The sequence below is a fragment of the Notolepis coatsorum genome (genome assembly GCF_963971535.1).
Source record: "Notolepis coatsorum genome assembly, chromosome: 14".
Lineage (NCBI taxonomy): Eukaryota > Metazoa > Chordata > Actinopteri > Aulopiformes > Paralepididae > Notolepis > Notolepis coatsorum.
The window spans coordinates 37,164,281-37,270,460 of NC_140178.1; the positions used below are offsets into that span (position 1 = coordinate 37,164,281).

At 42.5% G+C, this 106,180-nt stretch overlaps 1 protein-coding gene across 3 annotated transcripts; it reads right to left on the bottom strand.

Moving 5' to 3' along the window:
* Positions 1–21,198: 21,198 nt before the first annotated feature.
* Positions 21,199–102,507, bottom strand: cdk12 (cyclin dependent kinase 12). Of its 3 annotated transcripts, XM_084329966.1 has the most exons (16): positions 102,055–102,507; positions 100,527–101,863; positions 99,843–99,968; positions 94,132–94,914; positions 93,368–93,547; positions 91,420–91,559; positions 89,074–89,256; positions 72,625–72,814; positions 50,798–50,854; positions 50,363–50,464; positions 49,799–49,876; positions 29,492–29,608; positions 29,257–29,388; positions 26,937–27,160; positions 26,144–26,578; positions 21,199–23,794 (listed from the first exon to the last, which is right to left on the bottom strand). In XM_084329966.1, the coding sequence occupies exons 2-16, from the start codon at positions 101,759–101,761 to the stop codon at positions 23,148–23,150; spliced, it is 4,629 nt and encodes a 1,542-aa protein (XP_084186092.1). In that variant the 5' UTR covers positions 101,762–101,863; positions 102,055–102,507; the 3' UTR covers positions 21,199–23,147. The 3 variants fall into 3 exon arrangements, with proteins under 3 accessions (XP_084186092.1, XP_084186091.1, XP_084186093.1); XM_084329965.1 differs by having other exon boundaries at positions 100,527–102,507; XM_084329967.1 differs by lacking the exon at positions 99,843–99,968 and having other exon boundaries at positions 100,527–102,507.
* Positions 102,508–106,180: the final 3,673 nt, after the last annotated feature.

Below are 106,180 nucleotides of genomic sequence, written 5' to 3' on the forward strand. Positions count from 1 at the left end.
AAATGAGCTTCAGCACAATGGTCCTGCAGGCCCCCCCCCCCCCCCTACACACACACACACAACCCCATCCCACCCCTCACTGATTGCCTTCCCAGCAGCCCGTGCTCTTAAAGAGGTAGCATCAACAGAGATGATCAGAGGTAAAGGGACTTGATTTGAATCAGAAGTGCAGGGTCACGCAGAGAGAGAGCTCTGTGTGTTTGATCGAAGGGGAGTAGTCAAAAATTCCAGCCAAAATAATGAACATTGTCTTTCATCAACGCACACTTTCTTTTCTGGATTACGGGGGACAGAGGAAGCGACAGCCTGTATAGACACGGGACAAAAGGCCCCTGTGCTGTGGAGATCTGATCCTGGGACAGCAGGAGTGACTCTGGAGAAGATGACCAGGGATTAGCCACCGTCCTCCACTGGCCAGGCACAACAACAACAACATGTCCAACTAGATCAACAGATGTCCTCTGGCCAAACCAAAAACCTGTTAAGCTTGGTGGCAGTGTTTGAGATTCCCAGCTTGCTGCTCTGAAAGAATAACGCTGGAGGGAGAGAGAGAGAGGAGAGAGAGAGAGAGAGAGAGAGAGGAGAGAGAGAGAGAGAGAGAAAGAGAAAGAGAAAGAGAAAGAGAAAGAGAAAGAGAAAGAGAGAGAGAGAGAGAGAGAGAGAGAAGAGAGAGAGAGAGAGAGAGAGAGAGAGAGAGAGAGAGAGAGAGAGAGAGAGGGGGGGGGGATAAAGAAAGAGAGAGAAAAAGAGAGCAGTTTGGCAGTAAACTATAAATTGAGGAGAAATGGATATAGTGTTATGGCATCAATAAAACACTCTGTTGCAGCAGTAAAACCTAAATCACTGGGGGGGAATAAAGTCATTCAGTTTTTGAAATATCACATAAATAAAAATGTAACCATAAACAGAATGACTGATATAAAATTTTGTTTTGAGAGAAGACGAAGAGGAGGGATCTCTTTCACAACCTAGGTTGCATTCATAATTAATATGTTTTCTTCGTCTGTGTTTATAATCGGCTTGACTAAAGGCGACAGGGTGTAAATATTGCGCCATTAGCACAAGAATAACATTTTTCCAAAACTATCAATGTAACCTTTTACGAGGTTGGGACACAACTCCTCTATAATTCACTGTCATATAAGTGAAAGCACAGACAGGTGCAGTTTCAGTGACTTTTTCGTGTCCAATTTTAGTATGGAAGTGAATGGAGGAATTTCCTCGCTTCATATCACAGCCAGGCAAATAAAATTTACTTTTGATCGTCCAGGTGATGGTATGTCATGTAATTTCATTTTACTTACTCAGAAACATCTTATATTACCTAAACATAAAATCCATAACATTTGAGAATTTAGTGTAGGGGCGGGGCTTAAACATGGGGGCGTGGTTAAACTAGACCAGGGGTTCCAATCCCAATTAACTTTCTGCCCGGTCCACTTTCTAGGAATCAAATGACTTGGTGGGCCAACCCGACCCCCTCACCCCTCCCTCATTCAAAATGCAGACATAGGCTACGTGAGAAGAACAGAGTTTATTTTGAACAGCTTGTCATTTCAGTTGCATGAAATGCAACATTCAATAACCATTTAAGTTTTTTTATTATATGTCGGGAGCATCAAATTTGCACAATTATAGCTTACTGCTGCAAACACTTTAACGCAGGCCTGGACTTTCATGAAATCACTAATTTAATTGTCCATGGCAGAGAAGTACGGAATTAAAGAAGTACAGTACTTATTATTTTGTTATCTCAATTTAACAAAGTCCTTTTCTCGTGATAATGGATTCATTAATTTCATTCTCTCGATATAACAGAACTAAAGACCTGGCCAGTCTTGGCTTCCGTACATGGGATGGAAATCAGAGCATGTCAATGCGAAAAGTGGCATCTCCGCTCAAATGCGAGTTTTCGAAAGTTCGGCTGATATGATGTTGTGGCGAGGCGGAGGCACTGGGGGAGATGTTTCATAAAAGTTCTCTGCGCTACTAATTTCATAATAAAAGTAGCCGCTAATTTCATAGGGAAAAATATTGGGAACCCCTGACCTAGACCAATAAAAGTAGTAGTCTGTACTGAGTTCATTGACACCTCCCATAAGTCTCCACAACAAATGGTTCATGAGATATGAAAGGGGGCAGGGCTTAAGTGTAGGGGGCAAGGCAAATATTGACCAATGTAAGCAGATGCCCTTGCTGAGTCCAATGATGCCATCCATGAGTCTGTATGACAAATGGCTCACGAGATACAAAAGAGGGACTTGGCATAAGTGTAGGGGGGGTCCAGCTCTGGAGAGGAGAGGAGGCGGTCCAGCTCTGGAGAGGAGTTAAGCATGGGGGCATGGTTAATCTTGACCAATTAAAGTAGTAGTCTACAAGAGAATGGGATGGATGCGAGGTCAAAGTTACCTTGACCTTTGACCTACAAATTCAGTCAGTTCATCCTTGAGGCTTGAGTCCACATGGATGTTTGTGACAAATTGGAATTCCCTCCAGGCGTTCCTGAGATATCGCACTCTTGAAAATGGGACATGCAGAAGTATGTCCGTATGGACGGACGACCAAAGATTTTATTTGTTTTTGACAAAAAAATAGCTCTTGATTGTAGATTCAGTAAATACTTTCCTAAAATTAGATCAAAACAATAACACAAGGTATATCAGGGTTGTGGAGGAATGTATAATACATATGATCTTGGTTTTATGTTAATTGTGCTCTTGTGTCATTAAAAGGGCACAAAAAGAACCAATGCTGATTTAATTTGCACACAATCTCACACACATATAAAAACTCTGTTTTGCACACATTAATTTAGTTTGACAGTTATTGAGTTTAAAATGGACACCACAGCTACATTGGACCAGCCACAGTGGACAGACCAGATGCGTTATTTTGCGTGTTTATAGCACAAGTGGTAGTTTTCAACACTATAAATAAAATGAACAAATCAGAACAAATATTTTCCAGAGCAAGAGTCCATGATCAAAACAACAAAACCAGTCCGCGTCTACATATGTGAGCACTGCTGCTTTGATTTCAGCCATACCTTGAGTCCTTGAGTCCTCTGCTGAAGACGTTGGCATTGGACTCCAGTTTTAAGCCAGTAGGCAGAGTTCCATAAGTTTGCCCCGTTAACAGAGAAGGCAGACTGTCGAACTCTTGCACATGGGAACAGTACAGTCACCATTATTGTAAGCTTGTATGTTTGCTACTAGAGCTCCAACGTCTAACCACCAGTCCAGAAAATAATGATACATGATTGTGCAAACATTTAAAAATGAGTCTAATATTACAGAAAATTACGAAATGTGAAAAGATTGTGCTTACTCAAAACACTGCAGTGATGCCATCGCATTGGTTTATGGTCCATGATTTTTATATATAGTTTGTATAGTTATGGGTTTTAGTATGTGGTCACACAGTGGCCATTTTGCTCTCATGTCATGCTCAGGTTGAGATTCCTTTCCACCCTGTACCCATACAGTTTTATCATTTCAGTCACGCCTTCAGGGTTGAGTATATCCCACTCATGCCAAGTATGTACCCCTTGTTTCGCTGATTTAAATGTGATACAGTGTGTTAAAGGGGCACTTTACAAAAAAACAATGCAAATTTATTTAGCACATAATCTCACACACGTGCAAAAACTCCAAACAGTTTTGCTCACATTCATTTAGTTTGACAGTTATTGAGAGTAAATTAATTTGAATATGGCCACCAGTGATGTCATCGGGGACATTTTAAAAATGAAAAAATTGCAATACTTGTCCTTCTCTTATAGGGAACTGCTACTTTATAATTTCATGGAACTGTAATTAACACAACCCAAGGATTCAATGTCCCAGATGACATCACTGATATATTCAAACTCAATTACTCTCAATAACTGTCACACTAAATTAATGTGTGTGAAACAGATTTAGGATGTGTGTGAGATTATTCACAAAATAATTTTTTTTATGTGAAATGCCCCTTTAAGTTGTCAACGACAAGGTGTGTGTTTGAAGACATGGGCGGGATCCACAAAGAATGGATTGCACAGTGCTAATTGCACCCTTACTTACAATTCATTATGAATTGAAAATGGGGGACCCTGATGTAAACGTCTTTCTCTGGTCTGCATCCCCTTAACAATTGTGTGTATTGAGCCGTACTGTATTGTATCTACCAACCCTTCTACTCCTACTGTTCCAAATTTACATTTACATTTAGTCATTTAGCTGACGCTTTTATCCAAAGCGACTTACAAGTTCTGTACGACAAGTCATCAGGAAGGGTACAACTCTTTCAGCTGAGTAACAATGTTCATCAAAGTGTTGCGTGTTACAGTGTAGGTTACTTTATTAGGACAAGTGCATGGCAGTAAGGTTAGTTAGGGTTAGATCTTTTTATTGTATTTTATATTATTTCTTTTTATTTTCTTTATTTTTTTTCATTTCTTTTCATTATTTCAGATAATGGTTGAAGAAGTGCGTCTTTAGTCGACAGCAAAAGATTGGACGGGTTTCGGCTGTCCTAACTGGGGTGGGTAGTTCATTCCACCATTGTGGGGCAAGGACTGAGAATAGGAGACTTCACTTTGATGACCCTCCCGGAGCGAGCGAGTGTCCATGGTATTGTATTTATTATTTTTATGTCTTTTAGTCTATTTTCATTCTGATTTAATTACTGGACTGTCATTATTGTTATTATTATTTCTGTTATTGTCCTGTGAGTTATTGTTGATTATTACTGTTACTGTATGGTTTGTCTTGTTTCATGTAAAAAAAGAGAAAATAAAAAACATTTGTTCAAAAAAAAATTATCGTCGAGGACAACACCAAGGTTCTTGGCGGTCAGGGACGTGGTCACAGCTGCATTCTTGACTGTGATGGAAAGGTCGGTCAGGGGGGAGGATTTGGCCGGCAGGTGGAGCAATTCTGTTTAGCTTAGGTTCAGTTTGAGGTGGTTGGTCATCATCCAGGCGGAGATGTCGGACAGACAGGCCGAGATCCGCTCAGAGACGTGGATATCTGAGGGAGGGAAGGAGAGGAAGAGTTGAGTATCATCGGCATAACAATGATACGAGAAGCCATGAGACGTGATAATGTTACCCAGTGATTTAGTGTAGAGGGAGAAGAGAAGGGGTCCTAGGACCGAGCCCTGGGGGACACCCGTCCGCAGGGGGGCGGGTGGCCGACAGGGTCCCTCTCCATGACACTTGGTAGGAGCGGTCATTGAGGTATGATGTCAGCCATGTCAGCGCAGAGCCAGCCACTCCCATTCCTGCGAGGGCCGCGAGGAGAATCTGATGGTTGACTGTGGTGAAGGCTGCAGATAGATCTAGGAGAATCAGGACAGAGAGGCTTTTCGCTTTTGCTAAGTGAAGTGCCTCTGTGACCGCAATGAGGGCCGTTTCTGTGGAGTGGCCAGTCCGGAAGCCAGACTGATTAGGGTCTAGGAGGTCATTCTGTAAGAGATAAGCAGTAAGTTGGTTGGATACAGCACGTTCAAGTGTTTTAGAAAGGAAGGAGAGAAGAGAGACAGGACGATAGTTGCCTATGACTGTGGGGTTCAGGGTTTTTTTTTTATATGAGGGGCCTGACTCTGGCTTGTTTTAGGGAGGTGGGGACCACCCCAGAGTTGAGTGAGGAGTTGATGGTTGCAGTTAGGAATGGGAGGATGTCCGGTGCTATGGTCTGGAGGAGTGGGGAGGGTAGCTGGTCCAGCTGACATGTAGTCGGACGGTTCGACGTTACCAGTGTCAGGGTCTCGGCTTCTGTAATGGGAGAGAAAGATGACAGAGTGAAGGATGAGGTTCTCGATTCAGTGTTTGGAATGGGTGGGGGTTGGGAGAAGGAGCTGCGGATGTTCTCCACTTTTTCCTCAAAGAAGATCGCAAAGTCTTCAGCAGAGAAAGATGAGGGAGGAGGTGGTGGGGGGGGGAGTGAGGAGGGAGGATATGGTAGCATGCAGTTTGCGAAGATTCTTGGCAGAGGCCTCGATCCTATGGTGAAAGAAAGAAGCTTTGGCATTAGTAATGGTTATGGAGAATGTTAACAAGAGGTTGTGATATGTGTCGATGTCAGCAGTGAGGCGTGACTTTCTATACTTCCTCTCAGCCGCTCTCAGGACCTGTCTTTGTTCTCTCACTGCATCTGTCAGCCATGGACTGGGTGGGGAATGGCGGGCAGGTTTCTCAACGAGGGGACAGAGCTTGTCGAAGGAGGTTGCAAGGGCTGAGAGGAGGGTGGAGGTTGCCATCTCTGTGGGGAGGGCAGAGAAGGTGTCACTCAAAGGTAGAGCGGATAGTATGTCAGAGGAGAGGGTGGAGGGGGATAGGGAGGGCAGGTTGCGTCTGAGTGAGACGGTTTGAGTTGGGGTGAAGACCTTTCGGTTAAGCATGAGAGTTAGTGAGAAGGATATGAAGGAATGGTCAGATACATGTAGGGGAGTTACCGTGGTGTTAATGATGCTGGAGTTACGGGAAAATATGAGATCCAAGGAGTTGCCTGCTTTGTGGGTGGGAGGCATGGCAGTGGGAGTCAGGTCAAACGATTGTAGGAGGGAGACCACTGGGACCGACTCAGATGAGTCAGGCAGGTTGAAGTCGCCCAATAGAAGGAGAGGGGTACCATCTTCCGCTAAGGAGCTTAGAAGCATGTCCAGCTCATCTGTGAAGTGATCGAGCAGACCTGGAGGGCGATAGAGTGTAACAATGGTGAGATTGAAAGGATTAGAGACAGATACTGCATGATATTCGAGAGAGGAGAGTGACAGTTCTGGGAGTGGTGTTAAGTTTGTAGCCCATGAAGGAGATGTCATGAGGCCAGTGCCTCCACCCCATCTGGAAGGTCGAGGTGTGTGAGTGAAGTTATAGTTTGTAGATAAGGCTGCAGGTGTTGATGAGTTATTGGGGGTTATCCAGGTCCCAGTTAGAGCCAGGCGCTGCAGATTTTGACTATGGCCGTAGGCAGTAATGAAGTCAGCTTTCTTGACTGCTGATTGATAATTCCATAAGCCTACCCGTACAGTGACAGGTGTATTAGTGGCTGTAGGAGGGTAGGAGAGATTAGCCGGGTTGCTAGCAAACTGCCGTGGATGGGTTGAATCTGTTCTGGAGTAGCAGATTGTGAATATAGGTATGAGACACATTGTGGTGTCAAGAGTGGCAGGGAGTCTTGGGGAGCTCCAGTAGCTCACCGCGTATCTCGGCGCTATTTCTGCGTCGGGAGGAGCCGTGCTGCGTCACGGTTCTGGTTGACTCCGAGTTCGATTCCCGGACCCGCCGTCATTTGCCGAATGTCTTCCCCTGTTCTCCCTCCCGTTTCACTCTACAACTGTCGGTCATGCTTGACCAGAAAAGCGATAAACGCTAAAAAATAAAGTTTAAAAAAAAAAAAATAGTGGCAGGGAGAAAGTTGAAGGGAGTAGGGAGGAAGCGAGGTAGTAGAGAAATAGCAGAGTGGGAGGGAAAGGAAAAATGTTCAGAGTGGAGTGAAAGATAGGATTATGGTGTACTTACTACTTAGCACTAGGTGGATCCCTCGGCGGAAAACTCCAGGAAAACTCCTCTTTGTCCCTCTTCTTTTCTCAACGATTCACTGACGCTAAGCCAGCAAGCCTTTAAATCACTATCACTAATTACTGATGAGTGACACCTGCAGCAAAAGGCCCATTGCTTTCCCTTCAACTCTGGGGTTATAAAGAATCTGATTATGTTTTTCCATCCAAATTCTTTCCATACCCTTGATCCTGTCGTTGAGTGTTGTACCTCGCATATGCTACCCCATTCCTTCTCTGTTATTTCTATCTCTAATTCTTTCTCCCATTTCTCCCTTATATAATCGGTCGTGTGTCCCTTGCTGTTCATTATAGCCTGTACAGTGCTGAAATTACCCTTCCTTTCCCCCCTTCGTATGCCCACACTATCATCTCGATTATTCCATTCTGTTCTTCGTCCTTGTCTCCTCTTATTTCTTTATTGTAGTAATCTCTAACCTGTAGATATCTGAAGTGGTCCCTGTTTTCTAGTCCAAATTTCTCCTTTAATTTTTGTAGGGTTTGCATTTCCCCCTTCTCTATCATTTTGCATATCGCTGTTGCCCCCCCCCCCCCCCTCTCCCACCTTCTGAATCCATGGTCCAACCTCCCTGGCTTGAATCTCTTGTGATGGATTATTTTTTAGTGGGTATGAATTAGTGAGATTAAATATGATAAAATATTGAAAAGATTTATTTTAAATTTTTTACATATTACATATTAATTCGTGAAATAATTGTGTGTGTTGAAATCTTTCTTCAAACTTACCCCGTTCTCTTCCTAGAGCCTTCTCTTCCTCCATGCCCTCTGTCTCCTTGCACGCACCAAACACGGGAGGGGGTCTGGTGGTCTCATCCTGGGTCTCGGTGTAGCTTGTTTTGGTTAGCAAGCGCCGGCTCTCTTGACGTGTTGAACCACACATCTCGGTGAACCGCACATCCCATCGGTCTCATCGTCCGTTCTGGGCAGATAAAATGAAATGTATTATATATAGAATGACCCAGTAATGAATAAACCAAATACATCAATGTGGCTATTTGAAAACATTGCATTTGCTAAATAAATACGTCAATTGTGTCTTGCAAAGAGCGTCTGCAGCTCATCTCCAAGCTGCTTATTCAGGGTTAATTAAGCATTACATCACGCGCAGGAGTGGTTTGTGACCAATAAACCATGCCTAGGGGTGGTCGTTAGGCCCGAGGCGCAGCCGAGGGTCGTTAGACCCCCCTAGGCATGGTTTATTGGTCACAAATCACGACTACAAGTGGTGTAAAGCTTTTATACAACTGCCAGATTCATTCATACAATAAACACACATTAATCGAAGATTTATTGAAAAAACCATCCGCCAGAAAAAGTAGTTCCCACAACTACAAAAAAGACAAGTTGCCTCCATGTGGAAGCAGCTTGAAGTGCATCCAACCAAACTAACACATCCAACTGTGTATTATTGGAATGATTGAGAGAAGTTGCCTCATGTGGAAGCAGCTTGAAGTGCATCCAACCAACTAACACATCCAACTGTGTATTATTGGAATGATTGATTGAAAATTTTATTACCAGATGCAGAATGGGTACAATACAGTACGGCTCAATACACACAATTGTTAAGGGAATGCAGACCTACTTTCCATAGAACTTCATTCTTAGATGCTTCTATATAAAGTAGGTAAAACAAATTAAAACGTTTTCTTTGCCCTATTTTTTTATTTATTTCTTTTAGCCTAAACTTAACCAGTTGGAAACCAGGGGTACAGTAATAAAATTAGCAATCAACCAATCAATCAATTCAATAGACCATGCTCACTTAAAACAGCGCTGCTTCTCTCTCAGTCTGACTCCCCCGCTGTTGCAGACAGGAGTGTGTGTGTGTGTGTGTGTGTGTGTGCGTGTGTGTGTGTGTGTGTGTCACAGTGTGTGTGTGTGTGTGCGTGCGTGTGTGTGTGTATGTGTGTGTGTGTGTTTGTGGGTACGCCAGCGTCGGACAGTGTGAGAGAGAACGCTGCAGTCAGTAGAAAGTAGGAAGGAAGAAATTTAAATCAATCAATTAATCAATCAATCAATCCGCGATTTTTCTTTTGTTCTAGATTGACTCAAGACCCATCAATTACATCATCCAACATTGTTTAAAGGACTAACACATTCCCCTTGACAGAATCGCTTCATATTTAGTCGTTATGGTGCTTTCAACATAACCATTTGTTGTCCGCGATCTTGTTTTCTCCCGGAGTGAGCCGGGGAGTGATATGTGATTCGGTTGTGGGCGGGTCCTGAGCCCAGGACCGTGGATTGTTGCCAATAAAGACGTGTAAATGGCCAATCAGAATCGAGAAATTTGCATGCCGTTGTATAATTTTCACTACACCACGGTGAATTCCAAACTACTTTTTCGAGTGGAAAATATTACAAAATCTCTGGGAAAACATCTCACAAGCACTAAAGGCTGTCAGAAACGCTAACGATAAAGAGTATATATAAGGTATAAAGAGTACTTACACTGTCGTTTCAAACAGCGTGCATGACTCCATTATGCGGGGAGGATCCATCTGCATGTCGGCCGCTCTGGGAGTTTGAGGGGAAAAAACAGCGCAGTTTAGAGGGGGGTCTTATATACTTCCCATGAGAATTGCGGACTGATACTTCAGTCGATATACCCCATAGGCCATAGGGACAAGCTCATGTAAACATTTCCTACTTCCACCGTAAATTGCCTGAATGGGAGGAGTTCTAGCTGGCTCTCTGAGGTCACCGGTGACCCCGTCGGAGACTAAGCAAAAGGCAAGGTCACACACACTACAGCCAATGTTTAGATTGTCTGGCCGACATAAAAACATGGATGAGTGTACATTTTCTCAACCTAAACGAGCGCAAAACGGAAATAATTGTATTTGGAAACGCTTCGGTTGACCCTACTGTCAATGCCCGCCTAGGCCCTCTGGGCTCAAATATCCGCTCCTCTGTCAGAAACCTTGGAGTAATCTTCGACAGTACTTTTAAATTCGACAAACAGGTTAGCTCTGTGGTTAAACCCATTTTTTTCCACATCAGACTCCTGGCTAAGACCAAAGCATACCTCTCTCAGAAGGATCTGGAGAGGGTAATCCATGCCTTCATTTCAACCCGGCTAGATTACTGTAATGCGCTGTATGTTGGCATTGACCCATCGCTGCTCCGTCGCCTACAATTGGTCCAAAATTCGGCTACCAAATCTTCTCACTGGTACCAAAAAACGTGACCACATTACACCAGTCCTGGCTTCACTCCACTGGCTCCCCGTCCGTTTCCACATTGATTTTAAATTACTGCTGACTGTTTTTAAAGCACTAAATGGGCTGGCTCCACTATACCTTGCTGAGCTCATGCGCCACCACCACACCCCATCCAGAGCCCTAAGGTCTGCTGACCAGCTGCTGCTGGAGGTGCCCAAGGGGCCAAGCTCAAAACCAGGGGAGACAGAGCCTTCGCTGCTGCTGCCCCTCGCTGCTTAAAAACGCACCTCTTTTCCCTGGCCTTTGACCAGAGTTAGCCTGCCAGTGCCACCTGTACACTACGTTTGCTGTTACTCTGGACTTTTTATCTATTTTCTTGTCTCTTTTATATTGCACATTGCTCTTGTTTTCTTAGTGTACTATACCCTTTTCTGTAATTTGTGTATTTAATTTGTTATTGCATTGTACATGTTTTTTATCATGTCCTACCTGTAAAGCACTTTGGTTGGCTTTTAGTCATTGTAATGTGCTATATAAATAAAGCTGACTTTATACCTGTATCACTGTACATATTAATACTACAACTCTGTACATCTGATTAGCACTATACTCAGTAGTAAGAATTTATTTTTAACAGTTTAATCACCTGTACTGTACATTGTATATTATTATTGCACTTTACTGTTACATTTGCACTCTGGTTGGATGCCAAACTTATTTTCGTTGTACTGTACTTGTGCTGTATAATGACAACATATTTAAATCTAATCTAACGTGTGCATGACCTAATAGAGATAACAGCCAATCATGTGGCTGTAATGTTTCAGTCAACCTTTCCTAAATTATGCATTTATGGAAATAAGTTAGCTATGGCCTTCTAAAATATGAGTTGTGAAAATATGACTGGCTCAGTCAGGTCTTCAGGCAGGTTAAAGATCTGTGCCTTCAGTTATATCAATAATCAATAATCCAATGTACAGTTTTGTTTGTACAGTTGTACAGTGTCCCCCACCCACCCCTCCTACCCAACCCCCCCCCCCCCCCCCCCCACTCCTACCCAACCCCCCCCCCCCCCCACCCAACCACCTCCAATGTACAGTCCCCCCCCACCCCCACCTACCCAATCCAATGTACAGTTTCTACGTCAAATGTATATACTCTTTTTTTCTGGACTCTTTTTGTATCACAAACAGTACTGTAATTGCAAATCTGGTATGTCATAAATGTATAGATGTAGCAGTACTGTCTATCTGTATGTCATGTATGTCATATATGTTACGATGAATTGAAAATGGGGGACCCTGATGTAAACAAGACGAAAGTCTTTCTCTGGTCTGCATCCCCTTAACAATTGTATGTATTGAGCTGTACTGTACTGTACCCATTCTGCAATCTGTTAATAAAGTTTTCAATCAATCAATCAATCAATCTCCGGTGGTTTAGCAGTAATTTAACTGTCCAGTAGGTGGCGGAATGGGACCATGAATTACATTACATTAAATTACATTCATGGATCTCATGGATTGATTGAAAACTTTATTAACAGATTGCAGAATGGGTACAGTACAGTACAGCTCAATACATACAATTGTTAAGGGGATGCAGACCAGAGAAAGACTTTTGTCTTGTTTACATCAGGGTCCCCCATTTTCAATTCATCGTAACATATATGACATACATGACATACAGATAGACCGTACTGCTACATCTATACATTTATGACATACCAGATTTGCAAATACAGTACTGTTTGTGATACCAAAAGAGTCCAGAAAAAGGGGTATGAGGGGTGGGTGGGGGACACTGTACAAACAAAACTGTACATTGGAATATTGACAAGACCATACTTGGTAATTTACTGTACATTGGAGGGGGTTGTTAGGACATTTACAGGGGCCAGTTTCGAATTGCAGTCTCCCGTAGGTGTTTTTTGAGAGTGTTTTTGAAAGTGGGTAGTGATTCACATTCCTTTACAGCTTTTGGTAGGGCGTTCCACATTGATGTGGCATAATTGCGAAGCGTGTTTAGTCCCTTGTTTGAGCCGAATCTGGGTTTAACATGATTTGTGGAGCTCCCTCTGGTGTTGTGATCGTGGTATTCACTGACCTTTGGGAAGTATTTTGACATGTACATGGGTACCTTGGTCGTGTAGTGTATCTTGTAGACCAGGCCCATTGCAAGTTGCTGTACTCTGTCGTCTACTCTAAGCCATCCTAGGTTGTCAAAGTGGGCAGGGGTGAGGTGGGTTCTAGGAGTAAGGTCAAGCAGTAGTCTGACCAGTTTGTTTTGAGATGTTTGTAATTTTGTTTTTAGCGCCTTTGAGGTGCTTTGGTACCATGAGGTGCAAGCATAGTCGTAGTACCCTTGAATGAGTGCTCCTGCCAGAGTCTTCAGGGTATTCTTGTTTACCAAAGAGGAGATCCGGTACAAGAATCTAGTTTGTTGGTTGACTTTTTTGATTACATTGGATGCCATTTTGTCACAGGAAAGATTTGCCTCTAGGATGGAACCCAGGTATGTAATTTCATCTTTCCTTGTGACAATATTGTCACCCACTGTAACTGAGAATCCGTCGGTCTTGCTGAGTTTGTTTTTTGAACCGAAGAGAATGGACTCTGTTTTACCCAGGTGTAATGATAGTTTGTTATCAGCGAGCCAGGTGCAGATTCTGCCGAGTTCCGAGCTGAGGGTTTTTTCAACCTGTAACTTGTTCTTGTCAGAGACCAGCAGGGCTGAGTCGTCCGCGAACAGGAACAAGTTGCAGTCACAAGCTGACGACATGTCATTTGCATAAATTAGGAACAGTAACCGTCCTAGTATGCTTCCTTGTCGAACACCACAGCTCACTGGGAGGTAGGGGGGGGTAGAGTACCATTTACCTCCACCATCTGTTCTCTCCCCTTCAGGTAGAATTGCATCCAGCTCACTGATAAGACCATCAAAACCAATTGCTTTTAGCTTGTCAATCAGAATGGAGTGATTGACAGTGTCAAAGGCCTTTTGTAGGTCCAGCATGACCATGCCGCAGTATTTGCCCGCATCAACCTCTTGTTTGATGTGGTCGTTCAAATAGAGAAGGCATGCGTCAGTGGAGTGGGAGGTTCTGAAGCCAGATTGGAATTCGTTGATTCGATTTTTTTCTGCAAGGTACTTTTCGACCTGTTCGTAAACAATTTTTTCCATGACTTTCGAGATGGAGGTAATGGAAACAGGGCGGTAGTTGCCTGGGTCCAATTTGCTGCCCTTTTTGTGCAGGGGGGTTACTCTAGCAATTTTGAAGTCTTTGGGTACGTGTCCCTGTTTTATTTTTTTTGATCCACTTTTTCTCCCATTTTCTATATTTTCTCCCATTACCAATTTCGTATCATCCAATTCAACCCTCCCCTGTCACGAACGCTGTTTCTTGCCTCCCACAAGCCGGCTGCAATGTGGACTAAGTCATACATAGCACAAGTCCCCTCCGGTACTTGAGGTAACAGCAGTCGCATCTTTTCACCTGCGCAGCTCGATCTCTCAGTGGCGAGGAGTAACGCGTGGGAGGCTCACGCTGCCCCCGACACTTCCTGATTCTACTGCGCAGGCGCACCAACCGACCTGTAGGAGTCGCTGTCCACAACGCCCGATCCCCACCCATCAGTTTCCCACCCCCTAATACGGCCAATGTGTATTAGTATGAACGACCAGCTAAACTGAAAGCAATGTGGAGCGCTGGGCTCGAACAGGCGAGCCCAGCGTCCGCATTTGTGGCGAGCGCCTTGCCCACTACGCCACGTAGCCGCCTGGTACGTGTCCCTGTTTTATGGAGAGGTTTATTATGTGTGTGATGACTGGGGTGAATGAATAAATGAATGAATGAAAACTTTATTTAACAGATTGCAGAATGGGTACAATACAGTACGGCTCAATACACACAATTGTTAAGGGGATGCAGACCAGATAAATACGTTTGTCTTGTTTATATCAGGGTCCCCCATTTTCAATTCATAGTGACATTTATGACATACACAACATACATGACATTAATGGCATAGAGATATACATGACATACAGGTATTTAGTACGGTTACATTTGTGACATATACGATATGCAAATATACAGTAGTTACCCATAGATCCTGACAGAGTATATACATATGATGGGGAGGGGACTGTACATTAGGAGGGGGTGGGTGGGTGGGAGAGAAATATACATACGGTGGGGAGGAGACTGTACATTAGGAGGGGGTGGGTGGGTGGGAGAGAAATATACATACGGTGGGGAGAGAATATATATACATGACTGTCTATTAGGAGGGGGTGGGGGTGGGGGGGTTTGGACATTTCGAATTTCGAGGTTTCGAATTGCAGCCTCCCGTAGGTGCTCTTTAAGAGCGGTTTTGAATGTGGGTAGGGATTCACATTCCTTTACAGCTTTGGGTAGGGCGTTCCACATTGATGTGGCATAATTGCAAAACGTGTTTAGTCCCTTGTTTGAGCCGAATCTGGGTTTAACATGATTTGTTGAGCTTCCTCTGGTGTTGTGGTCGTGGTATTCACTGACCTTTGGGAAGTATTTTGACATGTACATGGGTACCTTAGTCATATAGTGAATCTTGTAGACCAGGCCCATTGCAAGTTGCTGTACTCTGTCGTCTACTCTAAGCCATCCTAGGTTGTCAAAGTGGGCAGGGGTGAGGTGGGTTCTAGGGGTAAGGTCAAGTAGAAGTCTGACCAGTTTGTTTTGTGATGTTTGTAATCTTGTTTTTAGCGCCTTTGAGGTGCTTTGGTACCATGAGGTGCAAGCATAGTCGTAGTACCCTTGAATGAGTGCTCCTGCCAGAGTCTTCAGGGTATTCTTGTTTACCAGAGAGGAGATCCGGTACAAGAATCTAGTTCGTTGGTTGACTTTTTTTATTACCTTGGATGCCATTGGATGGCGGCTGCTGCGTCTCTGAGGAATTTGGAGGGGATATTGTCATGGCCAGTGGCCTTGTTAGGTTGGAGGGTGCTCAGTTTTTTGTGCACCTCAGCTGTTGTTACCATTTCTAGTTTCAAATCGTCTTTGTGGACCCCTAGGTTATTGTAGTAGATGTGTTCTACCCCAAAATGCCCTGAGTGGGAGGGTAGTTTATTTACCAGTTTGTGGAAAAAATGTTTAAGTAATTTGCCACATCCAGCTTGTCTATGATGAGCGTGTTATCCGTCTTTATGTTTATGTTTGAAAATCTGGTTTTAAGTTTTTTACTGCAGCCTAGTTGATTATTGAGTAATTTCCAAATTTCACTGGGTTTATTTTAGTTTTCCTCAGTTGTCACGGTTTTGAGTGGACTTGATGACTTGGACTAGGGTAATGGGGACTCAACTCGGGCTCTTCTTTGGTGACTCAGACTTCGACATGAACACTGCATGGGGACTCGAGACTCAACTCGGACTCGAGATTTAGTGACTCGACTACAACACTGACTGTTGTGTATTGATATTTTGATACGCTGTTACGCCCCCTTGCGTTACCTGGATGAGGTATTGTAATAGTCAGTCCTGAGGTCACCACTAAAGCACATGACCACACACATAGACCTGGAAGTATTAATTGTACATCAATAGTAGAGCATAAAAGTGCCGGCTTACAAGATTTTTAAATGTTATATTGTTCACTGAGAAGAATATCATGAATTCACTCCCTCTTGTTTACAAAACATAAAATCCATTAAGAAAGTTGTGATCATAACGTGTAAATCCTGTTATATTTCATAACCTGGGCCCTATTCCCCGTACCTGGTTCAAGTCGATCAAAAGTCCTATGAGCCAGATTCAATTAACCTGATGTTTGAATCCAGGCTTTCCTTGTTCCTCGAATGCTGATTCAGGGCGCGTTCACACCTACCCTGTTTGATCCACTAACTCTACTAGGCTTTAGCGTTTCTTTTTCTAATGTAGCCAAGAGTAAAGACCTTAACCCCATCAAAACAGCAGTCAAAGTGTATATTTAAATTTTTACCGATGTTTTTAAGATTTACCGAAAATAAGAATTTATCGAAAGAAAATGCTAATTATATCTCTTTTATCGTAAAAACAGGAGGAAATTACTAAATCCAGATTTAACACTGCCATTGGAAAGAGGAGCTTTTTCCCTATCCATAGATGTATGATTGTATGGCCATAATAAGGTTAAGTTCAAGGTCAAATATGAATTTATAATTCAAATTGATTATAATTTATTACTGCATCTACAAATCCTTGTGTAATCATCTTCCCTTTATTAATTTGCTTAGATTTTTTGTACACTTGATCTCAAGAAGGTGCTGAATGAGCTCAGTGGGAGTAATCAAAAGAACCTCAATGTTTTCATGGTGTTATTCACCAGCAAAAATGCACACAAAAGAAAATCATCATTTATATTCTCCTTTGTTTCATCACAATGTACTCAAGCCAGACACAATATTTCTGACACTGGGAATACATACCCCCAGGTCTCTAGATACCAAGAACATGCTAATTGACCTTGTAGAAGTGGAGCAATCTTCCATATACTTGTAGCTTTAGGCGGAATTTCTGAAAATAGGGCTACAGCTTAATAGGTTACGTTATCACACAAGCAAATTTGTTGTAGTGGAAACTACTTCTGAGCTAACCGGTAGATGATAGTAAGTTGTGTTTTTGCGTATTTACAAGTTTAGCCTGTCTAGCACCCAAAAACCATAATTTTCTTTTTATATATATATATTTGATTATATTGGGCTGACCACCGCTACAACTTCCTTCACAGACTAAAAATGGCCAGCCCCCACCTCCTCACCACCTTCTACAGAGACCATATTCTCCAAGGCCAGCCTCTCCACCTTCTAGAGACCATAGTGTATCTACTCCAAGGCCAGCCTCCACACCTTCTACAGAGACCATAGTCAGAGAACATCTTTTTTTTGTATCCACTTTTTCTCCTATTTTTCTCCAATCACAATTTCGTGATTCCAATTATTCCCTCCACTGTCTTGAACGTTGCTAGATTATGCCTCCCACTGGTCGGCTGTAGTGAGGATAGAAGCCTTGCATCACGTGTCCCCTCCGGTACACGAGGAGGCAGCCTGTCGCATCTTTTCACCAGACAGCTCGAACTCTGTGGCGAGGAGTAGCGCGTGGGAGGCTCACGCTGCCCCCGATACTTCCTGTTTCTGCTGTACAGGCATCACCCAACCGACCTGTAGGAGTCGCTGTCCACAACGTCCAATCCCCACCCACCGGCTTTCCCACCCTCTAACACTGCCAATTGTATTAGTATGACGGCCGGCCAAGCCGGTAGCAACGCTGAGAGCTGGGCTCGATACCAGCATCTCCTGCGTTAGTGGCGAGCGCCTTGCCCACTGCGCCACTCAGCCGCCAGAGAGAACATCTTCTCCAAGGCCAGCCTCTCCACCTTCTAGAGACCATAGAGTATCTTCTCCAAGGCCAGCCTCCCCCTCCTATCCTCACCACCATCTACAGAGACCATAGAGAGCATCTTCTCCAAGACCAGCCTTCCCACCTTCTACAGAGACCATCTTCTCCAAGGCCAGACTCCCCCTCATCCTCTCCACCTTGTACAGAGAGAGACCATAAAAAGCATCTTCTCCAAGGCCAGCCTCCCCTCTCCAATCCTCACCAGTCTACAGAGTTTATTTTGGGAACTGCAGCATCGCTGACCAGGAATCCCTACAGCGGATAGCAAGGACAGCTGAGAGGATCATGGGAACCTCCCTGACACCAGTCATAAAACTATACCAGATATTGTAGTCATGCAAGCGCCATCATTGCAGATCTCTCCCAGCCCTCCTATGGACTATTCACCCACCTGCTGCCGTCTGGCAGTTTACAATATCTTTTTGCACTATTGTCTTGATTTAGTTAGTCTATATTGTTTTCGCCTCTTGCACCACCATTATGTGATGCAGAATTCTTCAGTATGCGGTTTATGTATTATGTTGCATATTTTGTTGTGCAGTCTAGTGTAGTGTGTATAACTGTATACAGTAACTTGTATATAGATCTACTCTACTTCTTGGCAGCCACCTTCTCATTAGTGGCGATTTTCAGAGATTCTCTTTTTTAGTTATCCTGGATGTCCAGAGCTGGCATGCATAGAAGCTGCATAGTTCTGAGCTCTGAGCTCCCTGTTGTTGCATCACCTATGGCTTCTTTTTTTTGCAGCCAGCTTCTTATTCATGATGCATCGTTTTTTAGGTGATCTTGATCTGTTGAAAGCAAATATTTTCAACCTGCTCATAATCTCAGACCATAGGGAGCACCGGGAGTTTTCCCGGTGGCCTGGCAGACTAGCAAATGTTTTTATTTTTTATTTTTTGTATTTGTTTGTGCCCGCAGTCAGGCCACTGAACTCTGAAGCAGGCCAGGTCAGTATACATGTTTCTATTTGCGCAGAGATGTGCTCTCTATATAAGTTCAGGCAAGCAGGCAGGAATGAGTTAAATTGTCATTCACAACCCAGCACGAGGCAGCGCGCCTGAGCGGGCCTGCGCAGGCCTTGCCAATCTGAAACAAGCCTATTGATTTAAATCATGATGAGATCGACTACTGAAACCCGGGAGATATGAACGTTTTGGATAGCTCTAGAATGGGTGAAGACGAACAACGGACTGAAATTGAAAGAATGAGACGAAAGCAGGGCGCAATCAGAGGTGTTACTACGCGAGTTTTGAATCAGATGGACATTGAAATCGACATGGAAACTCCGAATGTTGATCACTTGAGCACTTTATTGGATGTACTGGGAGTTAAAGGAGACAGTTTGTTGGAACCTGACCGTGAAATAGAACAACTAACTCTGACGGATGATTTGGATGCCGATATTGAAGCCACAGAGATGTATAAGGAGCGCGTCATTATGTTGAACTGACGGCAGCAGCGCAGAGGGTGAGTGACTAGTAAATTAATCGACTAGATCACAGAGAGCGTGAAGTAGACTTAGAGAAATGTAATGTAACGTGCACCGGTAAACTTCTATATAAAGGACACTTTCGTATTATAACCCGACGTTTGGACAATCCATTATTTGGAAAGTAGTTATTCTACACTTTGGTGTAGTGTATACAACTTGTATGGTCCGTGTTTTGTGACAGCGTCGCTGTCCATGGTGCTGAAGGTCACATTTATACTAGTGTATACAGCCTCTACAATGCCACCACGTGATACAACGCAGCAAGATACAAAACGTCCCGGGGAAGGGGGTATGGGACTGGCCTGGCTGCCTGGCTTGCCTGAGTCAAATTCCCGGTAGGAATTATGGTCCCAGTCCGCCAGTGTCTCAGACGTCCACAGTGGGTATGCATAGTCCACCAGCATCCAAATACCTTGAAACCAGAGGGAACATAAATGATGACGATTGTATATATAAATAAACTAGTCATCTACAATTATCCAGACTATGCAGACTTAATAAACTAGTCATCTACAATTATCCAGACTATGCAGACTTGCCACCCACTGCTTTAAATATGTTTACTGCAAATACCTTATATGCGTTTTAAACCCTCAACTTCATGGTACAATTTCAGTGACGTTTTCATGTCACTTTCTTTTTTCACTTGCAGCTCTATATTTTTGAGATGGGAGAGGGATGATATACTTTCTTTGAAACCTCAGGGACTTGAGTTGACCACTTATCCAATATTTTGCTCAAGTATTCTGATGTTCACCATACACCCTGAAATCCCATTAATTAGGCCTGGTCTAGCCTTTGTTGGCAAGATAAGACGGACCGAAAAGGATTTTGAAAATAAATGACTGTTCAAACCCCTAAAGCCAATCCAGAGTGTGTCTTAAGTGACCTACTATGTAAATACTCATTGTCATGTTGCCACTCCCGGGCCATTTGAAACACCGTCATTTGTAAACTTCCCTCTTACATCACAACACTGTTGGAATTGGAACCTATTCTACACATTCAAATGACTGGCTGGTTCTTAGGGTTCCTAGTTTGCTCTGAACGAGGAAAAACTGCTTATTGATGCTTCCAACATCTGGAATGCCCTCCAACTGACTCTGAAGGTTCTTCCTTCTTTCGCTGCATCTCAGACCACTGTGTCGACTTGTCTTAGCCGATATTTATTTTTATTTTTATTGTTTATTCTTATTTGTTGTGCCTGTATGAAATTGCTGATAAACTGTCTTGTTTTGTAAGTTTGTCATTGCTGTAAATAAGGGTAAACTCTGTCTTAGGAGTTGAAATAAATGTTTGAAATGAAATTTGTCCCAATAGAATAGGGAGACATGACATGTTGAATGGTATTATTGTAACATACTGTCGCTCTACGTAACATAAAACAATAAAAGCCATATGAAATCAAGGCACACAATCTGGAGCTTTTACCTCATGGCCACCCGTTGAGGCCACCAATGACTCCCATACATTAGCATCATTAAACACCACCACCTGGTGGACGGTCAGAGAAGTGCTTGGCCTCGAAAGAAACCACGGGAGAACAATTCCACTGGCCGCGTGACTTCCTTTAATAAACTGAACAGAGAAAACACATATTACAAAATATCTTTTCTTTTTCTTCTTTTCTTTTTTTACAGTCGCATGAAACATTTCGCCTCCATTTTCTTTTCCCAACGCAAAAAAAAAAAAAAAAAAAACAGCATGGACCTTTTCTTTTTGTATTCTTCTTTTTGCATCTTTTAAGTAGAAAATAATCACACAAATAGCTTTTGCTGCACAAGTTTGCAGGGAGGCAAAGGGCAGACGTATTAGAGCAGGCGTTCAGAGCCCACCAGGAAAAGCTTTCAGGATGTGTGTGTGTGTGTCATGAGGGTGTCACTTAAAGCTGTGACCAGTAGAGTAGTGTGCATCACAAAGAGGTGGTTTACTCGAAGGATGGGTCAGTGTGGTCATTGAAACTTTCAAAAATGTCTTCCTCTTTCCTGCTGGGAGACAAAATGGCGTTGTAAGAAAGCAGCGTGGTCCTGCAGTGTTTTAACAACATCCATGAGAACGTGGAGGCTGTGACCCATCCTCATAGTTTTAACTCCCATGTTTGAGACAGGAGCATGGAGGCTACTACAGGCACAGAGAGATGTTACTACACAAAGGGTTACCCGTTAAAGGTGCTGTAAGCTCATTTCTCTTTTAAGTGTTCCATTTCGATAATACATTTCAGTGTTTGGTCAGTAACATGGGTTTCCCAGTTCCTCTGTTCCACAATATGAGGCGAGAAATAGGATATGGAATTCACTGGATCTTAAGTCATAATTTTATTTCATATTTAATATGTCCATACCGATCATGGATCGGATCACGATCATATGATCAATGATCATAATTCCTATGCATCATTTCCCCACCTAAGCGGTTATCCAAAATAGGTTTCCGACAACTTTAGGCGAGAAATAGGATATGCGAATTGCTGGATTTTAATTGCAAATTCTGCCACAGTTTTTATGACTTGCCTGGTGAAATGAGGGTGAAGAGAGAAATCGTATCCTAATCCTCACTTACAGCACCTTTAAGTGAATGGATACAAAACGGACTGGTGAGCGCACACCGGCGTACACGGGAAGTACAATAAGAGCTTCGACTGGCGGGTCGATAACGGATTGAGATTTCTATCAGCCTTTGACGAAGGATAAGCAACAGTCCCGATCAAATGCATCTCTTATGTTGTGTGTGTGTGCTCATTGGATCCAGAGGAGGACACTTCAGTAACGCTTGCCCTTTAAGGTCATTCGAGGGTCGCTGGGGTCACAAAGGAGGCACAAGGTTATAGATGGGGGAGCTAGCCAGCGTGTAAAGTTTAACAGTAAAATCTTCCCGTCTTCCAGTGTTACGTCAGTGCCCTCGTCGGCCTCATCCGTCTACCCAGACGCCACACCGGTGTTCCGCCGCCGGCGCTGCAGACGCCCCACCAGCCGCCTCTGAACGGAGAGACACTACTTCCTCGCTCACCAACACACGCGGCAGCTTAACCGCTAGTGGGCGCTGCAGTAGACATGACAATCATTTCATTTGCAAAAGATACGAACAAAAACAAAACAAAAATTAACTATCACAGCTGATCGCATTCCATGTGTGGCACTCATTGGGAACCAATTTCATCTAGAAATTCCATCAGTTTCATCAAGTCATGAGGACAGGAGAGGAGTGGCGGGTGGTCAGTTTCAGATCAGCTGAACCCCACGTCCACAACTCTCACAAAGAGCCTACATGTTCTACTACTCCTCCAAAAAGGCCTCGTCTACCTTCAGTCTCCCACACAAAGATTTTCACAATCCTTCCTGCCGTCCTCAACAGTCAACCGTTCACAACCTACTCAGAGGCGTCTTCCCCTGGTCCATCGAGTCATAGTCAGTAGGCGGGTCGTCTTCATTCCTCCTCGGCCTCGTCCCGGTGGGGGGGCGGGGCTTGCCAGTGCTGTGCCCTCTGCGGCCCGGGGCTCTCTGGAGCCGGGATCAGCGAGCGGCTCCGTGGGCAAAGCGGAGGTCCTGGTCCTTGGGGAACTGTGCCGCGGCGGTCGGAGAAGCGGTCACCAGTCCTGCTGGGGCCGTGGCTGCGGGTTTAGACGGGGAGCCTGCGGCCCAGGGCAGAGGGGAGGGTTTAGACGGGGGGCCTGCTGCCCGGGGCAGAGGGGAGGGTTTAGACAGGGGCCCCGCAGCCCGGGGAAGAGGGGAGGGTTTAGACGGGGGCCCCGCAGCCCGGGGAAGAGGGGAGGGTTTAGACGGGGGCCCCGCAGCCCGGGGAAGAGGGGAGGGTTTAGACGGGGGCCCCGCAGCCCGGGGAAGAGGGGAGGGTTTCGACGGGGGCCCCGCAGCCCGGGGAAGAGGGGAGGGTTTAGACGGGGGCCCTGCAGCCCGGGGAAGAGGGGGTCGTCCCTTGCCTGGGGTCTCCACGGTGGGAGAAGGGGCCTTGCTGCACTGGGGAGGCCGCGTCTCGGGGTCCTGCTGGGAGATGAGCTGCAGCAGGGCGGCAGCCACAGCGGGACTGATGTCCTGGCTGGCCGCCGATGGGGGGGGTGGTCCCGGTGGCGAGGGGGGCCGTTGCTCCGAGCACGGGGGGACCTTCTTGGTACCAGGTGGTTTCAACTTCGACAACACGCCGTCTGAAAGGGTCAGAGAAAGAACAGGTCTGTTATTTGAATATAGTGACTATAGGACAAGGACATCCAGCTCGTCCTTTCAATCATCTACACACAATACAGGAGAACAGTCCTTTCATACTCTGTACCTATAGCTCTTGTAAAACGTTACCAAAAGTGAAAGCAACCTTGTAGTTTACAATCTTCACCACCAGAGGGAGGACAAAGCAGCCTAATGGTTGCACCTTCATCCTCATTTTTCTTTTTACAAACATGGAAAATGTTTGTATTGTTCTAAAAATGTCAGTTTAGTAAGTGATGTTAATTAATCCACGATGCAAACCATTGTGTGGATACCGACTACCGCGTCTACGTTTCTATGGAATTATCTTTTCAAATCTATCCTTTTTCCATTTGCTTGTTTGAGAAATCAGTGCTACTAATTCATAGGTCCTTAACACGAATAATAACTATGATGCAGCCTCAAATAATCATACACAGGGTAAGTTCAGCCCTAAGCCCCATTTCCTACTTACCAACAATGTTGTTGATCGGTAGACTCCTTTCTCAGCACAATACATGCCGTTCTTTATACTGGATACTTGCAGCTCCGTCTGGTTAACCACACAACTAATACAAAGTCAAGGGCCACTGGGCAATCTGTCCAAGCAAGGAAATACATGCTGAAACCTACTTTGGGTGCACTGTGGAGTAGGTTTTAATGTTTATTTCAGGACTTGTACAGACTGGAGTGTGACCAATTTGCATTAGTTTTGTATCAAACTAGTCAGAGCTACAAGTATCCAGTATGAAGAATGGCATGGATCGTCCTGAGAGGACTCTACGGACCAACATCATTGCCGCATAGGACATAGGGCTCCAAAATTCTGAACTTACCCTTTTAACGGCTAGAGGTAGGGTGTATATATATAGAGATCTAAAAGGGCACAAGAATCCTCTTTTAGCACTAGAATATAAAAAAAATCATGCCATCAGTGAGCTCAACATTTCGTGGAGGAATTTATCAACTAATATGGAATATAAAAAGCTGAATGTGAAACATTAATGTATGCGAGACAAATGCAAATATTGACATATTGTTTATAAGGACAATGGACTTCCTCAATCTAAAGACAAAAAGGAAACGGAGCGAGTACATTAGGGGGGGGGGGGGGGGTGCGGCATGTTCTACTGATAGACAAACAGGGTGAGTTCAATGTAGACATGTTGATTCATTAGGAGTATATATCGTTATCTAGAATCTGATCTCAATTCCACTGCAGAGTACGGCCGTCTCTAACAGGCTGTCGAGTCACAAGCGGGGGCCTCCACAGCCGGCACCCGTCGTGGCTATACCCTCGAGGGGAAGTGACAGTTGTGATTGGAGGATGCAGAAAAGAGGGCGGGGTTTGAGATAGGTCAATACACCCGTGAGACTGTACCCAAGGCAAAGGGGACTGTTACTTTTACAGTGCCGGCAGCAGTGTGACTCAAGACAAAAAGAAGTTGTGGTTTATTTTATTCATACTACGAATAACACTTAACCACCAGATCTTACATATACACTTAAAAACCAAAAATGTGACTAACAAAACAAAACAAAAATAAAAAGGTTAAAAGAAACACATGCAGGTGACGTCTAAAGGTTCAAAGCATTTATTTTTGCACTTGATAATTTATTAGATTTTCTTCATAAAAAGGCTGACATTACAGACCGTTTCTTTTTAAAGCAACAATTCATGTAAAGAAGAATCCATGACGCCTGCTTTTTAATGAAATGGAGAGAGGAAGAAACGGGTGCAGGGAAAGATACAGAAACAAAAGAAACAGAGAGAGAGAGGGGGGGGGAAGGGGTAGAGGGTCAAAGTGTCAAAGTACAGTGTGAACCATTCTCTTCCTCCTGACACTACCAGCGCTATTATTTCTCCACAGATTCATTCATCACACCGATGAGACGTCCATGTGCCCATGGCCCTTCCCATGTGAAAGGGGGTCGCTGGTAGTCGGGCCTGTTGGGAACTTGCCAGCTTTTATGTGTTTCTAGTATGTGTGAGGGTGTAACGTGGGCTTTTAACAGGGGGATATGAGGTGTACACCAGGGAGAACGGAACGAGAGATAAGAATGGGGGGTGGGTGGGATAACTGGGCTGAATACTCGATAATTGAACCCAAACCTACCGCTCCCCAGAAACTACACTTTATGTTCCAAATGTTACTGTTGGTTCAGTTCAATTAGCTCATTTTGGTTAATTGATCCTTTAGTTAATCACTGTTCCCCCTAGAGGCTAAACCTCAACTGTCCCTCTGCCCCCCCTAGAGACTAAACCCAGACTTGCCCTCCGTTTTCCCCCTAGAGACTAAAACCAGACTTGCCCTTGCGGTCTGTGGTAGAGGCAGATGAACCGTGCATCACCACCTCCTCAGATTGGACACCATTGCTCGCATCGCCTTGCACTGCCCCCTCGGCCTGTGGCTTCATAATATGGCCCAATATGAGGGCCAGCAGGCTGGCCTGGTCCTCTTGACTGAGGGGCGGGTCTCCGGTGGCCGGGGAGAGCTCCGGGGGCTCGGGAGGCGGCTCCGGGGGCTGGGCGGCCGACCTGGCGGGAGCCTGGGCCTGGTTCTCTGGAGCCTCCTGGTGGTGGGAGGCCTCGTTGAGGGCGGACAGTGACTGGCTGAGATTCTCCGGGTTGGAGACGTTGAGGAGCTGGGCCACCTGGGGCAGGCTGAGGTCCGTCTGTCCCTGGAGCAGCTTCAGCAGCAGAGCCATCTCCGTCTGGTTCAGCTGCTCTGCATTGACGCCCAGGCCTGAAGACACACACAGGACCAGGGTCACAAACTGTCTTAGCAGAGGTCCAAAATTGGAAGAAACAACATGATAATGGTATAGGGGCGATTCTTCTTTTGCAGCGACAGCTTTGAGCCAGCTTAGAAACGGATGCATCATTGTCTAATACGTGAATGCTCGGCCCTCTTCCACTGTGTGTGTGTATGTGTGCACGTGTTTTCGTGTTAAACTATTATGCATCCTTATACACTGTACTTTTCGCAGACGGGTCCCTCCAGACCACCCCCTACATGCAATTGAGCACCATCTTGTTTGCAAGTCCTGGGGAAAGCCCCGAGGGTGCATTGAATCTCCAAGAAGGTGGCACTCTCAACTCACCCGACAGCTCATTGGCCGAGATGGCCGCGGAGGGCGGCCTTCCGGGTGGTGGCGGCGGCGGGGGGGCTCCAGCGGGACTCGCTTGGGGCCGGCTGTTCTCTCCACTGGAGGTCCCCGTTGGGGTCTTACGTGGCACTTTAGGCACTTCTTCGGGCAGCCCGCTCTGGCGCTGGCGTCGCCTCTTCTTACTCCACAGCTCGTGGCAGTCCTGATAGTGAGGGAGACTGGAGACACAAGACCAAATTACATGAAAAGAAATACAAAAACATAGACTGTGTCTCGAAGCACAGTGCTGCTGCTGGTACATATTCTATTTTTTTTTATCCACTTTTTCTCCCATTTTCTATATTTTTCTCCCATCCCAATTTCGTATCATCCAATTCAACCCTCCCCTGTCACGAACGCTGTTTCTTGCCTCCCACAAGCCGGCTGCAATGTGGACTAAGTCATACATAGCACAAGTCCCCTCCGGTACTTGAGGTAACAGCAGTCGCATCTTTTCACCTGCGCAGCTCGATCTCTCAGTGGCGAGGAGTAACGCGTGGGAGGCTCACGCTGCCCCCGACACTTCCTGATTCTACTGCGCAGGCGCACCAACCGACCTGTAGGAGTCGCTGTCCACAACGCCCGATCCCCACCCATCAGTTTCCCACCCCCTAATACGGCCAATGTGTATTAGTACGGACGACCAGCTAAACTGAAAGCAAATGTGGAGCGCTGGGCTCGAACAGGCAAGCCCAGCGTCTCCAGATTTCGTGGCGAGCGCCTTGCCCACTACGCCACGTAGCCGCCCCTGCTGGTACATATTCTATCATAACATATCTACAGTATATCTAACGGTATATCTTTGAAAAATATTTAACAGCCGTCACTCCTCACCTTTTGGAATTATTATGCTACCTTTGTAGTTGGTGTTATTTCCTGAATATGAGACTTCGCTATAAAGTCAGAAGCCCTGCGTCAGACGTCAGTGTAGGCAGGTAGGCTATAGTGAAGCAGGTCATTAGCCAGCAGAACACATCGGCTTATTGCTGAAGTTGATGTTAACAGCCAATAGACCTCTCGAGTGTTTGGGGAAATCGGTGTTCCGACGGTTAACCGTCTGTAGGGTGATAGTAAAGCGTTAACCTTCTGTAGAGTGGTAGTGAAAGGGTTAAACCCTAGCCATATTTTCAGAAAATTCGCCTAAAAGTACATACCCAAGTAAATGGAAGATTGCTCCACTTCTACAAGGTCCATTTGCATGTTCTTGGTATCTAGGGACATCTATGGATCTCAGGGAATGTATTCCCAGTGTCAGAAATATTGTGTCTGTTACTAGGCTATTGAGTAAATTGTAATGAACCAAAAAAGAGAATATCGGCAAAGTGCTCCTTTTAAGCAAATATTTTACTTTTATCCAATTGATACAGCACAGTGACACCTTGTATGTACAACACATTCATTCCCATAGGTGTCATTGTGTGAAGCATTCTGCCTGGAGCCTTGTAGATGAAACCCTACGGGTTCATACACGCTTCTGCTGATCCATGACCAGTACTCTGATAGCATGTTGAATAGCTGTTCCCGGTATTGATTTGGTTACAACTACCACTTTGTGTTAGTTGGGTAACAATCTACCAGTCACTGGGAAACTTTTCAGACATCTACCAGTCACTGGGTAACTGTTCAGACATCTACCAGTCACTGGGTAACTGTTCAAACATCTACCGGTCACTGGGTAACTGTTCAAACATCTACCAGTCACTGGGTAACTGTTCAAACATCTACCGGTCACTGGGTAACTGTTCAAACATCTACCGGTCACTGGGTAACTGTTCAAACATCTACCGGTCACTGGGTAACTGTTCAAACATCTACCGGTCACTGGGTAACTGTTCAAACATCTACCGGTCACTGGGTAACTGTTCAAACATCTACCGGTCACTGGGTAACTGTACAAACATCTACCGGTCACTGGGTAACTGTTCAAACATCTACCGGTCACTGGGTAACTGTTCAAACATCTACCGGTCACTGGGTAACTGTTCAAACATCTACCAGTCACTGGGTAACTGGGGGGGGGGGGGGGGGGAGAGGAGAGGAGAGAGATGACATTATGCACACATTTTCATTACATTTCTAAAGACTTTGGGGTGCCTGAAACTTTATTCAAACAATTTTTTAGAATTCTGAGACATTCCTAAGATTTCCATGAGTGTCAGAATGCAATATATATGTTGAAATGACCCGGTGTATTATTGTTTAAATTTCTTTTCTTTTTTTTATATCCATGCTCAAAAGAAAAAAGTTCAGAAAAAAAGGCAGAAGGACTACTGACTCAGGTGGCGGCATCTTGCTGGGATCCACGTCACACAGGAAGTCACTATTAAGAGCCTGCTCTGAAGAGCAGCGGCGTGCAGGGTCAAGGGTCAGCATACGGTCCAGCAAGTCCAGGGCCTGGCTGGGTAGACTGAGTGAGGGAGGGAGGGAGATGGGAGATATTTTCAACTACAGAAACGAGGCAGAATGCAGCTACAGCGTAGGACGAGCATGAGAACGGTGTGGCTACATACAAGGCAAACTCTTCCCGCAGGCGCCGTCTGTACTGCTTCTTGGGCTTCATGGTGTTGAAGTAGGGCAGCTTGATGACGTCGGGCCACGCAGCAGGACAGGGACTCCCACACAGACGGCTGGGTGACAAGAGGGGAAGAGAGAGTTAAAGTGAAAGTGTCTCCAACAGAGGTTGTTATAGCAAAGTCGTTCTAAAGAGAAGTCGCCAGACCACTCATCTCTCTGAATGGGGAGTCATCCGTATCCAAGAATCTGTCAATACGTGTCGTATTGTCTTTCATATTTGAAGTCACTGGTCAATTACTTACATCACATAATTGTTCATTTGATAATAAAAAATAAAAAAAGATTGCTAGAAAAATGCCCACTTAGATCAGATACTACGCATGTGCAATACAGTGATTTCTGACCGTCTTTAGTTACCATGGCAACCACTCACTGTGCCATTCCCAGCCTTTTGGCAGAGATTGTGATTAATTTAAAACATCTTTAAATCAAACATTTCACCTCAACATGTCATAAATCATAATTTTCCTCAACATAAAACCACTTTTTATTATTTTCTATGAATAGGTTTGTAGTAGTTTTGTTGTTGCCACCAGCTTTAGTTACAGATTTCCCCATTAAAAGGACCAGAGTGATCCGTCTCCTCATTATGTGGACTAGCTGGTAGACCCAACCGCTAGCAGCTATAGACCACTGCACTTCCTCGTTACATTGAGCTCATGGAGGAGAGAGTGGGGGAGAAAATGTATTAATGTGGATGAGCGCCTTGACATTAAGTGGTTGTAGCTACGGCTGTGGGGTTGCTGGAGACATGATCCAATAGACTTTTATACGCCTGAGTCTCCTGAACACGGAGAGATCAATCCCAAGTCGATCTGCACTTTCTCCGCCGAGCTAGTCGCTTTTTCGCACCTACTCCGAACTACGCATGAGCAGATTGATGAACCTAAACTCCGCGGGCAATCTGCGCATGTGTAGTTCGGGAGTAGGTGTGAAAAAGCAACTATAGCTCGGCGGAGAAAGTGCCGATCGACTTGGGATTGATCTCTGTGTTTCAGATTCAGATTCAGAGTTTTTATTTGCCACATGGAAGCAATACAATCATACAGTTTTCATACAAAATCATAAATACAGTTCTACCATGGGCAAAAGGAGCAGGAAGAAGAATAAATCTTATGGTTACCTGCCCACTATTCTTAAACTAAACAAGTATCAGTATCAGTTTCATTTGTTCATTTCAAACCATACAACCTATACAATACAAGACAACCACAAAACAACACTACAACCACCACAAAACATTGACAACAGCAACAACAGACACCACCCATGGTCCTAAAAGTGGGATGGAAGAAGCCAAGCCTGTGAACTTCCATTCCCCACACCCCGACCATCAACTGCTACACACACAACATGCAACACAGCTCCGCTTCCCACATCCCCCGACATCTCAACAAGACACACATGAGTCTGACCAGTCAATACATATTTTATATACATACTCCTTTTAATGCCAAACATCATGTTCACCCTCCTCCTTATGCCTTTCCAATATTCCTTTTTTTTTTTTACTTTCTTTTAAACTGGTATATGTTTTTAGTTTTACTCAATTTAACGTCCTCGTCCAATCCATTCCATACTCTTACTCCACAAACAGATATACACATAGATTTTAGAGTGGTTCTTACACCCGGTTGTGCTGGAGTTTCTGTTTCCCTCTAAGATTATAAATCCTGGTTTCTACCCTCTCAGTGAACCGATATTGGATGGGGGTTGGAAGAGAGTTATGTGAAGCTTTGAACATGATTTAGGCAGTTTTAATTTTGATCAAGTCCCATAATTTAAAAGCTGATGCTTGTAAAAACAATGGGGTAGAGTGTTGGTTGTACTTAGCATTGTACACAATCCTTATGGCCTTTTTTTGCAGAATATAAAGAGGTGATATATTGAAACGATAAGTATTACCCCATACTTCCAGACAATAATTTAAATATGGGACTACAAGTGCATGGTAGAGGATGAGAAGTGACCTTTGGTTGACAATTCTTGGATCGATACATAATCCCCACACTTTTGGCCATCTTGGATTTTACATGACTGATGTGTGGTTTCCAGCATATCCTGTCATCTATGATTACACCCAGGAATGTGGTGTTCAGGAGACTCAGGCGTATTGGATCATGTCTCCTGCACCCCACAGCCGTAGCTACAACCACTTAATACCAAGGCTCTCATCCACATTCATTCATTTTCTCCCCCCGCTCTCTCTCCAACCGCATATTATGAGGTTGGGAGAAAACACCATGGACCAGAAAACAAACACTCGCCAATCGACATTCGCCAATCAGACTTAACACTTCGAGTGCCACGCTATTTACCCATCTTTGTACGTAGTGTGCCAGCACTGTATAGGGAATTTCACTGTGCGTTGTGGTGTTTGCAGGGCTATATCTATATTCTATATTATAGCTATGGAGACAATACTATGGCTCATTTGACATTAACTCAATCAGTGCCAGCTATTGGCCTCATCCTGTTCTAGCTAGGCCACACTTTAAAAGATAGGTGTGTCACCTTGTTTGTAGAGCTAAATCTATATTTTATATTATAGCTATGGGTCCAATGTCATTGTCAATTGACAGTATGAACCTTCCCTTCAATATGCCATAGAGAAATATTTGTTTCATCAATACATTCCCGTTTTATACCGTGATGAATATGAGCATTATATCGGAATGGTCTGGAATAATTCCTGCAAGGCTAGTTATAAGGCGCTAAGCTAATAACGTTAAATCGATGGCGTTTCGGCCCTACACAAGCTAGAGTTAAAAATCCAAATGAATTTGATCTGTATCATGTTCCATCATGAATGCATGAAGGGGGGGGGGGGGGAGACGTTTCTGATTATTGATTACCAGTAACGGCATTAGTATTGAATGCTAAAAACGCGAATCAGCTGGATCGGTATGAAAACAATAATAATAATAATGCAGGACGTAGGAAGTCTTTATTTGGCATGCAAACGACACATGCGATGGGCGGCAGACACACAGGAACACATGCAATTTTTCTTGTGTCGCCTAATGCGATTAAGTCTCTGCACTTGACCCATCCCGTCGTCCTTCCCCCCCATGGGCAGCCGGGAGCAGATAGGGCGTTGACGTGAGCCGCGCCCCGGGGGCCAATCCAAGTGCTCCTGTCAGTCTCCGTCAAGGACGCCACAGCGTTAGCGATCTGTTGTTGTGCATGTTTTTCCATTGGGTTTATCTTATCGGGGGGGAAACCCTTGCGAGCACGTGGAGAACATGCAGACTCCACACAGAAAGGCCTGGGAGATACCCCACCTGGGTACCTGGCATCATGGAAACCTGGTCCCCAAGCGGGAATCGAACCCTGGACCTTCTTGCTGGGAGGCGACAGTGTTAACCACTACACCACCGTGCCGCACAATCAAGCCAGAATTTACATCAGATAGTCCTTACCTGTAGCCGGGAGTATTCCAAAAATAATATTCCAATTGTTTGATCGCCATCTGGTACATCCAATGTCGATTAGGGCCACGGCATAATCAATCACAGCATAGGGCTGGGCGATATGGCAAAAAATTATATTGCGATAACAATATCATATCACGCGATATCGATAATTATCGATATTGTTAAGTATAATTTTTTTTCTTTTTTTTACAACAGATCTATGTTTATTTTGCAGCAATTCTTTGTTGTTGCCGCCATCTTTAGCGTTACATCCCCTCACACACTCCAGTTCTCAGGCTGCAGCTGGTTTGAAAGCGAAAGTAAACAGGCTTCTCTGCTGGCTGTGGCTCCAGGGGAGTTGAACAGTTCTGGCTCTGCTCGTTTATTTTCTATCTTTTGGCGCTTTTTTGGTGGACAAACCACCGCACATGTGCACCGTGACTCGTGACTGGAGACTAGCTCTGCTAGCACACATAGCCTACTGTGTACAGACTGTTTCAAACTGTATTTTACATTAGAAAGCAAAATAAATAGACGAGAAAAATAAATCTCAATTTGGTCAGTATTGTCATTTGGACAAGCAAAGCCATTACTTTAAGTTGCAGGCAAGAAAGACAAGTCTGTCCACTGTCTCTAGGTTAAAAAAAAATTAAAATTAAAAGAATATATATATTTTTTTTCGATATCGATTATTAAAATATATCACGATAATTATTGTTATATCGCCCAGCCCTATCACAGCATATGCATCGGATGTCCCGTAGACGTTTAGATGCAACAGATTGAACCTATAGCCTTGCCGTGTAGTAAAAATCTGCGCCCGGATACCTTACAGTGCAACACAAGGGTCTGGAACAAGGTTTACTGCAGCTCGATACCGCCACCTGGGAGAATCTGGCCGGTACTGCACCCTCGGCTTCGCAGTAAGGCTTCTAACGGCAACATACGGGTCCCTGGCATTAAATAGGATATTAAAGTCGAGAAAAATAAGAAAAATTAACCAAACACGTTAATCCATCGTTCAACATGTGAAAAAGAATAGATTTTTTCATGTACGTTCGCATGTTATACCGTGGTGAATATTTTTTGTGAACAAATGTTTTTTAACATAAAACTAAACAAACAATACAGTAACAGTAAAAATCAATGATAAATCACAGGACAATGACAGAAATAATAATAACAATAATGACAGTCCAGTAATTAAATCAAAATAAATGTAGATTAAAAGACATAAAAATAATAAATACAATACATGTGCTCTTCCTCGCTCTTCCTCGCTCTTTCCTTCCCCTTCCCTCCCCCTCCACCCCCCCCCTCAGGACCCACTCTTGGACTATACATCCACTATTCCATTTAACATCAGAAATTACAAGTTCATATGCTTCCCTTCATCTTCTCCACCACAGCTAACCAGATTGCTATGCTGGCTTCATTAACACCTAAAATTCATGCAGTAGATATCTCTAGATAAATCACATCGAGATAGGTAAGAACCCACACCTTGTTGTCTCTCACCAACGCTCTTCGCCGTTTTCATAGAACCACTGGCACAACTGATCAGACAGACGAGGACATCAAGGGAGTAAGGATAAAGGGAACGGAATATAAACTAGGCCTATTTGCGGACGACGTGATAGTATACACGAGACAACCAGACAAGAGCTTCCCGGCACTGATGGATCTACTGAAGGAATATGGCCACTACTCAGGATACAAACTAAACGTGACAAAGACACAGACCTTAGCATGGAACTATACCCCAACGACGGAAATTAGGGAAAAGTACGGGATAAGATGGGACATGGACAAGATTAAATACTTAGGGGTGAACATCACGAGAGGGGTGGGGAAACTGTTTGAGGCGAACTATACACAGATAAATCAGAACATCAAGAGAGACTTAGAGAGATGGACAGTAGGGGTGGACGGTATGGTCTAAAATTTATATCACGGTATAATTTGAAGCATAGACGGTAACGGTATATATCACGGTATCAGTGTTTCGGTTAGAATAATTTTTTTTGCCTGATAGGCAGGCTATATAAAGAATGACATCCTCAAGGCATGTAGATTTATAATATTTTAACTTAAAACTAGGCTACTTTTGCGTATAAAGTCATTATATTCCATATAAAATAAGTCCCGAGTCGAGACTCCTGCTCCCATTGCAAACAGCGGGGCTGGATTTTGCTAGAAGCATATGTAGCTGCAGAGCCGCAGAGCCAGGGGCTCTTTCAGGTCATTCATTTCAGCCATTGGCAATTCATTTTGGTGGGGGGGCGCTGTTTGACGGGCCTGTGACCAGACCTGAAAGAGCCCCTGGCTCTGCGGCTCTGCAGCTGCATGCTATTCGCAAATCCACTGCTGCACGCCGTCCTCCCGGCTCCCGTCGTTATCATAACACTACACACATATCGTAATGTTTACAGCAAACTGTAGTTGATCACCAGGTATGTTTTATTAACGTAGAATAATTCATATAAGAAAAACGATGGAAATATCTTACCTTTCTCCACTGGTTAAAAATGCCAGGAACTGAAATTGAAACTTGCTGTGCGCCGCGGTGATATGCGTTTATTATGAAATGACAATTGCGTGTTGACACGCCCACTGCGCGAAGCCTCCTAAATAACTTTTTCCAGTTTGCACATAACTATTATCTATGACTAATTCTATCTATTTTTAGGGGCAAATGCTATTGAAATAGTCGCGCTGTGGTTACATGACGTCATTGCTATTTTAGAGCTGCTCTACCGGTTAAACGGTATAGTCAAAATCCATACCGTAGAGCAAATTAATACCGTTTATACCGTATACCGTCCACCCCTAATGGACAGTAATGCCCTTGGACTTCAATTCAAGAATAGAGGTCATTAAAATGAACATACTATCAAGGTTACTGTACCTGTTCCAGTCACTACCGATACAAATACCACAGAATCAATTCAGGGAGTGGGACAGACTGATATCGAGGTTCATATGGGCGGGGAGAAGACCACGGGTCAGATATAAAACACTACAACTACCAAAGGAAGAGGGAGGGATGGCAGTACCCAGCCTACAAGATTATTATTATGCAGCGCAACTGAGAGCAGTGACGTGCTGGTGTAACGACAAATATGAGGCAAGATGGAAATACATTGAAAAAGAAGGGGAGGGATACAAGGTACAAGCTCTGGTGGGAGATAGGGAACTGTTCAAAGAAAAAGAGGGACTGTTAGATCCTATCACCAAATGCACCTTGACCATATGGAACAGAGTAGTAAAAACACACAAATTAGAGAAGCAGTCAGGGGTTCTGAGATGGATAGCACATGACAAGAGATTCAAACCAGGGAGGCTGGACCATGGATTCAGAAGGTGGGAGAGGGGGGCAACAGCGATATGCAAAATGATAGAGAAGGGGGAAATGCAAACACTACAAAAATTTAAGGAGAAATTTGGACTAGAAAACAAGGACCACTTCAGATATCTACAGATTAGAGATTACTATAATAAAGAAATAAGAGGGGACAGGGAAGAAGAACAGAATGGAATAATTAGGATGATAGTAAGGGCATACGAAGGAGGGAAAGGAAGGGTAATATCAGCACTGTACCGGGCTATTGATTGATTGATTGAAAAGTTTATTAACAGATTGCAGAATGGGTACAGTACAGTACAGCTCAATACATACAATTGTTAAGGGGATGCAGACCAGAGAAAGACTTTAGTCTTGTTTACATCAGGGTCCCCCATTTTCAATTCATCATAAATATAATGACCAGCAAGGGACACACGACCGATTATATAAGGGAGAAATGGGAGAGAGAACTAGAGATAGGAATAACAGGGAAGGAATGGGGGAACATATGCGAGGTGCAACATTCAACAACAGGATCGAGGATATGGAAAGAGTTTGGATGGAAAAACATAATCAGATTCTTTATAACCCCAGAGCTGAAGGGAAAATATGCACCAACACAAAGAGCATGCTGGAGGATGTGTGGGAAGGAGGGGGCAAATCACACGCACATATTCTGGGGATGTCAGAAGCTGAAGGGGTATTGGGAGGAGATAGGGGAGGCAATGATCAGAATATTAGGATACGGGTTACCACAAACAGGACTGGTGCTTTACTTAGGAGACCTGACACACGAGGGAATACAAGGGGGGGACAAATATTTAATAAAGATAATGTTGATAGCGGCCAGAAAAGCAATAACAAGACTGTGGTACAAAGAAGACCCACCGACAATAGCACAATGGGTAGGAATAGTGGAGGAGATACAGGATATGGAGAGGATAACACACATGCTGAGGTTACAGGAAGAGAAATTTGGAGAAAGATGGGGAAAGTGGGAGGATTACAAGGGGAACGAAAACGACATCACAGAGGAAGAACCAAATGCATCACAAGAGGGCGAAGGGTAAAGGAGGAAAGAGGTTCAAGGAGGGTCTCTGAACCCATGTCACACACTTTTGACTTAGTTAGTATTTTCTGATTTTAATTTAAAAAAAATTTGGGTATTACAATTGTATTATATTTGTTGTACTTTATTATTTATGTCTGTTTAACAATGTTGTATTAATAATCAAGGAAGATGTGGTTTGTAAATGGGTGAATCAAAAGGCAAAGAGAAATTTAGTATAAAAGAAATAGAAAGGGCGAAGGATAAGAGAAGAAAGAAATTCAAGGAGGGTCACTGGACCCATACCATACATATTTGCCTTAGTCAGTATCTAATCCTTTGGAGTAGGTATTAAATTTGTCTATACCTGTTCAAGGGCGGTAAACAATCAGTCTTTGTATTAAGTGCCTGGAAAAACAACTGTAGTGGAAACATAACCAACAATGCTATTCATGTAACCATTTATGTTCACTGCATTCTTTCATATTGTGTTATGGGATCCATTTTTGTGTAAGTGTTGTTTGTCTATAAATGTTAATAAAAATTTAGTTTAAAAAAAAAGAACCCACACCTTCCGGCACATTTTATCCGGTTGAATCCAGCGTGGTGAATATTGTATAGTTTCAGAGTGATCCTGGCTAATTCCTGGTAACTATTATGGAGCAATAAGTGAATTCTGCTAATAGCGTTGCTCGCCTGTACAAGGTACTATTTCCAATTCAAAGGTATATAATAGGCATTACCGTAATTCCTCTAATAGTAACCCCGGCTTGTATTTGTTTCAACTGTAGCGGATACCAGGCTTGTATTAGGAGGAGGCATGTATAAGAGAGGCCTATATTTCTCATTTTTAAACAGATCATAATGAATAAATCAACATTTTGTGTCAGTTTGAACCCAGTAAAATGTACTGAGTGGGTTCATTTATTGAAACCAAGTACTGTATGAAATACGGTAGTAAACAGTGCAATTACAGGTGGTCAAAAAAAGTTAAATAAAGTAAAATAGTGCAATCACAATACTGGTATAATAATAATAATAATAATAACTTCGTTTTATACAATTCTGAGGTAGGCTTACTCTCTTGGTAAACATTAACACCATACCATTATATGGTATTTACTGCACAGCCAGGCCAGCAAATAACAACAATAACAAAATATATTGCCTATGGTAAATCCGTTGAGGGAAATACCGTAATTCCTCTAATATACATGAAACCCGGCTTGTATTAGGAGGCCGGCTTATAATTGCTTAGCTCAACAGCGCATCCGGTCATTAATAGAGACCCGGTTTTTAATTGAATACCGGTTACTATTAGAGGAATTACGGTATGTTACATCATGAATGCTTGCGTTTCGAAATGGTCGGATGAAGCGATTTACTTGGCTCCGTCTAAATTCTGCGCCTGGAGGGGTTTAAATGTAACGCACTGTGAAATAAGGTTTCAAAGGGTGGGCGATACTGCCACCTAGCAGGATGCGGCCGGTATTGCACTTTTGGGATTTCAGAATGATTCCCTATGGTAACACCGAGGTCCGTGGATGAATAATGAATAAAAAAAACGAATAAAAGAAAAAACGATCAAAACCAGAGAAATCTCGGGTCTGGCAGCCAACGCATGGGGTGAGTTAACCCGAGAAATCTCGGGTCTGGCAGACAATGTGTTAACTCTTTAATTGCCAGACCCGAGATGTCTCAGACAAGTTCTGTACGACAAGTCATCAGGAATGGCACAACTCTATCAGCTGAGTAACAATGTTCATCAAAGTGTAGGTTAGTATATTAGGACAAGTGCATGACAGTAAGGTTAGTTAGGGTTAGAATTTTCTTTCCATTTTCCCCCTTCAGATAATGGTATGGGTATCGGATCGGTACTCTGTATCGGCCGATATCCAAAGCCAGGTATCGTTATCGGTATCGGGACTGAAAAAGTCGGATCGGTGCATCCCTACATGTAACGTAAGTATCTTCAATTAGGGAAACCCATAGGAAACTCTTATTTTGGCAGGTCACGTCACAGATCCAGGGAACAAAATTTACTTTTTGATTTACCAGCCATTGGTAATTTTAAAAACTACCAGCCAGGCAGATTTTTTACCAGCCAAAAATTATAAATAGCTTTTTAGTATATCGCCATGTGTTATTATTACTATATAATACTCTCATATGCTATTTTCAATTAATATCATAAACAACATAAGGAATATTAGCATCATTTTGAGTGGACTGAAGGAATGAGTCAGCATTAATAGTTTTAAATGCAAATAATTTATTGAAACATAGAAGTGGGGTCGGGACACACACACTGTTTCAACTCACCACCCCCGCATCATATTGTACTATGTAGTCTAGTCTGTCTTCAAACTTCCGCTCCTCTCGAAACTTTTTTATATTTGAATATCAACATTATCTGTCCATCCTCAGTAATCCTCAGTTTACTATAATATACTCCTGTCCTGAGTCCTGACTAGTGACTTCGTCTTTCCAAACGCACGCATACACAGAGAAAGGGAGAGTGCCCCCCCCCCCCCTTATTTCCCTTTCCCCAGTCCACACTAACGTTAATTTCGGGCGATGTGGGCATAAAGGAATGGCGAGGATGCAAAGCATGTTAGATGCATTTGACCCGTTGTGAGAAAAAAAAAAAAATTATTTCGGGTCGCAAAATAGGCGCACTGCTGTGTAGCCCTGCTCCTCTGCTTGACCGCCCTGCGCCACACAGACATTAGCACGGACTGGGCGGATATGACTCGTCGAGTTGCCACAGGGTTTTTCAAAATAAGAGTATCGATATGAACCGAACGTTGCTAGCTGCCGGAGCCATAGATATTATGACTGGAGCAGGGTTTCCGTTAGAAAAAAATGTTGCCGGTCTCCGTGACCTGCAAGATTTCAATCTACCGGACAAATGAGATTAATTCCGGTCATAGTTTATTGAGCTTTAAAACAATTGATAGGCAGGCTATATAAAGAATGTCATCCTCAAGGCATGTAGATTTATAATATTATTACTTAAAACGAGGCTACTTTTGCGTATACAGTCATTAATATATTCCAAATAAAATAAGTCCCTCGATACTCCGTGCTGCTGCTGACTTGAAATAAAATAGACTGCGTATGTGGGCAGTCGGTCCGACACTAAACAGCAGTCTGTTATAATCACATTTTTATGAGCTAACGAATTCCGTTATATTGGACATTTGTATTAATTATATCAAGCGAAGAACTGAGATTTTTTTTTTTTTTTTTTTTTTTTTTTTTTATTATTGCAAAACAAAACGTATTAAAAGTCAGTACTCAACACACAATGTATAATGAAACTTTCAGTAAAGGTGGTTAAAATATATGCAAGTACAGAAACAGGATAAAACAAAAATAGTCAATAATAACATTTTAACCGTATACCGTGTATATCCAGCGAAGTTACAATTATATAAATGTTAGTATATAATATACCCCTAATACCTATTTTCTAAAACCCTACACACATATGCTCCAGCTCAAACCCCCCCCTCCCGGACCCCCTCTTGGATAGTACCTCCATTATCCCTCACTCCTAACCAGACATCACCATTATAGGCTAGCTTTTATTCTCTCCACCACTTCTAACCACATTAACATTTTGGATTCATTGAGCCCCAGAATTCTTGCTGTTGATATTTCTTGATATATCACATCGAGATATGTAAGAAACCACACTTTCCGGCACATTTTTTCCGGTTGAAACCAACGTGATGCAATCAGTTTTTTAGCTACTGTGATACCCGATAAAACCAATCTTTTTAGTTGTGGGTTCACTGCAAACTCAAAAACATCATTCAATAGCAATACCGCGGGGTGTACAGGTATATTCCAAAATACGAGTATTGATAATTGTTGGGACACATCTTTCCAGAATGCCTTAACTGGTGGGCAGTCCCAATACATGTGCATAAATGTTCCTTCGTCCCCATTTGTACATTGGGAGCATTTGGAGTCTTGTATAAGCCCCATTTTGCACAGCCTTATAGGAGTCAAGTATGTCCTGTGAATATAGTTCAGATTGATTTGTTGATGATCCGGGTTCCTTGATGTAAGTCGGACATTTGCCCAGGCTCCTTGCCAATCAAAGTCATTTTCCAGGTCTGGTATATCCCTCCTCCAGACATTGTCTAGTTGAAGGGTTTCGTACGAGGACGTTAGTAATTGATAATAAAAACCTGATACAAAACCTCCCAATGTATCTCTTTCATAGAAAAATTTGTGGTATCTGTGGTGTTCAATTGGTATGTGTAATGGAACACCGTGAGATCTCATACAAAGTCGTAACTGTATGTAAAAAAGCCATGTGGACTCGGTGAGGTTAAACTTTATGCATATTTCGACATAACTACAGAGGCCCTTGTTATTAAAAATATCCCCTAATGAGTGTATGCCTCTTTCTTCCCATACAGGGAATCTTATAGGTCGTTTTCCCATTAAGAGAGCATTGTTATTGAATATGGGAGTGTGATTATGCCATACTTGATGGTTAGGAAATTTCCTTTGTGTTTCCCGCCATGTCCTGATTGCATGGGTTATTATTGGGCCAAATTCTCGCTCACAATGCTTGATTGAAAGTTTAGTGTATGCTATGTCTTTCAATCTCTGTGGGGCTACTATGTTTTCTTCTAATTTTCTCCAAGATACCAAAGCCTCGGGGTCAAACCATATCTTCTTCAATGGTCTTAATGTGAAGGCATTAAAATATTGTAAAAAATCTGGGACTGCCATGCCACCGTCTGCTTTACTTCTCTGTGCGGTGGATCTTTTTATGCGAGGTGGTTTGTTATTCCAAATAAATTTGTATGTGGAGGTTTGTAATCTTTTCCAGTAGCCCTCTGGAGGAGTTAACGGAAGCATTGAGCTGAAGAAATTGATTCTTGGTAATACATCCATCTTAACTATTGATACCCTTGCCTGTACTGAGTTTTTAAGTTTTGCCCACCTGTCCAGGTCGTCCTTGATTTTGTTCTGTATTTTTGTGTAATTGTGCTTCACCGTTTGTCTTATGGTGGGAAATATTTCCACACCCAAGCATCTGAAATGTTTGACCATGGGTATCGCACCTGGGAGGGTTGTCTCTTTTTTTGCACTGGTGTTAAGAGGAAGAAAAGCCGACTTAGGCCAATTTATTTTAAATCCCGATAAATCACCAAAGTTCTCTATCAACTTGAGTATAAGCGGCAATGTGTTGTTGGGGTTTTGCATGAACAATATTACGTCGTCCGCATATAAACTAATTTTATGATGTGTGCCCTTGATTACTATTGGTTCTATGTGTTGGGATTGTCTTATAAATTGTGCTAAAGGTTCTAATGATAGATCGAATAGTCCGGGACTAAGAGGGCAACCTTGTCTGGCTGAGCGCGATACCGGAAAGATATCGGAGATGAATGTGCCTGTTGTAATCCTGGCCGATGGGTCCTTGTATAGTACTTTAATCATATCAATGAAACCTTTTCCTAACCCCATCCTTTCCAATACTGCCCATAGAAACGACCATTCCAACCTGTCAAATGCTTTCATAGCATCCAGGGATAGTATCGCCTTAGGTGTGATGTCCTCTTTGTCTGTATCTAGTACGTGCAGTATTCGCCTTATGTTATCATTGATCAGGCGACCTTTTATGAAGCCTGTTTGGTCCGTATGAACTAAAGACGTCATATGCTTTTGCAATCTGATGGCTAATATCTTAGAGTACAGTTTGACATCGGTTCCGAGGAGGCTTAAAGGACGGTAACTACCGCATTCAGTGGGGTCTTTGTCTTTTTTGTGAAGAACTGAAATGAGTGCGGTATTTTGGTGTTCAATGAAGCTTCCCTCTTTGACTGAGTATAAGATCATATTTAGTAATAAGGGTCCAAATATGTCCCAGCAAGAAATGTACATTTCTGATGGGATACCGTCAATTCCCGGAGCTTTGCCGTTTTTCATTCCGGATATGGCCTTCTTGAGTTCTTCTAATGTGATCGGTACTTCTAACTGTTTAGCGTCTTCATCCGTAAGTTTAGGGAGAGTAATTTGATTAAGATATGTGTCTAATTTGTCTTGATCAAAGGTCGTTTCTGAGTTATATAAATCGGAGTAGAATTCTTTGAATGTATCGTTTATTATTTTGGGTTCTGTTACTAGAGCTTGTTGTTTCCTAATGGCAGTTATATCTGCAAATTTTGCATTAATTCTTAGTCGCATGGCTAATAGGTGACTAGGTTTAGAACCTTGGAAGTACTGCTGTTGTCTAGTGCTGCGTATTTGCAATTCCGATTTTTGTCTGTACATTGCTTTGATCTCTGTCTTTAGAATGTTAACTTGGTTATCTAGTCTAGTAGAGTTGTTGTATTTTAAAGAATTAAAAAGCGTTGAGTAAAGCGTTTCCATTTCAGACAGTTTTGTGTTTTGATTTTTGCGCAATATGGAGGTAAATCTATCCGAGAAATCCTTGATCATATTCTTTACCGACATCCATAATATTCTGGGATCTTGCACCGAGTTAGCATTATCTTGTAGGAATACTGTGAGAGCTTCTTTAATTTGTGTAATGAATTCCTTGTTGTTAAGCAGCATCGAATTAAAACGCCATCTTGGGGCCCGGGTAGATAGTGTACCAAATGTTGCTTTCAGGATTAAGTAGCAGTGATCTGATAGCGCATTGGGTGTCATTTCCACTTCGTATTTATCAAATATTCTCGGGGATGCAAAGACGTAATCAATTCTGGATAGTGTGTTGTGTCTCGCCGAACGACAGGAGTACTTGCGGGTCATGGGGTTAAGTGAACGCCATAAATCAGTTACTCCTGTTGATTTCGACCAATCTTTTAATGCTTTAGATGAATTCTTTTGTTCGCTGGAGAAGGAAAGGTAAGTTTTGTCCATCCTTGGGTTCCAAATGGCATTAAAATCCGCACCTATTATATATGAGTACTCGGGATGGTTTAACATTTCTCCTGTTAGTGAAGTGAAGAAACCCACTTCGTACAAATTCGGGGCATATACCGCTGCCAATGCAATTTTCCTGTTATTGTGTATAATCCTAGCTATAGTTATGCGCCCCTCAGCATCCGACCATACCCCTTTCAATTCGATATTTAATTTGCGTCTGACGACTATGGCTACCCCTCTAGTTCTCGTAGCAAAAGAAGAGTGACCAATATTATGGTATATGTTATCCGCTAACGTATTTATGTCTCCCTCTAAAATGTGCGTTTCGCTTAATAGAGCCACGTCCACATGTTCTTTTTTCATCAGTGTAAGCACGCTTTTGCGCTTGTGTTGTTTGTTTATCCCACCGGTGTTCCATACCATTATATTCAAACTAGCCATAGTCTATGCATGTTTTCGTGTAGTTTTTGGTAATGTTTCTGGAGTATGAAGCTACAATAGATGCACATCCAATTAATGAGGTCCCGTTGAGAGCTGAGCTTAAAAACATATATATATACAAATAAAAATCCCCTATTTTCCCCTCTCCCAGAAAGTCGAACATGCCTATGTTCCAAGAACACATCCTCCGCGATTGACTTTCTCCCATGGTCCACCGGATTGCCCAACCTGAGCATTGTAATCCTAATTTTCCTATGCTCATTGCCATAGGATCTAACATTTCCATTCTATTGCAATAGAATGTCGCTTTTGGTCTTGCACCTTCCCTTACTGTAATGAAGTATTGTGATAAATAACCTAAAGATAAAAATAAAAAATAAAATAAAAAGAGAATAAACCTTTATCGACATATTCCTTTGAACCCTCCACCAACGTGTGGGGGGAAAAAAAAAAGGAAAAGATTGTAGATCAATATTGACACCTTAATGTGAAGAACATTGGAAAAGAATAATGTAAGTTAAAATATATTTAAAAAATATATAGTAATATTGACACCTTAATGTGAAGAACATTGGAAAAGAACAATGTAAGTTAAATTATATTTAAAAAATATAGAGTAATGAGAAGAAAAAATTAAATAAAATAAAAATCAATGGAAAGATATAGATAAGGAATAAGAGATAAATAATTATCAACGTGGAGAAGCCACTAGAACCGATTTAACTGATTAGATAAGATAGAAAAGCAGCGCCTTTTAGCGCTTCAATGTGCCTTTAATGGAGTGATTACTTAAATTGTTAGAATAACCTTGCTGTGCTCATACGTTTATGTGTGGATAATTTTAAAGTATTATTAAGGGCTGATTGCACTTCATTTAATTTATTATCTGCTATGTGTATGCACACCGAATGTTATTGTTAGAGTTGTATGCTTCGTTGTCATGGTGCCTTATATTCTAGAAGGTTGTAGAATATACTAGTGCCTAGACTATTTTACATTCCAGAATGATCTAAGAGACCCAGGGCATTTGAGCGATAAACCCAGAATATTCCAGATAGAACTTTTTGCATTGATATTTATTTGTCCCCTCAGAGACCAGAGACTGAAATTATAATGTATTATGAATCGTATTATACACAGTACACTTTGTTATAGACGACTTGCATATCGTTTGCTACTTTGATGAACACAACAATGTCATTCCAACACTGGTGGAATGACCTCATTGATGAACACAATAAAGTCATTCCAACACTGGTATATATTTAGAGAGAGGCTTAACTGATTCCGGCATTTTCGTCATGCTTTGGGTTATTTGCTGCATTTTGATTCAGGAAATCCTCAGCTTCAAAGGGTGTAAATCAGGGTTAGAAATTAAAAAAAAATTTCAAGGGCTTTTTTTGCCCCCCTTAATTGATTTTCGGGGGCTTTTTTTTGTATTTCGGGGGCACTGAATTTTTATGATGAAAATTAACATAAGGATTATAAAACATTGTTGACACTTTTTTTTACAGTCTTCGTCCCTATGTTTGATAATGTAATGTTAATGTCTCCATATATAGGGCTCTACGCTAACCTTTTTCCCAAGGAGCACATGTGCTCCTAAATAAAATGTTAATAAATAAAATCTAAATAAAAATTTAGGAGCACACAAAGAAATTTAGGAGCACAGTGAAAATTGTTCAAGTAACACAGAGTTTATTAACTATTTATCTCATGCATTATTATACTGTGCGTGTGCACACTATGAATTGAAAATGGGGGACCCTGATGTAAACAAGACGAAAGTCTTTCTCTGGTCTGCATCCCCTTAACTTGTGTGTATTGAGCTGTACTGTATTGTACCCATTCTGCAATCTGTTAATAAAGTTTTCAATCAATCAAACGCAAAGGATATCGGTTGTCAAGCTGCTTTTGTATGTTGTAGTGTTGTTATGATACCAACATTTTGACTTTGATACAGATAGGAAAGGTAATGGAATATATTATTAGATGACAGAACATTGAAAATTCTTTATACAATTATTTAATTCATTATGAAATAGAAATTCCGTTTTTGGGTGGAACGTTTGTTGCAAGGAGGGAGGAGGCGGGGACCGCTGCGTGTTACACACAACACGGAGAAATGGTCTAGCTGCTTCGGTGCGTCGTTAACGTTAACGTCGGAAGAAATTCCCCACTAAGCCCTAAATTCAGAGCAGAGCAGTATCCTAATGACTTTTATGCTTCAGTCGATAAGGTGTTTTGCGAATTCTGTCAACATACCGTGGGGACTGGACCCGCAAAAACACGTGCGAATATCACTTCAAAAGCCATGTCAGCCGGATTCCTCTCTTTCTCCTCGTCTCTCTTTTGCTCAAAATAAAAATGAATGGGCTTCATGGCTGGCTGATTTTTTTGCGTTGTCTGATTCTGAATGTATAACTTGCCTAAGCCGGTACCGTGACTTTGTTTTCGGGCGCTACTGTGATTGGACGTTTATGCGCCTTGTGTAATGTGGGACTATTATAACAGCGGAGCTGTTTTGTAATCGTCACTCGTCTCGAGTAAATGATTTTTCCGGGTGGCGCACACACACATATTATTAGGGCCAAATACAAGGGAAATGCTCGCACTGTAGATAATATATATAATTATATATATAATTAGTAAACTGTCGGGGGCATTTTCTGCCCCCCTTAACTGATATTCGGGGGCATTTTGTCCATTTTCAAGGGCATTTTGCCCCGAGCCCCCGTTAATTTCGAACCCTGGTGTAAATGGACCTGACCTGCGGCCGTTATTGCCCAAGAATGATAACAGCGCCGGATATGCTAGCCTTGGCTTGTAGCCGGCTATGTACAGCTTTTGCATCACATCTTTGTATGGTTGACGTCGGATGATGGCCTCTCTGCTCAAATCTTCGTAGATAAATATTGGTTTATCACCATACTTCAGCTTCCCACGTTGGTTGCGAGCATATTTGATGATTTCATCCCTTGTTGTAGTTTTCCGCAGAGTGACAATGATGACTCTCGGCCCGTTGATATTTTGCCCCTGGGAACCAATTCTGTAAACTTGTTCCACTTCTGGCACTTTGTTTGGATCGGAGTTTTCCAAAATCGTTGATAACTCTTTTGGAAAGTTGATGTCATCGCAGTTCACTGATTCATCAAGCCCCACAATGCGGATGTTATTCCGCCTGTGGTAACGATGGGTTTCTAGTTGCCTCTCCATCAGTTCGTTTTTAAGCAATTTTATTTCCCTCCGGTATTCATCTTTCACTTTTTCCATCTCTTCTCCCATCTCTGTCATGCTACCTTCGTTCGCCTTGACTGCTTTTGTGTTTTCTGTCACCGAAATCTCCACTGTCGTGATTCGCTTTGACTGTGCATCGATCGCTTTCTTGACTTCTTCTAATTTCTCATCGATGCGATCGAATTTAGCCTCGATGCGATCGAATTTAGCATCGACGTTTGCCTCGAGCGCCTTGATGTGTGTAATCTGCAGGTTAGACTGTTCTACCATCTGTTCTTTCATCAGGTTAGACTGTTCTACCATCAGGTTAGACAGTGTGTTGAAATCGGGTGGATTTCTGCTTTCTTCAGTTGGCGGCATATGGTAGATAGATGCAGTGACGTTGGAATCCATAAATCTGGCTGCTCTCCCTTTCACGGAGCTTGAATCTGTACCTTCTTTTATGTTGGTCTCTATTGACTCTCTTTCGGGGACCGTAATCGATGATCCCGGTAAGTTGTCCTCTTCCTTCTCCTCCTCGGAGCTTGTCGCCGTCGGCTCAGAACCAGCGACGGTTAGGACGCGTCTTTCTCGTTTTTTTACGTCCTGCGCCGTTGAAGTTGCCGTAGTTATTTTCTCTGCCTTCTTTCCACCTTTAACCATATTGTCTTTTGATATGGTTAGTAGAGGGTCTTAACAATACATACGATGTGGTCTATTCTCTTTCTTTACTGTCCAAATAATGTTTTTAAACGAAATTAGCGTTAGTGGGAGCGGAGCAATTGCAAAATGCGTGTGCTACATGTTGTAGCTTAACCGGAAGAACTGAGAAATTTTGCAGAGAGAGACGGCAACATTATCGTGGGTTTGCGTGATGTATATCTCCACCTCCCAACGACTTGGTGCTGGTCATAATGTCCGGTGAAAACAACTCCCTCCAAGCACAACTTGACCACCCGAACCGTACCAAAACAGGCCAAAATTAAATAGCCCATGCGACGAACGATTCATTACATTCGTTTCATCGTTGCTCCACCAAGCAGCCGGTCCAACAATGAAAGCTGTTATCAGCGCGAGCCGGCCGCAGTTAGTTTGCAAGAAGCATCCAGCTGCAGACCCGCAGAGCAGCTTTCCAGGTCTGGGGACCGCACTGTGCCAGCAAAGCTGGTGGGTTCTGTGGGTCTGCAGCTGCATGCCTTCCGCAAATCCAGCAGCAAGCTCTCGCTGAGCGAAGCAACGACAACAAACGCAATGATTGTTTCGTTCATCGCATAGGCCACCCAACTCCAGCCCATCCAAATACAATTAAAATAATCAAACTGTGCCCAGAGGGAACTATTTTCACCGGACACTATGACCGGAGAGATTAAATATGTCGGACTTCAACAGATTTTGCCGGTCAAATACCGGTAATTACCGGCTAACGGAAACGCTGGACTGGAGCTGCGCTTGGGGCGGAAATGAGACCCGCCACAGGATTTTTCAAAATAAGAGTATCGATATGAACTATTTTGTTACACGCCAGGTGGTGGGCAGACCTCTCATTGTTACTCGCCAAACCTTAAATCTGGCCGCCATTGGCGGTTATTTATTTTGTTCCCTGGATTACATAGCTCCGATTGAAGAAAAAGTCATACGCAAACAATGCTGGGCTTATAAACAAATGACAAAAGGCAACCAAGTCATTTTGAAGTCTTTACATTGAATCGCGTCCGATTGGAGAGCATTTGTTTTCTAGACTATGATATTTCCTCCCAACCTCGTACTATGCGGTTGAACACAGTAGAGATTGGGTCTACCAGCTATATATTAGACCATCTCTGGTCATGCTCTGGAGATGTGGTGGGTCAGTGAAGGCCATGCACAAGCATACCTGATTAGCTCCAGCTGCAGCAGCTCCTGATTGGCCTGGAAGATGGGCTTCTTGGTAAACAGCTCTCCGAGGATACACCTGAGCACAGGCAGGTAACAGGGAACGGTTATCTTGTTACATCAAAAAGCATCACAACTACTAAGACAGGGCTCGTTCAGTGGCATCTCATTGACCATACAGGTTATTTTGGGGTTCCCACTCGCAGTGCTAACCGGTGCTAATAATTTCTCCTTCCAATGTCACAAAAGACGAAACACTAGTGGAAGTGCTTGTTAGAATAACTGAGATGTGACCAATTAGGCTTCTTTATATATAAACAAATATATTTGATATTATTTTATCTCCCGACAGCCAGGCTGCCCACCCAAAATGTAATACCTGTACACGTTTTTAATATCTTTTAATGCCTTAAATTGAGAATTATGAATTGAATATGTTTGAACACTTTAATACCCTGCAGATACCCTGTATATTATATTTTTAAAAAGTGGCTTCATATTCAGATGTGCCTCCATGATTGTGTGCGTCTCTCTGTGTGCGTGTCTGTGTGCGTGCCATACTGACCCACAGCTCCATACGTCGATGGCTGGAGAGTACCTCTCTTCCCCCAGTAGCAGCTCAGGCGGGCGGTACCATAGCGTGATGACTTTATTTGTGTAGGGTCGGCTGGGGGGCAAGGAGACACAGAGGACAATGAGATTCAGCAGCACACCTTGATAAAGACCACCGCTGCCCCCCGGTGTCCAAACGCAAACACTGCAGCCGCCAGTTAAGAAGGCTCTGCAGGGGCAAACGTTCTGGTGGAGAGACCTAGGGAACGAGGAAACCTAAAAATGCGTGCTCATGGTCGAGATTCAATTACCCCATCAATCACTATGGACAGACCATATTTAACCATATATTATATCCAAATTTGAACTGTTATACATGGAATGAAGCAAAAGGATCAAGAAAAGAGAGCAGGGTTTGAGATGGTCAATTGTAAATAATCGCTCTCACCTTTCCTCCGAGCTGTAGAGCCGGGCCAAACCAAAGTCAGCCAGTTTGATCTGACCACTGTACACACACACAGGGAGAGTGAAACAGAAGGTTAGGAACGAGACAATATAATTCCACTGAAGATGACAAACAATGCAGTGTCAACGCTAATTATGTAACACTAGGCCAGGGGGGGGCTGAACACACATTTAGACAAATTTAACGTTAGTCAAACACACGGTCCAGTGAGTCACTGAATCAACCCATCATCACATATACCGGCTAGGTATTTGTACTGGTCTTGGATTGCATTTACAAGCCATTCAATAAAATCTGATTCATTCAAAAGCGACAGCTACTACAACCACACTACAAAATTAGGACATTACAAAGTTTAGCTGCTGCTGGAGCAGGACATTACACAGTTTAGCTGCTGCTGGAGCAGGACATTACACAGTTTAGCTGCTGCTGGAGCAGGACATTACACAGTGTAGCTGCTGCTGGAGCAGGACATTACACAGTTTAGCTGCTGCTGGAGCAGGACATTACACAGTTTAGCTGCTGCTGGAGCAGGACATTACAGTTTAGCTGCTGCTGGAGCAGGACATTACACAGTTTAGCTGCTGCTGGAGCAGGACATTACACAGTTTAGCTGCTGCTGGAGCAGGACATTACAGTTTAGCTGCTGCTGGAGCAGGACATTACACAGTTTAGCTGCTGCTGGAGCAGGACATTACACAGTTTAGCTGCTGCTGGAGTAGGACATTACAAAGTGTAGCTGCTGCTGGAGGACGACATTAAAGTTTATGCTCCCATTAGTTTATTTAGAAAAACATTATTCCAAAAGAATGTTGTTTGTCAAGATAACAGTGTTTGGCTCCACATAAGGGAGCATTGTGAGCAGTGGCGTCTGATTTTTAATTCAAATCAAAGTTGAGCTGAAACTTTTCATGCTCCATAGTGAGGCAGCAACAACTCACAACAATCTGTTCTGTCTCTCTCCATCTATCTACAGTGCAGTCTCTCTTACGGCTGCACCGATTTGATATTGATATCTGCCCCGATAACTAAAATAGCTAGATCGGGTATCGGAGACAATTTATTTAGTTATTTAATTTTAATAATAAACAACAATTCAGTACATTTATATCCATGTGTTAATTTGTAAAATTTTGTTTCACTAAGTTAGGAAAGTAATGTTTTAAGTCAAGCCTGATGATGATCCCAGTCTCTTCCACACAGTGAGGCATACAGTTTATTAATTGAACAATGGTTATCGGATCGGTACTCGGTATCGACCGATACCCAAAGCTAGAGCCAAATGAAATCAGTGTTCACAGAATCGCGGAATTCACCAATAAAAATGGAATCAACTGCAAAACGTGGCATATTGCAGAATCTGGCCTAATCTGGACTGAAATTCCGTTTTTGGGTGGAACGTTTGGTGCAAAGCAAACATGACCGGCGAGGCGGGGACGCTAGAGCGGGTTACACACAAGAGGCAGCAGTGCTCAAGCGTCTGGCTGCTTTGATGTTAACATCGTCAAGATGCTAAGAAATTCCGCAATAAGCCCTCAATTCAGAGCAGAACAGTATCCTAATGACTTTTATGCCTCTGCGATCAGGTGTTTAGCAAATTCTGTCAACGTTCCGTGGACTGGACCCGCAAAAACACAGCTATGTAACGTTAGGACATAGGACTAGATGGAAATGATAGCTTTAAGCTAAATCTAGTGTACCCATCCATTTGTTTAATGCAAACGATTGTCATTATACACTGCTCTTTATAAACGAAATAAACTTAAATAGCTATGTAACGTTACAGTACATAGGACTATAGATGGAAATGATATCTTCTAGCTAAATCTAGTGCACCCATCCATTTGTTTAATGCAAACGATTGTCATTACACACGGTCCTTTACAAACTAAATAAACTTAAATAGCTATGTAACGTTACAGTTCATAGGACTATAGATGGAAATGATAGCTTCTAGCTAAATCTAGTGCACCCATCCATTTGTTTAATGCAAACGATTGTCATTACACACTGTCCTTTACAAACTAAATAAACTTAAATAGCTATGTAACGTTACAGTTCATAGGACTATAGATGGAAATGATAGCTTCTAGCTAAATCTAGTGCACCCATCCATGTTTAATGCAAACGATTGTCATTATACACTGCCCTTTATAAACTAAATAAACTTAAATAGCTATGTAACGTTACAGTACATAGGACTATAGATGGAAATGATAGCTTCTAGCTAAATCTAGTGCACCCATCCATTTGTTTAATGCAAACGATTGTCATTATACACCGTCCTTTATAAACGAAATAAACTAAACTAAAGGTGCCTAAATTATGCATTACTATATTTCATCACAATATAATAGATATAGCTAGGCTACTGACATTGTCATTGTGATAATGTCAGTAGTAGCTAGCTGTATCTATTGTTTACACTTGAAATGTGTCTTTTTATTTTGTCACAATATTATTTGAAAAATATTGTGTAAAATTTAACTATTTCTGAGTTGCAGCACTTAAAAACATTAAATGGACTGTTATATCTTATTCAATTGTTGTGGACATTTATTCATTCCCACTTATTAGACACTATTTCCGATGGTAAAATGAGCATAAAAAGCTAAATACAGAATTCTGAAATAACGGAAAAAACTGAATTTGGGAAAAAATTAAATGGAATTTGGAAAATAATAAAAACGGATTTCATATGGCTCTACCCAAAGCCCAGGTATCGGTATCGGGACTGAAAAAGTCAGATCGGTGCCTCCCTAGTCTCTAGAGATCTTTCTCTAGAGTGCAGACTCCATCTCTCACTTCATATATCTAAGGTCATTCAAGAACCCAGGACGCCTATCGTAAAGAGTAGTAGTGGGGCGTAGGGCTGTCTTAAATACTTCGAAGCTTCGTTCGATGGCACAAGCTTCAAACATAAAAAAAAAAAAAAAAAGTAAAAAAAAAATGTAAATTAATTAATTTTTTTGTCTCCAAAATCTTGCGCCTCCATTCCAATGAAACGAAAGTAAGCGGCGCCTCGACTCCACCTCTTTACAACAAGCATGTGGAGATTATCTGTGTTGAAAACAACAAGGACATGTGCAGCAGACATGTCGACGAAGAAGCGAAGCAATGCCGTTTGTTATTTAAGACTATGTTGGACAGATGTGTTCATTGTGCTGCTTTTTTAAAGTGTCCCGACCCATATAAAAACATGTCTTAATAAAAAGTGCTTAATTAAGTCGAATTCTGCCTTTGTCTCTTATCAACTACATATAAATATTTATATAATTGTTTGCTTGATAGACGAAGGATGCAACATAATTATGTAATGTCATGTCGTTGGCTGTGAGAGCAGCCCCACTGCAGCCGAGTGAAACCTTGTTGGCTGCGTCAGTCACGAAAGGGGCTACTTAATTAATTAATCCAATCGACTTTATTTATAGAGCACATTTAAAAACAACAACGTTTACCAAAGTGCTGTACAAGTCCCACAACATAACAAACTTTTTTTTTTAATATTACTTTCCCCCCCCCGAAGCTTCTAATTAAAATCGAAGCTCGGCCCCGAAGCTTCGATTGCCAAAAAAACCTTCGAAGGTCAGCAGAGTTCCCCGACGTTCCGGGCCAAATGACCAATCAGGTCTCTGACATTAAGGCCACCAAATCATCCCTTCCCCTTAATTGGCCGATCAATCGCTGTCTCCTGAGCCATTAAGCCATTGTGTAGTGTGATGTGTGCCGGGTGCCAGTGTATGGTAGCCATTGAGCCTGCGTAGCCCAAGGTTGGGTGCTACCAGTGGTGGTGAAGGAGGCAATTTCCCTAACCATAGATTGTAAAGCGCTTTGAGTCTGAGAAAAGCGCTATATAAATTTAATGAATTATTATTATTACAGTGTAGTCTCTAGCTCTATCCAACTATCTATCTACAGTGCAGTCCCTCTAGATCCCGTTCTCTACAGTGCAGTCTCCATATACAGTGGGGAGAACAAGTATTTGATACACTGCCCATTTTGCAGGTTTGCCCACTTACAAAGCATGTAGAGGTCTGCAATTTTTAATCATACTCCGCACCGCCCCCCCTATGTAAAGCGACCTTGGGTCTTATGAAAGGCGCTATATAAAACGAAGTTATTATTATTATTATTATTATAGGTACACTTCAACTGTGAGAGATGGAATCTAAAACAAAAATCCAGAAAATCACTTTGTATGATTCTTAAGTAATTAACTAGCATTTTATTGCATGAAATAAGTATTTGATCACCTACCAACCAATAAGAATGCCGGCTCTCACAGACCTGTTAGTTTTTCTTTAAGAAGCCCTCCTATTCTCCACTCATTACCTGTATTAACTGCACCCGTTTGAACTTGTTACCTGTATAAAAGACCTCTCCACACACTCACACACTCAATCAATCAGACTCCAACCTCTCCACAATGGGCAAGACCAAAGAGCTGTCTAAGGACATCAGGGACAAAATTGTAGACCTGCACAAGACTGGGGTGGGCTACAGGACAATAGGCAAGCAGCTTGGTGAGAAGGCAACAACTGTTGGCGCAATTATTAGAAAATGGAAGAAGTTCAATCTCCCTCGGTCTGGGCCTCCATGCAAGATCTCACCCCGTGGGGCATCGATGATCCTGAGAAGGGTGAGGGATCAGCCCAGAACTACACGGCAGGACCTGGTCAATGACCAGAAGAGAGCTGGGACCACAGTCTCAAAGAAAACCATTACTACACCGCCATGGATTCAAATCCTGCAGCGCACGCAAGGTCCCCCTGCTCAAGCCAGCCCATGTCCAGGCCCGTCTAAGGTTTGCCAATAACCATCCGGATGATCCAGAGGAGGAATGGGAGAAGGTCATGTGGTCTGATGAGACCAAAATAGACCTTTTTGGTATAAACTCCACTCGCTGATGAGTACAACCCCAAGAACACCATCCCAACCGTGAAGCATGGAGGTGGAAACATAATTATTTGGGGATGCTTTTCTGCAAAGGGGACAGGGCGAATGCACCGTATTGAGGGGAGGATGGATGGGGCCATGTATCGCGAGATCTTGGCTAACAACCTCCTTCCCTCAATATGAGCATTGAAGATGGGTCGTGGCTGTGTCTTTCAGCATGACAACGACCCAAAACACACAACCAGGGCAACTAAGGAGTGGCTCCGTAAGAAGCATCTCAAGGTCCTGGAGTGGCCTAGCCAGTCTCCAGACCTGAAACCAATAGAAAATCTTTGGAGTGAGCTGAAAGTCTGTGTTGCCCAGCAACAGCCCCGAAACCTGAAGGATCTGGAGAAGATCTGTATGGAGGAGTGGGCCAGAATCCCTCCTGCAGTGTGTGCAAACCTGGTCAAGAACTACAGGAAACATCTGATCTCTGTAATTGCAAACAAAGGTTTCTTTACCAAATATTAAGTTGTTTTTCTGATGTATGCAAATGAATTACTTAAAAATCATACAATGAGATTTTCTGGATTTTTGTTTTAAAGGGGAACTATCTTATAAATGGCCTTTTTGAGTGTTTAGCATTGTTTCCTAGCTATGTGAACTTATATTAATATGATCTATGTCTCAAAATTCTCATATTGGCGCATTCTTCCAATTCTCCTCTCACAATATTCACCCTCACTGAACTGAGTCGTTTGAAAATGTGCCTATATGTGATGTCATATAGTCACTGCTGCATGTTAATGTGGCTCCTCAGGCACCAGCACCTGCACCCCAGTCCACATCAGCTCAAAACGGCTCGAGATCTTGAGGTAGAAAAATGCTGTTTTTGAGGACTTGATTAGAAATACAAAACAATTAATAAAAAAAATATATATATTACAGAGGTGTTCCATAGACTCACAGGAATTGTGTAAAAGTGCCCAAATAGTGAAAGAAATAGTAAAATAGTTCCCCTTTAAATTCCATCTCTCACAGTTGAAGTGCACCCATGATAACAGACCTCTACATGCTTTGTAAGTGGGCAAACCTGCAAAATGGGCAGTGTATCAAATACTTGTTCTCCCCACTGTATATACAGTGCAGTCTCAATCTCTCACTCCATATATCGACAGTGCAGTCTCTAGCTCTGTCCAACTATCCATCTACAGTGCAGTCTATCGCTCTCCCTCTCTAACCACCCATCATCAGTGCAGTCCATCTCTCCCCATCTACAGGCCAGTCTCCATCTCACTCCATATATCTACAGGCCAGTCTCTAGCTCTCTCCAACTATCCATCAACAGTGCTGTCTTTCTAGCTCTCTCCAACCATCTATCACAGTGCAGTCTCTCTCGCTCTCTCTACAGTTAATCGCTCTCCCTCTAACCATCATCTACAGTGCAGTCCATCTCTCTCTCTAACTATCTACAGTACAGTCCATAAGTCTTAAGACAGTGACGTTAGGGGTGGACGGTATAAACGGTATAAACGGTATGAATTTGCTCTACGGTATGGATTTTGACTATACCGTGTAACCGGTAGGGCAGCTCTAAAATAGCAATGACGTCATCTAACCACAGCGCAACTATTTCAATCGCATTTGCCCCTAAAAATAGATCGAATTAGTCATAGATAATAGATATGTGCAAACTGGAAAAAGTTATTTAGGAGGCTTCGCGCACTGGGCGTGTCAACACGCAATTGTCATTTCATAATAAACACATATCACCGCGGCGCACAGCAAGTTTCAATTTCAGTTCCTGGCATTTTTAACCAGTGGAGAAAGGTAAGAGATCTTACCTATCGTTTTTCTTATATGAATTATTCTACGTTAATAAAACATACCCGGTGATCAACTACAGTTTGCTGTAAACATTATGATATGTGTGTAGTGTTATGATAACGACGGGAGGACGGCTGCTGCAGCAGTGGATTTGCGAAATAGCATGCAGCTGCAGAGCCGCAGAGCCAGTGGCTCTTTCATGTCTGGTCACAGGCCCGCTCAACAGCGCCCCCCCACCAAACTGCTGAACGACCTGAAAGAGCCACTGGCTCTGCGGCTCTGCAGCTACATATGCTTCTAGCAAAATCCAGCCCCGCTGTTTGCAATGGGAGCAGCACGGAGTCTCGACTCGGGACTTATTTTATTTGGAATATAATGACTTTATACGCAAAAGTAGCCTAGTTTTAAGTTAAAATATTATAAATCTACATGCCTTGAGGATGTCATTCTTTATATAGCCTGCCTATCAGGCAAAAAAAATTATTCTAACGGAAACACTGATACCGTGATATATACCGTTACAGTCTATGCTTCAAATTATACCGTGATATAAATATTAGACCATACCGTCCACCCCTAAGTGACGTTTTCTTTAACATTGTTTTGAAATGCAACAATGACCATACGGTTTCAGCTTTAATTTGAGGGTGTTTACATCCATCCTTTTTTATCCATAGTCCACCCATTTTAGGGGACCAAAAGTAATTGGATACGTGAACATAAACTTAACGTGGTCAAAATTCTTTGCAATCAATGAAGTCTGCAAAGATAAAGTAGATCATTGGTGAAAGCCAGGGCTGTATGTTAACTTTTTTTGCACATAGCACTGGTGCTACAGAAGTTGATAGTTTTGTAGCACAGGCCAAAATCTTGTAGCACAAGTATAAAACGTGTTATATTTGTAACAGTCACAAATGTGCCTATTGTATTTGTGTTATTTAGTTGCAGTGCCATGTTTGGCTGTCATTTAGTATATCGCCATGTGTTATTACTATAATACTCTCATATGCTATTTTCAATTAATATCATAAACAACAAGGAATATTAGCATAATTTTGAGTGGACTGAAGGAATGAGTCAGCGTTAATAGTTTTAAATGCAAATAATTTATTTAAACATAGAAGTGGGGTCGGTTGGGACACACACAATGGGGGACCCTGATGTAAACAAGACGAAAGTCTTTCTCTGGTCTGCATCCCCTTAACAATTGTGTGTATTGAGCTGTACTGTACCCATTCTTCAATCTGTTAAATAGCGTTTTCATTCATTCATTCACACTGTTTCAACTCACCACCCCCGCATCATATTGTAGTCTAGTCTGTCTTCAAACTTCCACTCCTCTCGAAACTTTTTTATATTTGAATATCAACATTATCTGTCCATCCTCAGTAATCCTCAGTTTACTATAATATACTCCTGTCCTGAGTCCTGACTAGTGACTTCATCGTCTTTCCAAACGCACGCACGCACACACACACACACAGGGAAGGGGAGTGTCCCCCCCCATTTCCCTTTCCCCAGTCCACACTGCGCCTCTGCCTCTGATCAGGATTAGCTTGTTAGCTTACGCTAACGTTGTAGTGATTGTAATGGTACATAAACGTTCATTTCAGGCGATGTGCGCATAAAGGAATAGCGACAGTGCAAAGCATGTAGATGCATTTGACCCGTTGTGAGGAAAAAAAACACCACGGATTTATTTCGGGTCGTGTAGGCGCACTGCTGTGTAGCGCCTGTTCTATATAGATATCTATGTGTAGCACTGCTCTGCTTTCAGACTGGGCGGATATGACTCGTCGAGTTGTCACAGTTTTTTCAAAATAAGAGTATCATATTAACCTGAACGTTGCTAGCTGTCGGAGCCTAGTTATTATAGCTGGAGCTGCGCTTGGGCAGAAATGAGACCCGCCACAGGATTTTCAAAATAAGAGTATCTATATGAACCGAATGCCTATCGCACCAGTGCTACTAAGTAAATCCATTCATCGCACAGACCGCTGTTGCTGTAGCACGCGATATATATGTCGCACTGTACAGCCCTGTGAAAGCATTTAGTCTTTCCTGCTAACAAAGGAGAGACCAACACCCCTCAATACATTTAAGACTTTAGATGGGATTGGAATCTTAAGATGTACAGTAGACTCTCATAATACTCAAACATAGTATGGGATATGTAGTTGACCCAAGTGTTCTTTTGTTCAGTCCCTGAGGCCAGGGTTCAAAGAAAACACAAATCATAACCCGCCTATAACCCTTGTACTTTACCTGCACTTTTCTTACCCTGTCTACTTTTATACACTTCCTATCAAATTCATGTGTCGGTTCTATGCAAATGTTATCTCACTACCTCCTATGCACTGTACTTTTAAGAGCGCTGCTCTGTTGTAATTCAAAACTGATGCACTGCTCTGTTGTATGTTAGATACCCCTTTAGAATGTTAGAACTATTTTATGTCCGTTCAATTTGATTATTTTTAGCCTATTTTTAAACTGAATTAAACCACACTTTTTTTTACTCAGTCTATTCTATTTGTATTACTGAATGAAACTGTAAACAGAGAGGCCTATTGGGATGCTAGATCCTAATGTGAAACACTGATTTACCGTACCTTGCTACCTCTATCTTTTTTTATGCTTGCTTATGCCTGTATTTTTTACTGTTGTGAAGCACTTTGAACTGCAACTTCTGTATGAAAAGTGATATACAAATAAAGTTATTATTATTAAAGTTATTATTATTATTATAAGTCAAAGTACTACTACAGACAGGTGCAATTTCAGTGACTACACATGTCCTACGGAATGCTCCAGCTCTCCCCAAACATATGAATATATAAATAAATGCAGCTGCATGGGCTACATGTACGTAGAATATTTCAAATACAATGAAAAGGTTATGGTCAAAATGATGTTAAATGTCATCCATGTATTGGCACATATTTTATGGTACACAATCTCATTATGGAATTGACTGCGTCAACTGGAAAGGGAGACACGTTGTAGCTTGGCCTGTTTTTCTAGCAATGCAGACTCATCTGAATCTCACACCCTGGACAAACAAACCGCAGGGGCTAAATAGCCAAAGAAAAAACTGGTCCCGTCAAGTTACAACCAAATCATGTATACAGACTGTACCTATACTGTACATAGGGCAGAGCATATATATAGTATCTACTAAATCCTAATGAAACAAGTAACTAGAATAATATAAGCCTACTGTTCATTCATTAGACACGTAGGCCATACTGGCGCACACAAGACTCTGGCGGCCTTAATATGTGTACAGTACTGTACATACAGTACTGTACACATATTAAGGCCGCTAGAGTCGGGCGTACCATGAGGGGACTGCATGGTTGACTGTATACGGTCTACGGGGCGGGCAGCGCAGTGTCTTCGCTGCTCTCCTAATGAAACAAGTCATTAATGGAATAATAAGCCTATACTGCGTTCATTCATTACGGGCGTAGGCTATACAGTACTGCACGCGCGCTGTGGCAGGTGCACCGAGCTGTACTATATATGATGACAATACAATTAATCTAATCTTATTTCGATGGGTGGCAAAGCGCTTCCACTTCCGCGCATTACCACGGTATCGCTGTTACATCACGCCCACCGCAGAGTTAAGCTGAATACCGCATCACCGCTGTTTTTTATAATAATAATAAATAAGAAGAATAAGAAAGGGTCGGGGGGGGTAACCGCCGGGCGCTACCACCCCTGCCCGCGACACCGAATGAACGGCGCACGACCAGAGGGGAGACTTCGAATCCCTCCCGCCTCTCCCCGTGAGGGAGAGGAGAGTTGGGAACCGCGACGGCTCGCGAGGGGCTGGAGCCACACCGCGCTCAGGTTTTATGGTTCTCGTTAAGTCGGGCTCGCCCGGTCTTCCCCGGCCGCGGCTCATCCATCCTGTCCGGACACCGGTCGGGACAGAGCCCTGGGTCGACGGGAAGGGGAGAGAGGCACGCGCCTCAGCTCCTCAACAGACCCGTCCACCGTCTACCTCGAGTGAGCCTCACGTTGTACCTCACTGCACGCGTCAATAAACAGTGTTCACTGTTCAGTAGCCTATGTTGTCTGTGTTTCACTTTCATTATTACATGGCGTTTTCACATTCGCCGAAATGCTTGCTTGTGATTGGTCAATAGCGCTCGTCAGAGGTCCGATATTACTCGATAACGGACCTCTGTGGAACAATAATGACCGCTGTGCGCAGCTGTTCGCAATCAAGCCCACTACACACACTGTATCAGTGATGCTCAGCATATGCACAGCTGCAGTCATGCAATCAGACCACAGACCTGCCGGCTGCCGATAATAATAATCACTTTATTTGGGCTGACAGAGCCACAGAACAACTGCGTCTGCATTTGATCTAGTCTTGTCGATGAATTAGGTATATTGTTAGTAAGTTAGCCATGTAATAAGCGGGATAATGTATAGCCTATACTCGGTAGGGATGGGTACCGAATTCGGTACTTTTGAGGTACCGAACCGAAACACGTCGGTACTACCGAGTATGGAATCAAGTGAGAAACCGAAGAAAAAAAATAAAAAAAAAATAAAAAAAATATTTTGTATTAATTATTTTTTTTTTTTTTTTTTTTTGTCAACGTTCACACGCACAATATATGCTTACCTAGGATTTGACTTGATTCAACAACAAAGCAGTCGGAGCAATGACAAGCCGAAAACTGTCGAAATTGTAGTTATTTGAAGTTTGGATTTTTTTTTTTACGACTGAGGTAGGTAAATTAAATTTCTTGAGACTAAAGTACCGAAAAAAGGTACCGTTGGGTACCGGTATCGATTCACAGGTACCGGTATCGGTTCAAATGTGAAAGGTACCCATCCCTAATACTCGGTCATTGTCGCAAAATAATTGACCTTCACTGACGTTTAAAACACCTCGGCTGCGCCTCGGTGTTCTAAACTCCGTGTCGGTCAATTATTTTGCGACAATGACCTCGTAGCTATACATTATCCCTTACATAACGAATGCGTGCTTGCCGAATCCCAAACAATATTCATGCTGCAAAGTCATCCTCTAAAGATAGACATTTAGACTAGAGGCAGGCTATAAAGAATAGACTACTAAAAAAAGAAAAAATTCATTCAAACTTTTTTTTCCGTTACCGCGGCGGTTTCAATAGCTTCGCAAATTTGTGCGGTAAGGGAAAAATCAATACCGCGGCAGCCCTACTTCCGCGTCCATTTTCACACGGCTGCATCATTAGTTGCCTTATAAGGAGCTCTGGAGGTTTTGTATGCAAATGACCTGAACGGGGACGCGCGTTCATGTTTCAGACTGGTGACATTCTTCAACGCAGATATCACAGCTGTGATCGTTTGAGCCACTTAAGACATATTCCCCACACGTTGGGGACTCGGAGTGAACTTGTCATTGATTCTGTCTGTCGGTTCCAAGATAAGTCTTCCAAGAGAACTCTTTGGAAAATATTCGGGAATGAGACCCAATGACCTTAATCAATTTCTTGCGCAAGATAGCCTTGCTAGGATACCATTTCAAATGTTGCATCATCATTATTGGAACAAGCTGCTGAGCAGTAGTTGTCGTCATCATGCGCTCATGCCCATTTGCTATTGTAGGAACAACATATTTGCCAGATTTGGTGCAAATCTGACAAAGCAAAGTAACATCACTCGTCATCTCATTTACCACGCGTTTTTCAGAGATTTGGTTGGATCTTGCGGCCATACAGTTTGGCCCATCAGCTATGTAGATAATATATTTAAAGACTTGTCTCTAGATGACACAGTAAGCTTCATGAGAATCAGGTGAATAGGAGGAGTAGGGGGACAATTTTATGTGGAGGAAATGTTTACAAATCCTTATGGCAGATATGTTGGCCACAGGGCAATGTTGGTAATGTAAGCTGCATGTCCGGGTAATGTCACAATACTGGAATTTCTAAACAATAGCTTGAAAGATAGATATTCTATAGCATTTTCAATACCACAGGCCTGTTCAATTTATTAGTCATACGAGTTTGCATAAAATCACTCTCGTTTGACTTATATTTGAGGCAGTGGCGGCTGGTACATACTAGTGGGAGTTGCCTCCCACCCACAAAGCAGACAACTCCTTGGATCTCATATTTTCCCGTAACTCCAGCATCATTAACACCACGGTAACTCCCCTACATGTATCTGACCATTCCTTCATATCCTTCTCACTAACTCTCATGCTTAACCGAAAGGTCTTCACCCCAACTCAAACAGTCTCACTCAGACGCAACCTGCCCTCCCTATCCCCCTCCACCCTCTCCTCTGACATACTATCCGCTCTACCTTTGAGTGACACCTTCTCTGCTCTCCCCACAGAGATGGCAACCTCCACCCTCCTCTCAGCCCTTGCAACCTCCTTCGACAAGCTCTGTCCCCTCGTTGAGAAACCTGCCCGCCGTTCCCCACCCAGTCCATGGCTGACGGATGCAGTGAGAGAACAAAGGCAGGTCCTGAGAGCGGCTGAGGGGAAGTATAGAAAGTCACGCCTCACTGGACATCGACGCATATCACAACCTCGTTAACATTCTCCAAAACCATTACTAATGCCAAAGCTTCTGTCTTTCACCATAGGATAGAGGCCTCTGCCAAGAATCTTCGCAAACTGCATGCTACCATGTCCTCCCTCCCCCCCCCCCCACCACCCCCTCCTCCCTCATCTTTCTCTGCCGAAGACTTCGCGATCTTCTTTGAGGAAAAAGTGGAGAACATCCGCAGCTCTTTCTCCCAACCCCCACCCATTCCAAATACTGAATCGAGAACCTCATCCTTCACTCTGTCATCTTTCTCTCCCATTACAGAAGCCGAGACCCTGACACTAGTAACGTCGAACCGTCCGACTACATGCCAGCTGGACCAGCTACCCTCCCCACTCCTCCAGACCATAGCACCGGACATCCTCTCATTCCTAACTGCAACCATCAACTCCTCACTCAACTCGGGGGTGGTCCCCACCTCCCTAAAACAAGCCAGTGTGACACCGCTCATAAAAAACGATCATCCTGTCTCTCTTCTCTCCTTCCTTTCTAAAACACTTGAACGTGCTGTATCCAACCAACTTACTGCTTATCTCTTACAGAATGACCTCCTAGACCCTAATCAGTCTGGCTTCCGGACTGGCCACTCCACAGAAACGGCCCTCATTGCGGTCACAGAGGCACTTCACTTAGCAAAAGCGAACGGCCTCTCCTCTGTCCTGATTCTCCTAGATCTATCTGCAGCCTTCGACAGTCAACCATCAGATCCTCCTCGCGGCCCTCGCAGGAATGGGAGTGGTTGGCTCTGCGCTGACATGGCTGACATCATACCTCAATGACCGCTCCTACCAAGTGTCATGGAGAGGGACCCTGTCGGCCACCCGCCCCCTGTGGCCGACAGGGTCCTAGGACTAGGGGTGGGAATCATCAGTTTCATCACGATACGATACGATATCGATTCTTTGGACAACGATACGATATTTGCCGATATCACAAAGTCTGCCACGATACGATACGATTCAATTCAGGTGTCTGCGATCGATATGAGGCGATATTATGTGCCCATTTAACACAATCAGTCACATTTAGATCAACTAAAAAAAGGCTACGGAAATATCAATTGATGTATTTATTTTTGAGCTCTTCCAGACATTTAAATGAAAAACAATCTATTGTTTTTAATACAAATAGACCTCCTGTTCACTTTTGTTTTTATATATTGAGCTTTAACACACACACAGACACACACACACACACACACACACACACAGTCCCCCACAGCCCCCACCCCTCCTCCTTCCAAGTCCCCTTTCCACTCTCCTGTTCTCTCTCACGGTTAGCTGCTTAGCTTTTAGCAGCCAACGCGACCTTCATTTAGATATTTAACGCGACGTTGGCATAAAGGAATGGCGACGATGCAACGCCTGTTATATGCATTTGACCCGTTGCGGGGAAAAAACTGCACAGACTTATATCGGCTCGCAAAATAGACGCTCTGTAGTGCTTTACAGCAGACGCAAACACTGCTGTAATTTCTACACGGAGTTTCACAATACTGGGCGCCGGCGGATATGACTCGCGGGGATTTTCAAAATAAGAGTATCGCAATATGAATCGATCTTTTTACGTTGCGTCGATCCTATTTGATTATTGATAATAGATCGATATATCGATCTGGATCGATGTATTGTCCCACCCCTACCTAGGACCCCTTCTCTTCTCCCTCTACACTAAATCACTGGCTAACATTATCACGTCTCATGGCTTCTCGTTGCTATGCCGATGATACTCAACTCTTCCTCTCCTTCCCTCCCTCAGATATCCACGTCTCTGAGCGGATCTCGGCCTGTCTGTCCGACATCTCCGCCTGGATGACGACCAACTAGGGCTGGGCGATAAAACGATAACGATAACTATCGCGATAAATTATTTCCTCGAAATAAACATGAAACGTGGTCGCAAAGTTTCGATATATCGATTTTCCAAGCTTGGATATGAGCACGCACTAACAACCAATCGGTGAAGGAGATGGCCGAGAGCGAAAGAGACCCGCGCTGCACCTCTGGGTAGAGAGGTAGGACTCACTCAACAACAAGGCTTGCTAGGCTAATTAGCTTGCACGGCGATGTTTTATATATTTACGTGCCGAGTATGTGTGTGGCGTGAATTCTGAGGCCACGTTTATAGTAGTGTGGGTATACAGTGGACGTCGTTTCAATATATTGTGGCGGAAGAGAGTATTTTAGTGTCATATTTAGCACATTGTCATGGAATACACCGCTTAGAAGCAACAGGCTGGCTAGGTTAACTAGCTTGCACGGCGATGTTTTATATATTTACGTGCCGAGTATGTGTGTGGCGTGAATTCTGAGGCCACGTTTATAGTAGTGTGGGTATACAGTGGACGTCGTTGCAATGTATTGTGGCGGAAGAGAGTATTTTAGTGTCATATTTATTACATTGTCATGAGATATTCCGCTTGTCGGCTAACTGCTAACGTGCGCGGACTGATGACGACATCAACTCGACTCGAGACATTCGCAGCAGCATAAGAAGTTAATTAAACTTGACAGACATTATATCGACGATAATTATCGATATCGAATTATATGAAAATAATTTTATAATTTTATCGCGATAACGTTTTTGGTCATATCGCCCAGCCCTACGACCAACCACCTCAAACTGAACCTAAGCTAAACAGAACTGCTCCACCTGCCGGCCAAATCCTCCCCCCTGACCGACCTTTCCATCACAGTCGAGAATGCAGCTGTGACCGCGTCCCCGACCGCCAAGAACCTTGGCGTTGTCCTCGACGACCAGTTGAACTTCTCTGCTCACATCGCAGCGACAACCAGAACCTGCAGATTCCTCCTGAGCAACATCAGAAGGATCCGCTCCTTCCTGACAAAAGAAGCCACCCAACTCCTCGTCCAATCAACAGTCATCTCCCACATCGACTACTGCAACGCACTGCTCGCTGGCCTCCAGGCCACTGACACCAAGCCTCTTTAACTCATTCAGAACGCAGCGGCCCGCCTGATCTCAAACCTACCAAAGTCGGCCCATGTCACCCCACTTCTTAGAGACCTGCACTGGCTCCCCATTTCTGCACGAATCCGCTTCAAGGACCTCGACCTAGCATACCGTGCGGCAAAGGGAACCGCTCCCGCCTACCTCCAGTCAATGGTCTCTAAATACACACCCTCAAGACCCCTACACTCTGCATCTTCTGGCCGCCTCAGACCTACTCCTATCCAAGCTCCGGGAGGGTCATCAAAGAGAAGTCGCCTATTCTCAGTCCTTGCCCCACAATGGTGGAATGAACTACCCACCCCAGTTAGGACAGCCGAAACCCGTCCAATATTTTGCTGTCGACTAAAGACGCACTTCAACCATTATCTAAAAAAAAAAAAAAAAAACCTAACCCTAACTAATTTTACTGTCATGCACTTGTCCTAATAAACTAACCTACACTGTAATACGCAAAACTTTGATGAACATTGTTACTCAGCTGATAAGAGTTGTACCCTTCCTGATGACTTTGTCGTACAGAACTTGTAAGTCGCTTTGGATAAAAGCGTCAGCTAAATGACTAAATGTAATGTATGTCAAATGTATATATATATTTTTTTGTATGCGTCTATTCATTCTGTTTACACCAATTGGGTTTTTCTTCACAGTTGCAGATAAAGATTAGGCTACACTAATATTATAGTATTAAAACAAACTGATGAGTTATATTCATAAATTTTATCAGATTAATCACTTTAGTTTGAGGATATTTTCTTTTTCTTTTTTTAATCCTCTTTTTCTCCGCCCGATTTAAAAAAAAATCTCCCCATGCCAATTTAGTCATTATGCCAATTTCCCCCCTCCCCTACGTGGTTGTTGTGCGCATGTTCCTCCTACTGGTCGGTACAAGGGAACCCTGAAGTCTACCACACGCTTCCTCCGACACATGGAGACAGCCAGTGGCTATTTTTTCACCTGGCAGCGAGGACTCTCATTGGTGAAGCGTAACGCGTGGGAGGTCACGCTGCCTTCACCATTTCCTGCCTTTCGCTGAGCAGGCGCCCAGACCTGACCTGTAGGCGTCGCTGTCCACAACGCCAGATTACCACCCTCGACTTCCCTCCCGCTAATTCAGCCAAACGAGTTGGTATGACGATCGGCCCAAGCCGCAGGCAATGCTGACTCCGGGAGTCGAGACCACAGCCTCTTGCATTGGTGACAAGCGCAATCCCCGCTACGCCATCCGACCGCCCTAGTTGAGGATATTTATTTAAAAAATATAATTTTTAATAATTAAAAAAATATATATATATCTATTTTTTTTTTATATACTAATTAAAAGCAAAGGTTCGAACGTCCGTTCGAAAAACCCTGACGAAGTTCGAATCCCAAAAACAGGCTTCAGGGACAGCCTTAGAAGATACATGTGTAGGCGGCTGGGTGGCGCAGCGGATTAAGCGTTCGTCACCAACGCGAGACACACTGGTATCGAATCCGGCTGTTAGCGTTGCCTCCGGCTTGGCCGGCCGTCATACTGGCTCAATTGGCAGAGTCAGCAGGAGGGAAGCCGGTGGGGTGGTATTCTGGTCGTTGTAAACAGCGACTCCTACAGGCCGGTCAGGGCGCCTGCACAGTGAGGGAGAGAGATGGTGAGGGTAGTGTGACCTCCCACACGTTACACCTCACCAATGAGAGTCCGCGCTGGCAGGTGAAAAGATGCTGCTGGCTGTCTCCTATGTCTCGGAGGAAGCATCCGATAGACTTCAGGGCTCCCTAGACAGACCAGTGGGGGGCACATGCAAGCAACGACCAGGAAGGGGAGGGGGGAATTGGCATAACGACGAAAATTGGGATGGGAGAAAAACAGGAGAAAAAGTGGAAAAAAAAAGAAGGTACATGTGTACATGGTATATACCTTTAATTTGGGAGTATTTGGGGTTTTAGGGCAGTGCTTCTCAAACTTTTTCTGTCAGGCCCCCCTTTGGCGGACCAAAATATTTTGGGCCCCCGCCCCTCGCCCCAACAAAATAGTCATGAAATGGGCCATGTTTAAATTTATTGAAATAACACCAATATCGTGACCTTTCAAATTGACAACACCTTCCCTCGTGAGAGCCACCTTGCCTCGCTGTGAAACAGCACTGCAGAATGGTCAGCTCCCACCTCCTACTTGTAGTCCAACATGAAAAAAAAATTTGCAAGATAAAACACGTTATGTGCAGTGCAATAAGCCCAACCCGTTCTGGTTGATCCCCTAAAATTTAGGGGATCAACCAGAACGGTTTGGGCTTATTGCACTGCACATAACGTGTTTTATCTCGCAATCTATGGAAAAAGACTGGATTATGTTGGAAATGCCAGTGTGCAGAAACAAACTTTTCTTTCATGTTGGACTACAAGTAGTGTTTGTCAAATGAGCCACACCATTGTCTCCACAGCTATAATACAGAACACACACAGCTCTGCAAACATCATGAAACACTGCGAAAATTCCCATTTTAAACTGGCCTGAAGCGGCAGAGATGGGGACATCTTATGTTGCTGAATGAGTTAAGGCTTGTGGACGGCCCCATACACAGCTGAATGTGGACATCATCAACAAAAACAAGGCAAGCGAAAAATATGCTTCAGTATGCTTCAACATTTGAGTTAAACAGAAGTCATCACTTGTTATCTTATATAGATGGCTAGCCGATCGTTAGGTAGCCAGCTAATCTTCTCTCCTCTTAATACCTCCACCACAACAGTAGCGAATAGCGAGCTAACGCTAATGCTATATAATCAGGACAAAACATGGTATAACGTCGCCCAAAATAGTTCCCTAAAACATTCCGATCAGTTCATGAGCTGAAGGAAAATGACATAAGTTAGCTACTTAGTCAACACCCTTGGAAATTATTAATTGGAAGTTGTCCGGTTGATGCAACAACTGAGCTAACGTTAGCCATCTGCTCTGTCCGAAATCCGAATTTCATGGATATATCCTTGGGTAAAATAGTTCAGGCCTTTTTGTAGAACAACGCTAAACGTTTATTCAACATAATAATAATAATAATAATAATAATAATAATAATAATAATAATAATAATAATAATAATAATAATAATAATAATAATAATAATAATAATAATAATAATAATAATAATAAATAATAATAATAATAATAATAATAATACATTTAAAAAAAAGAAACATGTAGCTGGAGTATTCATTGACCTAAAAAAAGCATTTGATACTATTAATCATGATATATTAATCAGGAAATTGGAGAGATATGGGATCAGGGGGGTAGTATTGGACTGGGTAAGAAGCTATCTAAATAAAAGACAACAATTTGTGACAATGAGAGATTATAAATCTGAATGTTTGGACATTGCTTGTGGTGTCCCCCAGGGGTCAGTGTTGTCCAAAACTGTTCATCTTGTACATTAACGAGATATGTAAAGTATCCAATATATTTAAATGTATTTTATTTGCGGATGACACTAATCTTTTTTTTTCTGGTGAGAATGTCCAGCAGCTTTTAGAGGTCATCACATCTGAAATGAAGAAATTGAAGGAATGGTTTGATAGAAACAAATTATCATTGAACTTGAGCAAAACTAAAATTATGTTGTTTGGAAACTGTAGATTGGATACTCAGGTACAAGTTAAAATAAATGATGTGATTATTGAAAGAGTTTATGAAAATAAATTCCTAGGTGTAATAATAGACCATAAAATCTGTTGGAAACCTCACATAAAACATGTCCAATCTAAACTCTCACGAAGCATTTCAGTCATGAGTAAAGTAAAGCACTTCCTGGATAGAAAATCACTCTACATTCTCTACTGTTCACTAGTTTTACCATATTTAAATTACTGTGCTGAAGTCTGGGGAAACAATTATAAGTCTACACTACAACCACTTTTTATACTCCAAAAAAGGGCCATAAGGATAGTTCACATTGCAGGTTATCGTGATCACACTAACATATTGTTTCTGGAGTCAAAGACATTGAAGTTAAATGATCTTGTGGAATTTAAAACGGCACAATTAATGTATAAAGCAAAAAGTCATGCACTTCCAAGAAACATTCAAGAATTGTTCTTTGATAGGGAGGGGGGTTATAATCTGAGGGGAGAACACAATTTAAAGGTGCTAAACGTACGCACTAACATGAGAAAACACTGCATCTCAATATGTGGAGTGAAACTGTGGAACAGTCTTAATGTGGTGTTAAAGCAATGTCCAAACATGAGACAATTCAAACTGATGTATAAGGAAATTATGTTCACAAGGTACAGGGATGAAGAAGGGACTTGATATTCACAGGTGTTTACATTTTTATTTTTTGTTTCTATTTTATTTTATTTTATACATATATAGTTTTTGTTTTTTTGTTTTGCATTATATATATATATATATATATATATATTTTTTTTTTTTTTTTTCTTTTCTTTCTTTTTTATGTTTAAAATAGTACACTCATTTGAGTAGTGGAAAAGGGGTAGGATTAAATAAGTGTATACTTCTTCCTACTCCTTTTCGAACATGCAGATTAAGTTGTTTTTCTTTTTTGTTATTGTTTGTTGTATTCATTGCATGTTCGAAATAAAGACTTAAAAAAAAAAAAAATTTGTAGTGCACTTTACATTTGGAACCAAATCTCAAAGTGCTAAAGTTTGATATCAATACAACGTCAACACTGTCTGCTTGCTAATGCTAGCTAACCGGAAACGATTTGCAGACAGGAAAGCAACCAACAATATTGTCCGTGCGGAACCCTTATCCCCAACACATAGCTCCGCCCCACCTAGAATAATTGTCACCAGCCGCCACTGATTTGAGGACATGCAATTATGTTATCACTAGCCTGTTGCTCTTTGAATTCCAGGTCAGCATGTCTGACGGCGAGACGCCCTGCCAAATTGGATGTGTTGGCTCCCTTGGACCTTCAGCTACGAGAGCTAAATAATGCCATCTTAAAGTTATCGGACCAATACAAAAAAATTGGGTATAGTACAGTTTCTTTCTAGTATCGGTATACTGTGCAACACTCACTGTGCAACACCATCACTGTGCAACAATATCACTGTGCAACAACGGTTCAGCAGAACATTTAAAGCCTGATGGTGACGTTACAGAAGAGGTCGTGAGGTCACCAAAACAAATAAGGTTCTTCCTCTTGGGGTCATGAATGTTCACAGCAATTATGAAAAGAGAACTGTTCCAGTAAGTCACACCCAGGATCTGTGGTGGACGCAGCGGTGGTCGGGGTGAATCCATAATATCCGTGACAGTCATTTCAGGGATATAATTATTTGATTGACAAAACACAATGCTTTTATCTTAGTAGAGATATAAGCTGTAGGCCTTAACAAAAACATGGTTTGCCTAAAAACTAAAAACATTCAATGGTATATGGCTGCATTTATATAGCGCTTTTATCCAAAGCACTTTACAATGTAATTAGGCTATAAGGTTTTCATTTATGAAAAGTATTGCCATGGCGTCATAAATCAAATGCAAGGCATCTGTATCAAAATCTTTCAAACGATACCCAAAACACCTACTTCTATAACACTACATTTCATTACCTGTTGTTGAGTAGTATGTTGGAGCATTTGATGTCTCTGTGCAGGAAGTTCTTCTTGTGGCAGTAATCCAGGCCCTCCATCAGCTGGCGCATGAAGCTGCGGATGTGCTCCTGGGAGAACTGGACGAGGCCTGACTCCAGCAGGCCCATCAGGTCATGGTCCATGTACTCAAACACCAGGTAGAATGCCCCTGAACATACGGAGAAACGTTAGTCACATAAGCAAGTGCACACAATCAAACACATACTCTCACATAGGGCTGCATGATTTTGGGAAAGTATCTAATTGCGATTTTTCGGACAGATATTGCGATTGCGATGAAATTTGTGATACGTTTTTTTTTTACCAGCATAACTGAGGTTTATTGTAAAATGTGGCTTGTATCTGGCCTACACTGTGGGTCTGCTCGGGACACAGTCTGTAAATGTTTATTTTTTACCTGGGAATAGATACCGGTACCCAACGGCAGGGCTGTACAGTGAGAGATATATATCCGTGGTGTCGTGACTCATATCCGCTCTACAGCACACAGCAGTACTCGTCTCAGTAGTAGCAGTAGCGTCTGGAAAACGCACATTGCAACATAGCAAGGCTAGTGTGCCTATTTCACGACCCAAAACAAATCCCTGCTGATGATGTCAGAAGACGAGTATATTATATTGATAGTAAATGTACTGAGGATGGACAGATAAATGTTGATATTTAAACATAAAAAATACAATACATAATAAATGTATGCATGATCATCATGCAACATAAAACAATTGCAGGAACGGTTTGGGAGGAAGGGGTTTTAGGTTGCGTGTTCCAAAAAAAATGTACTTAAAGTTTAAAGCTCAATATATCAAAACGTGGCACTTTAGTGAACAGGAGGTCTATTTGTATTAAAAACAATAAATAGATTTTCATTTAAATGTCTGGAAGAGCTCAAAAAAAATCCAAATTATATTCGTTACCTTTTTTGAGTTGATCTAAATGTTACTGATTGTGTTAAATGGGCTTATGATATCATCTCATATCGATTGCTGGCACCTGCATTGTATCGTATCGTGGCAGATATCAGCAAATATCGTATCGTTGTCCAAAAAATCGATATCGTATCGTGATGAAACTGGTGATTCCCACCCCTAGTAGAGTCCATACACCCAACACCAAATCCCATAATTCCTTACACGTAACGTGTCTGGCTGTGTCACGTCAACTTGTCAGCATGAAAATGACAGCCAAACATGGCACAGCAACTAAATAACACAAATACAATAGGCACATTTGTGACTGTTACAAATATAACACATTTTATACTTGTGCTACAAGATTTTGGCCTGTGCTACAAAACTATCAACCTCCAGTGCTATGTGCAAAAAAAGTTAACGTACAGCCCTGCCAACGGTACCTTTTTTCTTTTTCTTTTTTTTATTGATCTTTTTCCCCCTCCATTTTCCTCCGATTTTCTCCCATCCCAATGTTAGTTGTTATGCCAATTCCCAATCCCCTTCCTGGTCGCTGCGCACTTACCCCCCACAGTCGGTCTGGGAGAGTGGAGGCTATCACGTGCTTCCTCCGACACACGTCCAGCCAATCAACCGCTTCTTTTCACCTGGCAGCGCGGATTCTCATTGAGAGGGCGTAGCGTGTGGAAGGATCACACTATCCCACTCAAGTCCTATCCGCGCTTAGCAGGCGCCCCGACCGAACTGTAGGAGTCGCTGTTTACAACGACCCGGACCCACCCCGCCAGCTTCTCCCACCCTCTAATACTGCCAATTGTATTAGTGTGAACGGCCAGCCAAGCTGGTGACAACGCCGGAGCTGTGAGCTGGATTCGAACAGGCAAATCTAGCCGCTCCGGGGTTTGGTGACGAACGCAATCTCCGTTACGCCACCTGACCGCCAACGGTACCTTTTTTCTGTACTTTACTCTCTCTCTCTGAAGTCTAAACTTCACAACACACAACCTAAAACCCCTCCCTACCTCCCTCTCCCAAACCGTTCCTACAACAATTTTTTTATGTTGCATGATCATGTATACATTTATTATGCATTATAATTTGTTTATGTTTAACACTTTAACTGCCGGAAGACGTGTTTAGGCGTCCTTCCCCGCCATGCTCAAGTTGCCGAAGACGCCGTAACTCGTCTTTGATATCAATATTTAAAAAATCTGTGATCGGATTCATATTTCCCATCCGCTGGCCTGAGACCCACCAAAAAGCCCCACTGAACCCTCTAGCGGTTCAAGAGCGCCATCTGGTGGGCGATCAGAGCAATCGCCTAACAGGAAGTTACTTGGACGACGGTCCCGGCACTCTAGCTCGTCACAATACATAGCGATCCGTTGCCAATAACTCGATAAACAACATGATTTGGACGTATATACCATTATACAACCTGGAAATGGACCGGGTATTCCAACATCCCATAATAGGAAAATGTATACTCCACGCTCATCGCCCAACGGCACGAGGAAGATACGGTAAGATTGAGCGTTATTTTTCAATGTCTTCTATACTAACTGATCTGATGAACATTTGACCCACATTAGATGAATGGTATAACGCTGCCCACGGAATTATAAACACCCCCTCGCCATCCGGTCAACATCAGATGACGTGTAGTAACTTCCAGAAGTCCGTCCAGTTGGATTTTTTTATATCGCGCAGATTGCTATCAAACTGTATTTGATCATCAATATAATGCATTTGGGGCTATAAATCACATTCTGGAGAAATCTGCAGAAAGAGATGAAAACATACTTATACTTTAGATCAGGGGTAGGCAACCCTAGGCACGCGTGCCTGCATAGGCACGCGGGGGCATTTGCATAGGCACAGGGGGCAGCATAAAAAAAAAGAAAAAAATGATTTTTTTTTTCTTTTTTTTTTTAATATTATAGTGAAATATTTTGCACTGTTGTCGCATTTATCTTGTTGAAATCCTCCCACAGGTTATTTTTACTACCACATATTTAATTGAGACCCTTTATTTGTTTAATATTTCAATTTAGCTGGAAATACATCGCTACATCATTCAGTAACATTTGCAGAGCCTTATAACAAAAACATTATTACGGTCACCATTGTGACCAGTGGGATTAATCAACAAATTGTATTATTTATTTTTCTATTTCATTGAACATTGCACATGTTAAAAGCCATTTTTTTTTCTCAAAATGTGAGTATTACCAAGTCAACTTGTGTTCTTAAAACAATGACAATAAACATAGTTTTATTAGGTTGAAATAATGTGGCTGTGTACTTATTTTTCTGTTAACTTATTATGGATTGAAAACTGAAAACCTTAATGCACAGTAACTGAACTCAATATTTTTAAGTTCTGGTAACTTATTATTATATTTCTTTTACAGTGTAGTCTTGCGATCAATCAAAACGTATTTACACGATATACCTCACATTCACCCTCCATTCACATCCTGGTGTTCTCCATTAGGCCTGTAGGTGGAGCTATGACAGCACACGTACAGTACACACACCAATGGTGTGTGATGTGTCCAAAAATGAATGGGCAAATGTGAGTGAAATGGTCGCACTGTATGCAGCTGTTTGTCTGCATTGCATTCCCCCCCCCCCAACTCAGATTTAGGGTTGATACAACCATCATAATAATATTGTTAATAATAACAATAACAATAATGATGTAATAATGTAAAAATTATTATTAAAAAGACCTGATTATGAGAAGAAAAAAATTACGATGCATGGAATATTGTTGAGGCACACTAGTTACAACTATATTTCAAACAGGCACTCCATGTCAAAAAGGTTGCTGACCCCTGCTTTAGATCATATTTTAGTATGAATATGTGAATGAAAAAGTTTAACGTTCATACACCCTGAACAATACATATAGGACATTGAATGGGCCCTAATAATGGCAATTTAGCAATAGAATTTAAAAAGTTATAGCCCTGCAAAGAAGGGGAATTTCTCCATAGACAAATAGAGCTGGCAACCTATGGTATATCATGAATTTAGCCTTAGGCAATCAAAGTGTTAAATACCAACATTATCTGGCAATCCTCAATAAATACTATCATCAAAATCCTCTGACGTCATCTGGTCTTTCCAAAGACCAGATATGGGACGCGAGCACACACACAGAAAGGGAGAATGGCTTATAGGCTTATAGTAGACTTAATGATTTTAGAATATTTCAGATAATGAAGTTTAGTTTATCATCAACTATCCAGTTGGTTTTTATAATGTAACGTTTTGCACAGTAGAGATGATGCTAAGCGCATCATTTCAAATCACGATTTCGATTTAAAATCTATTAATCGTTCAGCCCTACTCACACAGCATACTTCTATGAAACGAGGGCTGTCAAATCAGTACACACTTAAAAAAGGCTATTGTGGTTCACACTTAGGAAAGACCAAGATCGGTAGAAAATTATGCCTTTGTGATGTATGTACAGTATCATATGTCCCCTTATTCCTATGACGAGGCTGTCAATTGTAAATAACAATTTGCTCTTAATTGACCTGCCTGGATAAAGGTTAAACAAAAAGATAAAATAAAAGACTGCATTGCTGGCAATAACATTACACATTAACATTACAATCAGTTTTTATTAACCCTTTAATCGCCAAGGACGACTTTAGACGTCATTGCTCGCCATGCTTAATCTGCCAATGACGTCTTACAGCGTCTTTGAGATCAATATTTTAAAAATCTGTCATGGCAATCATATTTCACCCACGGAGACTTGAGACTTGCTGTTGATCTCCTCTCAACTCTCCAACGGTTCAAGACCGCCATCTGGTGGCCGATCTGCGAATCGCCAAAACCGGAAGTGACGCGCCGGAAGTGGTGCTCACCCATATTTCATCCGGCCACTCGCTATCGCTAGCGGGACTCCAGCTTAGGGCTGGGCGATATGGCCTCTAAATGATATCGCGATATTTTTTGGCCATATCGCGATATATATCGCAATATTTTGACATTTCCTCTAAAGCACTTAAAAATGCTTGATTTAACCCTTTGATGCATACAGTCACGCCAATATGATGATTATAATAAGTCCCTGCAACATATGTTTGCATTATTAAACCATGAAGATGCTTTAAAAAATAATTTAATGAAAATGTACTAAGAGTAGTCTACTGACACACTAATAAAAAAGATTTACATCCAAGACCATTTATATAAAAACTCATGGGTGCCTTTTTTTTGCACAGTACTGTGTTTTCTATCCACTTTAGCCAAACACACACATATATATATATATATATATATATATATACACACACTCTACTGTGAGAAAATAATAATCACACACAAAGGGATAATGGCTTATAGCAGACTTAATGATTTTAGAATATTTCAGATAATGAAATTAAATGTTTATATCATCAACTATCCAGTTAGTATTTATACTGTCTGTAACGTTTGGCTACTTTAAATTAGCCTATAGCTCCGCCGTCCCTGCTACACTCGGGACCACTACACTAACGTTAGCCTATAGCTCCGCCGTGCCTGCTACACTCGGGACCAGTACACTAACGTTAGCCTATAGCTCAGCCGTCCCTTCTCGAGGAAAGCACTGCAAGTGTCTCTCGGCCGCGGGCGGCGCCATATAAACTAAATACTTGATGTTCGCGATATAGTACAGTACTACATCTCGGGTAGAACAATCCGCGATACATCCGAGTATACTCGATATATCGCCCACCCCTACTCCAGCTTGATACACTGGATAGCGATCCATTGCCAATAACTCGATAAACAACATGATTTGGACGTATATAGTATTATACAACCTGGAACTGGACCAACTAGATCGACATCCCATAATAGCGAACTTTCTGCTCCACGCTGATCGCCCAACGCTACGAGGAAGCCGCGGTGAGTTTCAGCTTGTTTGATTATTATTATACATGCAAACTGCTATGATCAACATATCACCCATACTACATGAATCATTTAACGTCGGCCACGGACTCCGGTCACCAGCAGATGATGAGGCATGACGATTAGGACCTTGTACAATTGAAATTTTTTATCTGACGTCAATCGGTATCAAACTACATTTGATGATCTAATATATGTATTTGTGGCTATAACTCACGTTCTATGGAATGCTGCAGAAAAGGATAAAAACATATTTATACTTTAGACCATATTTTAGTATGAATGTGTGAATGAAAAAGTAGAACGTTGCTACATCCTAAACGATAGATACTTGATGTTGAATGGGCCATAGTAATGTCAATTTAGCAATACAATTAAAAAGGTTATAGCCCTGCAAAGAAGGGGAACATCTCCATAGACAAATAGAGCTGGCAGAGGACGGTATAAGGATGGATATAAGCGTGGCAGAGAAAGGGTTAACCTGTTAAGCCCTAGCCATATTTTCAGAAAATTCACCTAAAAGTACATACCCAAGTAAATGGAAGATTGTTTCACTTCTACAAGGTCCATTTGCATGTTCTTGGGACATCTATGGACCTCAGGGAATGAATTCCCAGTAGGGATGTTCGATATTGGCTTTTTTACCAATATACCGATATTGTCCAACTCTTAATTTCCGATACCGATATCAACCGATACCGATATATGCTGCAAAAACACAACATTATGCATACTTTTTATGGGTGGGAATCGCCAGAGACCTTGCGATACGATAGTATCGCAATACTCAATATATCGCAAATATTGCGTTTTTTTTTCAAATTTCTTTTTATTTTTTTACTGCAAAGTAAAACTGTCAACATGTTTTATCTAATAAAATAAAGTTCAGTCTGTTCATCTCACTTCAATCATTTTTATTGCAGAACATGGTATTTTCTCAAGCAGACAGATGTAAACACTGTAATCTGTGTTGCATGTACCTGACAAACTGAACTGTTTGTATTACAGTCATATTCCAACTTAACTGAATGCACATGTGTGTGTGTGGACTACTGTACTATTACAGGTATTGAAATTAACAATGCAACTTCCTTATACAATTTTTGTTTTATGAATAATTAAATATAGATACTTGGCATCCCTGTAACGATAACAGTATCTCCACGCAAAGTATCGCGATACTACTACGTATCGATTCCCCCCCCCCCCCCCACCCCTAATACTTTTCACAATAAATTAAATAAGAATTTGTTCTTACTTGCTTGCCTGGGTAAATAAAGGTTAAATAAATGTAAAAGAAATTTTTTAACCAATACCGATAATTTCGGATATTACATTTTAACCCTTTAATCGCCGTTGACGCTGAAACACGTCATTCCCCGCCATGCTCATTCTGCCGATGACGCTGGACAGCGTCTTTGATATCAATATTTCAAAAATCTGTGATCATATTTCTCCCCCGGAGACATTATATGTACTGGTGAGCCCCTGTCAACTCTCTAACGGTTCAAGAGCGCCATCTGGTGGCCGATCGGCCTGATCGCCCAGGGAAGAAAGAGGAAGTGGAAGCTGGTGCTCATTTCAATTTGGTCCGATCACTCGCTATAGGTCCCGGGACTCTAGCTCGACACAATGGATAGCGATCCGTTGCCAATAACTCGATAAACAACATGATTTGGACGTATATACTATTATACAACCTGGAAATGGATCGGATATTTCGACATCCCATAATAGAAAAGATTCTGTTCCACGCTCATCTCCCAACGGCGAGAGGAAGCTACGGTGAGTTTCAGCGTTATTTTTTAATGTCTTCTATACTAACTGCTCTAATGATCATATCACCCACACTAGATGAATGATATAACGTTGCCCACGGAATTATAAACGACCGCCCGCCCATCCAGTCAAAATCAGATCATACGTAGTAACTTCTAGAAGTACGTGCAGTTGAAAAACTTTATCTCGCGCCGATTGCTATCAAACTGTATACAATCATCAATATAATGCATTTAGGGCTATAAATCACGTTCTGGAGAAAGCTGCAGAAAACGATAAAAACATACTTATACTAAAATACGGTCTAAAGTATGAATATGTGAATGAAAAAGTATAATATTGCTACACCCTGAACAATAGATATAGGACTTTGAATGGGCCATGGTAATGTCAATTTAGCAATACAATTTAAAAAGTTATAGCCCTGCAAAGAAGGGGAACTTCTCCATGTTAAATAGGGCTGGCGAGGGATGGTAAATTATGAATTTAACCCCGGCGATCAAAGGGTTAATGCCAATATCGGTAGGCCGATAATATCGGACATCCCTAATTCCCAGTGTCAGAAATATTGTGTCCGTTACTATGCTTGAGTAAATTGTAATATAAAAAGGAGAATATCAATTATTAGTTTTCCATCTTTGACAGTGAATAACACCATGCTGATAATGACCAAAAGCAGAAGGATGCCACTGAGCTCATTCAGTACCTTCGAGATCAAAAAGACGTAAAATGCTAGGCAAAAGAACAACGGGCAGATCATTTTGTTTTTTTGTAGATACAGTACTGAATCTTGCCATCCAGACACATGCAATATGAAATATGAATATAGAATACCAGGCCTATAAATGGCTTTATATGGTCGAGTCATAAGTAGCTTTCTATGTTGCATGGTTAATATAGCAGCACTTTCCCCCAAAATACTGCTGGATCTGCTAAGTAAACAGTATAGACCATAAGCCCGATTTGCACTGCACATTTATGCCCTCTCCTCTACCGTCACCATCAGGCCAAAGGCTTATATCCTACTTATGAACGTGATAACTTGAATAGCTTTCATTCTAATATCTTTTCAAAATTGCGGTGCACATTCATGACCCGTGTAGGATGAACTCTATTGATTTTGGTGACCCCCATAAATGATTGCTGACCATAACAGTTAACAAGTTAGGTATTTCCCAATACAACTAGTCTCTATCCACTTCTAATTATATATTCCAGCTCCTCTTTCTTCCCATGACTTCAAAAAAGCCACTTGGCACACTAGGTTTGAAGGGCAGAAAGAAGCGTTTCCCCTAAGATTTTTGGTGGTAGTAGGTCCCCAAAACGACTAGTGTTTTCGCGGGGCGCGCGTGTCACGGATACGTGGTGTCAACAGTGTCGTCATAGACGCGCGCAGTAAGGCGGTTGTTAGTATCGATGCATTTCTCTACACTGAGCTGAAATGAAACTATTGCACATAAATTAGGTAAATAAATATTAACAAGGTGATTGATTGAATGAACATTTTATCAACAGATTGCAGAATGGGTACAATACAGTACAGCTCAATACACAATTGTTAAGGGGATGCAGACCAGAGAAAGACTTTCGTCTCGTTTACATCAGGGTCCCCCATTTAAAATTCATAATGAATTGTAAGTAAGGGTGCCATTAGCACCGTGCAATCCATTCTTTGTGGATCTAGCCCTGAGACTTGTTCTCAACATGCTCAGAACAATGTGCTTGCAGTTCATCTCCGATCAACTGCCGTAACAGCACCATAGCAATGTGAACATTAGGAAGCAGGAATATTAACATGATCCAACCAAACTGTAAATGAGTTATTATATTGCACCGCTGCACTATTTTATTGCACCATTTGCATCTATTTTATGCAAATTTTATGTCTATTCCACTTTTATTTAGTAAATTCTCTATTTTATGTGTACATCACTGCTGTGAAGTACTTTGGGCAGCAATTCTTGTATGGAAGGTGATACACAAATTCAGTTTATTATTATTACTAAGGATGCACCGAATATTCGGCCACCGAATATTATCGGCCGAAAATTGTTCAAAAGGGCACTTTCGGCCGAAAAAATATCACTGAATGTCAAAGAGCAGGGTTACGTTCGTAACCTAACGTGTTGTTGTGATGACAATCAAAACGCGGCTTCAGTCATTACATGCGCAACGTGAGCTCTTCAGTCCTGCGTTCTACAGCCTGTGTTATCCTGTGATAACTCCTCTTGCGAAAAAAATGATTTCTTTTTTTATTCTTTTTTTTTAATATGTTTTGGCCTTAAATAGTTTCAAAATATCTGTCATTTCTGAAAATAAGTTACAAAAGTAAAAAAAAAAAAAAATGCGTTTTGGAAAATAGCTCTTTATTTGATTATCATAAAAAAGTGTTTTCTATACAGAGATATCGACATCGGTAAATATCGGTATCGGCCAGAACAGCAATATTAATATCGGTTATCGGTATCGGCCACAATTTTCACATCGGTGCATCACTACTAACAATGCTTCCGGTCCCTGTCTCTCGTAAGCTACGTCATCCCCCGCTAAGAGTCATGGGAGATGTAGTAAATACAACAGTCCTTCCATGTAGGCTAGAACGCCGTGAATTATGACAGTAGCCACTACAGTAACATCATTAAGACTGCTATAAGCCATTCTCCCTCTCATGTGTGTGTGTCTTTATGCAGATCTTTATGCAGTTTTAAAGCACCTTGGCTTTGTTCTGAATGCACTTTGTTGTGGTTATCCTACAGAGAAAATAGAATGCACTTGACTTTAATGCACATTTTGTTGTATGCAAAGAGAAAATGTTTAAATTGTACAATCTTTCAGCAGTCAGTCTGGAATTAATGTATGCATTCAAAAGTGCTGAATAAATGTTTTATGGACCCATAATAGTGATTATTAATATTATTTAAATTAAGTTTAGCCATAATCATGTCTTTTGCCATAATCAGGTAGCTAAAAAAAAATACATTATATAATTATATATATTTATATTAATAATTTTCGGCATTCAGTTTTCGGCCAACTGTTTCCTATTTTCGGTATCGGTTTCGCCCAAGAATTTCCCATTCGGTGCATCCCTAATTATTACCAACACTTGTTTGACAGTTTATGGACAACCAACAGAATAATAGTACTTGCATCTGTATCTGCCACAAATCTACGACTGAGATAATTGTGAAAATGTTTGTAACGATCATTTCAGCCCTATCCTCTGGTGTGACTATATGTCACGCATTGATTACTGGATTGTCAGACTACAATATAAAGCTCTACTAATGTAGTTGAATGACCTTTAGGGATGGGACTTTATAGCAAAAATCGCTGGTTTTTAACACATGGGATGCCTAGACGCTTTTTATCGTTAGTTCATGCCAACCTTTGAGTGCCCCCGACGCTATATAGCGTCTGTTTGCAATTTTCTTTTTTATTGCCGATTTGAATTAATATTTCATCAATCGAGCCTCGGGTTAGTGCTGCAGAGTCTCTCTGAGCTCAATTGGGAAGATACCGCCCCCTATCGTCTCTCCCTGTGGTACTGCACCCCATTACTTTAGACTGATGCAGGGGGAGTGGTCAGTTTGCTCATTTTACTTTTCTGCCAAGCCAACTGAAGAGACCACGTGATCGCCGGCCCTCAGAACAGCGACGATTATGTATTTACAGTACCAACACTGTAATCAATAATGGTGATAGATATTTGGAATGGCGATCAGGAATTGGAATAATCTTTTTGGATAACATCTGATCTCAGGTAAGAAATAAATTTTACCAGTCTTAGGATAATCAGACCAGTTTTCACAGAGATATAAGCTTTTGCCCCATGCGTGTGTGTGTGTGTGCGCGATGATCGCTGAGAAATGAGAATATATTTTTCAGCCCGCCTCTATAGCGTGCATAAGTACACATATACTATCGATAATCTAGCGTTTATTTGAAAACGATTCATAAATAGGCCGAAAAATTACAACGTTTGTGTATGCTAGAATATTCCAGTAAACGCCGTTTATCACGGAATCTATATATTTTCCTTGAAAATGAGGGCTTTTCAAAATGCTATAAACGAAAATGAACCGATAAAAAAACAATCAGTTTCGACAATGTTGACTGCAAACAAGTCATTGATAAGCGACGGCCATATTAGACACATAGCCATAATTTAACACTATCAGTGCCGGCCGTGTTTTCCTTTTTACCCCCTTGAATGCCATCATCCACTTCAATGTTAGCGTTAAAAACGCATAATCTATGTTTTAAATTATGGCTATGTGTCTAATCTGCCCGTCGCTTATCAATGACTTGTTTGCAGTCAACATTTAATATTAATCGGTTCATATCCTTTTTATAGCATTTCGAAAAGCTATTGTTTTCTCGAAAATTTTCAGAAAATAGAAATATTCCCTCATAAACGGCATTTATTGGAATATTCTCGAATACACTAGACACGGTCATTTGTCGGCCTATTTATGAATGGTTTTCAAATAAACGCTAGATTATCGATAGTATATGTGTACTTAATATGCACGCTATAGAAGCGAGCTGAGAAATCGATTTACCTCATTTCCTCAAGATCACACACGTGATACGGGACACGCTGTTATCTCAGTGAATATAGCTCTGATTATCCTAACATAGACTCCTTACCTTAGATCAGATGTTCTCCAAAAAGATTATTCCAATTCCTGATTGCCATTCCAAATATCGATCGCGTTTATTGATTGATTATTGACTGTTGTAAATATATATTCCACGCTGCTTTCCAACTCGCGATCACATCAGATCCCTCGCCAGCATAATGGAGCCAGTTGGTTCCCCCCACACAGATCCACCAGTCTAATCGAATGGCCTGCAGTTACACAGGGATAGACGATAGGGGGCGGTATTTTCCCATCTGAGCTCCTAGAGGGTCTGCTGTACCAACGGGAGACTCGGTTGATGAAATATGAATTCAGATCGCTAATAAAAAAAAACAAGCGACAATTCGCGTCGGTGGCACTCAACGGGGGGCATGATAAGACGACAATACACGTCTGTGGCACTCAAAGTGTTAAGAGAGAGATTATGCGTTCACAACGCTATCATTGAAGTGGGTGCTGGCATTCAACAGGGTTTCCAATGTTAAATGGCTGGCACTCAAACTGTTAAGATCGAATATTTGACCCCCGCCCCCGTATTGTTATTTTCTGTTTCAGTTTAAATTCAGTTAAAATGCTCAGTTTCAGTTCAATTCAGTTATTCTTATTTTTTTTATCCACTTTCTGTTTTTTCTCCCATCCCAATTTAGTCGTGCCAATTCCCCCCTCCCCTGTCTTGATCGTTGCTCACATGTGCCCCCCACTGGTCGGTCGTAGGGAGGGTTGAAGAATCTATCGCATGTCCCCTCCGATATATGCAGAGTCAGCTATCCACATCTTTTCACCTGACAGCGCGGACTCTCATTGGTGAGGTGTAACGTGTGGGACAGGGTTTCCGTTAGAATTTTTTTTTGCAGGTCTGAGTGTCCGGTAGATTTCAATCTACCGGACAAATGGGATAAATTCCGGTCAGTTTATTGAGCTTAAAAACAATTGATAGGCCTATATAAAGAATGACATCATCAAGGCATTTATAATATTTTAACTTAAAACTAGGCTACTTTTGCGTATACAGTCATTAATATATTCCAAATAAAATAAGTCCCTCGAGACTTAAGGTGTCGGTGGGCAGTCTGCCCGACATTAAACAGCAGTCTGTTATAATCACATTTTTATGAGCTAACGAATTCCGTTATATTGGACATTTGTATTAATTATATCAAGCGAAGAACTGACAAATTTGGCAGAGAGAGACGGCAACATTATCGTGGGTTTGCGTGATGACTCCACCTCCCAACGACTTGGTGCTGGTCATAATGTCCTGTGAAAATAATTCCCTCTAAGCACAATTTGATTATTTGAATTGTATTAAAATAGACAAAAATTAAATAGCCTATGCGAGGAACGAAACAATCATTGCATTTGTTTCATCGTTGCTTCACCAAGCAGCCGGTCTAATAATGACACCGCTGTGTCAGCGCGAGCTGGCTGCTGTTAGATTTACGTGAAGCATGGAGCTGCAGACCGACAGAGCAGCGGTGTTTTTAGGTCCGGTCCGGTCTGGGCTGAGCAGCGCCGCCCACCCAACAGCTGAATTGCCAATGGCTGGATTCGAGTACTGCATTCTGTGGGGCTGCAGATGGATGCTTCTCACAAAAGGAGCAGCCAGCTCGCGCTGACACAGCGGTGTCATTATTAGACCGGCTGCTTGGTGAAGCAACGATGAAACAAATGTAATTGTTTCGTTCATCGCATAGGCTATTTAATTTGAGTCTATTTTAATACAATTCAAATAATCTAATTGTGCTTAGAGGGAATTATTTTCACCGGACATTATGACCGGAGAGATTAAATATGTCGGACTTCAACAGATTTTGCCGGTCAAATACCGGTAATTACCGGCTAACGGAAACGCTGGTGTGGGAGGCTCACACTACCCTCGCCATCTCCTGTCCTTGCTGTGCAGGCGCCCTGACCGACCTGTAGGAGTCGCTGTTCACAACGACCAGATTACCACCCATCGACTTCCCTCCCGCTGACTCTGCCAATTGAGTCAGTATGACGGCCGGCCCAAGCCGGAGGCAACGCTGACAGCCGGATTCGATACCGATGTCTCTCGTGTTGGTGACGAGCGCTTAGACAGCTGCGCCACCCAGCCGCCCACAAATTCAGTTATTCTTTTTAATAGAATGGATCATTAAAATCAAAGGGTATTGCACATAAATAGGCACTTCAGAATCTGAAGTTCAGTTAATCCTTCAGAACGTTGATCGGCTCAGCTGACAAGACAATAAATCAAAATGACACCATTCACCATCGTAGCCTATATTAACACAATAATAGCCAAAAACTAGTATACTCGTTGCCCGCCATGCGAATATCGCCAAAAACTAGTTAACTTGTTTTTGGAATCGTTATTTTGTTTATTCGCTATATCTTAGGGCTGGGCGATATAACGATAATGATAAATATCGCGATATATTTTAATAATCGATAACGAACATCGAAATAAAAAAAATTGAAAATCGTTTTTTTTTTTTTTTTTTTTTCATTTTTAATTTTTTTTACCTGCAACAGGGCAGTTTTAAAACCAGAGACAGTGGACAGACTTGTCTTTCTTGCCTGCAACTTAAAGTAATGGCTTTGCTTGTCCAAATGACAATATGACCAAATTCAGATTTCTTTTTCTCTTGTCCATTTATTTTGTTTGCTTTCTAATTTAAAATACATTTTGAAACCGTCTGTACACAGTAGGCTATGTGTGCTAGCAGAACTAGACTCCAGTCACGAGTCACAGTGCACATATGCGGTGGTTTGTCCACCAAAAAAGCGCCAAAAGATCGAAAATAAACTAGCAGAGCCAGAACTGTTCAACTCCTCTGGAGCCACAGCCAGCAGAGAAGCCGGTTTACTTTAGCTTTTAAACCAGCTGCAGCCTGAGAACTGGAGTGTGAGGGGATGTAACACTAAAGATGGCGGCAATGACAAAGAATTGCTGCAAAATAAACATACATCTGTTGTTAAAAAAAAAATGCGGCTTATATATGTACACATCATTCAATTTAGCTGCTGCGGCTTATAGTCAGGTGCGGCTTATAGTGCGAAAAGTACGGTAAGTAGTATTATTACAGGGCTCTATAGCAGCGTTTCCGTTAGCCGGTAATTACCGGTATTTGACTGGCAAAATCTGTTGAAGTCCGACATATTTAATCTCTCCGGTCATAATGTCCGGTGAAAATAATTCCCTCTAAACACAATTAGATTATTTGAATTGTATTAAAATAGGCTAAAATTATATAGCCTATGCGATGAACGAAACAATCTCACCAAGCAGCCGGTCTAATAATGACATCCTGCTGTCAGCGCGAGCTGGCTGCTGATATATTTACGTGAAGCATGGCTTGGCAGGGTGCAGTACTCCAATTCAGCCATTGGCAATTCAGCTGTTGGGTGGGGGCGCTGCTGACACCACTGCTCTGCTCTGCCTGCTCCAAGTGCTCCATGCTTCACGTAAATATATCAGCAGCTAGCTCGCGCTGACACAGCGGTGCCAAATTTCTCAGTTCTTCGCTTGATATAATTAATACAAATGTCCAATATAACGGAATTAGTTAGCTCATAAAAATGTGATTATAACAGACTGCTGTTTATTAAGGTCGGGCAGACTGCCCACCGACACCTCAAGTCGGCAGCAGCAGCACGAAGTCTCGAGGGACTTATTTTATTTGGAATATATTAATGACTGATACGCAAAAGTAGCCTAGTTTTAAGTTAAAATATTATAAATGCCTTGATGATGTCATTCTTTATATAGGTCTATCAATTGTTTTTAAGCTCAATAAACTCTGACCGGAATTTATCCCATTTGTCCGGTAGATTGAAATCTACCGGACACTCAGACCTGCAAAAAAAAATTCTAACGGAAACCCTGCTCTATAGGCTAACTATTCCATTGGTAGCACTGGTGTGACCCTCTTTCTCAGTTGGTGGCACCAGAATTTCTTTTCACATCTTCAAAGATTGCTTTTGTCAAAAAAAAACCTGTCCTGGTACAAACAATGTCTCTGTGAGACAGCACGTTCCATACGATTGACTCATCTCAAAGCCCACCCTCCTGAGCAAAGCAACAGTTGTGATTGGAGGATGAAGAAATGAGGGTGAAGTTTGAGACAGGTCAACGTCACACATACACTTTCCCTCACACACTTACCACATACCTGTTGAGGTACCTTTGTCTTTTTTGAAGTCAAGTGCGTCCTGTTTGTCTGTGACTATCTCCTTCATATTGACCACACTGCGGTGGTTGAGCTGCCGTAGGATCTTGATCTCTCTAATGGCTGTGATGGGGAAGCCCTCCTTCTCATTGTCCAGGCGCACCTTCTTCAGAGCCACCAGCTCTCCTGTGAAAAGAGGCGTTTCTATTAGGGCTGGGAATACAGAATATTTAAGCAATAATACACAAGAACCCGTGGGATATCATGAATATTGCCACGGCTGTGATGTGCCGTAGGCATCACAGAGTGGCAATACTCATGACATCCCACAGGTTAGAGTGTTGCACAGTCAGGAAAAATATAGGATGAATACAGACAATTCTAGAGTCTTTTATATCGATTTCAGTGAACTTGGCGTAGATTTTTTTTCCCTAAAGATGTCTCATTGCTATGGAATTTCAAATGGAGTAGGCCATCAACAAGCTTGGCAAGGCAAACGAATGAATTACTAAGTCTAATGCAAGCGAAAGTGGGAAAAAGTCATCAGCACCTCGGACAGTTCCGGGAGTTGGGCCAGTTCAATGCCCAGGCCGTTGACTTGGTGGTGTTGAAGGATTAATTGCGGCTTTCGTTGGATTGGCATGTCTAATAATGCTGTTTTTCTGAATACCGGTAGATGTTAGGGGTGGGGGGAAAATCTATACGTAGTATTATCGATATTTAATTATTCATAATGTTTTTTTATTATTTTTTTTGTATAAGGAAGTTGCATTGTTCATTTCAATACCTGTAATAGTACAGTAGTCCACACACATGTGCATTCAGTTAAGTTGGAATGACTGGAATGACTAATACAAACAGTTCAGTTTGTCAGGTACATGCAACACAGATTAGTGTTTACATCTGTCTGCTTGAGAAAATACCATGTTCTGCAATAAAAATTATTGAAGTGAGATGAACAGACTGAACTTTATTTTATTAGATAAAACATGTTGACAGTTTTACTTTGCAGTTGAAAAAAGGTAATAAATAAAATTTAAAAGAAATTCGCAATACTCAGCGTATCGCGATATATTTAGTATCGCGATACTATCGTATAGTGACGCAAGTATCACGATAGTATCGTATCGTGAGGTCTCTGGCGATTCCCACCCCTAGTAGATGTAGGCCCGTCCTCTTTATATATCCACTCGTTTATGGTTAACAGGTACGTTAAATCAAATGTAACGTTGTCTGTGGAGTAGGTCATGTTGACACAGTTTCAATGTGATGAATGGCAGTTGAAAATGTCTACAACATTCTAAAGCCAGCGCAGTGGTATATTCATAGTGATTTAACCGTGTGTATCATGAATATACTCATGGTTTAGAATGCTCTCAACCAATCACAATGCGTGATCGGACCTACCTGTTGTATAATAAGGTATATACCGCCATGAATCCATAAAAAAGGTATGGATTTTTACTATATCGTCGTCAAGGATATGTAAAAATCATTCCAAGTTAATCCAAAAGTTGTCCCTTGCTGCAGTATTAAAGATTTTGCGATAGAAAAGTTATAAAATATACCCATTTGAATGAAAAAGCACCATGACAATTGTATTGCAATAAAAGACATCAAAACAATGTCACATTAGGTGTGAATACACAACACTGTATTTGCTCTAGAAAAAACAAAAAGAAATATTGTGAGATCATATTTTGACCATATCACCACTAGGTTTACTTTCCTTTTACAAGTACTACTTCCAAGGCGTTTTACAATTTACCATATTGACACGTCAACCATTTTGCTCTTATGTCATGCTCAGGTTGGGATTCCTTTCCACCCTGTCCCCAAAGTGTCCCCAGTGGAAACTCTGGTCAGAACAGAGAGCACTGCGCTACACAGGACAGGACCACACAGCTGCACATGGAAAAGCAAAACAGATCCCATCTAGGGAATATTCTTAAAGGAACAAGCCAACATTATGGGAAATACACTTAGTCTTCTCCAGAGTCAGACAAGAAGATCGATACCAATTTCCTCTTTCAGTAGAAAGCTATCCGGCTGCAAGTGAATGGAAGCGGATACGGACTATGAGCCTAGCTTAAAACTCCGGGTGAGGTGTTTTTGACCAACAGCTAGGTTAGCTGGCCCGTATCTGCTTCAATTAATTTGTGCTAAGCTAGGCTATCTTGCAGCCGGATAGCTTTACACTGAACGCACAGAGGGGGAACCGGTATCCATCTTGTTGTCTCGACTGTGGTGAAGACGGTAAGCACATTACCCATAATATTGGCTTGTTCCCGGTTCCTTGTTCCGACACGAAGGCGGTATCCTAACTTCAAGTGTAACTCATATTCTCACCCGTGTCCTTGTCCTTGGCCTTGTACACCTGTCCATAGGTGCCCTCTCCTATGATACCGATGATGTCGAACTTGTCCACGCAGCGCTTCCCCCAGTCGCTCTGGGTCTGTTTGCGCTCGCCGTAGCGGGGGCAGCAGAACCTGGAAGAGGAGGAGGAAGTAGACGGAGTCAGTCACAGTCACTAACAAAAACACAGACACTAGGTAGGGACAGGCGTGAGTAAACCATTACTTGAGAACTCGCCGTTTAAAATGTTTTAGGGTGCTAGATTATTTTTCAGGAAGAGGATGCTGGAAGCTGTGGAGCATGACAACGTCACTGCGAAAAGGCTTGTTGCGTTGGGATACAGCTAGCTTAGTGTTATCTAAAAGATATAAACAGTGGTAAATGTTTGTACATTTCCAAATAAATGACCCACTTTGCGTAGCGTTCATTGACTATTGATACGTTCCATGAGCGGAGAGTCCTGCTGCAGACTAGGTAAGGTAATGTAAATATTACAAATGGTAACTTGACTGTTTGACAGACAACACTCATTAACCCATTCTCTGCCACCACTTTGATCATCCTAAACCATACTCTGCCAGCGCTATTTGTCTATGGAGATGTTCACCTTCTTTGCAGGGCTATAACTTTTTTAATTGTATTGCTAAATTGACATTACTATGGTCCATTCAACATCAATTATCTATCGTTCAGGATGTAGGAACGTTTTACTTTTTCATTCACACATTCATACTAAAATACCGTCTAGAGTATAAATATGTTTTTATCGTTTTCTGCAGTATTTCATAGAACGTGAGATATAGGCATAAATGCATATATTAGATTATCAAATGCAGTTTGATACCGATCCATGCTATATTAAAAATGTCAACTGTACATGGTCCTAAACGTCCGGACTGATCATCTGCGGGTGAACGGAGGGGGGGGGGGGGGTCGTTTATAATTCAATGACAGACGTTAAATGATTTATGTAGTATGGGCGATATATTGATCAGAGCAGTTTGTATCGAAAATGATAAAGAAAAACGCTGAAACTCACCCCAGTCTCCTCGTAGCGTTGGGCGATGAGAATGGAGCAAACAGATCCCAATTATGGGATGTTGATCGATGCGATCCATTTCCGGTTTGTATATTACTAATACACGTCCAAATCATGTTGATTATTGAGTTATGGCAAAGATCCATATCGACGGTGTCTGTATTGAGCCCCGGGACAGATAAACGAGTGGCCGGACGAAAATAGGGGATGGACCGAGCTCCAATGGGCACTTCCGGTTTGGCAACTCGCCGATCGGCAACCAGGTGGCGGTATTGAAGCGTTGCAGAGTTGTGATGGCTCAGACAGCATCAGCCAAGACTCTGTGGGTGAAATATGAATACCATGACGAAAATATGAAATATTGATCTCAAACACGCCTTACGGCGTGATTGGCAGACAACGCATGGTGGAGAAACCCGCCTTAACACGTGATTGGCGGAGAATGGGTTAAGCATTGTGTATACTCCTGTGCATTGTTATGACCGCAGAGTGAGACATAAAAGCGGTAGCACGTGTGTGTGCACGCATGTGTGACTCCACGCAATATTTAGTTATTGCTGCTGCCTTGCGTTTAAAAAAAATTGATTTCCCTAAACAATTACTCAAGCACTACTTTAGGGGGCGAGTGGCTCGGAAGGTAAAGCAGTCACAGGAGGTTCGCGGTTCGATTCCCGCTCCTCCCGGGCGTGTCGAAGGGTCCTTGAGCAAGACACTTAACCCCTAACTGCTCCTGATGAGCAGGTTGGCACCTTGCATGGTGCGAGGAACAAATTATAAAGCGCTTTGGATAGTCCATTTAGCTACTTGAATTCATGCGAGTGCTTGATCTTGGGGAACATTACTTGTGCTCATCCCTAATATTAGGTAGTAAGAAAGACCGTGGAAATAAGAATAAAAACTTACTTTGGTCTCTTCTTAAAGACTGTTTGAGATAGTGGAGGCAGGTGCCCAATGGGGGACTGTGGGGGCGAGTGGTCTCCTCCAGCCAGGGTGGGGGGTAGGGGCAGGTCGATTAACGATGGCCGATTTCGCACCTCCTTCTCCTTCCTGGACTGTCTCTGAGGAGGGGTGGCCTTCTTTGGACTGATAATGGACGAGACATGAAAACTTTAGGAAGAAGCCGTTTGTTTAGCAACAGAACAGAAACAGTGAATTAATGTGGTGTGAAACTGGTCTTTATTGCTCCGTGCAGACTGCAGGCTAAAGTGGCTCTTGACATGGTTAGTACCAATGGATACTACCGTCTACAGTGTCTAGGAATTCATTAAAAGCCGATATTCACTAAATATAATATCCCGATACTCAAGTGTATCAATATAAATTTTGTACACCCCTAGTGCTGCATGCGACAGTTTTGTTATTGTTCTTTTCCTGCATTGGGGTCAGTTCAGTACCGTGAGCAGTTCAGACTGGAATCCGAAACTGGCCACATTAAAAAAATTATGTGGATACATTTTTTTGTAATGGCAATAAATCCAAATTGAGCACTGATGGTTCGTTCTTCTCACCCGAAGCAGTCTAGCAGTGCGGCTGCTTTCATTTCAGGAGCATGTGCAGCCAGGAGATACACGCAAGGTACCGCATACACTCCTCTACATTGGAAAATAATTGAATGCAGCCGCGCTGCTAGACTTGGCTGGAGGGTGAACGTAGCCTAGGCCTCTCACCTGTCCTGAGCGTTTCCCAGCAGGATGGGTGGCAGAGGCAGGAGGGGCAGAGTGGAGGTCTTGTGTAGCGGGGTCTGGCGGGCAGGGCTGCGAGTGGGAGCCGGGGCCGGAGACCTGACCTGGGACATGGCCTGGGACATGGCCTGGGACATTGCCTGGGACATGGCCTGGGACATGGCCTGGGACATGGATGAGATGAGAGCTGTGGAGGGCTGGAGACTGCTTTCTGACGGAGTTGGCGGCAATGGGACGTAGGCGGTTTGACTAGGCGGCATGGGGGGAGAGGGCTGTGGCGGAGGAGGTGGTGCGGGAGAGGAGAAGGAGGACGGTGGAGGTGCGGGTCCCTGGTCATCGCCAGCGGTAGTGTCCTCGGTTATGGGAGCCGGGGGCGGGAGCGGGGGTGGGGGTGGGGGTGGGGGCTGGGGTTCTGCTGCCACCACCAAGTCCCTCTCTGGCTGCGCAGCCTCAGCCTTACGGGGCCGCGAGGAGGAGCCTGTGGTCCTACGTGGCGCAGGAGGAGGAGGAGGGGGGGAGGCGGCGGCGCTGCTACCGCGAGCGGCCGCCACCGCCGCCTGCCGCTCCTTCTTTTTGCGGCTCAACTCTGCTCCCAAGCTGGAGTTGAGTGGCAGGCGGGAGGGAGGGGAGCGGCTGGTTGGTCGAGTGCTGTGGGACCCGCCCCCTGTCCCGCCAGAGGACGAGTGCTTTTTGTTGCGAGAGCGAGAGGAGGAGCGATGGGAAGAGGCATACAGCATGGGCGAGCGGCTTCTGGAACGGGCCGAGCGCCTGGAGAAAATGACAATCGTTAGATCGCCGTTTCAAGGATGAATAACAACTAAATGGAGATGAATAGGGACAAAAATAGGTTGTATTTTGTGATATGTGAAAATGCTCATCAAAAATAATAATTGGTTGAAGATCACTCCCAGCCACCAGATATTAATTATATTATGACAGAAACAATACCAGGCAGGTACCAGGTTTTTTTCCTGCATAGAACATTTGAGGCGTTGCCCAGTGTTGGCAAACACTATAACGAAGACATTGTGAAGGAGACTCCTTTATGGGGCTCCTTCATACACCCTATATATTTTATTTCACTATACATGTCTCACAATAATCCAGCGTTACATTCATTTCAAACCTTAAACAGTAACTGGACATGTCTGGTTTGTCAGGAGTTAAATGATGCAGGTGATCTTGATTAGTTGATCAACCAAGCCTCGGTTTAAAATTAGATGCGTTTACAGAGTTGTTGTTTTTTGCATAGTACCTGCCAAGAGATGTGTTTAACTTGCTTTTTATGGATATTAAAATACTATATTTATTATTTGTAGGAATGCTTCTCATTGTGTTCTAAAGTCTTTCAGTGCACAAGGTATGGCCAGCCTCGTCCCAGACGTAATGACAGTAGTATTTCAGAGCAGCAGCTTTATCTGACTAGTGCACAGAGGACAAAGTTGCCAACACGGAAGCCTGCCGCTGGTGCAACAACAGTGATTAGACACGATCGGTACACCAAGGAAAGCAATCAGTGGAGTTGTTTAGACTCTGGCTAAAGACTGGAACCAACACTAAAAAGAAGCGTTGCTATCAGATTATCGCCATATAGACATTATCCCTGAATCTAGACCCCAGTAGGGTCTCAGGGGTCCTGAGAAATGCTAATGCTGGACAGTGCAACAAGCGCATTTCACGAGAGGAACAGTAACTAACAACCATAACGTCAACACTGTGAACACACAAATGTTTAATTTGCAAACATTAAGACAAATTGCTAATATTTTAAACCTTGCAGAGTTCATCGAGGCTGGCTAGATAATAGTCTACTTTAGAGAGAGTACTGATAGAGAAAGCAGCAGGAGAGGTGAAAGGTAGAATATTTGCTACAGTAAGAATCAATGTTATAGTCCAACATGCCGGATCATAATCACGAACAAGACACCGTCAATTTGTCAGATCAGAGAGCGAGTCTTTCTACTAAGGAGATATGGTCAGGGAAGGTGTACTGTAGGTATATTCTCAAGAGTTAACTGTGATTAGAATGGAAGCTAAACATTAAAAAACATGTAGGTTAAAAGTTTACCCAGTTTTATTTAGGCTATATACTATTATTTATTAAAAAGGTCACATTATGAAATACTCACTTTTTCAGTGCTTGTGCACATATTAGGGGTGTAAGGCTACACACATCCGTACCGAACCGTTTCAGCACTGGACCTTAGGTTCAGTACGGCTGTGTACCGATTACCAAACGATTACAATGGTATTTTAACCACTAACGACCGCACACATAACTTTTTTTTGTGTCCAGAATTTAATTTAAAACTTCCAAGTTCACCCATTCTTTTTTTTTTTTTTGTCTTTTTCCCCCTCCATTTTCCTCCCATCCTAATGTTAGTCGTATGCCAATTCCCAGTCCCTTCCTGGTCGCTGCGCTTTACCCCCCACAGTCAGATCATTTGGGAGAGTGGAGGCTACCACGTGCTTCCTCCGACACACGTCCAGCCAATCACCGCTTTTCACCTGGCAGCGCGGATTCTCATTGAGAGGGCGTAGCGTGTGGGAGGACCACACTATCCCCCTCACGTCCAATCCGCGCTTAGCAGGCGCCCCGACCGAACTGTAGGAGTCGCTGTTTACAACGACCCGGACCCACCCCGCCAGCTTCTCCCACCCTCTGATACAGCCAATTGTATCAGTGCAGACGGCCAGCCAAGCTGGTGACAACCCCGGAGCTGTGAGCTGGATTCGAACAGGCGAACCAAGCTCACAGCTCCGGGGCTGGTGACGAACGCAATCTCCGCTCGACCACCTAACCGCCCTTCAAGTTCACCCATTCTAAAAATATTATTTGCGCAAAGAGCCAGGTGTTCGTTCAACCCACACACAGATTACCTGTAAATTTGTTCCCGATTATTAATAAATTAAGTCGATTATTAATTTCAATATAGAATATTCGTTGACAGCCCTACAAGTACAAGTAGTTAGTTACAGCACACTACATCAACCCTGAGTGGAACATGGAAAGCCAAACTTTCCCCCACTGTACCGACAACCCGTACCGAACAGTGACTTCAAAACCGAGGTACGTAACGAACCGTGGTTTTTGTGTACCGTTACACCCCTAGCACATATTTAGGTCTCTGATGGGCCTACTAACACACAAGCTGTGAAATAAGACAAGACGGTCCAATGTTTCTGGGCTGCGTCGGTCAGAAAACATGTGCTCCAACAAGCCATTCAGACTTGACTCTCGTCACTCTGGGCTCATAGCGGCCGGGTACTTATGCACAAACAGAGGTACCACCCAATCACCACACATAAAGAACGACAATAACTGGTCTGTCCAATTTCCTCTTTCGACTTCTTTGAAAATGTGTGACTGTTTACCGAAATTCATCTTTCCATACAGCCGAGGATTATGTAATGGGAGCTCACAGTTTTCACTCGACTTGACACAGTTCGACTGTGCAGCCCTCCCCACACAGCAAATCCTATGACCTATACTCTATACTCCCCCTTCTAAACCCCACACGGTTCCAAGGTTCACTTTTATAATGCAAGACTAAAATAAAATGGCTGACTGTAAACCGTGCAGGAAGCCTAGCTATAGAAATGTGACTGTATATATTAGTGTTTTTATTTTTGATGGACATTAATATAGAGCTCCAAAGAGCTGGCTCGTTTCTCACCTTGTTCATAGCTGCATCCATGGTTCTGTATGATCACTCTCAACTTGCTGCTGGGCTCCTATTACTTTGACTGGTTGTCATTAGTTTTAAATTTGTAATAAATTGTTTCGTTTTTCCACAATATTACATTTTAGCACAATGCTAGGCTGTTACAATATTGCCTATACTTAATTATTTTAACATAATATATCGGATAGGCATACAGACCCTCATCTGCACCTTTGTTTACAGTACAGTTTATTTTTCCTCCTATTTGATATTCAGAGTTAATGATACTGTTTACACTGTTTATTTTGTATACCATTACCCTGCCCATACCTGTACCTCCCCTCCCCCATGCTGATATGACGTCCAAATTTCCCCAAGGGGATCAATAAAGGAATATCTTATACAAGTTATCTGTTGATGTTGCACCCTACATAATTTAAGAGGCATGCATGGAAGTCAGTACATTTCAAAACAATAACTATCGTTTCCAGCATGTTCTTTGATTTGGTTCATATTCAATTTATTGCAAACTGTAATAGGCCTGCTGTCATTTCTGCTCTACAAGCAGGATCGCTGCCACAGAGCCTTTACTTTGACACTTCCTGTCTTCTGTCATCTTCCATGCCTGCCTGTACATGGGGTGCAACGTCATCATAAAACTTATATCAGCCTAGAATTGTGTGTTAGTTCAAATTGTGCAAAAACAAAGCCATACATCGCAAACTTACCAAGTAGTAGGAGCTCGACAGCATGTTTAGATTGATCACAGAGCAAGCATTGGATGCTAGGCTTGGCGATATTGTTTATACATTGTAGCACACGGCGACGATAATGGCCCTCATCTGTCCCCAATAACATAACGATATTCAATTATGCAACGCCTGTTATGAACCTATAGTCAGTCTCTCTCTTTCCCTTTCTCTTGCTTCACCACATTTTTGTAGCCTATCAAAAAGAAATAACATTATGCGAGCCTACTTTCTGACCATGTATATAACGTTACCACATGTAGCCTAACTTAGTGGAGAAAACTTTGGAAAGATGTCAGCTCTTGTGAGCAAAATAATGTAATGCATCAACAACGTGAAAGTGGTGGAATGCTCAGTCCCTCCAATGATAGCCTCATAGCTCTCCAAACTCTGCAATATAAAATATGGGAAACCATAGGAACTAGGGGTGTAAAGGCACACGTACACGTATCCGTACCGTTTCAGTGTGTACCGTACCGAACGGCTGTGTAGTGTACCGAACGAATACAACGGTATGTTAACCACTAACGACCGCCCACCGGGGGCTGTTTTTTTCACAATCTAATATTATTATTTAAAAAGAAAAAAAAAAGAAAAATTGATTAATAATTTCAATATAGAATATTCATCGACAGCCCTAGAAGTACAATTAGTTACTGCACCACCCCTGAGTGGAACATGGAAAGCCAAACTTTCCCCCACTGTACCGAAAACCCGTACCGTGACTTCAATACCGTGGTTTTTGTGTACCGTTACACCCCTAATAGGAACAAATAACTCCTTAAAGCACAGACAACAGTCTATATTCTAACCAAACAATTACCAACTGAGAAGGTTTAGTCAAAGTTTAAGCAAACACAACACATTGGATTTGCAATATGACTTACCAAGCCGCAGATAACGTAACATCGTTTCCGATGGGGGAAAGGCAGTCGGGGATCGTTTTATGCACTGTCACTTTATCAATTCTGATTGGAAGCTGAAATGCATGAATCTTCCCTCGATATTGTAGTTAATTTTAGAGCAAAGGTCTGTCAGGCTTAAAGCAATATCGTCAGTAGGGGAATTTCAATATCGCCAAAGCCTATGATGCCACTATAAACGAGGGATGCAGTGGATTAGAAATGAGCTCTCTCTTTGGAATTGCATATTGGTGTCTGTGCAAAGATAAAAAGCACTAATATGCAGTTACATTTTTGAAGCCAAGTGGAGCCATCCTACTACCCGTCACCAGTCACCACCACCGCTCTATACCCTTCCGACACAAACACCTGCCAAGCACCTCAGAGCTTTTCCTGTTTTATAGGATGTAGGTCCAGTGGAACCTGGACATGGAAAAGGGGGTGCTTTCCTGACTGCTACAGTCAACTTCCTACCCACGTCACGTGAAGATCTAGCCAAGAGTTTGCTGGAAGGAGGAAAGAGCAGCAGGTTAACGAGATCCATCTGACCTTTAGGATTACACAGTATGCTGTTCATATTAAGTTTTATGGTCCAATTTGTACATGGATGGACCTGCATTCATTTCAATTCTAATAATGGGTGTGCTGATTTGCATGTCTGATTAGGTCACATGACTGTACAAGCTTTGTATTGACTTGATAGAAACTGGTCTAAAATCAATGTGTTTTCTATGAAACTGTATGGGCTCTATATGATATTGTGCTCTGCTTAACAACAACAGTACGTGTACGTTCTGGCCAGGCTTGTATTTAGGTGGATCTGAGAATAGTTTAAATTACAGCGACGTTTGTATTGTTGTGATCTGTACTTCTTAGAAGCTATATGAATACAGGAACTGGTCTATGCATCTGAGAATTACATTCGTTTTTTTTTTTTACATTAATAAGGTGGTTAAATATTTTTAAACAACGTAGACTGTTTATTACATGCCTCAGCTGCATTACTTTGTGAGCCATGAGTCTGCTAGGAAGTGGTAGGGAGTCCAACCCCAGGGGACACTCACCGTGACAGGGGGCTGGTGCTGGAGGACCGGCGGTTACCATAGGGGCTGATGGAGCGTCTCCGGGAGTAGGGGCTGCTGTCCCTCTCGTAGCTGGACGACCTGTGTCTGCCATAGGGGCTGTCTGACCTCTGCCTGCTGCGGCGAGACATCTCCCGGTAGGGACTGGGGCTCTGCTGGGCTGGCCTGCGCCTGTGGTAGCTGTCCTCCCCCTGCTGCCCATACCCAGTACCCAGCGGGCTGTCACTGCCGGCCCCTCTTCTGGGACTGGGGGACAGGGCATTGCTCGTCTTCCGACGGGGGCTGCTCCTGCTCGATGGCTTAACCTTGGGGCTGGACTTGTGGCTCTTTGTGGCCTTGCGGTGGCTCTTCTCTGTCCGGTTCTTCTGGGAGGAGCTGCCGCTGCCCTCCCCTCGTCCCTCTCGTCTTTGCTGCTTGTCCCGACGAGACTTCCCCGAGCGGCTGCTCTCCTTGCTGCGAGACGAGGAGGTGGAAGACGTGGCGCTTCCTACACTGGCGGCAGGTGGCACCTGGGAGGAGAGGACAAGCTCCCCGCGCTTTGAACCAGAGTCCGCCTCAGTCTGCTCCTGGCGCCGGGTTCCAGAGCCAGCCGAGGGGGCCACAGCAGAGGCGTTCTTCTTCTCCTTGTCCTTGCCAGCAGAGCTCACCTTCTCACTGTCCTTGATGCTCTTTTTCTTGACACCGTGATCCCCATCCACCAGTGCCACAGTCTGCGCAACTTTACTGGGGTCCTTGGGCTTTTTACGAGCATGCCTGTGCTTTTTGCTCTCCCTACCTGCAGCGGTGCCGCCCCCCTCTGCAGCGGGGTCTAGTCTGCCCTCTGCCCCGCGCTCCGAGGGCTTGGAGGAGGAGGGTGGGTCCGAGAAAGTGTCAGAATCGGAACTGATATCATCGTACTCCACCAGAGGCTTCACCGTGTTGACGGCAGGAGGCGCAGTGTCGCCGAGGGTAGAACCCGCAGGGCCCTGTGCCGCCGAGGACTCGCGTTTAGTCGATTTATGTCGTTTGCGCTTAGAAGTCGACGTCGACGACGTTGACGATGATTTTGATTGAACCTTGCCGTCTTTACTCGCCGTGTTCCCCGCAGAGGCTTGAGGCGGGACCTGGGTCTTGTTCTGGCCACTGGTTCCACTTGAAGGCTGCACGGCAGCGCTACTAGTGCTCGACTCCGGCTTCCTCTTGGTCCCATGATGTCGATCCGACCCAGGGCCAGGCATCCCTCACGTCGGCGACGGTAGCTCTCCTGAGCGTGGGCCTCGATGGCCCAAATTCATTCACGGGGGAGAAACGGTATTCCAAAATGTCGTGTTACGAACCAGCTGAAAAGAGAACAAAGATAATAAACAAACCAGGGCCGCCGCTCACGTCGTTCAGTCCTGATGCGAGTTCATTCCAATGAGGTCGCCGGCATCATGGTTAATCAAAGCAGAAAAAGACCAAGGTTATCCAGTTATGCCCCCAAAACAACGCCTGTGCGTTCAGTTACTCAGTGGATGAAAAAGGTCCAAACCATAAATCGGAGCATTGTGGTCTCGTCTCCGTTTCTATTGAGCTAGCCTGTTAGCTAATGCTGAGTGGCTAGCATGCTGATTCGTATAAAAAAAGGTCCCTTTGTAAATACTGTCCTTGTCCGGTACCAAGCTTAGTAAAGGTGTATTTGTTACACAGAATTACGGTTTTAGAGTTCAGAAACAAGTAAATGCCGTCATTAAAAGGCGATCTTGTTTCTCGAACAAAATGAAAACTTGACCCGGTTGGTACGGTTCAGCTACATGTTCCCTTTAATATAAGTTTTATCTCCTATAAATTCAATATAGACCAGAAATTATTATATATTCGTGTGCAGTAGATGTTCCAGTTTATTATCAATGGCTCTGGGAATCAACCAGGCCTATATTTAGGGCGATGCTAGTGGATTTAATAACATCCACGGCCCTATCTGAAGGAGACTACAAACGCCATTGTGGCTCCTGTGACTAGCTGGTTTTCCGCACAGTAGCATGAACCGGAAACCCAGCATGCTGTCAATCTTCAAAGTATCTTAGCAACGTCCTATCAAGAGACATGCCCCGCCTTCTGTATTCGTCTTAGCGCGCCGTTGATGCTATATTTGGTGTGGCCAGTAGGGGCAAGCTTGATAAACTGACAAGAACAAAAATTGTTCCAACACTTTCCAAGTAAATAACTACATTCCATGTCAAATAATGAGGTGAAAGGAAGACGCATAGCCTACCCCCCCCCCAATTTTTTTTAAGTATCATGGTAAATTGGATATCGGTTAGCCTACCATAGAAGAGTAAATGTAAGTTGTCAACACATAATACATAATATTATCTGTTTAAAAGTCTACCGGTAAGCTTATTTTTAATTGCCAACAAACTGCATTATATTTAGGCTACGCAGGTCTAGTTGGTAAATTACCTGAATGAATGAATGAATGAATGAATGAATGAATGAATGAATGAATGAATAATGAATGAATGAATGAATGAATGAATGAATGAAAACTTTATTTAACAGATTGCAGAATGGGTACAATACAGTACGGCTCAATACATACAATTGTTAAGGGGATGCAGACCTGAGAAAGACGTTTGTCTTGTTTCCATCAGGGTCCCCCATTTTCAATTCATAGTGACATTTATGACATACACAACATACATGACATTTATGGTATATAACGATTAGTTCAGCTTACATTTAAAACAAATGTATCATCTCGTCTAATATTACAGAATAGAGTATCTATGTGATTGTGCACACCTTTTTGTGTCCAGGTGCAGGATAAAAGTACATAATGAAGATTGAAGAAAATGGATATCCGCACTGGATTACAGTTCCCATTCCCAATACTTTAATGATTACAAAAGCAACGTTTCAACACATCAGACACATTTGTATACATGCCTATATCAACATTTGATATAATGATGATACCTTTTTAAATGTATACAAAATGCCTAAACCAACCCAGTCCTCCTTTCAACCCTCAGTTCTACCCTCCAGCCAGACTGGAGAAATCAATAGTATGCAGCTGCAGAGCCGCAGAGCCAGCGGCGCTCTCAGGGCCGCGCTCTGACGGCCGCGCTGTGAGGGCCGCTCAGCAGCGCCACCCACCCAATGGCTGAATGATTGATTGATTGAAAACTTTATTAACAGATTGCAGAATGGGTACAGTACAGTACAGCTCAATACATACAATTGTTAAGGGGATGCAGACCAGAGAAAGACTTTCGTCTTGTTTACATCAGGGTCCCCCATTTTCAATTCATCGTAACATATATGACATGGATGACTTAGATAGACAGTACTGCTACATCTATACATTTATGACATACCAGATTTGCAAATACAGTACGGTTTGTGATACGAGAAGAGTCCAGAAAAAAGAGTATATACATTTGACGTAGAAACTGTACACTGGAGGAGGTTGGGTAGGTGGGGGGGGTGGGGGTACTGTACATTGGAGGTGGTTGGGTGGGGGTTGGGTAGGAGGGGTGGGTGGGGGACACTGTACAACTGTACAAGCAAAACTGTACATTGGAATATTGACAAGACCATATTTGGTCATTTTTACTGTACATTGGAGGGGGTTGTGTTAGGACATTTACAGGGGCCAATTTCGAATTGCAGTCTCCCGTAGGTGTTCTTTGAGAGTGTTTTTGAAAGTGGGTAGTGATTCACATTCCTTTACAGCTTTGGGTAGGGCGTTCCACATCGATGTGGCATAATTGCGAAACGTGTTTAGTCCCTTGTTTGAGCCGAATCTGGGTTTAACATGATTTGTGGAGCTCCCTCTGGTGTTGTGATCGTGGTATTCACTGACCTTTGGGAAGTATTTTGACATGTACATGGGTACCTTGGTCGTGTAGTGTATCTTGTAGACCAGGCCCATTGCAAGTTGCTGTACTCTGTCATCTACTCTAAGCCATCCTAGGTTGTCAAAGTGGGCAGGGGTGAGGTGGGTTCTAGAAGTAAGGTCAAGCAGTAGTCTGACCAGTTTGTTGACCAGTTTGTTGAACCAGTGAATTGGAGTATTGCACTGTGCGGGCACAGCTGTGAGATCCGCGCGAGGCCAGATATCTTGAATGAATGCGTTTATTTATTTCGAACATAAATTGAAAATAAATAATAATAAAAAACTAGACAATTTATTGTCTCTTTCCACAGCAAAACGGTAGGCAAGGCACCTTGGTTGAGAAATGCAGGCTTCAATCTATGTTGTTTAGTCTATCTGTTCAGTATACTGTTCAGTACTGTTTCAAGATGCACAATGAGATCTTCTGAGAGAATTGTTGAATAGATACACAAATGTTCTAGAATATTTGATTATGACATCATACTGTGCCATCACAAATGTTCTAGAATGTACTATTATGACATCATACTGTGACATCACAAATGTTCTAGAATGTTTGACTAGTGCTGTCAGGCGATTAAAAAAATTAATCTAATTCATTACAGGATTTGTAATTAATTAATCTAATTAGTCGCATTTTAATCGCATAACCATTTTATGCCTGATATTCTGTATTTTATAATCATATTTCAAATTGCATGTGTCCGGATGGCAGAATTCAGTACTGTATCTACAAAACCTTCTGTTTAATCATCTTCCATTAATTAGGTCTGGTCAATTTGAGCATGGTGTTATTCACAGTCAAAGATAAAAAGAATTTAATTGATATTCTCATTTGGTTCATTACAATTTACTCAAGCCTAGTAACAGACACAGTATTTCTGACACTGGGAATACATTCCCTGAGATCCATACTGTAGATGTCCCTAGAATCAGATACCAAGAACATGCAAATGGATCATATTAAAAAAAAGTCTGTAAATATGTATTCTACGTTCTTATGGAATGAATGAGATCAATTTAAAAAAATGATAAAATAAAAATATATATATTTTTGTAATTAATTTTGAGTTAATTTTCATAACGCGATAATTTGCTGTGTAATTAATTAGTCTAATTAATGCGATAAACTGACAGCCCTAATTATGACATCATACTGTGACATCACAAATGTTCTAGAATGTCCTATTATGACATCATACTGTGCCATCACAAATGTTCTAGAATGTTTGATTATGACATCATACTGTGACATCACAAATGTTCTAGAATGTTCTATTATGACATCATACTATGACATCACAACAGAACATGTTTGAGTTCATTTGAATAATATAAATAATATGTTTGGTAAGGCTGTCCCCGAAGCCTGTTTTTGGGATTCAAACTTCGTCAGGGTTCTTCGAACGGACGTTCGAACCTTCGTTTTGAATTAAAAAAATTTAATAAAAAAATAGACAATTAGACAAATAGACAAAAAATAGACAATTCCAAAACGGTAGGCAAGGCACCTTGGTTGAGAAATGCAGGCTTCAATCTATGTTGTTTAGTCTATCTGTTCAGTAATGTTCAGTACTGTTTCAAGATGCACAATGAGATCTTCTTCTTCTTCTTCTTCTTATTTGAATTTCCGGCAGTGTAGACGCATCGTGGCGTATTACTGCCCTCCGCAATTGTTTTTATGGGCTCTTCGTCTTCTTCTACTTCACCTTCTTCTTATCCTAACAATCATCTTCACCATCGCTGTTTTACCCTTAGCCTCTGCCATACCAGTAAC

What these genes read in the sequence shown, in the direction of transcription:
- cdk12 (XM_084329966.1), bottom strand. Translation starts at nt 101,761, where the DNA reads ATGCCTGGCCCTGGGTCGGATCGACATCATGGGACCAAGAGGAAGCCG. An exon ending in CTGGGAAACGCTCAGGACAG is followed by an intron (nt 93,548 to 94,131) that starts GTGAGAGGCCTA and finishes GTCCATTATCAG; the next exon opens with TCCAAAGAAGGCCACCCCTC. An exon ending in CTGCAGCTGGAGCTAATCAG is followed by an intron (nt 29,609 to 49,798) that starts GTATGCTTGTGC and finishes CTTGTCACCCAG; the next exon opens with CCGTCTGTGTGGGAGTCCCT.